At 42.2% G+C, this 144,179-nt stretch overlaps 1 protein-coding gene across 6 annotated transcripts; it reads right to left on the bottom strand.

The window, feature by feature from the left end:
• Window positions 1-1,612: 1,612 nt before the first annotated feature.
• On the bottom strand, window positions 1,613-115,065 carry ZMYND11 (zinc finger MYND-type containing 11). Of its 6 annotated transcripts, none has more exons than XM_054991195.1 (17): window positions 114,875-115,065; window positions 56,933-57,068; window positions 54,959-55,021; window positions 40,398-40,557; window positions 36,835-36,879; window positions 31,481-31,642; window positions 21,959-22,036; window positions 19,511-19,603; window positions 18,825-18,912; window positions 16,499-16,554; window positions 15,144-15,221; window positions 13,398-13,516; window positions 11,961-12,168; window positions 8,790-8,858; window positions 7,447-7,719; window positions 6,459-6,644; window positions 1,613-4,391 (listed from the first exon to the last, which is right to left on the bottom strand). In XM_054991195.1, the coding sequence occupies exons 2-17, from the start codon at window positions 57,046-57,048 to the stop codon at window positions 4,269-4,271; spliced, it is 1,917 nt and encodes a 638-aa protein (XP_054847170.1). In that variant the 5' UTR covers window positions 57,049-57,068; window positions 114,875-115,065; the 3' UTR covers window positions 1,613-4,268. The 6 variants fall into 6 exon arrangements, with proteins under 6 accessions (XP_054847170.1, XP_054847168.1, XP_054847169.1 ...); XM_054991193.1 differs by lacking the exon at window positions 114,875-115,065 and adding an exon at window positions 74,882-74,945; XM_054991194.1 differs by lacking the exons at window positions 54,959-55,021; window positions 114,875-115,065 and adding an exon at window positions 74,882-74,943.
• Window positions 115,066-144,179: the final 29,114 nt, after the last annotated feature.

Raw genomic sequence — 144,179 nt, forward strand, 5'->3', positions numbered from 1 at the left:
CAATTCCAATCCCTTTTTAAATACTTGTTTTGCTAACAAATCAAAGAGCCCTCACAGCTTCCTGTAGTCAGAAGACGGGAAGAGGCCAACACATTCCTTTAAATTATTATTCCCCCCCATCTCCTGGGGAAATTGGTTACAATGTTAACCTTACCTTATGCTATAGACTTTTAGATATGGAATTGATTAGTGGAAAATATAAATGTCTCATAAAGTATTTGAAGGCACAGGGTGACTTTTTTTTTCTTGGACCATCTTTTAAATGTAAACTTCCTGAATTACATTTCAGAAACTCAAAAATAAGTTATCATGGCTGTTAACCAGCTTTCCACTAACTTCCAGATTTCCTTCGAGAACTTCTCTAGCTTACTTTTGAGATGTCTGCTCCTTTAAAAAATGATTTATTAATACAATTGGAAAGCAGGTATGTCTATAGAGGAATCACATATGTGAATTCATTCAACAGAGCTAAAATTTGGCAGAGGAATCTGAAACAACTGTAAGCAAATCCCAAACATATTGGAAGCTGGGACCCCCTAAACATGGAGAAAAAAAGAGGAACTCAAATGGGGACACGCTATTTAATGGAAACAAATTGCAACTCCCCCCCTAAACTCTTGCCATTATATATTAATAGTCAGAAAGAGTAAGATTATGCCCTTAAGAAGCAAATGTCAAGGAAAGCTTATGTAAAGGAAATGTTATTATACCTGTGGCTTCCACTTCTCAGTAATGCCTGATGAGGTAGTCTTGGATGATGTCTCTCCTTGGTTATCACGTCAGGTTAACTTGAAAACAATACCTAGGGGAAGACGGTCTGGTAATTCCTAGACCGAACCTTGGCAGCAGAATGTCAAGCCGAGCTAGTAACTGGTAAAGTTTTGTTTCTCTCTAGCACCTCAACACCTAATCTTAGGTAAGATTAGGTGCAGGTTAGGGAATTGAGGCACCATCAGGAATAAGCTACAACACTGCAAAATGAACTCACATCAGCAGTTGACTACATCATCTCCATAACTGGCCATCTGTTTGTGCCCACAGAGGTGTCTGCAGGCTGGAAAAAGATGCAAACCAGTGGAGAGGCTCAGAGATAGGGACGGTGATATTTGGTCAGGAGGGTGCGCCGTCACAATTTCTCTCTCAGGATAAACTTTGTTTTCCCTCCTGCTGATTACTTTCTTCCTTGGATGAATTCACAAAACAAGGATGTGGCTGAATTTTAGGAGCTGCTTCTTTTCCTAGCAATGTATGTGCTTTTTTTGGATTTAACCTTTTTTTTAAAAAAAAAAGTTGTCTATTCTCTCTTTCATTATTAAGATAATGGAAAACTGCAACGTACGACTGATTAACATCCCAGTTGACACCATCTGTAATGAAGGAATTGTAGAAGACTCGCCCTCTGAGAAACACGAAAAGCTTCAGACGGTTTAGGCTTCCATGGGCTAATTATGATCATCACCTATATTAGCAGCCCCCCCTGAATCCACCGTTAGCGAGAATGAATTTGGTACTAAGGAGCATTAATTGTTATTTCCCTAAAACAAACAATGTGAACAAGATCAATGTTAATATGCAAGAGACCAAGAACAACTTAACATGGAAAGCTATAAAGTACTGTTGCCTTTTCAAATACATTTATTAACCAATGTTAACACATTTAATGACTCTATATATTGCTAGTCAGAGCAGCTTACAAAATGCCAGAATGCATCATAGAACCGGACAGCCACAATGAGTAAATTACAATGTGCATAGTGGCTAAGCTCAACACTTGAATATAGCTTTATGATTTGCAGGGAAAAAAAATTAAATCAGGATTCCTAAAACAATGATATTTCCCCCTAGAACTTATACAAAACCAGGCCACAAAATGTTTTTGTTAATCTTTTGTCGTTTTTTTTAAAAAAACACACAAGAGTTTTCACGCTGTAGTAACTTGAAAATGTGCAACCGTGTCAACAGAGACCAAAAAAAAAAAAAAAAGCCAAAAGAACACAAACCTTACTTTCATGCAGCTATCAGATAAATATTATATATCCTGGAATGATTTTACACGCAAAAAGTTTCCACGAAAACTTGCCTTTTTTTATATAGGGTTGGACCGAAGTTCTTTCGGGAAATTGTAAAAATAATCAAAACGGTTTGGGTGTCCCTTTGTTGTTTGGTGATTTCCTTACTGTCACAACACAGAGCCAACAAAGGCTAATCAAGGATTGTAGATCACAAGATAACCCAAATCAAGCATCCTTTTCTGAGCGACGGAGCTCCAATGCTGAGATGGCGTTCCCCTGCCCGGAAGCGCTTCCGCCTACATTTCGGTGGAGAAAGCAGATTTGCCTGCTCTTTTCTCTGCATAGGGTGAATGTATTCCATCCACTGGAATGAACAGGGCAGCTTGAGCATGCGAGAGATCTATGTGCACGCTAGTATGTGCCAAGAACTCAAGTATCGGGGGGAAGGTTATCGTTGGCAGAGTCCAATTTAAATTCACACTAACCTCACGCTAGAAAGTATGTAGCCGTTTCTAGTCCATTCTAGTTACTGTGGTTTGCATACAGTCTGGATTTCAGTGGCAGATCACAGAAGACGGAATAAGAGCTTAATCTTTATATCGACCCTGACAAAACCCACAGAAAACGTCCTTTAAAAAAAAAAAAAAAACTTTCCTCTCCTTTCTTCCACTCCCATCGTTCCATTGTGTCATCGCTTTCAATAAATATCCAAGGTCTAAAATAAATATTTACAAATTATTTTTCTAACTTTTAAAAAAAGCTAGGTGATTAATGGGCATTAGTCGAGTCTAAGACCAAACCTTTTTAAAAGAACCCTAAATGCTGAGATGCTTTAAAAGAGAAAAAAAAGTTGGTTAAATAAACTTTACACCTATTATTAAAAATTGTCTCTGAACAGGGATGCAATTTATATATATAATATATATATTTATATGTATATATACCTATACATAAAATAAACGAAAAGAAAGATGGAAGGGGGGAAGGGAAAATCCATTTTCAACTATCAGTCCATTCCCATTGGTAATGTTTCTTTATCCAGACATTCCACAGAAAGACAGACTTTTTACAAATCACAGCATCTTTAATACAGGAAAAGTAACATGCATTATTCTTCATTCTAAGTATAGAGATGGGATTGACCAATTAATACAAACATAACTGCTTCTGTGGAACTTAAGTGCTTTCTCCCACCCCTTCCCAATTTCAATTAATTTACTATCGAATAAGTAACATAGATTAATGGGCAAAGAACGTTCCATGTAGAAGGGAACCGTAGGGAAGGGAGAGGGATGAATTATTAAGCCGTTCTTCTTCTTATGCCTCATCTTTACAGCTCCATGTATGACTAAATGTAAAACTGGATATCTTTTCCTTTCCTTTTTTTATTTTTTGGCTTCCTTTTTACAAGCGTCCATGTTAACAAGGATGAAATGTGCAAAAATTTAAAATTTAAATATTAATTTTTCTCTAAGATCCAGCTCAGCAAAAGGCTACCCCAGTCCCCTGTGATTTTTAAGCTAAAAGATCAAAGCTGATATTTTGTTATAAAAGTTATACATTGGAAGGAGGGGAACGAATGAAACAAACAAAACTGGGGGAGAAAAAGAAGTGTAAGAAAAAAATACGCAGGACTCGCACCTGCAGCGTCAACCCTGTTCCCAAAATTCAATCATATATACCCACTGGTTCAAACCAATAGATAATGCCTTTAAACAGGAAATTAAGCTGAACAAAAACCAGCTCATGCGATTAACAGGTAAGTGTTACACATCAAAGGTAGTATGCTTTTTCTTTTCTAAAGTTTTATACTTCTTACATTCAGATCTCTTTTTAAAATGTTCCTGTCATTATATTTCTGTGTCTCTATGAAACCTAAAAACTTTGCTTTATTTTTATTTTTTTTTTATTTGCTGAAAATGCAACAAATGTCTAGGTTTAAAATTACCCCCTCCCCCAAATTAATGTGCTCCAGCTGATATTCAAACCACCTTAGACAAAAAAAGCTAAAAAGAAACGGGACCGGGGGGGGGGGGGGGTTGGAATTAACAATTTGAGAGGAGCGTTAAAACGCAAGACTGAAGTTTAAAACTGTGCAAAAAGTTCTTTATGAAAAAAGTGTTTTAAAGGCCGGTGCAAAAAAAGGGGGGAGCGAATTCCAAACAATTCTGGCCCCTTGGAAACAAAAAGAGACCTGCTGCGTCAGAAAATGGCAATAAACGGGGGCGATTCCTTCGAGAGGGAAGAAAAAAGCGTTCATCTTTTCCTGCGGCAGGTGCGCTTGTGCTCAGCGTGCCAGTGTTCCTGCTGGCATTTGATGGAGCAGTAGGAAGTGTTCCAGCAGCAGTGGTACATCGCCTCCTCTTCACAGTTGTAGCACTGGAAGGAAAGCAAGAAGGCACCACAATCAGACTCACAAAACGCTCTGCCTTAATTGCCTTAAATCTGCTTCCTGCTGACCCTGTGCCCTCCTCCAGAGACCTCTGGCAAGAGTTGCTTTTATCAAAACAAAACAAAAAAAAGTTTGCAAGTATGAAAGAATCCAGTCTGACAGCGCATGTTTGCTTACTGCCAGGGCTTTTTTTCAGCTGGAACGCGGTGGAACAGAGTTCCGGAACCGCTTGAAAATGGTCACATGGCTGGTGGCCCCGCCCCCTGATCTCCAGACAGAGGGGAGTTAAGATTGCCCCAACGGCAATCTAAACTCCCCTCTGTCTGGAGATCAGGGGGCGGGGCCACCAGCCATGTGACCATTTCTCTGAGGGCAACCCACTGAGTTCCACCACCTCTTTTCCCAGAAAAAAAGCCCTGCCTACTGCACACATGAACGGGGCAGCTGACGAACTCAAATGTTCCCCACCCTTTACAGCATTCCTCCTCATTGCATCTCCCCAGCCTGTCATGTCTTCCACTCACAAATCACTGGTTACAATACGATGTACGTAGCCCTGACCTTTTGGGAGGAAGGGCAGGATAAAGATATGGGGGAAACGGCAGCAATACACCTGCGAATGACCAAAGATTACCGTTATTCTAGAACCACCAAACGTAGCCGTGCCTCTTCGTGTCCCTTTCCCAAAGTGCATCTTATTACCACCTGACAGGAGAACTGCCAGGGGAAGCAGCCTTGGTTATGCTTCGAGCACTTTCGGCTCAGGAAGGAGAAGACCCAGCCTCTCACCCCGGAATCCTCAGCCTTGCTGAGTCTGTGGGCACTTCCGGAATTCAGAGAAACGTTAGCAGGCACCATCTCAAAACGGTTCCCATTGGAGTTGCGACCAAACACAAAATGGCTGTCATGGGGGGACAATTTCCAAATGTTGGGAGTTCCAAGCCTGAGCATCTTATGATGGGGGCAGCTACTTCCAAAGGGCTGCTCCCTGCAGATTAGAGGAGATGCTCCCTGAAGCATCTTCTGCTCTGATGAGGTGAAGGAAAGCTGGGATTTGGCTCTTTGCTTTGGAAATGTGTTTTTGCAAAGAATCAAACGGGCAGCAGGAATGATAGGTGGACGGGCTCCATGGCACCCTGGGCACCGTGTTTCAGGATCACTGCTCTAACCTATCAAACCGTAGTGCTGAGGAAGACTGTTTCACTTGTGTTCACACGTGCATCTTTACTGCTTGATGACCTGCACATGTGAATGAGTCACTGCAGATCAAACGCCACAGGCAAAGCTGTGGTTTAGCGGCTAGTTATCAAGTGAAAAGGCAGTTCCATCCCTGCAGCCTCCTCACTGCAGCTCCCCCAACCCATGTGGCTTTTTATCTACGTGGGTTCTGCAACCCTCAGGAATCAATTTTCTAGGAGTTGGAAGGGACTGCGGGGGGTGTGCATGTGGATGGGGTGAAAATCTCTTTTACGATCTCTTTTTACTATTACTGTCTCTAGGCTCCAAGTTGCCTTGAGGTGCCGGGCTATTATGACAAGGCACAGAGAATGAGGTATAACTGTGGAGAGAGATACGGCTCAAACTGGAAAGTACAAAGAGGGAAGAAGAAGGAAAAACCAACTGGAAGACAACATTGTTCTAGCTGGTTGAGAGCCAGTTTGGTGTAGTGGTTATGAGCAGCAGGACTCTAATCTGGAGAGCCGGGTTTGATTCTCCACTCCTCTACTTGAAGCTAGTTGGCTGACCTTGGGTCAGTCACAGCTCTCTCAGAGCTCTCTCAGCTCCACCCGCTTTACAGGATGATTGTTGTGAGGATAATAATACACTTCGTAAACTACTCTGTTTTATCGTTGTTGTTGTTAAGGAGGAGGAGGAGGAGGAGGGACAACAAATAATTCCAAGGGTAAGAGTAGAAGACACAGCAGAGACAGTGGAGGAAAATAACTCTGTTCACACCCTCCAGGAAGCCCCTTTCATGCTCTGGAAGCAAAAACCTGAGACACAACAGTGCTTGTGAAGCCATTGCCAGTAATTGCTAGGTAGCCCATACTTACCCACTGCTTCTTCTTGGTCTGGGAAATCAATTGCTTGTGCTGACTAGCTAGCTTCTTAATTTCTTCTAAAAATTCCTCTTTACACTTCTCTTTGACCTGCTTCGTCTTTCGGTCACACTCAGTCTGCATGTTTGCAACAGCCTTATTCACCGCTTGCCTTTTTTCCTCTTCCATATCTGTACGCAGCTGAGATTTAAAAATAAAAAAGAGTTGTTTGAGTGATAAAGCAGAGCAAAAACCCTGCCCCCAATAAAATACACCTCATCCTCGTTTGTGTACATGGGATGCGTCGTTAGCATTCCCCCTGGGGCTCATCTACGCGGCTGTGTAGGATTGCAGGCATTCACAAGGACGCTGGTGAAAAATTCACTCCAACAAAAACTGCCCTAAATTGAGTCTGCAATGGTGCACAACTAATCTGTGTGCTGTGTCATGCACGTAGGCCTCCCATTTACCCACTTGGGGAGGAGACTTACTCTCTTCCAGCCCCAATTTCCCAACCCTGAAGAACTGAGGATCTGAAGAAAAAACAGCTTCCGCATAGTGGGATGCTCAAGGAATTCCCCTTAGTCTCTGTGGTAAAGACATAGAGACTAGGGGAAGCGGTTTAGAACATCAGTGACATAACATCCTTCCCAAACTCTGCCCTCTGCACAGGCAGCATCCTCGAAATCTCCCGGCATTTGCCAAGAGAGAGGGTTGGGAGCCCTACGTGCACATGGAGGTACAACTGTGGTTTCTGCCTCTGCCTTGGACCAGGAGTGGTATTAGGCCTATTCTGTCATGAGGGGCTTATCCTGCAATACCCCGACCCTGCCGCAGGTTCAGATGCAACCTTACAAAAATGCTGAACTCTTTTCTAACCGAAAGACATCCCTCATTGCATCATGTGCATGTGACAACCGCTCACAGCACAATGAAGGTGTACAATCAGAATTGGTGCCATCCTTGCCAAACTCGGTGGGTGCAATTATAGCCAGGCCGATACCTTCTCAAGAGCTTCCCGCACAACTCTCTCCGTCTCCCTCTTGTGATCAGCTTTGATCCTTTCTTTGAAGTCGCTGAAGATTTTGGTGTATTTGTCATGGCACATGTTTTGACATACTCCGTCATTATTGGTCTGGGTGCTCCGATGCAGCATTTTGGGAGAAGAGGCACTTAATTTCTTGGTCTGGGTTGAGACTGAAACCTTTTCAATGGGCTGAGGCATTGTGGGGATTTCTTGGCTGGAACTCACAGCTTCAGTTTCAGGCTCTGGCTCCTACAAATAACCAACAGAATTACTCATCTTCATGGTGAGTGAAGCTGACCTCAAGCATCTGGGCGAAAGGCAGTGAAGGATATATTGCAGCGACACGTAAATGAAATATCAAGATACTCTTGTGATGTCCTCAGAAGACAAAAGACTAATGCTACCACATTCACATTAGCTGTGCAGCAGAAAAATGCTACAGCATTAATACAGATGACAATGCTCTGTGCTGTCTGATGACCTGATTAAGAAATTAAGAAATCACATCTAGTCTAGAAATAAATTAACATGCCACGGTAGTATAGGACAATAAGGACTATAATCTTGTGGAAAAGAAAAGGAGATCTCTCTGACTTTGGTTGCACAAAACTGCACAAATGCACTACTTAATTTAAACACATGCTTTCCATACATACGAACCAGCCTGGCACAGACGTAACACTGTCCATCTCTTAACTATGGTTAGGAAATGGGGAACAGGCCACAGCAAATTCACACATTCCCTTCCTCTCCTTCCTGCACTGGGCAAATCTGCATGTTAGTTTCACACTGCGATTAAGATGGGATCTCTGGTTAGAGTTCATCATGATTAGTGCTAATAATATTAAACCCCGATTAAGACAAAGGAAAGAGGAAGAATGCACGTCAGAGAAGGATGGTCCGAATCCCTGGCCTGCTCCTCACCTTTCAATCTTGGTTAAAAAATTGACATTACATCTATGCCAGGCCACAAAATCATAGGATTTTGTGCTTTCTGGTCACCTGAGGAGCAGCGTAAGATAAAGATAAATGTTGTAAATAAATAAACAAATCTTATGATTCCATTTTGCTATCGGTCCCTAATGAAATATCAACATGTTTTTACATATATGTGGACAAACATGTATGCTTGGTAAAATCATCATGTAAAATTGCTCAACTCTGAACAGAATCAGAGTCAAACGTACTCTTAAAAGAAAATCATCCTTCCAACGCTCACACATTTAATGAAAATGGGACAAATGATGGATCTGTGAAACCTTAGAAGGATGCCTCTTGCAATTTTGCTCACATGTACCAAAAGACATGCTGTTTCTTACTTCCTTTTTGGGTTCCACGCTTTGATTACGTCTTCCTTTCTTTGCTCTTGGTTCCTGAGTAACCTTCAGCTATGAAACAGCCAATATAGTATTAGTTCAAATAAAAATCAGAATTGTTGATAGTCAACTACTTTTTTGTTTTTTTTGCAAAAATGACTGACCTGCTAAATTACATTCTAGAAAAATACATGTTTGTTAGCACCAATCATTTCTCTTTATGCACTAAAAATGTGAAAAGCAAGCCAGGCTTTGAGATAGTTTCAGGTGGGTAGCTGTGCTGGTTTTAGGGTTGCCAGCCTCCAGGTGGTGGCTGGAGATCTCCTGGAATTACAACTGATCTCCAGGCCACAGAGATCAGTTCCCCTGGAATAATGGCTGCTTTGGAGGGTGGACTTTATGGCATTATACCACGCTAAGGTCCCTCTCCTCCTCAAACCCCAGCTTCCTGGTGTCCACACCCTCCCAAATCTCCAGCATTGTCCCAACCTGGAGCTGGCAACCCTAGCTGGTTTGCAGCAGAAGAACAAGATTTGAATCCATTAGCACTTTAAAAACCAACTAGATTTCCATGGTATAAGCTTTGAGTGTCAAAATTCCCTTAATCAGATCAGAGATTTGTCACATATGCAGAGTTTTTGAGAGGTTGCAAGGAAGGCACAGTGTTAAATAAATAAGTTACGTGAGAGCCCCAAGGATAATCCTATACTCCACTGTGATTCTAGCAAGGTTCGGGAGTCTTTCAGTACTTTGGGGCTCACTTGCTATTGGCCCCTCCTTCCCTCTTCCTCCTCTACTATTGGGCCATGACCTAATGAGTCAGTTCTGTGTTTTTAGGCAACTATAGTTTGCCATTACATTCAAATCAGTAAACAACGGTTCGCACTAGCCGTGTAGACCAGGGCCCAAAAGTGGGAACAAAGCAACAAAAACTCTAGTTTGCCAGTTTGGGTGCAATGCCAGACTCCAGTTTCCCAAAAAATCTGGACATAATTGATTGGCTTGCAGCACACAAACTGAAGCGGGATTGGGTGAATAAGCCAATAACCTTTAGTGTTACATCTGAACCAAACCACAGCCTTATATCATTAAGTTTTTAGAGCGCGCGGGAAAGCCCTCCTTCCCAGGATCTTGCCCTTATCTCAAGACTGCAAAACAAACAAACACTGCAGCATGATGCTGTGAACTAGAGTGAACCAAGCAGAAATTCAGAGCACAGCAGAACAGACATGACTGACGTGTTACAAACTGACAGTTTTCATCCCTCCCTAGTACTGTGGGAAAAAACAACAAACATTTTTATCTGAATCCAAGAGGAATCAGACAAACAACTGAGCCATTAGAATGAGGTACTTCTTAACACAGAAGTATTGTTTTGTGTGCTAGTTTAGAATTGAAAATTACTTAGCTTTGAAATAATAACCAAATCCTTAGGCACGAACCTGTGGCTGCATACAGACAGCAAACTTAACCATAATTAAGTTAAAATGTATGCAAAACTGCTTGTTGTTGGACTCGTTTCTTTCATCTTGTGCAAAATATGATGAAGAATTTCTTGTTAGACATTAACTCTAGCTACCCATTTACCTATGAATACAGATGTGCAGTTCAACTAGGGTCCACCCCATCGCACCCCCGCCCCAAACCAAGATTCTACACCATTTAATGCAGGCTTTAAAATCACAGGCCATGGAGGGAAAACAAATGCCCATTAACCCACGTGCCTGCATCTCTATGTTACTGGAAGCTGAAGTCAGGATCTAACTGGGAGTCTTCACCATACCTTGGGTGAGGAGTGTGTGAGCATAGCGCTAGTGGCACTCGTACAGATTTTTAACTTAACCGTGGTTCAATCTGCAGCCACGGCCATATTTTCAGAATTTCAATTAAAGGGCTGGAATCCACAGTGTGATATCTTTGAAGCGAATCGATCAAAACCACAGTATAGACAATGAAGCTAAGATGTAGCATACACATGACCCTGCTAACAGTATAACGCATAGCTGGATATTTCGGAAGGGTTCCATTCCCTTCACTTTAAATGTATAAACTAGTTTACATGAGGAAGAGGCCCCTGTTTTTTCCACGAGTTTGGTGTACCCTGGATGATGTTCACATTGCCGTGGAGAAACCAAATACGAATTTTGTAACTTCAAAGGAACAGGTGGTGCTGTTTCTACGACTGCAACAGTTATGCGGTCATCAGAATCAAAATGACTGTGGCTGTCTCTACAGATGCAGCAAGTTCATATTTGGATTTCTCTAGGGCTGCATATGCCTCTCACCAGGGCTTTTTTTCTGGGAAAAGAGGTGGTGGAACTCAGTGGGTTGCCCTCAGAGAAAACTGTCACATGGCTGGTGGCCCCGCCCCTTGATCTCCAGACAGAGGGGAGTTTAGATTGCCCTCCATGCCGAAGTCAATCTAAACTTCCCTCTGTCTGGAGATCAGGGGGCGAGGCCACCAGCCATGTGACCATTTTCAAGAGGTTCCAGAACTCCGTTCCCCCGTGTTCCCCCTGAAAAAAAGCCCTGCCTCTCACAATTGCATGGACAAATAACTATTACTTATTTGGATGAACTGGCCTGTAACTGCAATACAAAGAAGAATGAAACCAGTATCAATATGTCCATTAACATTTCACATATCACAACAGCATTGCGTATATCCCTCATCATCTCTCAAGACTGATATACAAGCATAGAATCTGGTATTTAGCGCAAAATTAGGCCTGTTTTTAAAGAAATATAAGTTTCCAGTTCTCATGCCTTTGGAGAAAAAGCCTGAAATCAATGACAGCATGCTTGGTGAAATCAGACAGACAGAATGCGGTGGAACAGAACTGGCAGATCTCTGATCTTCCGGCCTATACCTCCGTTCGTCGCCCTTTCCTTTTTTCACCCCCAAAGTCTTTGGCCAAACTGTTCACATTCTTTGCATAGCAAAATCTTAGAAACAGACTACATTAAGCAAAAGTAGCAAGTATGTGCACACTTTTGGAGATTACCAACATTTATGCCAGTTAACAATCCAGGGGTTTCCTTGCTATAGAATCCAATGAGGAAACTATCTATTTTGAGTGCAAGAGGTACAGAGAGCTTGCCTCGTAAGGAGTTAGAATACAGAAACAACCTAGCTTGGGGCCAATCCAACCATAACTTTACAGGTCTACTCACCTGTTCGTTGCTGGTGGAAGAAATGCTAGATTCTGCTTCCTCCTCGCCTTTATCCTCATTCTTTGATTTCCAGAATCTGCCGTCCCGAAGGAAGCGCTGGTGCAGTTCTAGCTCATCGCACGCTTTTTTCCAGCCCATGCTGCGTTTCACATGCAGCCGATGTATGTTCACTGTGATGTCCTGAATGTTTTCTGAAGGGATCCATGCCCTGCACAGTGTAAATGAAAAGACACGCTTAAGAAGGCTCATGCGAATGATTACATATCACAAACACAGACAATGAAATTATCTAGGGCGCAGTTTTCCAAAAGGAGTATGCTGCGTATGATTTCAGGCACACCTAATACGTAAATGAGATCAGATCTACTCATGCTGCTGTTACATCACAGTTCCAGTGAGACTGGAAAGCAATAACCTCCATTAATAATTTTCTCCAGATAAGAAGGGCTTGTAGCTCAGCGGCAGAACCACATGGTTTGCATGAAGTAGGCCTTGGTTCAATACCACACCTCTCCTGTTAAAAAAGGAATTTCATGTAGCAGGCCTTGGACGACCTCAGCCCACGTCACTGGAGAGCAGCTGCTGCTAAACAGAGCAGCCGTCAGATTTCCTGTTTGTAAAGTATCCTTATATCTCAACTATCCTCTTTTCAAAGCACCCAATTGCCACAACACTGCTTTTTGCCAAAAAAGGAAAGAAACCCACACTGTGCAATTTCTTAAATATCCCAAATTCGCCCATTTTGATACTGATTGGCGTAAATTTGTCACAAGCAGAAACCCAGTCTTTTCGCCACAAGTTTTGCATTTCTTTGGATATTTCTGATAATGCATTTTTTTTTCATGCAAAGCTCTTTTTTTAAAAAAAAACAGGAAAAGAAAGGAAGATTATCCAACAGTTGATTCAAACCTCCAGTGTGAAAAAGGCAGTATACACAAAGAAAGGCAAAGGGTGTTGTTATCCTCTAAGCCATTTTTCTGTGTATTCCTCTTCTATTTCGTGGCCTTTGACAACAATAGGGGTTATTTGTAGTAGTATGGAGACCCATTAGGGTAATACAAAGTTGTGATACAACTCCTTATGTAAGGAGATCATTATTTCTTTGCTGTTCTGACCTCTTTGAAGGCATCTGAATTTCTCCCCACTACGCTCCACAGCGATAAGTGCTGTCCTTTCATTCGGACGGCTAGTTGAAGAAATGGCTCGTACAGACTTTAACTCACTATCTTTTATTTGAAAGATATTAAGGCGCATCCCTGTGGTAATCCAGAAAGCAGAATCTATCACGAGTCGCTTGGCAGTTTCAGAGTCCCCCCCCCCCAAATCATATAAGCACAAAAGGGGGGGGGGAGTCCTTTTGACAAAGTTTGTGATCATTTCAGCTTGGCTGCGGGAAAGGAGATGAACGTTGTCAGAAGCTGGTGGTGTAAAGAATACCTTTGGTGGTGATGGCCGAAAAAGCGAACGTCAACCTGATTGTCCTCTTTCTGCATGACTTTGGCAGGCCAGAATCCAAAACCTTTCATTTTAGCCCAAACTAGCTCGTGATTGGGTATCTGGAAATTAAAGAAATATATTTATAATCAATGATTTTTGCTGGTGCTTAAAGCGTTACATTTCAACCATATAATAAAAATGAAACTTAATTATAGTTTTTACCCAACTACAACTTTCCGTGTAGGGAAATTCCTACACGGCTCCTACAATGCAGGGTAAGGTCTGGGGCACTGACTGTATTATCATGGGGAATAATGGCTGCATGATATTTTCAAAATTAATACAAAGTTTAAAAATGAAAGGATTTTAACAGTAAAACATGTGGTTTATTCGTGGTTTATTCTACCAAATGCCCCCCCCCTCCAGCCAAAGAATCTTAGTAAACTTGAATTCCAAACTACTTTTGCTTCCAATGATTTTAATTTATGGTATTGCACATCACTAGAGGGTTCCATTATCATTTGATTTTTATAATGCATAAAACCTATTCTAAATGCTATGGGGACAGAGATAGGAAGAGGATTTTTTTTTTTAAAAGTCCTCTTTGGCAAATGGCCAGGAGCACCCGTGTAATCAGGACTGCTTTCCACGGCCATTGGGAACTCTGAGATGCCTGGGGGTCCAAATCAGTGTGATATGTGACCCAAGTTGGGTTGCGGACACCCAGACCCGAGTTGCATTACATGTAACACCAGGGAAGTATCATTCACAAGTGCTGTGGGGCTAGTTTCTGCTTGTAACTACGGCACGGGGGGATAGAATCATAGAATCATGAAGTTGGAAGGGATCTCCGGGGTCATCTAGTCCAACCCCCTGCACAATGCAGGAAATTCACAACCACCTCCCCCCTGCACACCCACAGTGACCCCTGCTCCACGCCCAGAAGATGGCAAGAAACCTCTCCAGGATCCCTGGCCAAACAGGCCTGGAGAAAATTGCTTCCTGAACCCCAAAGTGGCCATCGGCCATAAGAACGAAGCACTGACGTAACCCTTCCTGCCTTCCCAGGCTTCAGCCTTCTCTTTCACACTGTTGTCTCATGCTGAAAGGGCGACAGCCAAATAAAGCCACACTATGTCTTCCTGCAGAGCTTCCAGAGTCTGCGTTCTTCTCAGGGCTTCCCTTTGCTTATTCCAGCTCGTCTTGGAACCCAACTGCAGCCTAGCCCAATTCACACCACGTTAAACGGCACTGTCAGCACCAGCCTCTTATTTATAAATCACTTCAATTATTAGACACTGTGCAACTTATTTTAGAAAGAAAGACAATTCTGTGCCCTCAAGCTCACAATGAAAAACTGACATGCAAACCCTGAAGGGCAGGGGAGTGAATGGGAAGGGACTCTGAAATGCTTAATTCATTGGCTAAAAAGAAGCAACCAGGCCCTTCCTTCACACCTGCCTCCAGCTCCAGGGAAAGGGTCATATCCCAGTGACAGAGCCTCACTCAGACTGGCTGTGAAATGGGTTTTAAAGAGGTGCATCTGAGTGACTATTAGATTTGTTCCCAGCATCTGGTATTCAAAAGTATACTGCCTCTGTCCACAGAGGCTCCATGTGGCTTAGCCGCCAGCATACTTATCCTCTATGTCTGCTACTTGCAAAACAGCTACTGGCACACAGTCGCAGTGAATTCCAGAACTTAAATTGTACACTGTGTGAAGAAGCAAGATGAAGAAAAACTTACACAAGGGTAACAGAACCAATTGTCGGGCCGCGCATTTGATAAATAAAAACAATTCTTGCAAAGCTGAAGTTCATCCAGCTGAAAAAAAGAAGCACACAGTCAATGATATACTTCCCATCATACTGATAAAGCATTATCCTAACAATTCAAAAATGAGAAATTGCAGAATAAGGTTCCAAGCTGGCCTCTGTGTTTTGCAGGATCATACTGGGAGCATCAACTAAGCAAAATACCATCTTAGGAAATAATTCGTTCTTTCTAAGAGGGATGCTAAAACTCCTTTTATATTTTTAACAAGCCATGACATATACATGAGAATAATTATCATACTTAAAAGAATTTCCAAAAGCTTAGAACTAATTTGGTTACAGAAGCAGAGCAAGTATGATAGCTGTCATTATCAGTATTTAGGCGTCTCAATTTTTCCTTTCAACTAGAACATGGCTTCGAGTCTGAATCAATCAATCAAGCCAGAAAGAAAACACAACTGGCCTAGATGAGTGCATATGAGCTATCCAGAAGCTGAGCAGCCACCCTAATGCCACTGCTCTGTTAACTAATCAGCCATTTTGCACACATTTAGACGCCTGAAGATGAATTATATTTTTTCCTGTTCTGTTTGCATGATTTCCAAAATGAATTCCACAGCAGTGCAGGAAGATGCCAATAGGAGAAACCTTTGCTAAAATATGACTTATATTATTGAAACTTGGTTTCAAGTAGGGAGCCATGCTGGTCTACAGTAGAACTGTAGGATCTGAGTCCAGTGGCACCTTAGAGACCAACAAGGTTTTCTTCAGATACAGCTGTAAGCTGAAGAACGGAGCTTGACTCTCAAAAGCTTATACTGTGTTGGTCTCTAAGGTGCCGCTGGAGTCAAATCCTATTATTAAAACTTGAAAAAAGGGTTCATATTCACTGAACACATAACAGCATCTCTTCTGGGACTATCAGAGCTGCATTAAGTATTGGGTTGGATTTCTTTAATCCCTGGGTATCTTGCAGGATGACTCCGATCAGTTTTGATATAAACTGTTCCAGGGCTTTTTTTCTAGGAAAAGAGGTGGTGGAACTCAGTGGGTTGCCCTCAGAGAAAATGGTCACATGGCAGGTGGCCCCGCCCCCGATCTCCAGACAGAGGGGAGTTTAGATTGCCCTCCGCGCCGCTGAGGGCAATCTCAACTCCCCTCTGTCTGGAGATCGGGGGCGGGGCCACCAGCCATGTGACCATTTTCAAGAGGTTCCGGAACTCCGTTCTGCCGCGTTCCCCCTGAAAAAAAGCCCTGAACTGTTCTGTGATGATCTCTGAAGCCCAACGGCATTGCCAAGCAACAGGCTTGCTGAATAACACTCACCTCGTGGCAGGTATCTTTGTAAAGCATCCTGGCTATATCAGCTTGCTCGCTGTCCGCTGTAAATCAAAACACGCATAAATAAATAAATCACAGCTCAGTAAGTATTTGTACAGCCTTCACGCAACAGTAAATACGCAGTCTCTTTTTAGCTCCAAATACTAAAAATAAAAAATAAAATTAGACTCATAGCAGAGCTGTACCTTAGAGTCGCTCATAGCCGTACACAGGGTATTTACCACAGCTACTTGCTGTTGAAGGGTGCATTCTTAAATGGGTCATGTAATCACAGCAGAAACCTGCGGATGATGAGGGCTCCCCAGCGCATGTTGCCGAGTGCTTAGAACACTGATGTTTGGTGTGTTTACCAGTATAAAAAATGGTACAGCCACGGAAAATGTAGTTACCATATAGTGCGAAGGAACCCTTGCGGGTAGCGCACCATGGCGTTAATGCACATTCTGTTGTCTCCCCCCCCCCCCCCCGATATTTGGACTTGGATCCTATGCAGTGTGTCTGGAACAAAGAAAGGCTCGAGCACAGTTCCATTCACACTGCAGTTTTGTGCACGTAGGACCAACAGCACAAGCATGAGTGGCAACGTCCGAGAAGTATTAAGGAATGCATGCAGTGATTAGGGTCCTGGTTTGCTACCATTTGGGCTGATGGAAAAAGCTGACAAGATACAAATTCTGCTGAGGGTTTGCACGAACACCAACAAGGGCTTCTGCTTGAGCAAGAGTACATACGTGTGTGAATGGAATGATATCTTAGGATCCAAGCCTTGCTTTCTCCTGAAATACAGCTTGGCTTGCTAGAGTCGCTTGGAACTATCAGCTTGGAAAACACCTGCCTGCAATGCACCTGGACTCATTGTGATAAATTGTGCTTCCACCTGAACAGGCTGATCTGGGGGGGAGCTAGCAGACAGTTTTGTCCAGCCAGCAGGGTTTTTTGTTTTTCTTCTCTAAATTCTCTGTTTCTGTGTCTCCACCCCATCAGTTGCCTTATCTGCAAACACAATAATATGGAAAGGAAGGCCAAAAACAGGGCAGAGACGGATGTAAAAGGGTAAAGAAAGCACACTCAGAGGGACAATTAGACCTGAGCTAGATATCTGCACTTTTTATTTTCACATTGAAAGTTGCTGAACAGCCTTTCATCGGAAAGCCAACAACGGTTGGAAAACCAACATTTTCAAAGACATTTGGAGACCAAGACATTTAGCCTTGGAGCCATGAAGTTGTGATGCAAGCCCTACCAGTACATGCCTGGAGGCGTTTCACATCCATGCAGTGAGAAGACCAGCCCTGCCCGGTCTCCTCACTCACAACGGCATGGGTGGATTCAGACTAAAGCTTCCACTGGCACAAGGATTTCTGCCCATGGAGTGGGGGTTTTCCCACCTTCCCCCTATTGTAGCAGCCAGAAATGCCGCCTGAAATTCTATACCGGGGGGGAGGGGCTCTCTCTCCAGAACAAGATTTTTGGGATCACTATTGGGATCACTGGATCCTTATGTAGAAACTCAAATGTTTGCATCCTGGGGAGCTTTCCTAAGCCAATCTATTGTGGGCTACACTGTTCAAGGACTGTCCAGCACCTTAAAGCCCATGCAGCTGCTTCTAGCATTTAGGGATCTTCTGTACCCCTACATCCATGCCATTGTTCTATGTGTTGAACCATAGCTAATGCTGTACCTTGATTTCATTTTGCAAATGCTCTGTCACGTTCGTTTCTCCCTCTAGCAGTCTGAGAACGCAGCTGTCTTATCTGTTCTTTCTTTGAAGCTCACAGAAGTGACCTTGCACTGTCTGAAACGTTACAGTTTACTCTCATGCATTCCCAGACCCTTTCCCGCGCAAACCTGTGGTCTAACTGGGAGGGGGAAATGAGTGGGTATTTAGAGTTGTACTTTCCTCAAATTTCTATTCCTATCAAGGAAGCATGTACTGCTGAGATGCTTTTTTGCCTCTGGGTAACTCTATGGAAATATATGTGGAAAAGACTGGATTTCTGAATAAAACCATTTAACCGCAGAACTTGGACTTCTTGTTGCAATGGTACAGGGACCTGTCTACCATATCCTGTCATCCACGGCCTCCTGTGCATTCCATAGTCTAGATGAAAATGAATGAATGCTTTTAATAGTGCCTAAACATTTGCCAAACCTATACAGAAACTGCAGAGGGTTTCAGCACAGCCCAGTCTGTAACCTAGATATCCTGAAAGGACATTCCAAATCAAGTCAAGACCCTTCTATACTATACTTTCTACAACAACTCCTCCAGACCTTTCTGTAGACATTCTCCAATGCAACCTCACTTACCTCCATAAAAAATAACTGTGTTGTGTAGAAGAAGCTGAGCATCTGCTTTGAACTCCTCATAACTCCTGTACTTTCCTTCATTTACTTTCTAAACAGGTTTTTAAAAAAAGTATAATTAAGACGTGCATCATTGCTGCCAACAATTACTTCTTTTTGGTGAGGGGAATCCAAAACACGAAACTGCACTACAAAGGAAATCATAGCACAATGCTGGAAAACAGATTTTGTATAAGCACGAAGTTCCAACTTCAGTCTCCAGAATCTCTCATTAAAGGGAAGGGACTCTCCTGGACAAAATACATGAGGGCTGGTAGTGGTGGAAAGAGCCATCAAGTCATAACCAAATTATGGCAACCCCTCCTAGGGTTTTCAAGGCAAGAGACTAACAGAGGTGGTTTGCCATGGCCTGCCTCTTCATAGCAATCCCCATCTTCCTTGAAGATCGCCCATCCAATTACTAACCAGGGCCGACTCTGCTTAGCTTCCGAGATCTGATGAGATCGGGCTTGCCTGGGCTATGCAGGTCAAGGGAATGAGGGTTTAGGTTTACTGCGAGTTTCTCAGTATGGAGCATCTGATCTTTCAAAATGGTCCTAAACATTGTTATTTACATATCTTTATGCATCCTATAATTTCCTTTTGACAGGAAAAAGCCTGGCGTTTCTCGTAACTATAAGGGAACATACCTCTTGAATAGTTGGGACATCGACAGCTGTGTGCACCAGCCTACGATACATGGGGTGTTTGTTGTCCTTGCCTTTCTTGTTCAGATCGATAGCCTAAAAAAACACCACAAAGTATCAATTTAGAAACTGGGTCAAAGAAAGAGGTAAATCAAGTGGAAGTCTTCTTATGAGGGGCTGAAATCATATTTGTCTGACAAGCAAAATTGCACATCAACAAGAGGAAGATTTCCACTCAGTCTGCACATTACAACGCAACCTGGAGATAAAGTCCTCTGAGCACCTCACATAAGCTATTCCCCTTAAAATCTAAACAAGGTTACAAAACAGGGAAATCCTTGGTATCCTTATCTGCACGTAGAGTGTTAACCTCAAACACAGAAAACTGTTTTATAAACTGAGAGGAAATTTTACTCCCCTCAACATTCTGAGTCGTAAGAGCTGATCAATATATTTTATATACATAAGCTTTCCCACAATTCATTAAACAAGGCAGGGTGCAAAAGATTAAAATTATATCAAAACTGTACTTGCCAAGTTGGGACTTATTGCGGGTCCAGCGTTGAAGGGTGAGAGTGGGCAGCACGAAGACGCAGATACGATTTGTTGTATTAAAAAGGCCACAACTGTATGGGTTTACACGTTATGGAGCCTTGGCGCAACACAGGGTGTGGATCCAAGCACTGGCCAACCTGCCTGCCAGCCGATGATTCCCCCCCCCTCACCCCCTCAGCCCGCCTGCTGAAGGGGGAATCCACGGGATGACAGGCTGTGGGATCCACATGGGTGCAAACCTCTGTGTAGATTCCGCTGCCATATGGGACTGAGCATGCCCTGACAGCCCCCAGCTGGACTTGTCCCTGCAGTGCCGCACTCCCAAGACCCCTTAAGAGGATCCCCAAGGATGGGGAAACTGGGCTCATGGCCCTGCTTCCCCCTCCCCAAAAGGACTGCATTAAAACCATCAACAAGGCACAAGTTCAGAGTACTACTTACAGTACTGCTCAGAACTGAATTTTAATAGTTATATTTTTGTAATTTGAAGCATCAAATCTGAAATTACACCAAATTAGAAGCACATGTTAAAAAACTCTTTCTTTGTCTTTTATTGAAAGGATCAATGGGGAAAGGATATTGCCTAATCATAAAGGATGCCACAGCTACAGCTATTGGTTAGGCGAGCAGAGCAGTTCATCTACTTCCACCTGCTATTTAATATTATTTTTGAATCTACTTCTACCTGCAGGAAAATTACAGATCTTTATGATATTCCCAGCACCAACAATGTGCTCAGGGCTGGTCAAACCATAAATGTTATTACAAGTTAATAGAACTTATGTTCAGAGCCTAATCAGGGATCCCAAATTGCAATCGCTCCTTACCATTTGCAGCTGAGCAGGGAGATGAGACATCATTAACTTCTGCCCCCTCCCCATGCCCAAATCATTTTGGCCACTCCATTCTTCCGCCTGCCACAGCACTTGTGACTCTACCATAGTAAGCAGGGAAGGAAGCGGAACAAAAGAATCTAGAGGAAAATGGGCTGCTGGCAGAGAAGAGAATCCACCATCACCTTCTTTGAGTCTCCTAGCAGTGAATTTGAAGATACAAGGAGAATCTCTAAATTACAATCTAGTAGCTTTAATACCAGATACCCCACTTATAAATACTAAGGCTGACACTCATTTTTAAAAAAATGGTTTATTAATAGTAGGAATTTAAATCGATCAGTCGTCTAATCGGTTAAATTTCAAATGCTTGCACATGAATAAGATAATCACTAGAAGAAAAAAATCTATGTTTGTCTTTGATGTTGCATGCATATACCTCAACAGGCATCATTTGAGAGTCTCTCTACACAAGGCATCTTACACGAGAACGCTCAAGTGTAGGGAGATGCAATGTTTGCCGGGAGGCGTAGTTTAAAAAGACAGAACTGGCGGAGAACGCTCCTCAGAAGGTTTGTTAATTTCATCATTGCCTTCCCAAAGGGGAGGTGAAATTGACAGAGCCTTCAGGGAGGCAAAGATGAAATTAACAAACCTTCTGAGAAGTGATCTCAGTTGGCTCTGTCTTCTTAAAGTACCCTAGTGTAGAGACGTGAAATTCACAGAGTCTGTGGCTCTGCTTTTTAAACTACACTTCCCACTTATATTGCATCTCCCTACACTTTAGTGTCCCCAAGTAAGATGTCTTGTGTAGAAAGACTCTTAGAAGTGGCATTAGAGGCATTTGACTCCTTTGTGAGATTGAAATTGGATGCCTCTGCCACAGTGCCTAACATCTACAGGTTCCCTCTCACACACGCACGTTCCACTTAAAACACATTGCCTAATTTAACAGGAGCTAACTTTTTAATCAATTAATATGTTTGTAATCCATAAATCAACTGTCTAATCAATTAAACAATTCTTATTAGGTGCAAACTGGACGTTAAGTTCTGATACTCACTCGTTCCTTCATACGGGAGACAATGAAGCGCAAATACGTGCTCATCTCTTGCTTGCTTGTGTTCTTCTTCTTAATGCTCTGGTAAAGAACAGCAGCTTTATTTCAGATTTAGGAATTTAACTAATTGTATCTCTTTAAAGTTCTACAATGCAAAGATTTAAAAATTCCAAGAACAATTAACTGAGCTGCATAGTAATCCAATTAAGATAGAATCCACCCCCCATCATCTATTAGCCAAAGTAATATGTAAAGAAATTAATGGCAATTAGTCAAGAAGAGTATGTTTAGAATGGTGCTGGCTGGACTCCTCATCCTTAAAGTCCCAGCATTGTTTTCTACTTAGGAAATACTATTTTATGCAGTGGTTGACATATAATATTCCTAGTCCTGTTACATTGCTTATTAGAGGACTCATTCTTTTGATCGCAAGGACATACACTGCGAATCTCAGTGACAAAGACAAATTAAAAATAAATAAACAAATCCTTTCTATCCCTAGAATACACACACCCACAAAATGCAGACCAGCTCATGCTCCTTAAAAAAAATAAACCTGAAGGACGGCCCTGTACTGTTTTATAATTAAAACAAACCTAATTGCCGTTGTATAATTATATATTTCCACAGCACTCTTAACCTGCTATTCCATCTATAAACCGCCTGATTTGGAAGGAACTTTACTGAATGAATGCAACTTCTGAAATCTATGGAACTTGTATCCAAATACAGTTGCATAAGACAGGGATGTTAGTATGCAAAGTGTTGTTACTAGGAGGTATATTTTTATTATTCCTGTTTTACAGTAAAAAAACTGAGGCTGAGATAATGACATCCAGTTTCAGCATCTAAGACTGAACTGGTTTTTTTAACCTGGGTTGTTCGGGGTGCGGGGAACTAACACTTTCTATACTATATCACACTCAAGCCTTCCCTGGGTACCTTCAGGATGGGGTCAAGCAACCATCTTGGACAGAGGGCCAACCCCTGCCCCCCCACACACACCATCTACCTGTGAAGATGTTCGTGTATCAGCTGGTGTACTAGCAAACTAAAACCCCGAAGGGTGGGGGGGGAGAGGAGGCTAGACCTGCAGGGATCCAGCTGTGCTCCAGTAGCCCTGCCAGCACCTCAGGGCTTGCCTCAGTCCCCTGGTGGAGAACCAGCCCCGGCTGCACAGCAAAATGGTCTGTTGTGCCGCTCCTCTGCACACCTGCCAGATGTTGCCCATTCTTGGCCTATGACATTATTTCACAGGTGGTCACCCTGGGTAAATTATGGGTTGGCAAGCTGCCAGCTCAAGTATGAAACTAGGATTCACTGAGAAGTACAGAGAAGAATTCACCAGGGGATGGTGAGTGCATTAATGGAAGTAGAGAGAAGGAAGCCGATGCTATTTTAATTATTACATATTTATCCTAGCCTTTCTTCCCTCATGGAACACGAGGCAGCATACCTATGTTTCCCAGGAGGCCTACTATCAAGGCAATGACTAGACCCAGACTTGCTTGTCTTCTGTGGAGTGGCTGTATCATGTGCCTGCAGACCGTACTCTGGGCCCACGAAGCAGGCAGTCAATCATGAGTTTGGAAAGAGGCTCTCAATGTTAAGAGCATGAGCAGAAGAAATCATCTTTCATATCGGTTGCCCAGGGAACTAAAACATCTTAAGGTCAACTTTATGATAGTTCTCAATGGTTCTGATGGATTAGGGCATGGATAAAAAGATTTTTGTTGGTTTGTTTACAAAGCGCTTGCTGTATGTGCTGATTCATCTCTGTAGATATGAAGCAGAGCTCATGCGTGTGTGTGTGTGAAAAAACACTTGCTCAATTCAATTAGAACGTGAAACGATGGTTTGTTTTAACTGTGGTTAGTTTGGGAAACCAGGATTCAGTTCACAGACAATTGCTCAGATCTTGGTTTGCCTCACCAATGGTGGTTTCACTGTTTTCTCTCTGTAGCCTGATGTATCATCAGAGAACCAGTCTGGATTAAGTCAGGACGTCACATCCAGTCACTGGGCAACGCCACTGTTAATGCTGTTTAATAAGCCAAGTCCAGGCTTCCTGGACCTTAAGTAACAATAGCAGAGTGGCTTGCGTTTAAACATCATACTAAGTTAGCTTAGTATGGTCTCAAGTGACAACTGAAACAAGCCATTGTGTCCAAGAAATTGGCAGTGTTTGCAGGTGAAGTGAGCATGAGGAATCCTGCATATCCTTTTTTTCTGCCCAGTGTCTTACATTGCCTTCTTTAACAAAATTATGGAAATCTTCTTGTTTAAAAAAAAATACAACAGTAGGATGGGGTGTGGTTTGGCTGCTATGGAAGATTCCCAAACCCAAAATGTTCCACTTCCCTTCAGAAGACCAAAATTTAGCTACCATTCCTGAACTACAGTATACAGAGAGTGATGCCATCTTGGATTATCAGACCAGACAAATAAAAGGTTGATCTTAAAACAAAAATAGTTTTCTTTTTTTTTGTAAATGCTTAGTAAAACATTGCTAACCACCACTTCCGCCTTCAGGTTTCTAATGCATGCAAGCAGCTTAATATGTTGGCTGCAATCCTTAACCCACAGTTCCTGAATAGTTCTACTGACGCAAATACATTTCAGTGGGCAGCTATGACTGGCAATAATGTGATTTAATTGCGCATTAGTGAACAGGCAAGAATCAACATGAGATCGCCAAGCTGACATCCCTCCGGGATGTTAAAAAAACAACCACCAACTTTCTAACCTTTAATCCTCACATATTTTTTCCAGCACTCAAGATAAGACTGTAAAACTTGAACTACTTTGGCACTGTCTATCAAAATCCCAATAAAATTAGCAAAAAACAAGATAGCAAGCAATGCTGTTTGATCCTTCTTCTTTCCCGCCCTCTCCTTTTACTAGGAAAAAAACAACACAACTAAGAATAGTTTCAGGTGGGTAGCCGTGAAACTACAATCGAAGAGCAAGTTTTGAGTCCAGTAGCACCTTAAAGACCAACAAGATTTCCTGGGTACAAGCTTTTGGCAACAGGCTTCCACGTTGCAGGTATCTGACAAAGGGACTTTGTTTCTTGAAAGCCTACAGCCTGGGAATCTTGTTAGTTTTTAAAGGTGCTACTGGACCCAAAACTTTCTCTACAACTGAGAAATACATACATTGACTCATTACTGCCTGGGCATTACACATAGAACTGCTTATCTTGTAAGAATTAACACTTACACATGAGCTGTTTTCCCTGGCTTGGACACTATCAGAAAACAGGCTTTTCCCATGCTTTGGCCCAACACTGTGATGCTTCTGTGTACCTCCCAGGTTTTCCCCATCTTACCAATGTCCTTTCCCACACCTGATTTGCTACGATGTTTAGGGAAAGATTGCAGCAAAGTCAGGGAAGCGCTCATAGGATATGGAAAACTCAAGGAAACCTGCCATATGGAAATCCAGTTGCCGCTGCACTTCGATTGGCATTCTGTTTCGAAATTACGTGACCATTCTGACATTGCTTCCAGTGACCCATCTATCAACAACAGCACCCTTAATCCTTGCTAATCTTCATATGCATATTTTTCCAAGTTCAAAACGACTGAAATGTTCCAGATATACATCAAATTATGCAAAAGATGCCAAACAGATAACAATGGACAAATAAATTCCCCATTTTTATGGTTTTAAAAAAGGCTGCATCATGAACATAAAACTTCTCATGGCCTTTAATGATTTGACAATGTGGCTTAAAAGTGTTCAGGTGGAGACAAAAGAGGAAATCCAAGTAAGGAACTGTTTTTGAGATTAACCTCTAGCAATCTGTCCACTGAGTTTAATACTCTCTCCCAGGGGTCATTTCGTAGAAAAAGAGCTGGAGGAACGCATTAGCATAACTCGTTCGCATGTGCCACGCCCCTTGGCATCACCGGAAATGTTTCCTTGGCATAGCTGATTTGCATATGCCACACCCCTGGCATCACCTATCCTGACGGTTTTGGACCCAATCCTGACCATTCAGGGCCAAAATTGGGCCCAAAATGGCAAAAAGGGGCTGAAAATGGCCAAAAAGGGGCCCAAAATGGTCAAGATCGGGCTGCTGCTGAGCAGGAGAGTGAGCCACCACCCATCAGAGGCCCGATCGAGGCCGTTTTGGCCCAAATCCAGGACGAAACGGGCCCAAAATGGCCGAGAGTCAGGTGGGCGGGGCCACCTGACGTGTGACCTCTTTGGGGAACTGCCAGAACGGCGTTCCTGTGCGTTCCCCCTTGAAATGAGCCCTGCTCTCTCCATCTTTTCAAGAGAACTATCCTCTGATTGCTCTTACGGTCAGTTGCTTTCCCACAGCCCTGCAGTGCTGGAAAACCCTGCAGTTAAATATTACTGTCTTTTGGCAGTTGCACATTCAGGACCAAGAGCAGACCAAATTTTTACTGATTTTACAAAGAAGCTTGCCAGAAATTGTTCTGTTGTTAACTATTCTTTAAAAAGTAGTGTGTGTGGGGGGGAGGGGACCATTGGCCATGTTACTTGAAGCCCATTTCTAGCATAAAGGTGCAAGATAACACTAGGGGTTGACTGAACGCACACAACCAATGTGACAGCAAACCCAACTGTTTGGTGGCTTTGGAAGCATTATTAGGACAGCCCTTGCACAAACAACCCTCTAGGAAATCTGCTTTCAAACATATATTTTCTTCTTGTGTTTGTGCGCTTGGGTATCTCCAATTAATAGGTGATAAAAGTTGTTAAATAATAACAACAACATTCAATTTATATACCACCCTTCAGGACAACTTAATGCCCACTCACGGCGGTTTTCTTCTCACAACCATCATCCTGTGAGGTGAGTGGGGCTGAGACAGCTCCAAGAAGCTGTGACTGACCCAAGGTCACTCAGCTGGCTTCAAGTGGAAGAGCTGGGAATCAAACCCAATTCTCCAGATTAGAGTCCTGCTGCTCTTAACCACTACACCAAACTGGCTCACTTTTGTTTCAGTTATTTTACTTTTTTTAGTATGTTTATTTACTGCTCATAGTAATGCAAAAATAAATCCTTTTTTATACGGTGGTAAAAACCCATTTACATCCTTTCAAGAATCACCCATGGCTCTAAAAATATTAGAATTTTTGTGTTTAGTGTACAAAATTCTGGTTCTCTTGTAAAAGGAAAATTAGCAGAGAAAGCGAATGAAGCATGGCCAATAAAAAGAAACCATGGTCACAGATATATGTGGGAGATTCCAAATCTGTGGTTAAATCAGATGGAAATATCTGCAGTTTCCTTGCCACCTAATGATAATCCCATCCCTGCTCTACTTTAGGGCTTATTTAAATTTAATATATTTCCCTGAAAGAGTACAAGAGATTAGGCGGAAACTTTGGTGATTTTATTCTCATGAAATCCTCTAGGTTTTGAAAATACAAAGACGAAGAAAGGTGGCAGCACCAAAGCAGAATGAAGAAGAGAGGCAATTGGTGCAAAGGGAAGAATCTTTAATAACTGTATAACCCCTACGGATTTTGCGTGCAGCTTTGTCAGAGGGAATCTTCCAGATTCTTTTTAGTTCCATACCTGGAACTAACATGCCTATACAGTATATGCTAAAGTGCATATACAGGTACGGAACTAAAAAGAATCTGGAAGATCCCCCAAACAAAGCTGCACACGAAACACATCGGGGTTGTACAATTATTAATGATTCTTCCCTTTTCACCAATTGCCTCTCTTCTTCGTTTTGAAAATACAAAGCCATCTCATGCTCTACCAACGGTGGTGGCAGAGCTGCTATGACACCTTCGCTGCAATGTCAGAAGGAACTGCACCATGTGAGCAGGGCTGGTGGTGAGATGGTTTCCCACACTAGAGCAGTCCCACCCGCATGCGTCACGCTAGAACACCTCCTACTGGGAACATGTGGATTGTATGAATTGGTCATAACAGCATGGCACTACTGAGAAGAATCCACAATACAAAAGGAATTCAGCTGCAATGTCCACAAGTTGATTCTTAAATTTATTCTTAAGAGACGGAGAAAAAAAATGAAAACGCCATATGCAGGTCAGTCACAGCATAAGATAAAAATAAGCTCTTGACTGCTGGCTCACAGGCTGCAGCCCTGAGTGAGCCAGGCCAATAGATCTAGGACCAGCCCAGGATGTTGGAGTATTATATTGTTAGTATTCCCTGTTTGATTTAAATTCTACTTTTGTACTTTATAAGCCACTCTTGAGTTCTTCCTGGGAAGAAAAGCAGGGCAGAGATACTTAAATGAATAAATATTTGGAAAGCTTTATGCTGCCTCTCCAGTGAACTTGCCCGAGGTGGCCAACAAAACAAAACATAATAAAAACATGAAACATTAAAAGTTGTTTATTAAAATCCAACGTAATTTTTTAAAGTTCTGAGGCATGAGGCTCAAAAGATGCCTGACACAGTTCTAGGCATGTCTGGACCAGAGCAGTATTGGGGAATGGCTGGGAACCTCAAGTGTGCTACAACAAACAAAAAGATATTCCTGGAAACACTTGCTGAATCCCACTATTTGAAGAACAGAACTGATGTCAAACCCACATGCTGCCAAATCTTGAAAGTACGAGTCACCAAATACTTGTTGTTACTATTAAGGAAAGATTTCCCATTTCCACTGGGGATTCTGGTAAGCTTGTCTGGAATTCATATATCCATCTATCAACAGTGGAGTGAAGCACAGGTCTGTATTTCACTGCAGTGCCTACTACAAGTTGCAACTGGGTATTATAAGTATGCTTTTGCTATGATCAGAGTGCCATAGTGGCAGAATGACCCCAACTTGGCACATTCCTCATGCATATATATCAGGGACTGGGGATAATTTCGGGGCAGGTGTGAGGGCCTGTTGAATTCTTCTGCCCACACTCTCCATGCCCACTGCTTCTTGCCAGGTATTTTCCTCCAAGCAGAGTTCGTTTTAGTTTCAGCCCCTCCCGTGGCCCAAGAAAACAGCTGAAAGCAGTAGTTGGGGGTGTGTGCCCCTCCTCACTGCCCCAAATGTCCCCCTTCCCAACTCTAGAGGAATTCAGCGGTGACTTTCATTTTGATACACTGATCTGATACCATCACTCTGAACTGCTTTTCCTAGTTGGGTGGCGAGGGGAGGTAGGGGAGGGTGGTGGTCCAGAAATGGCAAAGCCATTTTCCATGAAGATGTACTTGTCCGTTTCAGGATGCCAAAGGGATCCCCCTTCTACTTCTGTGTTAAAAAAAACGATCCTCCCACTTCTATTCAGCTTTTCCACAGAAAAAGCCGACTCCGAGTGAGAAAGTTCAATGCAAGATAATAAGGAAAAAATATGGAAAACTCATTTTGGTCATTCAGCTGCGGCAGTGCCAAGTACGGCCATCAAATAAGCCACTGCCTCCTATAGTGTTGTGGGGTGGAGGGAATGGAGCAAGAACAAAATGCAGCAACTTCTGAAGACCTGGTGTTTTTAACCGTAGAGGTTTGTGGCCTGCTGGTAATAAAATGTGGAGAAGAATGCGGTGCTCGTCCCGAAAATTAAACAAGGCTAACAAATATGCTGCTTCCATAAAGTCACTTGTCTGTAACGTGAAACACGTCTGCAAATGTCAGTGCCAAGAAGCATTCAGACCTTTCTGCTGTCCCTCTGCTCAGGAGCAACTGGTACTTGCGAATATTAAATAAAGCTTTATATAATGGGCTCCTTGCTTCAGTGCTGGAGAGCAATATTAAAAGATGCCAATATTAGGAGCAGCAGCTGGCCGAATAAAGGTGGGCAGGGGGGAAGGCAAAGTGATGGCATGGAGCTGTTTTGTTTTGCCAAAGGCCGCACAGTCACACAGCTTTTTAAAAAAATGTTTAGAGACACAAAGAAAAGCCGGCTGTGACCAAGGGAGCCAGTAACATTTCCAAGCATGGGATTTGGCATCTCTTTTTATAAGAGCTTCCGAATTGCAAGAGTCTTCTGAGGCTCCTACCCTGCGCTGCCTGCACCTCTGGCTCAGCGGGGACTGAAATCATGATTCCTGGCAGCTACATAGATTTGTTGTTCATTGAACGTTCAGTTGAGCCAACTAAACATCTATTGCACTATTACGGACTTTAAACTGCAAAACTATCCCCATGCCCTATAAAAACGTATTAAACGTAAAATAACTTCCATTTTTTTACCATCAGTCTTCTATCATTGTTTTTAATCAATATGACACTTCCCTACAATGCCAGATGCCGTAACTGTTCATTCCTACATCCCCATATTGATACAAGGAAGTTAAATAAGAAAAGGGGTGGGGGAGGGTCAATGACCCTGCCTACCTAATCAATTGATCTTTGCAAATATGAAATTCTCCTTTCCAGTCTCTCCCCTATGCTGCTTCTCCCCCCACCGTCAATGACTTACGGGCAAACCGAGGTTAATGGGCTCGGGCATTCATATTTGAAAGATGCATTTCCAAATATATGAGTGCAAAAAAAGAAAAGCAGCTTTTGATCAAGAAGAGCCCTGCCTTATGGAAATTAGCTCAATGTACAATGTTAGAATAAAATGGGTCTGAGTGGATTTCAACCCACAATATTATATAGCATGTATAAACATCAGTTAAGCTCAGAGGAAAAAATAAGCTATGTCTTTTGCTGTAACTTAATGCAAACCTTCTGGAGTACTAAAGTAAATATGTACACATGTTTAGAATTCTTTTTTTCTATTCAATCTTTGTACGCATTATGGAAAAATGCCAAATCTCATGCATATCTGGATATGGTTGGGCAAATGCAGGAAGGAGTAAACATCCAAGCAAATACAGAAGAGAAAAATGCCACTGATCCAATAGTCTGAGTGCGCTATAATGGCGCACATCCTGACCTGGATAGCCCAGGTGAGCTTGATCTCATCAGATCTCTGGAGCTAAGCAGGGTTGGCCTTGGTTAGTAATTAGATGGGAGATCTCCAACGAACACCAGGGTTGCAGAAGCAGGCAATGGCAAACCACCTGTGTTAGTCTCTTGCCATGAAAACTCCACCAGGGGTCGCCATAAGTCAGCTATGACTTGAGGGCACTCTCCACCACCATGATGGTGCACATGGGGATTCCATAGAGGAATCTGACAGGCGCCCACAAAAGGCATGCACCCAGAAGTGGACCTCCTTCATGAAACAAATGGAGGACCTTCCATGGATTCAGTGGAGCTCCTAAACTTGGGACAGATCGCCTCGTTGTGGCAAATGTTTCAGAGGACCAAATTTGGGGGACTTTAGAACGCCACAGATTTTTTTCACATCACGATCTGTCCCAGCCTAATCCCGCAACACAATCATTCTAATTACTGCCTCAAAAATGCTCACTGACAGCAGCTGGCTTTTATAGATTTTGCCCAGGCACATCCAGATTTGACCACACGTCTGGATTTGTACCCAAGAGATGCATTGTCGTTGCAGTAGACAAAAAAAAGATGATGTTTCCCCTGGCTAGACATCTTCTCAAAACTATTAACAAAAAATACCAAGCCTCTATTCAGCACATGAAAGCTCAGAGGTACTCACCCTGCAAACTGGGCACTGCCAGTGACTACTGCTGTCTCTAAGCCTGAACTCATCAGATAAACACTTGGAATGATATACACGAAAACACAGGTCACATATCAACACCTCTCCAGGCAAATGGCATTCAAAACAATACCAGTCATGAGTTTCTGTCTCCCAGTCCTACAAGAAATACAAAATAATTTGATAGAACATTCTGTCAATATCCGCAAAAGCCAAGAACAAAGCACATTTCTCAAAGTCTCGCAATATGCATCATAAATATTTTTTAAAGTACTGTTACCTCCTTGGTGGATTACTTTTTAAAAAATGGATTTAAGTCCCAAAACTATAAGCTTCGTGAGTTTTGATACCCAAACATTCTACAGCTTTAACGCTTCGTGAAGGCTTTAATTCTTGTTATGAGAAAGTGTTGGGTTAGCAACACAAACGCAACACCAACCCCATCTCCAGCCACTTGCCCCAAGAACTCCAAGCTAAAACAAACAAACAAAAAATCCTGAACTTGCATAATACAAGTTTAGGATTGTATTTACATAAAATCCAGTGACTCCCCCCCCCCCCTACCCCCGGAATGAAGGCAATGGGACTACAGACTCCCTGCATCTGACCCATCAAGGGGTCTCTGCTGCTCTGTTGGTACTGAGGCTTGGTTAACAACTTCCCAGGAAAGTGCGGATAGGTTCTCTCCCCTTGCTGCTTGGAATTCTGAGGAAGGGAGGGAATTCCTTTCGATAAGCGTTCAATACGGAGCAGGCGGGCTTTAGTATTTATTTGGTACTGTCAGTGTTCAAAGAGCTTCTTGTTGAAAGCCTTACAATAAGTGTGCAAGCAAGCCAATATCACTATTCCCGCGCTGCACATGCGGAAGGATGACTGCTGAGGCTGAGAGGTAATGGCTTGCCTAAAGTCACTAAGGTAGTCTGCGGCAGAGGTGAAATGTAAGTTCTGGATCTCCTCAACCACAGCGCATTCCCTTAGCCACTATGCTGTGCTGCAATGCTACCCAAGAGAACCTCCTTCCTTCTTCAGAATTCCACACAGCTGGGAAGAGACTCCTTTCCATGTGCTCAAAAGGAAACTGCGAATCAAGCCCTGGAAGGTTCATTATCCACTGGAATTTTAATTTATGTGAGATTGCCACCGTTTAAATGGACATTTCTACCCTAAGGGCTGATCCGTCTCCCAACCGATTCTGGATCTCAGGTAGTTTTTCCTCTGCTTGGGTTCCATTTTAAGTGTTCTTATTAACTTTACTGAAGTTTGCTGAGGACAGCTTGAGGCACTAATGGGTAAGCTTTGTTGGGGCAGACAATGCTAGATCAAAGCAGAGCTGCTGCCGATTAATTAATACAAATCAAACTAATATTCAGAAACAATGGAAGCTTTGCAAACCTCTGAGAACTTAGAGAGATCTTCAACCCACTTGGTAGCCTTAGAACAGGTCACCATTTAAGTGGCTTCACGTTCTTCCTTTTTCAACGTAATTTCAATGAATCCAGACACTGAACTATTTGAACTGAAGTTGGGGAAGTGGCCCTTCAAATGTTTGCAGTGGGGCAAATTAAGTTCTAAATATGACTTCTTAATACAATTCTGAAAAAAGGGGGACGGGACATCTCTCTCCATCTCCCTCCTGCTTCCCAGACTAATTTAGAAAGGGCACCGATCCAGCTACAACAAAAGAACCTTTTACATGCCGTTTATTTTAGTGGAAGAGAGTTAAGCAATCAGTGAGTAAAATGCATTCGAATGCTTATTTCACCTATGCGCATTCTAGTTTTCACTGAAATCAATACGCGTTGTGCACAATCTGAGGCTCAGTTTCTAGGTACACTCTCTGAAGTCTCACTAAAATAAATGGTCTTAAAGTGCATCTAATTTCATGTTGGAGTGTTGTGAAGGTCTATGGTATTAATAATATAGTGATAAATATTCTAGCAGCTGTTTCTCAACTGTATTCCTAACAGGGCCAGCTCCACTGTAAATACAACCCAGGCAGCAGCTTCTGGAGACAATATTTTTACTGATGGCAATGAAGCAGTGTGTTAACTTGACAGTCACACCCACATCCTTCGCCATACTGCAAGAGATACTGGGGTGCATTTCTTAATTTATGCGGCGCAACACCCTGGAGTTGCAAACTGTCTTGGGCTTTCACTGATCCCTAAGCTACGTCGAGGATAACTTCAGAACAGATAACACACTCACACTGCAATCCTAGCGGAGTTAAATCCTTCTCAGTCCATTGAATTCAGTGGGCTTAGAAGGGTGTGGTTCTTCTTAGGACTGCATTGTTGTTAACATTTTAAACAGACATTTTAGTTCTCCTAAAAATGTCTTATATGAATGAGACTCACTCATTCTTTTATAAAAATATCATCACAAATCAGGGTACAAGCAAGTGGTTTGAATATGAAGTAAGAATTTCCTTTCAGCCATTGAAGCGCTGAATGTTAAGACCTTTTCATCTCTCCCCCTTCTCTCACTCCCCCACAACAATTGCAACCAGTCATCCCTCTCTTTACAGTGACGTGTTTCGACAACTGTCTGAGAAGGGAAATCCTTATGGGCACTGACTGTTCTGGTCAAATGTACATAGTGTGGGTGCTTAATATTCCCTTAAACATAGAAGGCATAAGCTACAACAATCCAGAGTAATTATACTGTGCACGGAGCACATCTGGATTATTCTGTATGCAGGACACACACCCTTTACTGCCATGTTCTGACCACTGGAAAAACGGGAAAACATGCTCATGGGGGGGGGGGAGTCAGGGAACTGCAAAACGTTTATAATGGCCATTTGTGTTCTTTCAGGGTAACTAGATGGCTTAGCCTCAGTTGACATTTGACAGCCATCTCCATGCAAGCACCCTGAGAATGTGTAAGGCCACGTCACTCACGTGAAGACGCAGCTGGTGTGAACCATCAGCTCTGCTACGTGCCTGGCTGCTCTGATTTGCACAGCTGTGGGTGCTCAAAAAAGTGCTGCTCTGGGTGAAGTAACGTGTGTGCGACAGCACGTCAAAATGGCACTTCTGAACGCCTGCCCATCACAGCAGTTGTGTAGGTGGAGCACCTTTGTATAAGTGGCACAGCCCTGCAAGTTCCCTCAATTCATGTGAAAGTGTGCTTTGTGTGAATTATCATCTCCACATAAGTGTTTGTTGCCCCACTGGCACAATCAGAGGCGCTCCAAAATGTGCCGCTTTTTGCAGTGGCCGAATCAGCTTTTGTGGCAGTGACACTTCACACAAAAAACAGTATCTTACGTAAGTTTGGTCGGGTGAAGTGACAGCCCCATACATTTCCAAAGCTTTTGCATAGAGGTGACCACCAAGTATGAACAGGCTCTTAATGTCTTGTCTTTCCACCTTTTAAAACATTTCCAACCCATTCTGTCCTTTCGACCGTAGTAAGTTAAAGGAGTATTAAAATACTGCAATAGACAGACACACAATATATTCTACACCAGTAAAACAAAAATATTGATTTAATAAACTATTCCCTCATTTATTTCATCAGTTCCTTCTTAGAAAACTACACTGGATCTACATGCATCGAGTTCTCAGGTTGTCTTATTTTATATCTGATACCTTGTTCACCAGAGCAAACAAAAGAGGAATAAAAACATGATGTATTTCTCTTCCTCTTCTTTATATAAATTTGCCAAATGCTTCTCAGTAGAAAAAGGTCTATTAAATATGAAAAAGTTTGGACATAATCTACTGAGATGTCCTCCTGCACATGTTCTACTGAAATGAATGAAAGCTCCACCAGACAGCTGCCGCACCTTGCTTGGCTCTCTTCTCTGCAGTACGGCTTGTGCAGGACAGCATTCTGACGAATTGGATATTTAGAACTCAGAATGAAATAATTAATTAACAGTTAATTAGCTCGCCTGCCCTCCCCACAAGCCACAAGGAAGTATAAGCTGCAATTATAAAATTGCTGATATGACACTTGTAACTAGTTGGAGAACTGATGTTTCTCTGCCTCCTTGTATTGTAACTACTAAGGGCTCCTTCACAATCCATCCTGGCAACCTGGAGCCGAGGTCACAACCTCATGCGCTTAATGGAGCACAACAGCCTCAACAACGCTAGATCAGCGAGAGGCTTTTCTCTTCTCCGTCTAATACAGGAGGCGAGAATCATGTTTACGCCCATCCATCACTCACACAGTGCAAGTACCGGATGTGGCAAGCAAGGCTGGATGGGTTCAGATGACTATGATACAGTGCAAAAGTGCTCCAAATGACAGAGAGCCTTTTTTACCGTAAGCCTTAGAAGCACTTGGACTTTAAGGGCTTTAAAAAATAACTAACAGATCGTGGAGAGTTATTCCAAGTGCATTCTCAAGTCAAGGACACACATGATGCAACACTTGACAGATCAGAGGTATCTCTATCAGCATTTGGGTCATGAAGTTTTCAAGTTTATTCCATTGAAGATATGCTTATATAAAGAGAGAGAGATGTGAAACAGAGATTTATAAAGGAGAAAACTGTCGGGGTCATGTCGAAGAAGGGGCAGGTGGGAGGAAATGGGTTGAAACTGGAGGGCAGCCTGCTGCAGTTGGTTCATGGGTGGTTGCAACGTATGTGCTTGTATTTCTAATGTAAATCTCGAAGTGGAAAAAATGAATAAAATAGTTACTTTTGAAAATGTATTATGTTTTTTAAAAAATTAACAGAACATTGCAAGTACTAAACTGCATGTTGCTGGCAAGAGACTGAAACTTTTGACATTCATCTCATGGCAGACATCATGTGTATCATAATTAAGTTGCGCGCTTAACAATTCCAAAGTCAGTCAAAAACGAAGCTTTAAAAAAAAAGGTGATCCTACAATCCGTACATGTATTGGAACATCTGCGGAACCAGGATCTATGTGGCTATCTGCCATGTAATTTCCTTGCATGAGGAAGAAGATATTTATATAAGTTTTAACATCTGGCTGCCAGCATTCCTGCAACAGCAGATAAAAAAGCTCCCAAAATCTAGCAAGTACGAACACCGGCCGTGTCTGCACTTGCCACGTCTGCCACCAGGTGTCATCAGCTCCTCCCAAAATAACCGATGAAAAAGAAACCATTGCAACTTTACATCTTGTGGCGTATCACGAGTTACCATTTCCAGATCCCCAAGAAGAAAGGAAAAATTTAACGACAGTCCCGTAAAGTGTAGGCCGATTGCAGAATTGCTCAGAACACAGATGATAAGTACGATTAACACAATTGCTTGAAAATTTAATAAGTGGCAAGCTAATCTACCCTAGTATAAGACAGAAAACGTATATAGAGAAAATACAACAGGAAATTCAAGACTGCATAGTGCAAAAGTTGTTCACCTTGATTTTTGCTGTTGTCCGGGAGAAAGGCTGCATACTGTAGGCCTTTCAAAATAAAGAAAACAAAAACAACAAAAAAACACACACATGGTCGCTGTACTGGAACCCATCTGAGTCACACAGGGCTAAAACAAACTGAGACATGGAGATGGGGAAAGCATACTATTACAGATAGCATCCTGACGGCATATATTTCCCTCAAACAAATTCTATGGACTGCTCTATTAAGAGTCATTTCCCCCCTTTCCTGCTCCTGAAAGCTTTCCAAGCAATAAAATTATTTAAAGAAATTTTAAAAAAAACTAAACAAAGAAGCAAAAAGAGCCAAGCTGGGCCTATCTCTGGCACACTCAGACTAGCAAAGGAATTAATAGGCTCCACACCACCCAATCTCTGGGAAGAACACATGCTTATGACATACTGAAACGGGGTCAACATTTTGGAAAATCCAGGAGGAGCCTTTTTTAAAAAAAATAAATGTATTATCAGCAATTGACTCAATATTTCAAAAACAAAAATGCTCTGGGCTGATATTTGAAAATAAAAAGGGGAGGGCATATACGGGGAGCTACTATCAGGGGAACCAGAACCTCTAGGCCAAATTCGCAAAGGTGTTTTATTTATATGCAGAAGTGGAGGCTTGCATGGAATTAGGCTCTCATCAGACAACAGAAATAATTATCAAAAAGATAACAGGGCACTCCTAAGCAGAGTTTAAACCCATCTATGTCAATTGATTTCAATGGGCTTAGAAAGGCGTAACTTTGTTTGGGTTGTACTATAATAGTGCAATCCTATATAGAAATACTCTGATCTAAATGCACTGAAGTCAAGGGCTTAAAATGAAAGTTCTGAATTGGAGTTCATTAGGAAACTCAAGACAATATACTCAGGTACCCACCCTGGTTTAACAGGGGCCCTGGATTCCCAGCTTACTACAGGTGATCCACAATCTCATTTCACCCTACATTAGAGTTAGTTAGAGGTATCTCACAGCCATTCTGTATTAATGTATAACTCCACAGATTATTGAACACACAAACATATGAAGAAAGTGAACACATTAATCTGCCTTTTACTGGATCAGACCATCAAGTCAATCAAGGTTTGTCTTGTCTACTTGTCTAGACTGATAGTGGCTCTCCAGGGTCTCAGCTGATGTTTCATATTACCGACTTCCTGACCCTTTTAAAAGATTAGATCTTGCTTGATCTCTATTTGTAACATACCCCCCCCCCCCGGCCGTATATAAAATCAGGCCCAATGCTGTACACCGTCTCACTCAAAACTTTATGCTGAAATAAACAGTGCTAATCCTTAAGGTGCTACTTGACTCCAGCTTCGACTGCAGTACTTCTGCATAGGATTGCATTATAATTACGGTGCCTGCACAGGGACTGACCAAACCTCCCACCCACTCCAAAAAAAGAAGAGGGGCGATTTCAGTGCAAATCTATGCACTGCAGGCCTGTTTAATGTGAACACTCATACAGATGAGGTTCAGGGCTTTCTTTGCTAATACAAATTGTTGTGTTACTAACCTATTTTTATTTGGTACTTCATAGTAATCACAAATATATATTATAAGCAATACCCCCATCTTTCAATTTTCTTGATGTTTAGCGAGACCCTTGTGGGCAACCTTGCATAGCTAGTGAGTGATGGTGAGCCTTGTAAGTCACAAGATGTGCCATGGAACGACTGGAGCTCAAAGCTACTTCCCATATGACACGGGAGTCCTTGTATACTATACTCCTGTTTCCACAGCCTCAGTGTGCTGGGTCCAGATACATGGGCATCTGGCTCACAGACAGTGTATCTCGGATCCAATGAATTATTAAGCATCTTGTAAATGCAGCCCGTCTTTAAATTAAATCTTGGTACGTTTGTGTACTGCAAGGAAATATCATTACTGTACATATAATGGACACAAATCTTTAGATGTGGTCCAAACACAGAGAGGAGATTTAGCTGTAGTCAGCTATGGGAAGCGAAAGTATCTTACACCGTCGTGGATATTTCCTTCTTGCACATGCATACAGGGCTGGAGCTATAAACAGGCAGTGTGCACTCTCCAATTCTGTACAAACAAAAGTCAGAAAATCTGGTACTAGACACAGAATTGAGTATCCCGAGAACCTCCATTCATGTTTTAAGGCAAGTTTCTAGCCATTACGGCTGAGAAGATATAGACACTGCACAGTGAAATCTCCAAAGATGACTCAATGTAATATTAAGGTTTTGGTATTAAGACTTCAAAGCCCTTTTCCTGAGTAGAAGTAGCCAAGCAAACCAAGGAGATAAATGGAAATTTACTTGATTTATACAGGTTTTAGTTTAGTGGATTTGCTTGATTTATACAGAACTAGTTTAGTGGAAAGAGGTATTTTGACCACCTTGTTACAGAATTCTGACTTTTTTAAAGTGCAAAGTACACACAACCCTGACTCTGCGTATTATGTCCAACAGGGATTTTGTAGTCTTTATAGATAACCACTCCATAGTTAGTTCAGCACCACACAGCTGATTTGATATTATTTTTCAGGAAGTGTGCATTATGTGGAGCATAGAAAAAACCCTTTCACTATATCTAAATTCAGGCTTTCTAACTTCTGCAGTGGGAAGAAGGTTCATGGCTGGGTCCTGTGGCTCTTCCCTAGGGACATCTGGAGAGTTTTTATGCCACTCACCTACATCAAGAAGTCCTGAGCGCTTATAACACCCAAGAATATTAAAGGTACAGCTGGCCAACCCAGCCTACCCCTACACCCAACGAGCCCCCTAAGCTTTCATCTGGTAGTTCATCTGATGCCATTCATCCAGGGCCCCCTCTGCAAAAGAGCACACGAACAGCCAATTCTTGGTCACACCTGTGTCCCATTCCAACAGCAACCAATTCTAGGTGCTTCAAAGAAATCCTAGAACAGGGCAATTATGAAATAGTTAATCTTCGGTTCATACATGGGTGAAATTTTTCTTTGCCTCCCTCCTCCCCAACTGTTTGTCATATTTTTGATACTTCTACCATAGGCCCGGATCCAATGAACCTTGCGACCAGTTCGTGCTCAAAGGAGCATTTGGTTCCACCTAATAAATCTTTTATGGAACTAGGAAAGTTTGTTGAAAGCAGTTTGTTATACAGCAAGGGTGATTCTGCCGTTTGACGGGAGAAAAGCTGTAAACTTCAATGAGCGTGTCCAAATCCTTGGGTATGTCTATTTACTAGCTCTTTGGATCCCAGTCTATGGTCCTAGGCCTTAAAAACTGATCTACAGATAAAAAATTTGTTCACATCACCCACACTCATTAAAATTATTTTTAATGAACTGTCTTTATTTACCTCTGAGGCTCTCACTCATCTCGTCATTAACTATGGATCTAAAACAGTCTGCCCTGAAAATTATACCTGAGACTGTTAGAGAAACTAATTTTCTATCCTGCGTGAGTTTTAAAAGCAAACTATTCTGAGCCCTGTCCATAAGCTGCTAGTAGGACTGCAAATAGCAGACTCAGGTCAACATTCCAGGAAATGCAATGTAAATTCTTGTAGAAAATATACTCACAATCTCATCTCCAGGCAGCCAGTATCCTTCTTGCTCAATACCGGCTTTTGATCCTTTACATCCCACAGTCAAGGTTTCAACAACAAGTCCATCTTTCACCGCTAAACTAAGCTGACGGGTGGTCTCTTTGGGATGCATACCATGAACCCGAGACATGTACCTGTAAAGTGAGTAGAAAAACAAGTTCTAACAAAACAGCTTATATAGATACTTCATGGTGCCCACTTAATTGTTTTTAAACACATTGCTAATTTCTTCTTTCTTTATCCTCTTTGCATTCTGTAACCTTTTCTGAATTCATTCAAAATGAACATTTTTCTGCTATGCTGTTCACAGAAGCTTGCGGGTTTTCGAAACTTTACCAGAGTTAACTTCTCTAAACCAAGAGAAGAACATTTGACTCTTCATTAAGCATTGTGATCCCCAAGCTGGAAGCTTCTATTCCCCTGGAGAACAGTCTTGCTTCTAGAAGCTCTGTCCAAAACATGAAAAAGAAATCCTTTCCTTCCCTCTGGTCATAGGAGTGGCTACAAATGAACTTATGCATGGTTGTTGTGGGTTTTCCGGGCTGTATTGCCGTGGTCTTGGCATTGTAGTTCCTGACGTTTCGCCAGCAGCTGTGGCTGGCATCTTCAGAGGTGTAGCACCAAAAGACAGAGATCTCTCAGTGTCACAGTGTGGAAAAGATGCCATTAGCATTCCACACCCTGGGAAACTCTTACAGGATGACTCAGCTCAACCCCACCCCTCCTGAGTAGATATAAATGACCTGCCCACATCTTTTCCACACTGTGACACTGAGAGATCTCTGTCTTTTGGTGCTACACCTCTGAAGATGCCAGCCACAGCTGCTGGCGAAACGTCAGGAACTACAATGCCAAGACCACGGCTATACAGCCCGGAAAATCCACAACAACCATTGTTCTCCGGCCGTGAAAGCCTTCGACAATACATCGACTTATGCATGCATCCTCCATTCCACTTTGAGAGCCACAGATCTAAAGACAAGACTTGCCGGTGATATTAATAAACACAGCAAGATTCAAGGAGCCAATTCAGCTGATACTTTTGTGCCCTGTAACGTAGCAACCTATACCTAACAGGTATGTTATGGGAGTGCTGAAAATCTTCAACCCATCTTGGACTAGCTGGCAACCTGGGAGCATGAAGAAAGCACTCAAATAACTACATCAGTGCAGAATCAATGCTCAGAATATTATAACAACAACAACATTCGATTTATATACCGCCCTTCATGACAACTTAATGCCCACTCAGAGCGGTTTACAAAGTATGTCATTATTATCCCCACAACAAAACACCCTGTAAGGTGGGTGGAGCTGAGAGAGCTCCAGAGAGCCGTGACTAGCCCAAGTTCACCCAGCTGGCTTCAAGCGGAGGAGCGGGGAATCAAACCCGGTTCTCCAGATTAGAGTCCTGCGCTCTTAACCACTACACCGAACTGGCTCTGATATACTATCATGCCAATCGTATCATGAGAAGAGACCGAGGGCCACATATCTTATTTGTTTTAAAAAATTAAGATAATTTGTTTCCTGCAATTCCATGGAGAAACCCTTGAAGGCCAGGAACACGGGGTTGTAGCCAGTTATAGAACTGCCACTTGTCCACTCTCCCTGCTGCTCTGTGTAGAGGGAAGGCTCGTTCTCACTGTTTTCCTAACTGTTGTTGCAGAGGCTTCCCCTACTCCCACATTAGTCAACAGAGTGGGGAATTTTTTTTTTTAAAAGGATACGTGAGGTGCTTTCCACCTTTTACAAAGGGAAAAAAGCAGTTAAGCAGGTGGTGGTGGTGATAAGGAGGTGGCCGAAGTCACTAGCAGGTGACAGAGGTCATTATCCAGCAGTCCCTCACAACCACTCCAGCACAACACACACACACACACAGCACTGGCTCTTCTTCTAGTTTTGGTTTTTCAAAACACCTGTAAAACAGGTTTGGTCAGGGCCTGAAGATGAGCAGGAAAACAAAGCCCTATTTTTTGGCCAATTTTATGGCAACATTGCATACAGTCTCAGTTAAGCTGTTTTCTGTTTAAAATGCAAATGACAGAGATGACTTCAGAAAACAATACAATTCGGGCTTGAATTGGATTGCCTGGTAGTATGAAAAGTAAAGTAGACCTTTTTGAACTATTGACAAATGAAGCAAAGTATATCCCACTGCCAGATAACTATATATAGCTGAAGCAGATCACAGTGTGTAGATTGTCATGGGTACACAGACAACCCAACAAGCAGATACAAGAACACACACGTCAAGTCTATCAAACAATACCAATTTTATCCCACTTTTAAATACAAAACTCCTCTTAAATTTATATCATAAAAAAGTAACACAGGTTGCCACTGTTGTTCTTTTAAATACAGTTATTTTGAACTACCAAAAAAATCCATGCAGAAAAAGAAATACTCATTCCCAACTGGGGGGGGCGGGGGAGAATCTATGTAAGCACCTTGCTAACTACTAAAGAAAACAAACTTGCACTAGTTTAAAAATGTTAGAAAGAAAATAAACTTGGTATGCCACCTTGAGAGGGAGGGTTGCCAACCTCCAGGTATGACCTGGAGACCTCCCAGGATTGCAACTGACCTTGAGATTGAAAGGATCAGTTCCCTTGGAGAAAATGTACTCTATGGCATTATGCTCCACTGAGGTTCCTCCTTTCCCCAAACTCTGTCCTCCTTGAACTCCACCCCTAAATCTCCAAGAATTTCCCAACCAGGAGTTGGCAAACTATAAGGAGCTGATCCAATTCAGGAGGAGTCTCTCTCTCTCTTTGCAGCGACCTGGCAGTGGGGTAAGAGCTGAGCAGAAAAGCGACGGATCTGCCCCCTGACTGATATGCCACAGTCCTGAAAGCCAAGAACAAGGAACATGAAAGGCCCGTTCAGGTGCCCTCTCTAGCTGCTCCCTCTACCAGTGATCGATTTCACAGAGGCCATGATGAAGAATAGCCTTTCAGTCCAGGGAGGTGTGGTTTAAGTGATATTAGAGTCCATTGCTAGGTGGAGAGAAAATTCCCACACTAGTTATTAATAATAGGGTGTTGACTTTTGCTGCCAATAGGCCTCAAGGTCTTCTCATGCTATAGTCAAGATGTCAAGAAATAAAAGAAGGAAAGTGTGGCTCAGGACAGAGGCAGAGATAAACAATTCCTCACGGAAAGATCGGATTAGCCTTACCTTGGACAAAAGCCGCTGAGGCAAACTATTTGCATTACCAGATCGTGTTCAGCCTCTGGTCAACAGATGGGAAAGCATATTACATTCCTTAGGCCTGTTTCCAGTGAGGCAGTAGCAAAGCAAATATGCTTGCAGATAGGTTAGTACATGGCATGGAGACAAAATTAATTCCCGTAAGATGCCAAACCGGCCTTTAATCAGTCAGGAGGCTGAAATAACCCTTCTGTACTGCAGAGTCGAGGGAAGCTAATGCTAATCTCCACTAGCTAAAATAAAGACCTGTCTGCTAAAATAAAGAGGTTCTTCCTGATAATCTGCTTGTTAAATTCCTGATCTGGCCAGATGAGGCTGGCTGCCCACAGAGCACAGAAGGGAGGAGGAAAAAAACACCTTAGGCTGCAGCTCAGTAGTTGAGTATTTATAGCTCAGTCTTAGGATTTCTTCATCTGCAAACAAGGAGCGTAAACCCCACTTCGATAAGGCTAAGGTCATCCAGCAAGATTCCTGTGCAACACCCACAAAGTTATGCTATCAGTAAACAATCCCATCCCTTTAAGTACTACCTAACAGGCTCCATTCAGATGTCACAATCAGTTTCAGTTTGTTCATGGCAGGCCTGTGGGCCCTCTTCCTCCCATACTGAGACTGAAGATGAAAATGTTCAGTCTAACTCTGTTAGCACTTCTGCTAACTAAGGTTTATTTGTTCCCAGTAACTCAGATTCTTAACCACAGTATAATTCTATTTAATAATTCCAGTTACTGTGACAGAAACAGTACCTCAGGAACAAACCTCAGGTAGTGAAGGGGCCTGCATTTGAACATCTCAACTAACCGGAGTTAGACTGAAGACTTCCATCTTTAATCTCAGTGCAACATGTAATTGGAGGAGGAAGAGCGAAGGGAACACATAACTCTGGTATTTAATGAGGACATTGCCATTCATCCTATCCATGAATCTGTTCATGACATCTGAATAAATTCTCTTTATTGCTCATATAAACTTTTAAACTGTCTAAAATGCAAATCCATTCCCATTTGGGCTTCGTTTAGAAAGAACCAATGTTTATGGGCTGGCAATCAGAAATGTGAGTCAAACTTGCACACTTACTCCTTACCTCATTGGTTCCAATGTTGTATCATATTTCTTGGTTTGTGGTAATCATAGTTCTCTGTGAGAACCATTTACACTACGGTTATAACGAACTGTGTCTACCCTTTAAACTGGAAGCCCACTCCAGACTGTGGATTCCAGATCTGATTTTAAGACAAATTATGGTTTTACCAATGTGGATGTCCTGTCAAGCTAAGAAGTGGATCTTATGAGTGTATCCAAGAACATATTCTTAACTACCGCTATCATATCACCCAAGAAGTAACCAGTTAGCATTTACTGTTACAGTCTGATTAGGTGAATGTCTCTGTGTCAGGGGTCTCCAACCTCTTTCAGCCTGTGGGCACATTTGGAATTCTGACACAGTGTGGTGGATGCAACAACAAAATGGCTGCCAAAAAATGGCTGCTGCAGGAGATGAAGCCAGCCACAAAATGGCTGCTACAGCTTACCTTCAGTCACACAGAGAAGACTCTTGTGCTGTGGAAGAAGCTTCTGCCAAAGCAATGTTTTTAAAAATCTGCACAGACGAACAAATCTCCAAAAGGTCAATCAGAAGCCATGCTGGGCAAAAGCCCCACCCACTTTCTAAAAACACTTGATGTTTTTAGAAAAGGAATAAGGAAAGGTGTTGGCGGGCACAATTTGGAGACTCCTGCTCTATGTGCATTATTTCATTTCATTCAACTTTATTGGTCAACCTTCTAAGGCAGATTGCTTTTATTTTCATTTCAATGATGAAGGCTGAGAAACACTGACGTTCCACACAGGAATAAATCACATAAACTCATGACAGAATGCCAAAATCTGGATTGCACCACTGGATCAGACTAGTTTTCAGATTATCAGAAAACAATAGATGGAAAAAGCAAAAAATATTGATTTGGTAAATAAAAAGGTGCCCTACAAAATTATGTAATGGCAAAAAGACAACTTTTACTTTAGCGAGCCAAAGCAGCATTGTTAGGATACAAAGCTAGAAAGAAGGTACCTTTCCTAATATTAATTTTCAACCACATCTTCTATCAAAAATTCTGTAGGTTTATCGTTCCATTAAATCAAAACTCCATTAAGTCAAAATAAATTGTTCAATTAAAATGCTGCAATTGACCTCATATTTTGAGGATCACTCAACCAACTCCAGGTTAGCTGCTGGTCCTATTTAAAACAAGCCTACATACTGGCTGGACTTCAACGCACATAATACATGAAATCACTGCAAATAGTAATTTACTTAAAAGTAGAAGGTTTTATGTGTAGAGCTGGATGATCAGATGTGTAGCAGATAGAATCAAACCAAAATCTGCCGGTCATAAGATGTTGACAAGCCTAGAGGCGATCCTTTTTATTCACGTTTTATATACCTCAGGCAACATGCAACTTCCCGTAACGCTCATTATCTGGTCAGTTCTGTCAAAAGTAATAATTTTAATAATAATTTTAATGCAGATAAGAGTTCCTTGTTCCAGCGATTTAAATTCACTCTAGATTCCCACTCAAAACTGTCATTCACTTACATCTCAGGCTGTTATACTGCCTCACCCCACCTACGTGAGCCACTAAAGCAGCGATGCCATTGAACTCCTCTTCCAACACAGATTCCTTTTCTTGGAGAAGGTACCTCCTATAGGTCCCTAATCCCCATTCTCCTTCCACAGTCTGAGGAGCTACAGATATTTTACCACCCTACAGAAACGAGTAGCAGGCATTTATAACAGTGGCAGTTACTGGTGACAACAGAGTACAGAACAGAATACAGAATACTGTGAATAGAATGGAATCTGATGTCCTGAAGCATTCAGCAGGAAACACACTGGATCAGCCATTTCAACATAAAATCAGTATGAATCTCTCTGTACAGAACTGGTCTTTATGTGATTCTCCCATGGGATGCTCCACAGAAACTCAGAAGGCTCTTGTGAGGTTATTTTTTTTTATAATTAATGTTTAAAGGATGCAGGTTTGAACAGATGCAAAAATCAAAATAGGACAAACTTATACACACATGGACAGAATAGCTAGATATTTTAATATAAAATAAAAACAGGGTTATGAGAACAGAGAAGTCACTGTTTCCTGCGCCAAAAAAACCCACCATGACCGTATCAATTTCATGAAGCTCACCTCAGTGGTGAGGGACTGAACTATATGAATAGGGATTTGTTCAAACAACCCCAAAAGAAAAGATAGCATCTTTTTTTTTTGTCTCTCTAAACGAAACAGCGCTCAACTGTAAAGACAACAGCAACATGCAGTTTCCCCTAGGATCACAATTGCTAATTTGTATTAATGTGTGACCTTATGAACAAATGTAATTTTGGCTCAGCCAGTTTACCGTTTGAGCCATGTTGGCCTTGGAAATGAATGGTCAGTAGGTATGATCTGCATTTTACTTCCCGTTAAATGACTGATGTTTCTGAGGCAATAATGTTTTGGTACTCTGTGTTGGCAAAACCAAGAAATTGTTTTTAAAATTGCAACTGTATTCAGTGGGGTGGGGGGGGGGGGAGGGCTTTCATTATTCGTATTGCAGGGTGTATTTTTACCCCAAGCCACCCATCTTATCTTAGAGCAAATAATGTTCCACAAAAGACTTTTTTTTCTCTTTCAGGTGGTGAAAATCATTGTTTTACAGTACCCAAACACCCAAGGCCTGAAAACACACTTTCTCACATTAGGTTTTGAGTAGATTCAGCCCTCTGTTTGCATACTGAATCAGGGATGATGTTCCTTTATAAAACTATAGTGTTCAATTTCCACACTGGAAAATATGTTTTGGACATAATATATTTCAAAACTTAACGAACTTTAAAACAAAATATCTACAATTAGTAATTTCTAATGCTGTTTGTGTCTTGGAGTATTTTCCTGCCCCAAGATTATCTCTTTGGGATGAGATAAATATTCCCCAGGTTATCAAAAAGGCTCATTGGATTATCAGGACGGGCTATCTCTCTCCAGAGCATTTAACAATGCTTTCCTGGTTCAATTTTTAATGTCAAAAGCTCAGGGGCTACTTTTGTATCCCAACTAGGGGTGTGCAACCTGAAAAAATTCGGGTTTCCTGCTTCAGGTTTACCTGAAGCAGGAAAAACATTCGGAAACACCCAAAATCCGAAGCAGCAAGCCTTTTCCACTGCCCTAGGGAAGTGGAGGAAGCCGAAAAGGGCCCTCCTGCCCCTCAAATGGCAGCCGCAGCTGCCATTTGAGGGGCAGAAAGTGCATTTTCGGACTTCTCCGTTGCCCTAGGGAACAGCCCAGTCATGAAGTAATAAAACAATTCTACTGTTTTAAATCTGAGGAGCTGGACATATTGAAGACAATAAACATTAAGAGGAATCTAAACAAGCAAATGCCCTGACTTGGATAGCCCAAGTGAGCCTAATCTCGTCAGATTTCAGAAGCTAAAAAGGGTCAACCTTGGTTAGTAATTGGATGGGAGACCTCCAATGAAGATCAGGGCTGCGGAGGTAGGCAATGGCAAACTACCTCTGTTAGTCTTTTGCTAGGAAAACCCCACCAGGGATCGCCATAAGTCAACTCTGACTTGAGGGCACTCTCCACCCACATCAAACAAGCAAATAGAAATATACTGAAATGACAAAAGAATACCAACAATAATTTAATTTCCGGGGGGGGGGGGCTATGTTGCTAAATTACAGCACAAAATCTGCTGTATTCCATGTTTTGCAGTAGTGTTTATACAAAGCTAAATGTTTCATTATAAATTCAAGGGTAATCTTTCCTTAATTATGGTAATGACTTATTATTTTTGTTGATGTCATTAGTAATATGTTGTGACATGAATCATGCTAGAGGGATTTGAATTTTTATCAAGGTCACTCGTACCAGACAATGAGAGTTCTGTTTTTCAAAGTGCTTTGCGATCTCGAAGCAAACATTAAGTAAAGCCATTTTCAAACATCTCAGCATCAGCCAGCCTTCCAGGTTCAGTTTGCAGCATGTAGAACAAAAAAAATTGTGAAAAGATTGTATTTAAGTTAAACGGTGATGTTGAAAACACCTCAGCCATTTCTGTTAACCAATCTGCCTACCTGCTGAAGGACTGTCTGTTCTCCTACTAACCTGCCTACCAGCTAAACAATATTCCAAGCCCTAGACGGGGTATCCTCATCGTTGAGGGGAGGTGGGTAGCAACCAGAAACAGAGCTTTTTCAGTGGTGGCACCTTGATTGTGACATTTCCTCCCCACAGAGACTCACCTGGTGCCTAGCCTATTGCCTCTCAGGAGAAAATGTTATTTGCCCAGGTTTATTTTAAAAATGCTTGCTGATCCTTTAAGACAAAGACTAGCTTTATTAGTTCAGCCTCCTGGTTTTTTACATTTTTATTTTCTGCTGCTGCTCGACAGTTTCTTCTGTGGATTTTATCTATTGTTTGTTTTATCAATGTTTTATTACTCACCTATGACTATTCTATTTTGGTGCCTAAACTGAGGAAGTCCTCTTTTTTAAAATAAAGATTTATCCCATCAGCTACAAGGTTGCTGTTCTCTGAAAAGAGGGTGGCTGTAACTAAGAAACAAACAGTGAAATCCTAAGCAGAGATACTCCAGTCTAAGCCCATTAATTACAGTTGGCTGAGACAGGAGTAACTCTGCTTAGGATTTCACAAGGCATTTATTGCATGGAATTATGTGAAATTCCATGCTTTGGAGCTCTTTAGGGAAACAATACTGGATACCATGCAGATAAACGTCATATGAAGGACAGCTGGGCTAATGTCTACTAAATATCCTGTAATGAGTCTCAATTGAGGCTTGTTCCATTAACAGACTACACAAGCAGAAAACCTGCTTAGGGGAACAGGAAGACGACAAAGTCACACTCTGGACACAGCATTGGACCCAAGTTTTAATTTTAAAAACATTTTTGAAAGGATTCTAATTCTCCTGAAACATCTCCCCTGTCATACATGGTCCCATTGTCCCATTTTTTAAAATCCATGCCCTAGGGCCAAGTTCAAAACTCAACATATGATCCTGTAATTAGAATGTCTTTCATGTTGTTTCTCCACATCAAAAAGTGATCCAGAATTCCAAGAGCTGGAATAGGAACCAGTGAGAGTAAGATGACTGGACACCCGTTGAGGGAAATGAAGAAACCCTTGGAAGCCAAACACTTCAGTTCCTTACTATGGTTGAGCGGACGGGACACCTGCCAATTACAACAGCACCCTGCCCAGCCCTAGTGCCCTACAACAATAATTACGCAGTAATAATTTTAAGGCCACCTTCAGGGAATATCATATGTTTTATGAAAACTCGAATGCTATAAATTACTGTTTCAAATTGCTAATACTACATTTAGTTGTGAAGAAAAGAGAAGGAAAGTACTTCACAGGAGAAGTTTTAGAGTATATTCACTACCAAGACATTTCTTAACTTTGCGTCCTGGTGTACTGCACCTACGCAGGATTTCATCTTTTTTCTCAGGTAGGTTGCCCACGCAACTCAAACTGTGTTAAAATAAATCCCGAATCTCTCACAACATTGACACTATGAGCTTGAAAACCCCTCAATTCAAACTTTCTCAGTTCAAATTTTCTGCAGGACTCAAAGCAGGCCTACAGGTATGGAGGGGGATTACAGGGGGAACACCCCTCAGAAATATGTAATCTCTCCATCTGAATTCTTAGCTTTCATTTATTAAAAAGTATGTCTCTAGCTCTGGTTTATTGTGAACACGTGCGTGTGCTCCCGGGTCTGCGCAATGACATCAGTTCTGGGAAGTGATGTCATCACGCAGGCTGTGGCCACTCCAGGAGCGTTCCCGTGCTCCATGAGGGGCCTGATTCGGCCCGGATAAGGCTAAATTCAGCCCGGATCGGGCCAGAATAGGATCAGAATGGGCCACTGCGCTGTGGGGAGCACTCCACCAACTGACATTGGCTGGATTGGGCCAAAACGGGCCCAAAACGGCACATATCAGCCTGGAACGGGCTGCTGCCGCACAGGAGAGCGCTCCCCCGCCCAGCAGTGGGCCGAACCTGGCCATTTAGGGCCTAATCCAGGTCGGTTTGAGCCCAAATTGGGCCGAAAACTGCCCAAATCAGCGTGGAACAGGCTGCTGCCACATGGGAGAACACTCCCCTGGCGGACAGTGGCCCAATCCTGGCTGTTTTGGGCCCAATCCTGCCCATTTCAGGCCCAATCCTGGCCATTTGGGACTGAACTGGGCCCAAAATGGCAGAAAGGCGCCCAAAATGGGCAGGATCGGGCCACTGCTGGGTGAAGGAGAGTTCCTTCACCCAGCAGAGGGGCCCGATCCTGGCCATTTTGAGTCTGAAATGGGCCCCAAATGGCCAAAACAGGCCCGGATCGGGCGCGAGTTGGCCTGGAACAGGCCGCTGCTGGGTGAGGGAACCCTCTCCTGCCCGGCAGCGGGGGAACCCTCCCCCACTCAGCAGCGGCCCGATCCGGGCTGTTTTGGGCCCGATCTGAGCCCAAACAGGCCCCAAATGGGCAAAACAGGCCATTTTAAAAATGTTCACGATACCAGTCATGTGGGTATTTTAAAGAGGTGCCGGAACGCCATTCTGGGGCGTTCTGGCTCAAAAAAAGCTTTGCTAACATCTATACTGTTTTGGGGTCGGCTCCTGTGTTTGCAGTGGGAAATTTGCTCTGGGATAGGTGGAACCGTGAGGGGAGGGGACAAAAAAAATGAACACCCAGTTTCATGCAACCTAGTATCTGTTTTAATCATTAAGTACAAGCTACCTTGCTGTAACTTGTCTGTGGGAAAGAATGTAGGCCCCTGAATGTACAATGCATTTTAGGCACTAACTAATAATCACTGCCTCCGCTCTGTTTTCAATCTTCCACCCCCAAACTTGGAATTAAAGATAAACTTAAACCCAGAAGCTATTGCTATAGGGAAAAAAGTACTTCACTGAGGGCCAAGCGGGCATAACATCCACTGCCACACTACCTCTCACTATAAAAAAAGAAAAGGTCTTTGGAAGAGTTGAGAGAAATCTGAGCCAAGAAAACTGAGACAGCAAAACTCTGAATGTGTTATGTCCATAGTGCTTTTCCCCCACTACATGGTAATCACACACCTGTACCTACCTGGGACTGGGGGATAATTTCTAGGTTGGAGGAAGTGATTTTCAGGCAGGTGTAACTTAGGAATCTCCCACTTTGGTAATTAAAACACTGATTAATTGTTATCTCCCCCTTCAGCTTTCCCAACACAGTTCTGAAACCTACCCCAGAGTCGTATGCCCTGAGTAATTGCTTGAGAGAAGAATATAAGTACATTGATTATTAAATCAAAGGAGTTATAGTATGTTCATAAGCAAATTGCTTTTCCTAGGATACTGCAGATACATGCCTGCTTGTGGAAAGGACTTGTATGTATACCAGAATATATGCATGTTTGTGGTAACTACCATACGGAGATGGGAAGGAATTATTTGCACTCACAATTCAGCTACATTGTACATTTCATATAATTTTTTATTTATTTTTAGTCTGGTAAATAGTCTGTGTACCCTAACGTAGATAGTCAAGGCAAGACTGATCTTGTCAGATCTCAGAAAGTAAGCAGGGTTGACCTTGGTTAATAATTGGAGGGGACACCTCCAACGAAGACCAAGGCTGCAGAGGCAGGCAGTAGCAAACCACCTCTGTTGGTCTCTTGTCCAACCGCCTCTGTTGGTCTCTGTTGACCTCCCACTAGGGGTTGCCATAAGTCAGTTATGACTTGATGGCACTCTCCACCACCAAATATTCTGGTAAATAGCCCAGCTCTTGAAAGTCACATGATTGTGACTACATGCCTTCACAAGTACCACAGGGTCCAGAACCTAATGAGTACTACTATTCAATATGACATCACCAAGCTCCAGCCCCCCATTCATGACATCATCAGGCCCTACCCAATGAGGCAATCCTATCCCCCCTCCATGTAGTTATGCCCCATCATCACAAGATTTCTTGCTACAGGCCTCTCTCAAGAACCCCCAAATGCTGCCTCAGATCTTTGGGAGTTTGCCTTCCAACCCTTGAGAGTTACTTCTGATAATGAGATAACCATTCATAGTCTCTTGGATTGAATAGAAGTAACTGATTTCATTAAGAGAAGCAAACTGATCTCATTATCAGAAGTAAACTGACTTGCATCTACTCCCCCCTCCCCTTACCACCTATATATATCTGGCCAGTTTCTTCTTACCCTCCATGCATCTGACGAAGAGAACTGTGGTTCTCAAAAGCTTATGCTACAGTAAAGTTGGTTAGTCTTGAAGGTGCTACTGGACTCTTTACTATTTTGCTACTACAGATTAACACAGCTAACTCCTCTGGACCTATGTCTATGCAGTGCAAGTGGTATCAATAACTTAGAAAGCCAGTGTGCTTAGGGATCCCATTCCCCCAGTGAGGGCAGGGGATCCCCTGCTCCCAGCCTCTGCCCCTCACCGCCTCACCTGGCTAGTGAGGTGAAAGGTGCAAAAATGGGTCAAGAACCTCCAATGTGCTCTGGAGCACTTACACATCACATTGGGGATGATGTCATTCCCAGTGCAACGAAGAAGCGTGGGGGTGCGCCAGTGGCCGCAATCAGCCCTAAATGCTAGATTAGGGCCCAAATTTTACCCAATCAGCCCCTGTGTGACCCGTCATTTCTGCGTCATTCCCAGTGTGACACAGCAGAGCGCACACATGAGGTGAGTCTCTGGATTGGGCCCCCACTCACACACACCCCGTCCCCCACTTTCATGCCCAGGGGACCTGGCAAGCCTAAGTATGGTTTAGGGATAAGAGAGACAAGTTAGGACGGAGGAGACCAGAGTTCAGATTCCTAAAGATGGACAACCTTGGGCCAATCACACTCACAGGAATGTTGTAAGGATTGTTGTGAGGGACAGACAGCCACATATGCCACCAGGACAAATAAAACAGGCAAACTGATGGAAGTATTGACATATTTTATTTATTTATATCTTGTGTTTCAATTAAAAACATCAAGAGAACCACTGGAAACCAAACTAAAACCACTTTAAGAACAACATCGAAAAGGTACCAGCAAAATCTGGTTATGACAGACCTAATAAGAAAACAGCTGGAGATGTTCAAATTAAGCAGTCAAATCAAGCAGTCAAGACAACCCAAAAGTTGTTTCAAAAAGTGTTGCCTTGGCTACTCTCTGCTGTTTGCTAACAGGAAAGGGCGGGGGGAGGATGGTCCTCCATCCTCAGAAGGAAGTTCCACAACTTCTGTGCCACTGCAGTATGTGGGAACTACAGTGGTGCTAACCAGGGCTTTTTTTTCTGGGAAAAGAGGTGGGGGAACTCAGTGGGTTGCCCTCGGAGAAATGGTCACATGGCTGGTGGCCCCGCCCCCTGATCTCCAGACAGTCTCTGATCTCAACTCCCCTCTGTCTGGAGATCAGAGGGCGGGGCCACCAGCCATGTGACCATTTTCAAGAGGTTCCGGAACTCCGTTGCACCGCGTTCCGGCTGAAAAAAAGCCCTGGTGCTAACCAAACGTGATTTTTATTTCAGGGGGCTACCAAGAAGCACTGTGGTAGAATAAGAACATATACTTTCATTGGGTGAGCAAGTATTTTGCTTTTCTAAATATTTCTAACTGACAGAAATGCAATGAAATGTCCTTTGAATAGGCAAAAACATACTTTAAAAAAATCAATAATAAAAGTGTGCTGAACTTTAAATTGTGTTTAGACCTAAACCTACCACTGCATTTTGCCATAGACACTAGATACTTCTAAGCCAACGATCTAATCGAAAGCACATCCTCAAACACAAACAAATTTATTGGCTCCAGCCCCAATTTCCACAAGAAACAATGACTGTTAAAAATCCTTATCCTCAGATGGAGAATGTTGGAAAGGTGATGGGGGAAAAGTTATGATTTTTATATAAAATTTTTGTTTTTAGATATTTACTGCACTTGTGCCAAATGAAAATTAAATGCCAAAAGTTCAATAATTCACAATTCCTTCAGAAGACATAAGGTAAATGAGCACATTTCCAAGCTATCCTTTTTCACTCTTTCTCAGTGAAACGTGTGTTCAATTTCTCCTAAACAATTCCAGCAACATCAGTGAAACTACTTCACAAGAAGACATCAAAGGACTGTGGAGTTCTGGCCTCTTCATGCCTTTACCAAAGCTGGTGGTCAGTATGCCCAGTTTGGCAAAGATGGGAATAGATGGGGATCCCACATATTATGGGCCAGGGGGATTGCATACATACCTATATGTCTTAATTCGGGCATGTGCATATACATTTCCACTTGTGTGCACATGATACTTACACCTAGGGGAAAAAAAGAAACGTATACATATGTGCCCCATGTATTTGCTCCCCCTACACAGCAGGAGGAATAAACAGGAGACCCTACTAACTGCCTCAGAATCAGTTAAAGGACTTTGGTGGCAATGTGAACATGCATTTTAGTACTTGGCAGAAGTACGCTTATCCACTTATAACAGCTTCAAGTTTAGGATGGTCCGGAGGTTTTGGATGTTTATATCAGTGGTGCATTTTAAATGTAAAATCTACACAGAAAGCAAGTATACTGTCTAAACTCCCTTACGATAGCATCTCTTTCTTTGCATCTTGAATGTTTATAATAGCAAGGATGTTCTTCACACCATAATACAAAGCTTACAAATAGGACCAATTAAATGGATGACAAGCCAATATTTTTTCAGCCATATATTATTGCTCTTAAATCTGCAAGAATGTGAAATGTATCTGTTTCTGCTAACAGTTTTGATCTTCAGTATATTTGCTGGGAAATGTCCCATGAATTCCAATGTCAATGAATAAACTTTGATAAATTTTATTAATTCCAGGGAAGCATGCTGCCTGGCTATTTGTTCAATTAATTACTTTCTTCGACTGTGGCAGGAAACTGGAGGATCCTGCTTGCACAACTGGAGTCTGACTGCCATATATCATTGGAAAGGGTTTATTTTTTCCTTTGGTAAAATGGCTGATGACTGAGGATTGAGTCCTACTTTGGCAAAAAGACATGTTGATACATAAAACAGCAGTTTGAGATGTGGTTGACAGACCTGTTGGCTGATAATGATTATGTTCATGGCCCAAGTATTTTTCTATGCCACCACCTTGAGTGTTAATATCTTCTGTAATACGCAGAATTCTTCAATGGTGTCCTTTGAGAAAAATGCAATTTCTACAGTTATGCCTAACATTGGTACACCTCAGCCTCACTTTTGTCTTCCTTCGAGACGGTATAACTTAATCTGGCCTTGAAGGTTAATCCAAAAGGTATACCAGCCTATGAAAAAGGTTACTATTCCACCTGTATTCATATCTGTGTCATAAGAGGAATTAGAACAGTAGGTCTGGCAAAGTGCTCACTTAAAATGAATTCCTACTGGCGCTGGATGATGGCATGTAAGTATCAAGGAGTTTTTAGTTAAGAGATTTTAAACCTGTTAACAACAGCTTGTAAGCATGATGGAAGTGGGTTTTTTTTACATGCAAGAGGCTGAACAGGGGAATTGTCTGCTTTAGATACTCTTCCTGGTTATAAGCAGGGAGCAAAGCCCAAACGTTTGTTACAAACCCATTTGCGAGTGGAATAAACTATTTGCTCAGCAGGCAGCCATTGCCTCCCACAACGGCAATAGGTAGTTAAGAAAGTTTCTGATCTGCAGGACGGGATGATATGACGGCTAAGGCACCACCCACATCAAGCTGTGCCACCAACACATCACAAAACATTAGCAGTGGTGCCTGGAAGCATAAAGTGCTACTACATAGCGCTGGTTTTGATGCATCTTCTCTGTTGCATGACATGAGATTACAGAGTGTGGAGGAATTAAGGGTGTAAATCGAACGTTCCCTAATAACTGGACAATTTTCATGCACTATTTGTGGGAGGCATTAGGATTTAGCAGACGATCTTCATAGCGAGGATATTATTTTGCATTGGACAACAAACACTTTGCAGCTTCCTCTAACGTGCCAGAAACTGACAGTGGCAGGACACACTACTAGACAACAGAGGCCACAAGCAACATCCAATCCAGCAGTTTCATTTTCAGCTTTGCACATGATAAAGGACTTAAATTCGTGGAACAATAATACATAGAAGAATTATTTTATGCAAGAGGGGAACTACTTCTGTCCTCAACAAATCTCACTGCTGACATTTTCTCTGCCTCATACTGTTAGTATTTAAATGACACTTACTTTGTAATACGGTCAATATTAGCAATTTGCTTCTGATTTCGAATGATTTCTATAGCTGCCCAAAGATGCTGGATAGCTTTCGTATCTGCTTGCCGTCGTTTCGTTAAGCGTGCCATGACCCCTTTTGTTTGTTTAGCTGCAGTAGATTTTTAAAAAGAGAGAAAAATAACAATAATTAATTATGAAAATGCATTAGTGGATGATTATCTTCCACCTGCCTCAAATAAGATTATGAGAGAAATTACAGGAACTACAATCATCTCATTTGTACAGGTTCTTTTTTCACCTCTATCAAGTGATAGCTGTGTGTTTAGACTCTGGTACAGGGATGGCCAACTTTTGCATTCTCAGGTGCCACTTTATTCTCCAGACAGTGGTCTGGGAGTCAGATGTGTCTATTACTGCACAAACTGACCCCCTGACAAATGATCAGTCCAAATAATATAGTCCATACCATCTAGCATTAAGAGCTACACAGTTATCCCTGGAGCTCAGATATGTCATACATGCAAGTTTTTATAGTTCCGTGTTGTATACAAATTTGCGGAAGGGGGTAATTGGAATATCTCTGTCTTTCACATTTTGAAAAGCATTTCCGTTCCATGGTGAAGGGAGCTGCAGCCCAAACCTTTTCCCACATCTTGACTCAGATTTGGTGTACTCAGGGACCTGAGAACATCACTTTTGAGGGCTGGATCCAGTCCATATGTTACCGTTTGGCCATCTCTGTTCTAGTCTCATTTTCCCCTCCAAATATATGAATGTAAAGAGCAGGGCTTTTTTTCTGGGAAAAGAGGTGGTGGAACTCAGTGGGTTGCCCTCGGAGAAAATGGTCACATGGCTGGTGGCCCCGCCCCCTGATCTCCAGACAGAGGGGAGTTTAGATTGCCCTCCGTGCCGCTGAGGGCAATCTGGAGATCAGGGGGCGGGGCCACCAGCCATGTGACCAGCATGGAGGGAAATCTAAATTCCCCTCTGTCTGGAGATCAGGGGGCGGGGCCACCAGCCATGTGACCATTTTCAAGAGGTTCCGGAACTCCGTTCCACCGCATTCCAGCTGAAAAAAAGCCCTGGTAGAGAGTGTGGCATTAATCTGTCCAGAAGAGCGCTATATAAGCACACTGGTATTATTATTATTACAAAGTTGGTCACACAACGTGCCTGCCCTGCATGAAGAAATTAAGTGCTTGAGTATTCTAAGAAGAAAACAAAGTTTTACTCATAACTGACAACTGGAGAATGGTACACTACCAATGTTAAAAGCCCGCTCTGAGTCCTTTTTTTTTTTAAAAAAAATTTTTATTGGGTTAGAATCCATTATTTCCACATTTACATTCAATTTTCCCCAATTTTTTCATCTCTAACCCCCTCCCTTTCCCCCCCCTTTTTGTTGACTTCCAACAGCTTTCCAACCCTTTGTCCCCTTTCCCTTACTTTTATTAGCTTCCTCTATCTAAAACAAATATATATTCTCCATTATTCTAAGCAGTACATCCTTAACTATTTTTAACATTATATGCCCAAACTGTAAGCCTTTGTTTCCATCTTAGATAAACAATTTATCCCAATTTTTCAATTTCAGGTATTTCTATATATCATAAACCATATAGATCATACATTCGTTTATATCAAACAATTTGACTTATTCTCTATATATATTACTCATTCTATCTTTTTATAATAGTTCTATATATCTCTCCTCACGTAGTCAATCAATTTGACCCATCTATATCTTCAGACATTCAGTTTGGTACAAAACTTGTCAGAAAAAAAAGAAAATATTGTTAGTTAATCGCTCCTTATATTTAGTCCTTATAATTAATTATTTTCTCTATGTTCTGTTTGTTAACCTATATATATCTATATATATGTCAATCTATTAATCTGACTGCTTATTAATTCACATTTATCTCTTCTCCCCCCGGTAAAGTCTCCCCCCTCTACTTCAATACTTCAGTAGTTCTCAAACTGCCACAGTTTTCCTCCCACCTCCCATTTCTTCTCCAGATATTGTTTCAGCTTCTCCCAGTCTGTGTTGAACTGCCCTGAGTCCAGATCTCTCAATTTTCTTGTCATCTTATCCATTTCAGCCATATACAGCAATTTGTAAGTCCAATCTTCAATAGTTGGCACTTCTTGTACTTTCCATTTTTGCGCATACAAAAGTCTAGCTGCTGCTGTCATATAAAATATCAACGTCCTGTGTTGGGCTGGAATTCCCTCCATTCCCAAGTTCAGTAGCAGGAGTTCTGGGTTCTTATTAATTTGAAATTGTAAAATTTCACTCATTTCTCTTATTATTTCCCCCCAGTACTGCCTGGCTACCTCACACGACCACCACATATGATAGAGGGAGCCCTCATGCTTCTTACATTTCCAGCATTTATTAGAAGTATTCAAATTCCCTAGCGCAATCTTCTTTGGTGTCATGTACCAACGATAGATCATTTTATAAATGTTCTCTTTGATATTAATACATGTCGTTGTCTTCATTGTAGTTTTCCACAAGTATTCCCATGCCTCCATTGTTATTTCTTTATTAAAGTTTATAGCCCATTTCACCATTTGTGTTTTAACTATCTCATCCTCGGTATACCACTTCAACAGTACTTGGTATACCTTGGATATTCTTTTCTTATCTTCTTTAAGAAGGGTCTGCTCTAGTTCCGAATTCTCTATTCGTATACCTCCCTTTACAGAGTCCGAATTATATAAGTCTCTGATCTGTCTATACTGGAACCAATCGTAGTTAGGTGATAGTTCCTCTTGTGTCTTTATTCTAAGTTTGGATGCTTCAGTTTTAGTTATTTCTTTATACGTTAAACATTGTTGTTCATTATCAACAGCTCTCGGGTCTATCACCTCAAGCCCGCTCTGAGTCCTGAGAGCCAGTGTTGTATAATGGTTAGCAAGTGGGACTGGAGAGACCTAGGTGTAAATCCCAAGTCATCTCTCAAACTCAAACTCACTAGGTGATCCTTAGACCAGCCACTCTCTCTCTAACCTATCGCACAGAAAATTGCCATGGTAAAAGGGAGGAGGAGAGTGCCATGTTTGTCACCCAGAGTTCTGCAGAGGAAGGACTGCAAAAAGATGCAATGATGGGGCAGGGGGATATTCCTACAGAAAAAAAATGCACTGCCAGCAAACCAATACTGAAACAAAGCATAAGAAATTTAAACACAACACGATCAGCAATGCACAAATTACCTAGTAGGAACACACTTAAAGCAACAAGACCTGGCCCCAGAATTTACTGGAGGCTGAAGTTTGTGGGTCGTGTGGGCTGGGGGTGCAGGCATGGCCACTGCCTTCCTCTGCCAACCCCCAGCAGCTCCTGTGGCTTGCTCAGCAAGCCGCAATTCAAATCCCCAACCAGCCAATCAGCAAGAGGCTGGCTGCGGCATGGTGGGCTGGCTCTGCCGGCAGACCTGGGAAGCGCAGGCTTCAGCCAGGTCCACTGGCTGGATATAAAGCTGGGGGCCAGCCACGCCTGGGCTGCATTTGGCTCTGCCCGGCATCCCACCTGGCCCACCCTCAGCTGAAATGGGGGCCATATGGTCTTGTGGGGACTATGGGCATTTGGGGGACTCTTGCGCGGTGGTGTCGGGATTTTGGGCGGTCATTTAGTATTGTCACAACTTTAGGTAAGGCAGTTTCGGTATTGGGCATGGATCCTTTGGGGGGGGCAGGATCTGTCATTCTGTGGTTCCCCCCTTCTGCAGGCAGGTCATCGGCTGGCAGGCAGGTCAGCCAAAGCTGGGATCGGCATCCTATGCTATGCCAATGCTCCTAACACTGTAACCAATAAAGCTGTGGCCTTTTGATTCCAGCTGACGCCTTGCTTCAGCTTTGTTTTAAGTTCTGTATCAGATTTCTGCTTGTTTTCAAATTTTGTTATCTAATACCCCATTGCCTTGTTTATTGAATGTCCCAGCCATAGACTTACAATCCTGCTTGAATCTCCGTGATAGCTTAGAAGCTAAGTTTACCTTTTCCGATACCCAAATGGGAATATTAATGTTACAGTTTGGTGCAAGCAGTGAGAATACATATGCAGAAGTGTTCCTTAAAGCAAAAAGAACAGGAAAAACCTTGCATATGTAGGAGGTATTTGCATAATATTGGAATTCCCCAGACTGAGGTGGCTTAAAGGTAGAGGTAAAGGTAGTCCCCTGTGCAAGCACCGAGTCATTACTGACTCATGGGGGACGTCGGATCACAACGTTTTCTTGGCAGACTTTTTACAGGGTGGTTTGCCATTGCCTTCCTCAGTCATCTACACTTTACCCCCAGGAAACTAGGTATTCATTTTACCGACCTTGGAAGGATGGAAGGCTGAGTCAACTTTGAGCCAGCTACCTGAACCTGGCTTCCGCCAGGATCGAACTCAGGTCGTGAGCAGAGCTTGGGCTGCAGTACTGCAGCTTACCACTCTACGCCACGGGGCTCCTCAGTTGGCTTAGCTAGAAACAAAACTTTTCACATTAAAAAGGTTATATAAATTATTGCAAAGCACTGAGATTACAATTCCAGCTTTAAATGCACATATGTAAAAGAGCAGAAAATGTACAAATCCACAAAATGTTTGGAGTGCTGCTGTTTTCCAGTCAAAACCTAAAAAAAGGCCTCTCTCTCTTCAACCACCTCCCAGCTTTGTGCTGCCCTTTAGCCATCCAACTAACCATGAGCAATGACATAACAAGCAGTCGGCTCTGTTTACAAAATTTTCCAGAAGCTGCAGGCAAAAGATAGAGATAAGTCATAAATTGCCCACTATGCCATTACAGGCAAAGAATCCCTCTCCTTTCAAAAAAAGATTAATGATACATTTTGATAACTGCATAACTTAGTTCTAAAGGTACTACTTTAGTGAGAAATGGTTGATTTATGGCCCCTGCAAACGTATACACAATTTATTCTAGACATCAGTGTCTTAAAAACGAACCCCTCTGAAATAGATAGAAAACTTAGAATCGACAGGATAGATGTTTATAATAAAATGGCATCCATAATATGAACACAACTCACATCCTGTCCCTACTGCGCCGACTTACATCTGGCTCCTCTAACACTCAAGATTTGTAACTGGTGTAAGTTATCACATTTTTTATCCTGCATTTCTTCCATGATGCTCAGGGTGGCTTAAAAGTGGTTCCCTATCCCACTAATTGAAGGAGCATCTTTGGCACACTGTGGGGCCTGAGCCCGTGATATATATTTCTTGGATTAGTATTGATGCTTGTGATAGCCGCATTTCACTCTATAGGGAAGTCCAGGGCTGTATTGACATGGATTTGATTGCCCACAGACGTAGCGCTTCTCTCTAGTTTAGAAAATGCCTGTTAAAAGGGTGTGTTTACTCTCACTTCAGTATCCAAGAGCCTGGAATCTTACATTAACGGAAAATTTACGAGTTCAAGCAGTTTCCTTTAGCACAAAATGGTACCCATTTTATGACTTCTGCAACGTAAGCTCCTTCTGTTGGACAATTTTCTTCAGAGTGTAAGCTGATATTTACTGTGTAATTTACTAACTGAAGCAAGCTCATCGTGACTGTATGCCTGTTGATTTATTAGAGAATTGGTGAAGTGTGTCATGGAGGGGCCACAGCTCAGCACTTTGCATATACAAAGTCCCAGGTTTATTCCCCAGCATCTCCAGTTAAAGGATCAGGCGGGTGGTTGGCGACATGAAAAATCTCTTATACTTAATCTCTCTGATTAAGTATAAGGCAGCTTCAAGTGCATTCAAGACCCTGCAACCTCTCTTTGTGTAGCCACTTTACAGAGCAATCCTAAACACGAGTTACACCTTCTTAATCCACTGGGTTTAGGAGGGTGTAAATCTGTTTCGGATTGCACAAGGATTAGTGCAATCTCTTTTTGTTCTTTGTTGCGCTATTAAATTGCCCTGACCTGGGGCTTTTCTGCATGCTCCACTTATTCCTGATTTTCTTAGCAGTTGATCCTCAAGAACTGAAATAGGTTGGGATACAGTTCTTCTGCACATCTGCCCTCCCTTTGCATTTTTACAGCTGTGGTTTATTTTGTTCTGCAAATGCCTTAAATAATCCAAGTGCAGGTGCTATCATCATTGGTCGCATCATTGCTGATCTCACAACACCATCACCCCCTTTTTATTTTTTTGCATATGCTTATAACATTATATCAATACAAATGCTGAATTTAAACACAAGATCAAAAATGAACACAACTGAAGAGCCCCACCCAGGCTGACCCAGAATTAGGAGATAGAAGCCAGCACCAGCAGGGGGAACCGACCTCTGTTGGGAAGCAGCCTAGATCAGCAGCGCCTACGTGCTTTTCAATCCACCCTGCTTTTTCTGGTTCCAGAAGTGGCCATCCTCTCTTCCCTGGCCCCCCAGGGCTTTTGCAAAGAAATCATTGTTTTCATAGCGTTATATCGATGACTGTTGTAACAATACATGCAGCAGATTCTCTGAATTCCCAGCTTTCATTTTAAAAAAGTAAGTCTCTATCCTGTTCCCTTGCAGAGACATAAAAAAGGCATATCTCTGCAAGGGAACAGGCTAGAGACTTCCTTTCCTTTTTAAAAATGAAAGCTGGGAATTCAGAGAATCTGCTGCAGGTGTCATTACAACAGACGGTTGATATAATGCTGTGAAAATGACAATTAAAAAAATACCAGGAGCGGGGGAAGGAAGGGGGGAGGAGTGGTTCCAGCAGTGGCACCAGGGTTTTCGGTGCCCGCGGCCAGCCAGCAGGCCGGGCGCTCACACGCACACCAGCCTGTGTGATGACATCACGTGTGACGTCATCACAGGCGCGTGCGTGCCGCCAGCCCAATTGCTGTGGTGGGCGGCTGGGACAGCACACGGGTGGCCTCTGAGCTCTCCTGCTCGGTTGCCCTGCACCGTCGCAGATGCCTGCCCACGGCTGCTGAGCCTGGGGAGCGTGTGCTGGTGGCACGGGTGGCGTGGGACGGGAGGGCTAGGAGGCTTCAGCTCCGTGATGTGCGCTCCCGCTCCCCATGCCTCCTCCCACGCCCCCTCCGGCACCCCATGCCCTGAGGCCACCGCCTACCTGGCCTCAATGGGCACGCCAGCCCTGAGTGGTTCAATGATGATGAATGTCCAATCCAAAGTTAATACTTGGATGGGAAATTGCCAAGGTCCAGGATTGTTATGCAAAGGCAGGCAATAGCAACCCTCAGTGTTCCTCCCTTGTTTTGAAAACTCTATGGGGCTGCCATAAGTCAGCTGCGATTTGACGGCACTTTACACACATACTACTAAATTATAGAACATTTCAATAAATATAATTTGTTTTGCTTCCCTACCAGATTTCCTCATCTGATCGCATGCATAACACATCCAGTGATTTGCACAATACCATCCTTTCCCCTTTTTGGTTCAATGCCAAGTCTCATACTGCTGCACTGCTACAGTAGCAGCCCTTGTATCAATCAGATCTTACTATTGTTTGCATTGCAAACCTCAGGATTGAGCTGTTATATTTCAGACATAATCCTCATCTCTCTGCTAACATTTTTAAAATGAAGCTATCATTAGGGGGGGGGTGTCCCTGTCATGCTCCCACTATAAAACTTCCTTAGAAAAATTCCCTACATGGCGAGAATGTTTGCTTTATTATGTTTTAAGCAATTTCTGGTTGTCAAATGTTTCATAGGACATGGATAAATAAATTCACAAAACAAACACAAATTTAAGTGCTTGAAACTAATCTCATTTGATCAGCCAATGTTCCAATTTCTGAATGCCAGATGTTGGCAGTACAGTAACAGTTCTATATAAAGCTAGCCAAGTTTTTCTATTATTCAGTCTGTATTGAGAGCACTGGCAAAACAGACAAGAGCAACACAAAGAGTTCGAGACAGAGGAGGGCATTCCAGGAGAAGATGAAGAAGCAGATGACACAGAAGAAGACGACGACGAAGGAGACGACGAAGCAGCAGCAGCAGCAGCTGCAGCAAATCCTGGCCATGAAACTCTCCATGTTTAATGTACAGCAGTCCTCCGATTTCTGAGTAAGCAGCCCAAGGAAAGTAATAGTTCACTTTTATAAAGAAGACTAACAGCTCAGTGTGCTTTCTTAGAGGGAAGTGTACATATGGCACGCCTCCTTATACCAAGTCTGTAATAAAAAAAGGGCGGGCGGGCAGCACCTTCTCAGCAAGAACTTTAGCAAGCTCTTTGGCCCTGAAGAGTATCTTACTGGACTGAAATGTGCTGGGCTATAACAGACCTTTCTCATTGAGTGCCCCTTCGAAGTTGTGTCTCTTCTTCTTTCACACTATTGATCCACATAGTTCAATACTGTCTACTCTAAAACTGGCACCAAAATCTGACACCAAACAGATGACTGATTAAAGACCACTGATATGAAATTTTAGGTACAAGTAATTAAGGAAAGGGAGTGGAGAAACATTCCTATTGCTATTTGTATCTTTCAAATAAAATTTTTAAAAATCTGGCACCAAAACAGAAATCTGGCACCAAAACACAAATCTGGCACCAAAACAGAAATCTGGCATCAAAACTCTGGAACTCTCTCCCCAGGGATATTCGTCTGTCCCCTTCTGTTGCCATTTTTTTGCCAGCAGGTGAAGATTTTTTTGTTTCATCTGGTGTTCCCACAGCGATCCCTCCTTTGTGCCCAAAGATTTTAATTGTTCCATGCAGTCCAGTCGACTTCACCTTGCAGTCACTCTTCAAGACTACAAGCAGAAAATCTTTCCCAGCACTGCTTATGCAAGATCCTTTTAACTGGAGATGTCGATGACTCAACAATGGTTCTTCAATATGCAAAGCATGTTCTCTGCCATTGAGTCACAGCCATTCCCTTTCCCCTACAGGGAAAGTATAAAGTGAAAAATAATTTTAAAACTCACCCGTTTGCCAATTACAACTGCTGTACAAGTTTCACTTTAAGTCACTCTGTGTGGAGCCTGCCCCCAGGCCATAAGCCTTTCATGAGGACTGGGAAATAATGTCCATATTATTACCAAGTTCTTAACTTTGATGGTATAGAGGAAACTGCCCAATCCATCAAGGTGCTTGGAATGTATTTATTTGTTTATTTATTTAAAACATTTCTGTGCTACCTTTCCACCCAAATAGGGCGCCCAAGGCAGCAAGCATCAAAACATTCTGACATTTAAAAATAAATAAAAATAAGGTATATATAAAATAATTCAGTAAAAAAATATGAACACACAAACACACATAACAACACATAGATCAATGCATAGAACAGCTGTTATAATAAGCAATTGGCAGCAGCTTCTATATGGCAACCATAATCTGTGCTATGGTTCGGATAGGATAAAAAAATAGAAAGCAGTACTGCAGCTCAGTCAACAGTTGCATTCACTTAAAGAGAATCCACTCCAGCTTTCTGACTGCAACACTATATAATCCTCCTTTTGTGGGGTACTAACAAATATCGGGTGCCCAGGTTTAAGGGCACGGGATATGCTTGATGACCTATCAGCTTCTTTAAACCTTCTCATCTGATGAATGCATGATAGCAGCAAGAAATATCTGTTGGGCTGCATTCATTTCTAGAGATGGGCACAAACTGGAAAAAAACCAAACTGTGCAGTTCGTGGTTCATCGCATTTCATGAACCACGAACTTTCACAAACCTGCATCGGTTTGTGAACCAGTTCGTTTGGTTTGTGAAAATATCACATCCAGGTCTGCAAATCGTCACTTCCAGGTCAGCAGAAGGCCACTTTGGGGCCAGCAGAAGGCCACTTCCGGGTCAACAGAAGGTATGCAGGAAGTCCATCCCCTGTTGCCTAGGAAACTGATTGATCAGCACCAGGCTGTCTGCAGTGACAAACCTAAAAAACAAACCAACCTAATGTCTGTGGCAGTTCATCAGAAATAGGCTCTGACAAACCGCTGGTTTGCGAACCACAAACCGGCCCGGTTCTTCACGAAATTTGGTTCGCATTTGGGTTCGTGCCCATCTCTATTCAGTTCTATACTAATTGCCACATGGGTCAGGAAGAAACAGCTATTTAGTAACATCAAACTAATCATATTCTTATCAAATATATGAGCAGCAACAAAGAAAGTGATGCAGTTAAGCAATTTCCATATTCCATTTAAAAATCAGATCTGCAATGCCGTGACAGATAAAAATCATAAAGTGAAAGACAATTATTGAAATTTGCTATGAAGCTGTGACTATTCAACAGTTAATTTTTTAAAAAATTAATTAGAGGCTATAGATAGAAGCCAGCTGCAGCAGTTTTACACCTCTGTTGTGATCCCATTTTGCTCAGATTTATTTGTCAAGTTTAAAGCATAAGATATACCATTTAAATTACATACTCAAATACAGTTAATCCATTGCTTGAACTATTGTACATGGGAAAAAATTAGAATCTAGTGTTAAATCAAAGATGATACGTAAGAAAGACTAGCTATAGTTGAAAGAGGATGACTCCAATTCAGTTCATACTTAGAAACCTTACAGATAGTGAAAATCTACTGCCTACAGGTTTGCCAATAAAATTGGAACATTTTTCTCATTAGGTATGTGAGCAAGAATAATCAATATTGCCTGGAAAAGAAAAATAACTTTTCAGTGTTGCGTTTCAAGGTAGATGCCTGGCGTGCCCTTTTTCTGGATTCAAGAAGGCAACGGAGGAGCCACAAAAGCAATCATCTTGGTGCTATACAGTGTTTCTACGATGCAATGCTAAAACAGCCATCCATCCTATGCAGTACGCTTGCTTTAAAGCCAGAAGCCAGGACAGAGCGCGAAGGGACCTTAGGAAAGGAAGTGGGTTCTGAAAATCATGAAGAGTATAGAGGGCTCCAAAGAGAGAGCAGGTCATGGAAGAGGGGTCAGTACACCTCTATGCTACTTAAGGCAAGGCTACTTAAAAAAACTGACTTTCAGATTAATGTGATCTGTATATTCAAACAGAAACTTTACAAAATGCTTTCAGTTTTAATCATTTAACTTCATTTGTACCCCACTTTCCTCCCCAATAGGGACCCAAAGTGGTGTGCATCATTCCCTTCTCCTCCATTTTTTCCTCTCAACAACCCCTCTCCTCAGGTTGCACTGAGAGTACATGACTGGCCTAAGGTTGCCCAGCGAGCTTCTGTGGCAGAGCAGGGAATCAAGCCTGGGTCACCCAGATGCTATTTCATCACTCCAGCCACTACTCCATATTAGTAGGGGGGCAAGGGAAGGTTGTTTAATCCTACAAGTAATTTGTTTCCAAAATGTGACTGGAAAAAGTGGATGGAGGAATCTTCATTCTGAATCACCAAGTAGTTCCTTGGTCTCAGTAGATGAATTTGAGTGGGGAAATACCTTCTCAATATAATCAGAGGCAAGTGAAACCAGCAGATATAATAAGGCGATGGGACTCGATCCACTAACATCTCAGTAATGCAGTGTAACTGGTTTATGGATCTGAGCCCATGTTGCACAACTGGAACAAGACTTCCCATCTGGTTGTAAAATCAAAAAGAGTCCAGTAGCACCTTTAAGATTAACCAACTTTATTGTAGCATAAGCTTTCGACTCTTTTTGATTTTGCTACTACAAACTAACACGGCTAACTCCTCTGCATCTGGTTGTATAAGCTTTGATCCAATTGCAAAATGTGACTGTTGTAAAACAAATTAGTCAGAGCTGTTCCACTGGAAATCAAAAAGTGTCCCGAACACTATGTGGAAAGGAAAGGAATATGGGTCATGCTGTTGGAAGCTGTACCAATTTCCAACAGGGAAAAATCCATGTGAGAGGGAATATTGCTCGGTAGATGTCAGAGATGTCTCAGCCAAGCCTCACAAACACCTGATGCAGAGGGTGTGCTAACTGACCAGGTCTTCATGGAAAACTGAGACAATGCTAGCAAGCCAACACCAGAACAATGTATTTACTACCTGCTATTACTTGTAAAAGATTAACTATACATTGTTTTTATTTGAGATCTGTCCTGGAGGGTTTCCCACACCTGCTATTTCTCAGATTCCACTGACTCAAACAATTTGTATTTATCTGTACTAACAGAGAATTAGCAGGAAAGTAGGAAAGATTCTTGGGTGGTGACTGAAGTATAAATCTAAGCTGAATTTCTTTTTAAAAGAACGAGTTTGAGAAGAATATTAATTATTTGCAGCTAGGCTTTTTCAGGAAGACTGCAGAGCAGGTGGGTTGCCTCTTATCCGATAATATATTGCCAGATTCTTTTAACACAATTTACTTCTTCTGAAATGCTCTAAAACATTTTAGAAACTTCTAACAACCCTTCCAAAGGCCAAGAATTTGTGGATACACACGTCAAAATCACTATGCATCTTTAGATCAATCTGCTGTGCAACAGCTCCCCCTGCCAAAACCCCAAATCATTTTTTCTTTTTAACTCAGGAGAATTTTAAATGTGGTTTGTGGTTTGTTGCCAGATGTAGCCGAAAAGGAAATACACAGAAAACCACAGTTGTGTTGTTTCTTAGGCAAGAATGATTCAGATCATTGGAGGAGGGTTTGAATATGTGCATAAATGTGCCCATGAATTAATCCTTAATAACCCACAATATGATAAGGATCAAAAGAGCCGTGTGGCACTACCCGAAAGAATTCTGAGTTGTTTGCTAAAGCTACCCTTTAACAACTGTATTGGTTTTGTTAGCACAAGGGGGCTGAGACAATTCTGTCACTTTCCAAAGACGTAGCAAGAGAGCCTGAACACATTTCAACTAGAGACATAAAACATGTGACACATTCTCTTGGACCTTCTCACTGTTCCCTAACAAAAGCCAAACAAACAACAAAAAAACCCGGTTGTATTTCAAGGAAATGTTGGTTTAAATCTTAGAAGTCAGATACAGACTTCAGGCACTTCATTTTCTCTTAATTACAATCTCTATGGGTACATTATCTGCCTATTTTGAACTGCAGGGCAAAATATAACAGTGTATGCATGTGTGTGCATGAGTGTGTGGAAAGGAAGGGCAATGGAAAAGCAAGGAGGAGGAAAAAGGATTTTAAAATCCCCTTAAAACTGCAGTTCTCATCTGATTCAAAGAACCCTGTGGTGGCTTTTAGCTTTTGAACCCAGAGAGATCCTAACCGTGGACAACCCAGAATATGGCCACTTTGGTCTTCAGTGTTTGAAGGCCTGAGGAGTTATACAGCACAGCAAGTTACTGCTTTTCTTTGTGTTCTGTGCTACCTCTGACTTGCACATTTGTAATGGCAAAGCAACAGAGAACTGTGACACCGAACACTGTGGCTGATAGGACTTCACTCCGCAAAAGGCAATTTCTCACCTTCAGATATCACTCATTTCAGCGCTTTAAAAATTTCTCACTGCCAAGTAGTCAGCTATTGAGACTGAGGTAAAAAGAAATCCAGCTGGGCAGTAATAAATCTACACTTTAAGGTCTGCCAGACAGGAACACAATTATTAGTGTTTTAGTGCAAACCAAAGAGTGTGAATTTGTGTGGTTTCCTGAACTAAATTTGTGACTTCTTGGTCAGCTGAAGGCTATGATACAGCTGCCAAAGCAGTTCTAAACTACAGTACCAGCAAACAAATGACTGAAGGCTACTTGACTTATGAGGTGTTTAACTTTTTGGCATTTATTCTGCCCCTTCTTCAGTGGGGTACTCATCTTAGGAATCCCATGAACAGATGACTTGACTCAATACACCATACTACACTGTACGATGAAATGTAATAAGTTACCATAACAAATGCTATTAAGATGCACTGCGGAGAAGGGGGGGATTTTCTCCTCAAGACAGCCATGAATAAGCCTTTGAACTTTAGAAATCTTTGCTTCCACCCACCTGATGAAATCCAAAATGGCACCACAGTACTCATCATAATTTAAATTGCTAAAGAATAACTTGCTATGGATATAAAGAGGCAGCAGTGCAAAGGAATAGCAGCAGATTACAACATGTAAAATGTGTTTTGCATGATAACGGTAAAGTGTATGAGGGGATTCTTTTTTAAGCTTGCATGTTCTAAGTATCATGGAGTGTAAACATTTTAATAGTTAGGATCACAAATACAAGGTTTTCTTTCATGAAAAACACTAGAAGTTAAGGTTTTCTCTGATGTCTTCTGTCTGGTATCTTCCTTAGAACACACAGAACAAAAACAGCTTCTTCCAAGGACAAGCATTCCATAACCCATTAAGGGCAACTTAAGCCATAACATGTTTCAAATTTCAGTCATTTTCATTAAGTCTACTAGGTGTGCATTCATCATGTAAAAGTTCCCAGACTTGAGCTGGAGGAGGCGGGTGAAACAAAATGGCTGCCTTTATATGAAGAAATAAAATGGTTGGTTTTCAGGAGCATGTTTCTAACATCAACCATTAAAAAGGTTCTCTTCAAGCAAAAATAGCAGCCTACTCCACACACAGAGAAAAAAACAAAACCTTTCTCGTACACACCGACATTGGATTCTGTGCAGGCCAGTATTCAACAGCAGAGAGCCATAGGGAATTATGCCAGTACTTACTAAACAGTTTGGAATGTGGCTGAGATTGGCTGGGGTGGAAAGAGGCTGCTTCTCCCCCTCCCCCAGTTTTGCCTCCAAAATAGGTCTTCCCCGACTATCATAAGTCAAGTCTGTAATTTGATTCCCACAGGAAGCGAATTTCGGAGGGAACCAACTTCGGAGGGAAAGGAAGAAGCAGTGGGGGTCTGGTTTTAATCTGGGGGCCTGGAGGTCCTCTTAGTAAAACAGACTGGATGTTAGTGAAGGCATTATGGAAGTCACCCAGTTTGTGTGACTGAGTACAGGAACAGAGGCTTTCACAATATTCCTTGTCCTCACACAACAGTCCTTTAAGGTAGGTCACAATTATTTAGAGACAGAACTGACACTGAGAGACTAACAGTGTGATTGATTCTAAGCAGACTTGTACCCTTTTAAACCCATTAACTTAGAAGGAAGTAACTCTGCTTAGGATTTCCCTGGAATTTACTCAGATCGGTCCACAAGAAACTCATCACTCCCTCTCTCCTAGATAGTACTAATTCCTTGTTCTATCCCAACTTAACCAAGTTGTGATTATTTTTGGAGGGCAGAAGAATGAGTACATTGGATGTGGGGGGTGGGGGAACATGCTTATAACCATAATATAGTCTCTCTCTGTTTTGGAAATGACAAAGATTGTCTTCTTTCATGACTCATGAGACTATATGCATGGAATGGGTTTTGTGTGATGTAGAGCCAGTGCTGCGAGTTTGTAATAAACTCAAAGACATAATTGCTTGGGCTATGAAATTTATCAAATTTGTGACATGAAGGGAGGTGTAACAGCTAAGTGTAGAGCATGAGTATCTCTAAGGTGCCAGCGTCAACTCTACATAATGCAAAAGAGCCTCCCCCTTAGCAAAAGACCCCAGACAGGAACTGCTAGTCAATACCAGGGTAGACAGTAGTAGAGCATTACTTTAGTGTGACCCAATATATAAAGTAACTCTTGATAAAAACACATCTACTTCTTGTTCACTTCTATTCCTGTGTGATCTGCATATGTCTGTATTCCATTGTACTGCAAGTCTCTTTTGTGGTAGAACAGCAGAAAAGCCCAGGCATACTATGCTTTTGAATTAAGCTTTATTTTCTTCTTTCTTGTAATGTACTTGTAATGTTATGATCCAGCTCTTCAATACTCAGAAATCTTGGACAGTGAACTGAGACAGAACCACGGAAGAAAGCCAAAGACAGACTTTCAGTAAGATTGCTCTTTACCTGCTTTGAGTTGTTTTTATTAGGGACAGCTGTTGCCCATATGATAAAGGCTGCTAGAAGACTGCATCCACTGCCAGATTGACAAGAGAGAGGGAGTTCGAAACATTTGTCTGGGAGAACGATTACTACTTCCAAAGCCCAAAGGTCCTCCCTCTCTATCTGCACATGGTGACTCAGGGTATTAACGCAGGCCGTCTTCCCAATGGAAGTGAATAGAAAAACATTCATATCACAAGCAACATTTCTTGTACTATGTGTTAAGGAGAAAAAATACACACTTGCCATAAACAACGGTGACAAAGTCTCAGGTGTCTGGACTATTCCACCCTTCCCAGATCGTCACGTTTTCTGTACAGGAGTTATACTAGGGTTGCCAACCTGCAGGTGGGGCCTGGAGTTACAACTGGAACTACAACTTATTTCCAGACGCTAGAGATCAGTTCCCTTGGAGAAAATGGCAGTCTTGGCAGATGGACTCTATGGCACCAAATCTCCATCATTTTCCTAACCCACAGTTGTCAACCCTAAATTATACAAGATGGGTAGCAGTAGCCGTGTTAGCCTGTCTGTAGCAGTAGAAAAGAGGAAGAGTCCAGTAGCACCTATAAGACTAACAAAATTTGTGGTAGGGTATGAACTTTTGTGAGCCACAGCCCACTTCTTCCGAATTCTTCAGATTCTTCAGATATCTGAAGAAGTGAGCTCTGGCTTATAAAGCTCATACCCTACCACAAATTTTGTTAGTCTTATAGGTGCTACTGGACTCTTCCTCTTTTCTAGTAAATTATACAGATTAAGAATATTCCTTGGCAGATAGGGATCTCATTCTCCCCAAGGGAACTGATCTCTAGCGTCTGGAAATAAGTTGTAGTTCCAGTTGTAACTCGCTTCCACCCTCCACCCGCTGCCACCATTTACCTGGCCAGCGGGGGGGAAGGTGTGGGAACAGGCCTCCTGAGTGTATGCTCCAGGGGCAGTGCAACGACATCAGTTCCTGCGAGTGACATCATTGCACCACCCCAAGAGTGCTCCCACACTTCGCAGCAGGCTAATTATGAAGCGCATGTGTGCCCCATCCATGTCCACACAATGACATCACTTCCCAGAAGTGGCAGGGGCATTCGAGTGTGAGGAACATACCGTGAGCGATGAGAAGGTAAATGCTGGGTTTCCCCCCATTCCCACTGGAGGGTAGGGGGACCTGGCAACCCTACTGGCACGAGACAACGCCTGACAATTTCTATCTCCCAAAATACGCTTGGAGTATGATTTCTGATGTGTATCTTCAATATAAAAAAGCAAGAATATCAACTAATTGAGGATTTTAAATGATTGTTTTCATGTTAACTAACAGATAACAAATAAATGTGCTTATTACCAGAATCTCAACACCTTTCTGAGAAACTGACGTGTAAAACTTTCATTTATCAAATTGCTAACATAAAGCTTTATATGGGAATCTTTCACAAGTTGCAGACCAAAGATGGTCCCAAAGAAGAAGTCATTACTTCAGATTGTCCCTTAGGATTTAATCATATGCACATTTTCTTGGGATGAAGCCCTATTGAACATAATGCTTCTTGGAGGGTGGGCAAGCTTAAGTGGCAGAGTAAAAGCTCTGCATGCTGGAAGTACCAATTTCAATCCTGATGTCCAGTTGATGGATCTAAGAAGCAGATGTTGGGAAAACCACACTCTCCAACGTTATTCAGGGTAGATAACATACAATTAGATGGATCAGTAGTCTAACAGATGAGGCCCAATGTAGGCCCATCATAACACTCTACCCAACAATTAAAATCTCAACCTTAATTAACACATTAATTAATTTACAGCTTAAACTGATCAAAGCTTGAAGACCAGCAAACCCACCATTAGTTGGCTTCTACCCTCCAAAACATCTTGAACATTTCGTTGTGGTCTCACAGATGGCTCGTGGTCCATGAAACCAAAGTTTAAAATCGCTAAGATAAAAGATTTGAGCAATTCTTGAAATCCAGTGAAGAGGAAGCTGCAAGGGTAAGCAGAGTAGGTAATATCCTTGTTGAGAGGAAACAGATGGAGTTACCTATGCAGAGCATTCTAAGTTACCTACAAAGAGCAGAATGACTCTCTGGGAAGCAAAGGAGTGTGATGTGGTTGTGGGATTATGCCTTCAGTAACTATAATGTAATGATATACAAAGACTCATACCCTTTTTATGCACGATTGCTACAGTATCAATCCTGAAGAAGTTACGCACCATCCCCTAATTTGGTCCTCACAATCCTTATTGCGTATACTGGAAAAAAACAAGTAAAAAAATGTCTTAAAAGGACAAGTTATGATGGCATCGTTTACTGTTCTAAAAAGCATGTGTAGAGAAACAGACGGAAAATCCTAAAGTCACATGCCTTTCTAATATCAGTTAGGCCAGACAAATATATTCTAGAGAAGGGGTAAGTAAATTTTTTAGCCAAAGGATCAGATTTGGGTGTCTGCCCACTTTTAAAGGCCCTGAATTCAACACCAGATCTTCCTGTTTCCAATGCCGGGAATGGAAAGAGGATGAATTGGCATCCCATTCAAAACCTTCAAAAGGATCTAGAGATCCAGCTGTTGCCCTTTGACCCACTCGCCCTTGAACTGTTTAACCATTTTTCGTAAGTCCACTGGCCAATACTGCTGTCCAGCAGAGGGGATGCTCTTGCCAAATAAAAATCTCCCACGAACTGGATTTCCCCCTCTGCTCTGCCATAAGTTGCCTACTTCTGACTGTGCCTATAACCTTAACATAAGGAACCCTTATACAGCAAATATGGATGAGAAGAAAAAGGAAAGGGAATTGCAAGCTGGGATATACATATGACTATGCTGCTTGTTCAATAAAGTTATGTGAGAGTTTGAAGCAATCAAACATGTCTGATCAATTATTCATGAGCAACACCTTAACAAACTCCCAAAAAACTCCAGTTTTTCAAGATGCAGGTCTCAACTTCCTTCTGATCTATTTGACCGTACATGGATGCATAAGTTCATCCATTTGGAGTTTCTTCAGTTGCATGCGTTGTTTTTTTAAAATAAATGTGATAGTTTTTCTTCTTGTATCTTTTCACGTATGGTTCTTAAATTAGGGACGGTATCATCAAAAAACTGGTTGCTATAATGCTCTTACTCTTTCAGTAGCTTATTTGCAACAGTAATTTGCTACTTTTCTTGTCCGCTTTAATAAGCTTCTTATCAGGAACACTCCTCAATAGATGTTGATCATTCTACAGACTTGGAATTTGGGATGGTGTACTACAACTTTGGCCCAACTAACAGAGTTGAAACTGAATAAAAACACTTGCCAGATCTTAAATATTCATCACTAATTTGCCTCTGCTGTATCTAACAAAGAAAATGCAACCCCTCAAAACTGGTTTTCTTTCTCAACCCTAAAATATTAAGTATGTTACAATTCTGTTTTAGTTTACCTTTGTTACTCTCCTGGTTACTGTTTGGTATTTTTTATCTACGTTAGACCCTGTTGCTCAACATATTTCTGGCATATATTGCAAAAGACTCCACTTCTACTTTTCTATGTACTGCAGTTCTTTTCCTGCTGCAATCACTTCTTCTGTGGTTCAATTTATGTCACTGATTTTTCTTTTTTCTTTGCAACTTCTATGTTCACCTTCTGTCTTGCATTTCTACATAAGACTTTTCATGGCCCCAAGTAATGAAAAGCTAGCTGTGCATGGAGTCTCCATGGAAGTGAATGAATCTGGTTTTTAACCCAGCCTTTCTTTAAGGCAAACAAGGGCCTCCTGAGCTCATTTTAGCCCCACCACATCCCTGTGAGGGAGGTTAGGCTGAGGCAGCGTGATTGGCCCTAGATCACCCAGAGAGCTTCACGGCTGAGTGCAAATTTGAATCCAGGTCTTCCCAACACTGGTTCGACACTCTAACTCCTGGGTCACACTGGTTTCCCAGTAAATGAATGGATTATTCAATGGTTGGGAACAGAAAAGCTTCCTTTCCTCTTAAACAAAACTTTTACAAAATGGGCCAGTCTAGTACAGATGCAGATGTACCTTTAGCACTAATGGTTACACTGGAAACTTATCCTCAGATGTAGGCTGTAATTAATATGCTTATGTGATTTGCATGTCACATTCATTCTCCAATATTCTGAAATGGAACAATGATGGGGAAAACCTGAGATGGCTCATAAAATATAGCAGACCCCGACTTTATAAGAGCAGCAGAACATCACTGAACAGAGGTTTTATTTGCAACAGACAGCTGTACCAAACACTGTTCCTGCCCTCCAAGCTTCGTCTAGCTGCAGCTGCTACCAGCACTCACATCACAAGTCTCCATTTGCTTCCCTCGCATTCTTAAATTCTTTAAAATATTAGATAAAATACTGCTGGGAGACCTGGGGCCAGTGTCCCAGTCTCCCACTGGGAGACCTGAGGGACCTGGCAACCCTAGTCTTCAGACTGCTGAAGTTTGAGAACCACTGCCTTAGAACACATCGACAAAGATGTATTTGATTGTGAGGCTATTTAAAATGTCATTTAAAATCAGTCAGCGGTTGACTGTCTAGCTCCAAAAAGGAGGAAAATGATATTGTTCTTCTTAAACTACCTCACCCCACAGATAACATAGCTGGCCAAAATGTGTACTTGCAAAATGGAAATAAATTGATGCAAAACGCTGGTTGGTCAAGATGTTGCTGGGAGAGGGTAAAAAATAATATCTGGAAAAATACAGCTGCACATCCCTATTATAGACTGTGTGTTTTATTACTACAATACCTGGATGGGTGTCACTGGCAATGTATTTTGTTGCACTTATTTTTCTAAATAATGACAATATAGGAGCTGAAGTAAGTATACTTTCTACTAAACTATTGTGGGTTTTTCAGGGTTTTTTAAAACTTTAAATAGATGAATGCTAAAGGACAGGAAATAACACTTTGAGAACAGCGGATGCAATTTCCTGATAGCACACAGTTCAGCAGAGGGCTTACAAACATTATCTCTCCCTACCAAATAACCAACTGCAATGTTCAAATGGAGACTGAAGACCTTTACCCTCTAAAACTACTATTTAAGGGTCTAATTTGTACATGAAGCTGAGAGTCTTCATAGGTCTGTAAAAACAGTCAAACCCAGTATTTCTTGGTTCCAGTGGGAACTCCACTTTGTGATATAACACAAATGCAATCTTTAAAAAGGGAAGGGAAATAAAGCACAGCAAAGCAGAGATTCTACTTCCTTCTGATCTATAATTGAAAAGACTGTAATGGGCTTGGAGGTGGCTGCTGTATGATCATGGGTTGGGCTTGCAGAGAAAGGTTGAGAATTTCAGCTCAGCCTGTACCATTGTTATCTAGCTGTAGACCTACCAACACTGCTAAAAGATCACATCCATTGCACGACATACATACAATCACAGCATACTTCCGAGCAGTGGACATCACACCATTCTTGCATGAGACACAGGTGTGCAGGCAAATCTAGGTAGCATCTTGACGATGGCTAGAACTGCTTTGAAAACTGGTGACAACTACAACAGCTAGGAAGTTTCTTTCCCAATGATACCTTGTTGTAAGACGCTAAAGTAGAAACAAGGGCTCTGTTTGCAAAATCAGACATACCAAACTGATGGTCACCCTGACTTGAGAGAGATGCAAGTTACCTGGTCCTCAAACTACTGTGTTTGTGCTCTTACATTTTATTTGGACTCCTAATCTGAATTTATATATTTGGCAGGGAGTGGACTGGATCCAGTAGACCCCTTCCACTGTGAAGAACCTTCAGCTGGAAGAACTTATTCCTTCAACGGAACAACAACTTCCTCCAATAGAAAAATTTCTCACTTAGCAGAAGGAACCACAAGATCCAACTCATAGTTAACTTCAGCACTTTTCACAACAACTTTGCCTTTCATAATTTTGCACCAGTACACCTTACTCTAAATCATCATTATTAGTTGTTATTATCTTGTGTGAATATCCATAAAAACTTTATAAAATTGGCCATTTTGTCTTCAAGATGAATATACATAATACATCCCTACCGATACACCCAAAATGCTAGCATTCCAAATATATGTATATATGGGATTGATCTCTACCAGCAATTTGCAATATTCCTTTTTGCTCCAGTTAATAAAATAAATACTAAAAGAGTAGCACCTGAACATCTTTGATTGAGCCCTTCTTACTGAATAACACAAAAATAAAGACAAGCATGGCCAAATTACTAGCAAATCCTTAATGTTTTCTCCACTGTTTGCAATTATAGTTTATATTAGAAGACAAACAATAAACAGAGCTTTTCATTTAAGAAAAAGCAGTAACTAAAACAGCTTACAGCTCCAAACTGCAAAACATTTATTCATCTGCTGTTAATATCTGGCCAAAAGCCAAAATGAAACTGCTTGCCTTTGCATTATGCAACGTTTTATTGGCAGTTTATGGCAAGATATCTATAATAAAACAAGTTTAAGGTAATAGGGGACAGTTTTACAGTGGAAAAAAATAATTCTTTTATCCACGAATTCGTGTTCTTCACGGACCGACTCTTTACTGTTTGGAGCATGACTGCAATGGCCGTCATTTCGTATTCCTATTTCTTTTGTAGACGGCTCTATTTGGGGTGAGTTATGGAGAAACTCCTAAGACAACACAGAAGGCCGCTTTACCAGCAAGGGATGAACACATAACAGGCAAGAGGGGCCTCAAAGTTAAATCTATGCATTTGGTGATTTAAAATGCCCCACCTCCTTTTGTTTGCAAGAGTTCAGTTAATTTGGCTTTGTAAGTTATTAACATCACAACCACAAAATGGAAGCAACAACAAAATGCCAAGAGTGCAGCTTGCACAGCTAAACGGAGGCTGGAGATGAAGCCAAGACATACATCAGAAGCTTTTGCTGCAAGTAGATTATACGACAAAGTGAGCAAGCGGGCTATCAGGAAACTGCAGTGCTTGAATACTGATCTCTCTGTCTCTCATATCCCACCCTGGGAGCTCAGGCTGTCGCACAGCCACTCTGTCAAGTAGGTTAACAGCAACTGGCCTGGGGGGGGTTACCTAATCAATTCCATGACCGAGTGGGGATATGAACCAGTGTCTTCCTAGTACTGGTTGAACACTACCCAACACCCTGCACTTGCTCTCTTCTTTGGCATGAGCTCGACAGGACCCACTGGCTTTTGTCCTGCCTGCAAGAAAAGTTGTCCTTACTACCATAACGCTGACACAGTGTTCCTTGCTAGACAGTCAGGGGGCTTTTCTCTTGACTAGGCTAGATGCTTTCCCCTCTGCTGTTTTGGCGGGTAGATTACAATGAATTCTGTACTCAGACAGATTATGTGCATGTGGATCTGGGGCGACTGAAATTCTCCTATTTTCTCAGATTGTGTGTTGGCTGCCCCTTTGAGAGATCTGTGGTGACTGCTTCTGAGGTTCCCCTTGTTTCTGTGTCTTCCCTGCTAACTAGGGTTTCCAGCTTCCTATACCCTCCCAGCAGGGAGGGGGGACCTGATATTTATCAGGAGTGTGTTCTTTGTGCATATGCTCCCAGCACCTACATGATGACATCACTTCCGGAAGTGACACTGTCATACAGGATGCAGGAGCACTCCATACTCTGCCGATTGGCTCCAAACAAAGTGCGGGGGCACTCCCACAGCTGGCGCAACATCACTTCTGGAAGTGACGTTGTTGCGTCTGCTGCGAGTGTGTGCGCTTCACATGTTCCTGAGGTGCCTTCAGTGGTGGGCAATCTTTGGGCAGCCCAAAATGTCAGTGGCAAGCAGGTAAACTGCTGGGAAATTGCCTGCCACCGGTAGACACCTGGGATCCTCACTGCTGGCTGATACTGATTCTCTTATTACTTTAGTTGTGGCTAAATTTCTGGTGGCAGTGGCTTCTATGCGAGGATGGACATGGAGGGTGATATTTATAAGACTGGTTCTTCTCATGACTGCTGTGTTGTTAGATTGTTAAATAAAATAATGTTTGTGGAGCTAGGAGGTAGAAAGGTACCCTGATATCTGCCCAGTCCCATCAGAGTTGGACAAAGTTCACTTCACAGTTCAGCTATGCCATTTAGGTGCCCAGGAGGAGATGAAGAAGGACAAAAGTACAGCAGCACCACTGGCAGCTGCCATGCTGACAAATACAAAACCTACAAGTCAGTATATTTACCAAGCTCATGTGCCAAAGGATCACATCATTGAGCCAATGATGGATGACCATCATTTAGCCTCCCACCGGTCTCCGGTATTCGAGTACAGCTCGTCTGTCTGTCTGTCTCCTCTTTGTATGCTGGGGGAAGGAACGTGTAGCCAACCATCGGAGGGTTTCGTATATATATGATTTTAATTGCTGAATTTTATTGTAAAATTTGTTATGCAATTGTATTTTATGACTGTTGTACCCTGTCCTGAGCCCACTTGTGGGGAGGGCGGGTTAAACACTGAATAAACTAAACCTCACCCTACATGAAACTATGCACCAGTAGTGTTCTTCTTCACTTTGGGCTCTCCGTAGCATCATTAGAGAAGTGCATTCCTCTTTGGCTCAGCCTTTCAGCAACTGTCCCAATTTAGGGAAATGGTTTGCTACAGAAGGCTAAGAGGCCACTTTTCATGGATTGTATACTCTCTTCTGTGGATGGGCCTGGTGGTTTTTCAGTGGTATGCTTATTAGATTGGATTGCATTGGCCAGTCATTACTGTCTGTTTTTGTTTGTTTTAAAATTGTATTCCTTCAAACTGTATGCCTGTAGGCATACTGTGAGCTGCCTTTAAACTCTGTTGAGAAAAGTTACATAATAAATAAAAATAAAATCAGCAGCAGTCAGTCACTGAGTCTACCGGCATCTTTTTCTGCTCCATTTCCTCTTGAGGGAAGAGCCTGAAATCCAGATCACATCATCAGTTGCCAGGAACACCAAAAAAGACCCCTGCTGTATACTCACCAATGTTCTCCACACCTCCTAGGCTTGGGTAAGATTTTAATTGTAAGCTGCTTTGGGAGTCAATCTTGGCAGCAACATAGATGTATTAAATAAATCATTGTTCTCACAAAATTAATATGATGCCACAATCCAAACGGGTTTTTTGTACACACATTTTATTTGCTCTAGCCTATGATTTCTTTAACAACATGTACACATAACTAGAAACTTCCTAACTAAGGCTGAAACAACAGCATCAAGGGAGATATACCACAAAAATAATACAGATGACAATATATATTACTGAAATAATTGGCATGCAGAGAATGGGAATGAATAAATTTCTATGAAACCAGACAAGGATAAGCAACACGCATCCAGGAAGATTGGTTACTCTCATCACAATAGCTGAGGTTTGCTTAATACTGGACCACAAGTCCTTTTCCGACTCGTTGGCAGCTGTTCAACTTGCTCAGTGCAATCAAAAATATTCCTAATTTGCTGACATCCAATCATAAGTGTTGAACAAGGTAAGTTTGTCTACCAAATAGGTTCACTGAGAAATTTGTGGCATTCCTACTGGAAATGAATGCAGGACCAACAGGTTTGGTTTCTAGGAATTTATGCTATGCTTCTAAACAACACACAATGCAAATCAAGAGGCACCAGTTCTCTTCCAAAATTTTCAGGACGTTGCTTGCTTATATCACTGAGGGATAAGTAAACTACAGCTCAAAATAACTTAAAGAATAATGTTTTAAAACACCCCTTTTATTTTGTTCTCTAGCCAGATGCCAGAAAAAGAACAGAGGACAGAATTCAGGGTGGGGCTACAACTAAGGCCAGCAGGAAATGAACTTCGATACGGTAGCTCAATAGAAGCACTGGATTTATCCAAACAGCGGAAGCTTCTTCTCTGAGATAGAACCTAATATCCTTCTGGTATGTTGTTCTAAAATGTTAAATAAAAATTACTAGTAAATTGTATTATAGTCATATTCATGCCATTCAAAAGCAAGAAGTCAAGATGGCAAATAAACAACCTGAATGCCATAATCCACTGGAATGGATACACTCGCTCTAGGTTAACCACTGTTATGGTATAATTGTCAAATACTTATAAGTAAATCTGCTCAGACTGCTTTTGTTTTTGCTCCAAGCAGAATGCAAATGTAAGATTTTCTTGGGTGACTCTTGAGCTACTTACTGCAATGCATCTGAAGGTAGTTCACAGAATCAATTAGCTGGACATATATAGATGGTGATGAGAGAGCACCTAGTCCAGTCAGTTCATGACCTATCAGACATTTGGGGAAATGCCACATTCCTCTTGTTTTGTTTCAACAAAAATTGATTTTCCTTCTTGATTACTAGAATAGACACCTGGGATTTTAAAGTAGATAGCAGTATGTAACTTATGTGATCATGGGAGGAAATGTACAGTACAGTATGAAATAATGAATTTTAGATAGAAAAATGCACATTCCAAAAGCAGCCTTAACAGTTTTACATGTGCAGATGATTCAAAAATATTTGCAGTCATTATTTTTAATGGCAAATTGTTATTACATCCATTACAAACTATTGCTATTAGGAAAACAGTACCCTAGAGAGATGCTTAACTGCATACTTTTAGAACTCCTACAATTTCCTAAAAAGAGATGTTAAGAGAAGGGAGAGGCTGGCTGTCATGAAACTGATAAACTGAATTCATTGTGTGGAACTAGGTCTACAGCACTCCATTCACAAAAAAAACTCTACTGTGTATCACAGCAGAGAGCAATTCTCCTAATGTGACAGGAGATTCTCCTGATGTGACCAAAAAGCAGTAGGGCATCATATGAACCTATGCACAGAAATGGTACTTTGTGAACATTATCTGAGTGATCAGCATTTCAATATCAAATGGAAGAGGTCATCATTACACATACATCTTATGTACTATGAGCTATATGCCCAAATGGACACAGAGGAGAAGATCTTTCCCAACACAGTAAACTAACTGTGGAAGTAGGGAAGAGCCTGGTACCTAGCTAGAAGCAGCCAAATAGGTTGTGGCTGAGTTTGTTTCTCCTCTGCTCACAGATATTTTTATCCATACATATATCTTTACTGCTTCAGCACAGCCATAGCAAATAACAAGGAAATTACAAAATTATTAATACAAATTACTACATCATAAATTTAAACCAAAAATGACAAAACTCCATCAAGACCTTTAAATCCATAAAATCCATAAGATCATGTAATGTATTTAATACCACTAAAGGGAACTTATTAATACCTTCAAGTAAAATAAAACTTACTTCCATAGTCTTGACTGTATTTTGTTTACCGATGTTACAAACTTTGCCACTTGCATTGTAATCCATTTATCCTTATCTGCCAGCAGCACCACCAATTTGTCTTGCTCTGACCTCCCTGGCACCCGTTGCAGAATATTTCTAAGATATTTCTCCCGAATAGTTGCAAATCTCGGGCATTGAAACATAACATGGGCCATATCTTCAATGGATTTATGATCGCAGGAGCACACACAATCAGCAAGTGGGGTCTTGTTATAACAGCCTTTCAGTACTGCCAAATGAAGTATATTCATCCGGGCCCTAGTAAACGACGTTCTATATTCTGCAACTGTTAGGTCATCAAAGTAAGATGGCCGGGTTATAGGATGGGATATAAGATGTTTATATAGAGTTGTTGAACTCATAATACCTAGCAACCCCATTACATAGAGATATTAGTAGTATCATTCTGTGTACACCTCTTCCCACCACCCAAGTGTTTAGAAATACAGTACTGTCTACATTTTTAGAAGTACAATATTGTCTGGTAGATATTTACTTACTTACCACACTTTTAACAACAACAACAACAACATTCGATTTATATACCGCCCTTCAGAATGACTTAACACCCACTCAGAGCGGTTTACAAAGTATGTTATTATTATCCCCACAACAGGTTTAAATCACCTTCTGACATAAAAAGGACCTCAATGCAGTTTACAGTCTATTAAAACATAAGCCACACGTCGTAGAACCTCATGTAAATAGTATAAAACAGATTTTAAAGCACAATACCATCAACATCATCTTCAACATCAGCAGGCCATACCCCCTTGGTCTTCCACCAATCTGGAAGACATCCAGGGATGGTGTTACTCTCAAATTCAGAGGGAGGAAGTACCACAGTTTGGAGAAAGTGTAGCCATGTTGGTCTGCAGCAGAACCGCAGGATCTGAGACCAGTGGCAGCTTACAAACTTACAAGGGTACAACCTTGTAAGAGCCAACAGAAATCAAAGGTGTCACTGGACTTGAATCTAGTCTGGGGAGAAGACCGTGAGTGAAAGGGTCCTTCCCTAGGTCCCACCCAACCTAACCCTGACTAAGGCTTGTTCCTGAAGAAAGGCAACAAGCATGGATCTCAGGTTTTGGGCCAGATAGTAAAGGTGTAGCTCCTTCCAGAACAGGTAAAACTCCTGCTCCTGGACGGACAGTCCCCAACCACAGCACTTCCATCTTGTATGGATTAAGTTTCGATTTCTTGTCCATCATCCAGTACTTCACTGTTTCCATACACTGGTTAAGCATTTCTACTGCCTGCCTAGATTTTGACAGGAGGAAGAAAGAACCACGCATCCTCAGCAAATTGAAAGCACAGCACCTCAACCACAGCTCTGGAGGCTGGGGCCAAGCGGTTTTGTTTAAAGAGGGGGAAGTTCCAAACTAACCATCTTCCTTATGATGGAGACAGCTGTTTCTGAATAGACACACCCTGCAGACACAAAGGGGATTCCTCTTGGAACATCTGCTCCAGTGAGGTGGAAGATAGCCAGGACTGGCTCTCTGCTTTGGCGAAGAAGAAAGCAGGTACCAAGAAAAACATCAACGGAGACTATGGCACCCGTGGGCATCATGTTGGAAATCACTGCTGTATGTTCACCATAGTTCTGTCACCACAGCTTTCTGTCAGATTATCAGATGCTTAGTTTCAGGGTGGATAAAAATCAATGATTTTTTTTAAAAAATCAAAAAAATCAGATTTTTTTTTAATTTAAATCGGATTTTTTTGATTTAAATCGGATTTTTTAAATTTAAATTGGATTTTTTTAAATAAAATGCTTTTTGAGGAAAATATATTACCATCCAAAGGTTATTCCATCATGAAATAAAGATTAGTTTTTAATTATGTAGAATAAGGCTGTATATGTTTAATTTTTTTGGTAAATAAATTCCATTAATCCATTCACAATGTCATGCTCTTCCAGAGGTTTTTGTAAGATTATTGGGCAGTTTCTCTGCCTACAAGATATTATCACAGATGCTTGCTTTTGCAGTTCTCAAAACTGAATTTGTGTCAGCTCTGCAGAGATCACATGCCTCTTCTTCACAGCAAAAATGTTATAACATGAACAGAGTTGAGAAAAAGACCTTAATCCTATTGTTCTACAAACCTATGAAGACAGAATCAACCCCTTCAGTGCTAAGTTTCAAGAAGTTCAGTGAATAGAAACAACATTTTTCTGATTGTTTGGAGTGGAATAGATCCGCACAAGAAGAAACTAAGTGTGAGGAGGGAGGGGTAAGCAGTACAAAATGAAAGTGAAAGTTTTTGAGCACAATACTGCACAAGTCTTTGGATCTTTTGTGTGTATGACCTGAGGTTTATCACATTCTTTCCTTGGAGAAAAAAAACTATAATGGCAGCAGGCCGTAAAAGAGACCCAGTTTGGGAATACTTTAATGAAGTTCCTTTACCTATCGGTAAGGCAGGCATCTACTTGCATATTAAAGTTATACCCAGCAAGAATTAGTCTTTCTGTAGAAAACTATGATTTAAATCAAGCCTTAATGACTAGTGATTTAAATTGTGATTTAAATTGTGATTTAAATCGTGATTTAAATCAGTTTGATTTAAATCAAATCCACCCTGCTTAGTTTATATCGATAAATGGGCATCAAGAGAGCATAGCCACCTTGAGCCATGGGGAAAAGGTGGGGTATGAATATTTGAATAAATAAAATAAACGTAATAAAATCAAATAAGTATTTTGCATATTGCCCAAGCGACGTTTTTCTCATCCTGGCTCTGCCATTTTTTACCATGTCACATTTTCAACCACATAACTACTCTACAAAGCACTTGCCATATTAATTCTGGTGACAGAGGAAGTGATTAGAACAGTGTTGTCAACTTGCCCAGCTGCACCGTCCGGCATTGCTGGCACACGGGCCACGTCTTCACAGCAGCACGGCACAGAATTTGACCCTCCCCCCTGGCCTTTTCTCTAACGATGCAGAGCCCCACAGCACTGAGCCTTCTGCTTCTCCAGGACATGAACAATATCCATCTCACCAAACTGTTGCCCTCCAGCAAAGAGCCAGAGAAGAAAACTGCTCCACTTCCACATGCCGAAAGCCACACCTGCGGCTACTGACAAAAGTGAGCTTGTTAATTTATTTATATCATTTACAGTCCGCCTTTCTCACTGAGACTCAAGGCGAATTACATAGTGTGAAATTAGTACGGCCAATATCAAGGACATTTCAATAATAAACAATGTCATAGGGTAAATAAATGCAAGTTTACAAAGACATAACATTAACAAAAATCCGATACAGAGTTGAAGAAATGCTGAAACAGAGCATAAGCGATTCTAGGACTGACATCAGGCAACACAGAACTATCCAGTAAGGTCATATTTAAAGGAACAGGTAGTACATAGGAGCACATACTTAAAGCAACAGATAGTATGTAAGGGAACAGAGAGGTGAAGTCTATGGTCCCTAACTTGTTAATGAAGCATCTCTTTGAGACCACCTCCTTACAATACAGCCCTCCTATCTGAATAAAAGAGCCCTGTGGTGCAGAGTGGTAAGCTGCAGTACTGCAGCCCAAGCTCTGCTCACGACCTGAGTTCGATCTTGGGGGAAGCCGGGTTCAAATAGCCAGCTCAAGGTTGACTCAGCCTTCCATCCTTCCGAGGTCGGTAAAATGAGTACCCAGTTTCCTGGGGGTAAAGTGTAGATGACTGAGGAAGGCAATGGCAAACCACCCTGTAAACAGTCTGCCAGGAAAATGTCATGTCGCAACGTCCCCCCCATGGGTCAGTAATGACTCAGTGCTTGCACAGGAGACTACCTTTACCTTTATCTATCTGAATAAAAAGAGTTACACGCTCACATCAACACGAAGCTTCGTATTAGAACAAAAAGTAAATGGTAAAATAAAAACCTGCTGTAGTTTGCTTGCAAAGAATCTTTACAGAAGAGGCCAGTGGTAAAATGTTGATGTTTCAAACAATGTTCCTGCTCTGGAGGATGATTTTAAACAATGCTGTTTTGCGATACAGCATCAGCTCTGCCAAATTATTATTAAGCAGCTTTGATCTGTTGTGGGATAACATTTCATCTTGTTGCCAAGTCCAGACGGTGCTCCTGGCAACGGAGTGGCTCCTGGAAACAAGTGTCCAGCCTTACTGTTCCGTGCCTTACACCAGAGAATCTGTTGAAGTGCTGCTGGCAAGCTGCTTCTCACATTTTCTCAAGGAGGAAGCAGTTGTTGTTGGTACACATTGCTTTCTTTTACTAGTTCTCCACGGAGTCAACCCGTGCTCCATGTGGACACACATTAGCTCCAGGGATTGGTTTCTGTTAACAAACGAGGGTCCAAATGGGCTCGGAAAGCAGCCACTGGAAGAAAGCTGCCTTTCTCCTAAGCTTCCCCCCCATGCAATGGGGGAGACATTTCCCCATTTCTGCTGCTCCACGTGGAGGTATTGTGTGCATGAAGACATTTCCCCATTTCTGCTGCTCCACGTGGGGGTATTGTGTGCATGAAGACATTTCCCCATTTCTGCTGCTCCACGTGGAGGTATTGTGTGCATGAAGACATTTCCCCATTTCTGCTGCTCCACGTGGGGGTATTGTGTGCATGAAGACATTTCCCCATTTCTGCTGATCCACGTGGAGGTATTGCATGCGGCAGCAAAAGGGGAAAACTCCCCCCCACCCACATACTGTTTTTGAAAGTATGCATGCCCTTATGAGTGAGAGAGACTAACAGATATGAAATTTGTTAGCGCCTGTGGCCGCAAATGGAAGAGAAAAAGTCGGTGCTAAATATAAGAAGCCCCCTTTGTGGCACTCCCAGGGCATAAGCAGAGAAACTGGGACCATTCGTCATCTGAACCCTGACCAAGCAATATCCTAAATATCTTCACATGAAAGCATAGCATTTATTTTAGTATCTGTTAGCAAAGCAAACACGCAAAGGATAAAGTGAATCAATTGCAGACTGAATGAAAGAGACTATAACATTTCAGCAGTGATGGACAGCTTCCTTAGCAAGCGTGCCAGAAACCAACAGGAGACCATATTTAGGGGTGATTGTGCCAACAACACAGGTCATTCTCTCCAGATCAACACAGTAGATAAAGATATTTAAGGAATCAGATAAGCATTCACCTCGCTCAAAATTCAGCTAACTTTAAGGTTTTGCTCTCAATGCTAGAGCTTTGAAGTTCAGGTAGCCCAGTATTCCAGGCACATTCTTTGATAATACTGCTGACAGTGAGATTAACCTACTGTTTTCTAGTTCTGGACACAAATGAATTCTACTACAACTTGATTTCCTGCCCCAGTCTCACTTCTGGTTTGCAATATGGCTTCTGTCCAGATAAAGTCTCTGAAGACAACCACTTGCACATGGGCTAATGCAGACACATGCATGCCTGTTTGAATGAAAGGGTGATGAGTGGTAGTGGGGAGACCTGCATTCACCACCTAGGAAGTGCATGTGTGGTAACTCCTACCCCAATGGACATGTTCACACTGGCTCGCGTTGTCAGCTACAGCAGAGATGATCACCTGTGGGGAATCTGATGCTAAGGATCGTCCTCCTCTGTGAATGACAACACTAGTAATTTGTTCAGCAGGGGAGATCTTTGCAAACACCCACAGGGTACAAAGCCTGCTGCTAAACTGATGACTACAGTTACAGCTGGCTTGTCTACACTGGTAATTGTACAAGGGTTTGGCTGCATTTCCAGATTTTCTGAGCCTTCCCTTGGCTCACGACAGCCCCCATGCCCACTGGGATCAGGCACAAGGACCACTGGGATCAGGCACAGCAGGATAAGGTTTATACATTCTGTACTTTAGATGTATTTTATACAAAGTGCTTATTTTAAAACATTGTAAGATGCCCCGTTTCTTGATCACACGGGAATGTAATTTTTTAAGTGTATGGACATTTTGACAAAGAATCACTGTGAACAACACAAACTATCCCTAAAGAGCCACACAACTGTGACAAAGGCGCCCCGTCGAAATTTCAAGACTCCTAATAAAAAAAGAATTTGCAACATATTGGAACTGGGACATTTATAATGAATTTGTAATGAATTCCATGGAATCTTGAACATTGGCTTTTACTTATCAGTTTTTAAGGAGGTAGGAGGAACATGCGTTTAACATATATGACTGTAAGATCAAAGCCCCTCCTCACTTGTCTGTTATCACAGTTTTTCAGATGCATTAAGCAAAAAAGAAAAAATCCGAACCCACCCAAACTTGAGCATTGAATTTTCAAAAGACGTTACACTTATGCAGCGTGATGATCACTTTTAGATCCCAAAGTTTCATCTTGATAAAAGTCTCTTCCAGGATGGCTGCACAATCCTTTTTTTTTTTTAACTTAGAAGCAAGTCATGCCAATATCGACAGGACTTACTCCCAAGTAAGTGGATCTAGGTTTGCAGCATATTCTCCTCTTCAAGATATGAAACGGAGAAAATTAAGCAGCCTAAATAAAATACTATTCATACTAATGTATAAAAATGTATAAAATACTATTCATACTAATGTATAAAATACATTAACACCACACGGGAAAATTAACTTGCAGCCTCAGTGTTTCAGACCACACAATTCGTCTTCTTGTTTTCCCCTTCATATCAAAGCTGCCCTTTGGACTTTTAGCACATATATGTCTGTGAGAACACGAGCAACAAATTACTCTTAGTTAAAGGTAAAGGTAAAGGTAGTCCACTGTGCAGGCACCGAGTCATTACTGACCCACAGGGGGACGTCGTATCACTATGTTTTCTTGGCAGATTTTTTACGGGATGGTTTGCCATTGCCTTCCCCTTTTACTCTTAGTTATCACTACTCAAATAAGGACAAAATCAGTTTTGGATTCATCACGCCATCTATCTTTGTACGTAAAAAGAAAGGGGCGGTTCTTTGCCAGCGACTGATTGCTACACAGAGATCTGGGATTGCTCAGCTCCCATTCATAGGCATGTAACACCCATTTAATTATACCTTTCATCTTGTTGATGCACGTGCAAACCATGTACCCTCTCGTGCGCTACTGCTCTGGATCAAACCACTATCATTAAGGAAATGTGCAGCTTGGGCATAATGCCAAGATACGACTGCTTTGCTTATTTACAGAGGAAACCACTTTTTAAAGTAGAGAGTAACTAGATGTAACTTGATTTGCTTTACAAATAACGTGTTTACATTTTCAAACTTTGCAAAGCTTCTCCCAATTTATATTTATAGTGGGTTCTTCTTTGCTTTCACTGAGTGCCACTTGTTCAAGTTATACAAACACATGATAAAAACCCACCGGGCTTATTTATACCCATGATCTGCAAGAGTCCACACTCAAGGGCAGAGTGCGCGTTTCACAGGCAACAGGTCCAGGGGTTGATCCCTGGCGTCTTAAAGCATCAGGACTGGTAAAGACATCTGTCAGAACGGTGAGGCAAAGAACCTGAAGGGCGGCTTTTCTCAAGTACATTCATGGCTTGGAGAAACAAGAATAAGCTAGAAAGGACAACATGAAAGCAGAGCTCCAGATATGCATCAGTTTTGCAGAAGAATGCAGACTCTGAGTGCCTGGAGATGATTCAGCTTCTGAATGCAGCCAGAAAGGGGCAGCAGTATAAACACAAGTCATTCTCACAATGAAGGCGTCACAATGAATAGTTTTAAGCATTTATGTTATGGCTTTTCCCCCTTTAATTTAATAAAACTGTAATTCAGAGTACACAAATGCAACTGAAATGATCTTTTAAAATGATTTTAGCATAGCTGGACCTTAATGTGATTGGTTCTAAGGGGCGGATTGCAAGGGAGGACACAAGCACAAATCATCTTCCTGAAACCATTCCTCTCCCTTGCGCCCCACAACCCAGAACCCACCTCCCCTGAACATTATTTTGTTTCATTTACATTATATTTGTGTATAGTTGTGTGCCTAACAGAAATCTTTCTTCTAAGGCTTTTGCAGATCTGGAGCCAGGCCAGGCCACCTAGCCTTGTTCTGGTTAAGTGGCTGGGTTGCTAGTTCGACTCCTACCACAGCCATGAACTCACCAGGTGGCCTTGGGTAAGCCACTCCTCTCAGTCCCAGCTCCCCAGTTGTAGTGTGGGGATAATAACAACACTGACCTTGTTCATTGCTCTGAGTGTGGAACTAATTTGTCCAGAAGGGCTGTATCTAAAGACACTGTTATTATTATTATTCTACTCTGACCGAGACAACTTGTAGTGACGAATACCAAACCAGCTGTATATCATGCAGCTAATGAAGTAGGCTAGAACCTATCAAAACTTACATCTTAATGTACTGCTTAGTCTGGAAGGAGTTATAAGATTCATTGGCCCAGTTTATACTGCTTATCAAGATGGCTCCCTTTCACATAGTAGCTAAGCAATTGCCCTCAATCGCATTCACACTACGTCATCTGCGCTTGTAAGGAAAAGTATTCACCATACAAAGATGATGATAGCCTAATTAAGTTACATGAATTAAACCTGCTTTCTTTTTAAAAGCATCGGGTAAATTTACAAAGTATATCCTTCTGTCATTCTCTATACCTAGAACCCTTTTCTGTTTTCTCCCTTCCACTTTCTCCTGTTCCAATTCATGCAACTTCAATAATTACAGTTGTGTGTTCAGTCTTCCTTACTTCCCTAATTTACTCTGAAACCAATTTATCTTGGTAAAGGATTCTCTTCTATGCCATGTACCCTCTGCTTCCCCGTTATAATCCTGAAAAAGCCCACCCATTCTTTGACATCTATTAGACTAAGTTCCACTTATCATACTCGCCTCTTTTGTGCAAAAGATTAAATTACTGGGGTGCAGCAAACGACACTGCATCACAAACAAACAACCCTCGCATGCATTTCTAGGTATATAAATAATAGTCATAACACCCAGTTTGAAACTGCAAGAGGAATTCAGAATAGCAGAACATAATTACAAAGCCTGGAACCCGGCCAGATCACCACGGCTGACGTTCCTGTTCTAGTGAAATCTTTGAAAGTGCAGTGATTAGCTACAACGCTTTACATAATTAAATGAGAATATCAGTGTGCGTTCAGAGCAGAATTTAGAAATATCCGTCACCGATTTATTATCTACTAGAACTGCAAAATGGTGCCATTTTAGGGATTTATTGTTAACAGGACCAAAGCTAGAGTACAAAATACATGAACTGGAGTCACCATTTAAATACATGAGGAAGGAGGGAGAAAAAAAATCATTTAAAAATGACATCCACTCCCCCCCCCCCCCGTAATTTGGGAGTTGCCTGTAAAAAACAGCCAACCAGCCAGCATATCATATCCATTAGTTCAGCACAAGGTTAGCACAATAATTACTAGGAATGGTTTTTATTCGGTAAAATCCCAAAGAAACACTATTTTTGCCACCATGGGGGGGAAAGAACAAACACTCCCTTTTGTTTATTTTAAAAGTCATACAATTTAGATTGAACTGCATTTTACATATATTTAAACATGTTTAAATCGAGGCATTAGAGTCAAATATTTGTTATAAATGTACAGCAGTACACACACACAAAGTAAATTCGTTAGGCAATTCTAATCTATGTAATCGAAACTGAACACATTTTACTATGTATAAACAGCAAAGACCATTTTCGTAGGTGAATAGCATTTACCGCATGAAACTGGGGTAAAGCCATAGAAGACTGGGATGCAACATGTAAAAAGCTGTCTAGAACACAAACCCATTGCCACAAAATGGCAGCCCATGCTCAGTAGCTGCCCTGCTCATACTAGCATGTGGAGCAATCTGCAACCCAGATACCTTATTTACCTATGATGAAACAAGGCATGGCACAAAGAATTTCCCTACACCACCCAGTTATTTAGGTAAAGGTAAAGGTGCAAGCACCGAGTCATTACTGACCCATGGGGGGGATGTCGCATCACGACATTTTCTTGGCAGACTTTTTATGGGGTGGTTTGCTATTGCCTTCCCCAGTCATCTACACTTTACCCCCAGGAAACTGGGTACTTATCTTACCGACCTTGAAAGGATGGAAGGCTGAGTCAACCTTGAGCTGGCTACCTGAACCCAGCTTCCGCTGGAATCGAACTCAGGTTGTGAGCAGAGCTTGGACTGCAGTACTGCAGCTTACCACTCTGCTTATTATAAAGAACGCTCACCACTGCTGAATATATTCCAGTACACATTTCTCCTTTCAGAAAGGAGCATTTCTCTTGCTTTTTTTATGAACTGCCAAAAAGCAATACTGTTGAGCCATGAAAACTAACCATTATTCAGGTCAATTAACCATGGGAGATTCTAGTAAACTCCATATCAAAGATACCACCAACACTATTTCCTTTTCAAAGCAAAAAGCCTTAACAGTATCTTTCTAAAGCGTTTCTGTGATAAAGAACAACACTACCACATATCTTTCTCATTATAATTCCATAATGAAAAATGCTACAGAGTTACTTTTTTAAATAATGAAAACTTGGAATGTGGAGATGCTAGTAGATCATGACAAAAGGTTATTATAATGTTATTACAATATAGTGATCTAGCAGTTACTAATTCTTTTAAAGAAGCCCCACCCCACCCCCACCCAAGCCCTCTGATGGTACAAGAGGAATAGTGGCTTGCTGGTGCAGAGGCTGTACCATAAAACCCCCTAGCAAATAAATAGCCTTGAAAAGTTTCTATAGCTTGTGCCATCCTCTTCTTCTCAGAGTGCCCAATCAACAGAGTGGGATCTACAACAGAAAAGGAATAAGCTGTAACTGATAGCAGGCAGGCTACCCTAAACAGTGAGACATCCAGTAGATGGTAACCTGAGGACCGCAACTGGTGGAGGGGAAATATCTGCTGTGTTAAATTTTGCCTTCCAACCCATTCAAACTTGACACTCAAGATTTAGAGGACATGGCTCAGTGATAGACAGCATGCTTGCATGCACAGGATTTTATTATAACAACAACAACAACAACATTTGATTTATATACTGCCCTTCAGGACAACTTAATGCCCACTCAGAGTGGTTTACAAAGTATGTTGTTATTATCCCAACAACAAAATACCCTGTGAGGTGGGTGGGGCTGAGAGAGCTCCAGAGAGCCGTGACTAGCCCAAGGTCACCCAGCTGGCTTCAAGTGGAGGAGCGGGGAATCAAACCCGGTTCTCCAGATTAGAGTCCCGCGTTCTTAACCACTACACCAAACTGGCTCAATCCCCCAGAAACTTCAGAATTTCTAACAGCAACCCCGAGAACTACCTAACGGAAAGTGCTGCAGAACTAGAATAAACAAGCTAATGATAAACTGTCTTTCACATCACCTGCTACCTCGTCCTTTCAAGTGAAAATGCTGAAGACTGAACCTGGGACCTCCTACGTGCAAAGCAGAAGCTCTTCCACTGAGCCACAGCCCCTCCCATCAATTTTCCTAGTTCTCAATTTGGTTTTTAGAGCCTCTCCCAAACTCCGTTTTCTGTGCAAAATATCCTTAAAATATGGCAAGAAGATTGCTTCTGAGTCTCATATACATGCTCTCTCATACCGGCGAAGACCCATTAAGTTATTCTTGGCCTCAGACTCTGTCTCAGAACCACTGGATTATTAGCTATCTGTTACTACGAGGAATGAAGAAAACTTCCCAGAGGAAACTTGCACAGCTTGTTTGCAATGCAAAACATCTCCTTAATAATACTTAAGCATTGTTTTCTAATTTGTTCTCTCCTATCTTCTAGTACAATAACAATTCAAGTTCAAGGTCATGGTGGTTGTTTATTTAATCTGTAAAATACTCAGTTTAGGTCCAGGGCATTCAAAAGACTGCAGATATTTGGTACAATTAATTGTCCTTGATACTCCTTCTCAGGCCCAGCTCCACAAGTGTTTTGTCTGCATACAGGATGGAGTCTTGCAATGTCAGATCAAAGAGTCAAGACTCTGCAGCCACAAGAACCATAAACAATCCCAACCCTCCACAATTTTCAGTCCAAATTTAGTGTAGTTGAGTAAAATTCTAATTCTCCCTTAGAACAAGAATGTACATATATGAACAGCCACACATTAGATGTTGCTGTTGGAAAAAAGTGAAACCACACTACCCTGTTCACCAGAAAACAACCACTGCTTTATGACCAAGATAGAAAAATGTCATATTTCGAACAGAATAATCATGCCACTTACTAAGACTATATCATGAATATATCTAATTCTCAATGTGGCCAAATCTGTGGATAGTTAAATCTGAAGACCAGAGCCATGAGAGGACAAGACAGATCTTTCTACAAACCTGAGATAAGCCCCTTGTCTGTGGAAAGATGTCTGACATCTAAATTATATATATACAGACACACATACTCACACCAGGGCTTTTTTTCTGGGAAAAGAGGTGGTGGAACTCAGTGGTGGAACTCAAGACCACACAATGACATCACTTTGGGTCAGCTGGAACAAGGGGGGAGTTTTTTAAAGTTTAAATTGCCCTTGGCGAAAATGGTCACATGTCCGGTGGCCCCGTCCCAACCTCCAGACAGAGGGGAGTTTAGATTGCCCTCCACACTGCCGAGCAGCGCAGAGGGCAATCTAAACTCCCCTCTGTCTGGAGATCAGGGGGCAGGGCCACCAGACATGTGACCATTTTTAAGAGGTGCCGGAACTCTGTTCCACTGCGTTCCCGCTGAAAAAAAGCCCTGACTCACACACACACTAAGGGGTTAACCTACCTCCCCCAATAACAGCAGCACCTGTAGCTTTAAGAAAGAAATGCCCTTTGAGGCCTTTGTTTCTATCAGTAAAAGGTTGAGGGATAGGACAGAACCCTTTCAAGGCTTATTTAAGCCTTTGAGAGAGGACTCATCAGGGTCAGGCCTGGCAGCAACCACACTGTGGAGAAAGGTGGGGTACAAATGTAGTAAAAATTAATAAATGTAGCAGAAGATGGGGGCAGACAAAATGTATGTTGGTGGGTAGGTGGGAAAGACAGACGGAAGCAGGGAAAGATGAGGGTATGGGAGCTGCCAGGAAGAGGGAAAAGGATATAGTGTAGGGAGGAAGATGCAAGGGAAACTGAAGTGCTCCTTTAAGTCCTGCCACTGGGCCTGGAATGGCAGCCGGCACAGCTCTACTGGGCCTAGCCAAGCAGCTGGCACAGAACAAGGAGAGGCTGCCAGGGAAAGGGAAGAGGGAAAACTGAAAAAGGGGGGGTGGGTGGGAAAGGTAGGTTGGCTGGTGGGTGGGAAGAAGGAAGCAAGAAAAGGTGAGAGATTACGGGGGCTTTTGGGAAAGGGAAAGAGGAAATAGTGGGGGAAGTGAAAATCCCCCCCCCCACAAGTCTCCCACTTTTAGTAATATTAGAAGTTTGCAGCCCAAAACTAGGTCAATGTGATGAACTTCACTCATTTGACCATGATTTTATCAGCTTGTCATTCCTGGTCTCCTGTTTTGGACACAAAATCTTCCAAACCAGCCAGCCTATCTGATATGCATGTCCTGCCTCCCTCACTTAGTCTGTCTCCCTCTGCAATTTCTCCCAGATCAGGCCTCCTATGACAACTTTGGGTTTGACATCTGCCTACTTACCCTCATGGAATTCTTAATACAAATATTCACAAGCTTGTTGCCAGGCAGAAGTGATCACCCAGTGTATGATGTCATTCATGCCCGACACATCTCTAATTGGCCCAGGGACCTGGAATGATGAAAGTATTATAGTTACTGGTGGCACCCTGGAGGTTTTAGAAGCGCAGGCCCAGTAGACAGCTCTCTCTTGTTTTCTGCTGTTATTCAACGGAGACAGGTGGGCTTTCCCAAAGCCTAGGGGGTTTAGCAGCCATGCACATGGTGCCACTTTAGATTCTTTTAAGTGACATGAATGAAGACCTGTTTGGCTTTTGCAACGTGTATACAAGCTTCAAGTCCTCCATCTTCCTACATACATTTTGCTATTTTTGTGCTATGTTACGTCAATTCTGCATGCACATTTTACAAAATGCCTACTTTCCCTCAAAAAGGAGCTCCATGGTCATGCGCAGCTTAGCTCTCAGCCCGTTTTCTCTCCCTCTCTCCCTTGCCAGCTCAGACTTCTTCAAAACTTCTGCTCTTCCCTACAATTTTTTTAGCAACTCCTTGAGCAGGCCAGTCCCAGGCCTCTTTCCCTAATATTCCCCTTTCATCTGCTTCCTTCTCAAGCCTCTGCTTCCTGTTTGTCAGGTCGTTGCATTTTCTTTCCATGGTTCATCTGCCTCCCCACTCCCTGACCAAATATACAGGCTCTCTCTCTCCTAGTACAGATATCAGTACAGATGGGGAAACAGCAGTGCAGATGAGTAAGCAGAGGAATGGCAACTGACCCCCAAAGGAATTCTTTGCAGTGGGGCATTAAAACTACACACATGAAAAAAATACACACACAAATACACACACCCCTCCATTTGTTAATCATTCCTTCTTATCTCAAAGTTTTCTTGAGCTATTTTTTCCTCAGAGTTGGTCCTAGTGTTGGCTTGCTTTTTAAAATCATTTGTTTTAAAAATCAGTTTACTGACTGTGCCCCCTCTGTCTTCAACAAAATGAAGTCACAAAATAGGTCTGGGGTGGGGAGAGTCAGACCTTTGGAAGACTTTTTTGAAATCACAAGCTAGCTCCACCAGTCACATTTGTTGTCCTCCCCAGAGTCTACTGCACACATGAACCATTGTTATGGGAACCATTTTTAGAAGTCCCCTGCCTGAAAATGCAACTCCCATCAATAGAGGAAGCACAGCTACCACCTGGGCCTCTTCAGCACTCACTGCAGAACAATTTGCCAACTTTCTCTGTCAATTAAGCGTCTCTTGCCTCAAAGAGAAATGTAAAGGTCAAAGTGGTTGACAGAAACAAGAAAGGAATTAAAAAAAACTTGTCAGAAAGGGGCAGAGTTGACACTGCAAGACAAACAGTGGATTGTGTGTCACTCTGCCTCTAAATTGGTCGGGGCTAAAAGACTTGCCTAGCCACCAAATGATTTCATACTTGCAGTTGGGCACTCCACTGCTGAATATCATCCCCGTATTCATGGAAGGCAAAACACTTAACCAGGGTTAATAATTGTTGTCACTGGTTGCCTGTGCCCCAGTTAAAATTACAAATGTACAAAACCATGGTTTATTTTGCAATACTAAGATCCATCTGCCTTCCTTGGAGGACATCAACCTATACTTTGAAGTTAGACATGGCTACTGCACTGGGCAGATCGCAGGTGGATGTATGTCAAACAGCAGCACGTCAGACCACTTTGCGTGGCGAGCCTCTGAGGTCTCTTCCTATTTCTGATTTTTTATTTTGTATTATGTAGATGACCCCCACTAGGTCCACAGGTCATCTGTACACAAACAGTTTGACTCAATGATATTAAGTATCAAATTGTTCACGTTTTGCAAACAGTGAGAAGCCAAATAGCCAAAAGCAGCAGCAGAAATTCTTACTTCAGTTCTATACCTTCTAATTCCCAGAGTGGAAAAAACTGGGACAGTTAATGCTTCCATTTCTGAAGGCCGAGCAATGTATGTAGTGAATACAACTGGAGTTAATTCTGCAGAGTAGACTTGGTATGAAACAGGAAAGATTTGTCATGACTTCCACCAGCCATTTTTTAAAGATTCACCCTGACTCTCACATCTAAACAAACTGTTCTCTCTCCTGTTCTAAAATGCACACGTATTGCAGAGATTCAAATATTAGAATTATTATATTTAATTCATACATCAATTTCAAAGCTAATTTACATTTTTGTAAGAATTCTAAAAAGCTGGGGAAATACTTTATAAGTTTCTTAAAACTAGCATCAAAATTCCAGGCACATGGACATCTACCTAATTTTTCTAGTCTTTAATTTTTCGAGCTCTGTATGCTTACATTTAAGACATTTGTGTTATGATGGATGGGAAGAACCAGGCAGCCATTTTACTACAGAATCACAGAGTTAGAAGGGGCCATACAGACCTTCTAGTCCAACCCCCTGCCCAATGCAGGATGAGCCTCAAGCATCCCTGACAAATAGTCATCCAGCCTCTTCTTGAAAACTGTCAGTGAAGGGGAGCTCACACCACCTCCCTAGGCAGCTGATTCCACCTTTGAACTACTCTGACTGTGAAAAAGTTTTTCCTAATATCCAGCCGGTACCTTTCTTCATGTGATTTAAACCTGTTGCTTCAAGTCCTATCCTCTACTGCCAACTGGAACAGCTCCTTGCCCTCCTCCAAATGATAGCCTTTCAAATATTTAAAGAGAGCAATCATGTCCCCCCTCAATCTCCTCTTCTCCAAACAAAACATTCCCAAGGCCCTCAGCCGTTCCTCATAGGGCTCAGTCTCCAGACCCCTGATCATCCTCATCATTCTCTTCTGTACCCTCTCGATTTTGTCCACATCCTTTTTGAAGTGAGGCCTCCAGAACTGCACACAGAACTCCAGGTGCGGCCTGACCAGGGCAGTATAGAGAGGGACTATGACCTCCTGTGATTTCGATGCAATGGCCCTTTTGATACAACCCAAGACTGAGTTTGCCTTTTTTGCCACCACATTACACTGTCTGCTCATATTTAGTTTACAATACACTCTTACCCCAAGATCTCTTTCACAAACACTACTACCCCATCCAATATTTGTGATTCATATTTTTGTGGCCCAGATGTAATACTGTGCACTTAATCTATGTTGAATTGCATCCTGTTCACAACCGCCCACTTCTCCAGAGTATTCAGGTCTTGTTGAATTTTAACTCATATCTTCTTGGGCGTTTGCCACTCCTCCCAATTTGGTATCTCTCAGCCTAGGTAGGAGAGAAGTGAGGGGAAGGAGGAGCAGCCTTGGAACAAAACCAAGTAAAGTATGAGAGGAGGGGGGGGGGAGGAGAGGGGCCTTGGAACAAAGCCAAGTAAAGCCTTGGAACAAAAGACAAGTAAAGGTGAATGGCACTATTTCCACCCACGTATGGATGCTTTGATTGCCACACCCAGACAATAACTGTGTCCCAAAGAGTCCAATAAACATAAGAATCAAAGGACTCTTCCAGCAACTAGGGATTTTTCAAGAGATGATCATTTAAGAAATATAGTTGTATGATGTACATGTGAGTTATAAATGTTCCTGGAGAGAACTTGAGTGATTGTCCTAAAATATGTTCTAATTTAATCCCCTCATCAAGGTGGCAGATGGCACAGAGCCCTTATCTTGCCCCTGAATTACCTGCCAATGGGAACCTGCAGGAAAGAAAGGGATGTAAAATGCTGCTTTTCAATTTTTAAATTGCCATGACAAATGAAGAACAAACAACTCCCCCTCTAGCCTTTTAACAGAGTTCCCCTCCCCACCACACACACTCATCTAGTTCTTGCATATTAAACGTACTATTACCTCCAAATCACAAGCCCATGGGATGTATATCCCTTAGCTAAATGAGTTTCCAATACTATTTGTCAAATAATTTGTATGATTCCTTGAAAAAAAGAATAACACCATACCCCTTCACACTGAAAAGGCAGTACCTTGAAAAGAAAATGGATTTTTATAATCTCACAGGAATTTGTTCTTCTTAATTTCACATGAAATTATGCACGTCGTAAGTAGGAAAAAGCAAGGCTGAATTGGGAGGCAATACTTGTATGGATAAATGAAGAAGGAAGATGAGCACATGAGATGGGTGCACATTAAAGGCTTTTGTTCCAGGGAATATTTATTCAGTGACAATTTTAATAAATTTTCTAGCTTTTAGGAAGCACACTGTCAGGACACAATCCATCTCTCTCTGTGAAGATTCTTTGGGGCATTATCATAGCTTTGCATATCGTTTCCTTCGAACAACAACATGAAAAGGGTAACTCTGGGAGATCTAGGGAGTAGAATGGGAAAAGTTTCTGTCCCTTGAATTATGTTTCTGGAACCTTACAGAAATATGTTAACTATAACTGCTATTCTGACGACTGGTTACAACATCGAGCTCAGTTCACTCACTTTAATAGGGTTAGCCACAGCGTGATCTAAACGTACAGCAAAATGAATGAGGTGTTCGAGTTCTGAGATAACAGAATGGACTATCTCAGACTGCAGGGGAGGTCACATTTTTGAATGTTCCCCTAAATTAAAAAAAAAAATCTGCAAGTAGGAAAAATAGTACAAGATTTGCAGCCTAATATACTATGTAGTTGCAAGCAACTTTATATGTAAAGAAGGTTCTAAAAGTGGTGGTCCCCCAATTATTTACTTTGCTTATACTACTTTTCTCCCCAATGAGCACCCAAAGTGGTGTACAACATTCTCCATTTTATCCTCACAACACCACTGTGTGGTAGGATAGGATGAGTGTGTGTAACAGGCCCAAGGTCGGCCAGTCAGCTTCCATGGCAGAGAGGTGATTTGAAGCTGGGTCTCCTAACTTGATTCTGCTGTCTCAGGATGCTATCACCATACTTGCCTCACAACTACGCCAATACCACGGCACTTTGAGGGATTAACTTGCTCATGAATACTGGCAAAAGCCAATCAGACATAACAGGTGAGCAAAAAAAACCCTGTAATTCACATAGCAGGGTGTTACGACCCCTTTCTTTCTCTTTGGTAGATTTTGCCTTTAATCTTTCTCTTACACCCTCTGGGTAGATTGCTGCCACCAGGAATATTATATTCCAAGTTACTGTATTTAAATTTCCCCTTTAGTAACATGCCCAAGAGTCAGGCTTTTTCATGGTACTATGTGGCCCTGAGGAAAGGAATGGGATATAGGAATGACAGATACTCTGGGATATAAAAAAACCAAAGTAAACTTTTATTTTGATAAGAAGCATATTGATTTCATATTATTTCTAAAACTTGATGGTTTCAAAAGAGTAGTTCTCAGTTCTTAAAGTTACTTAAACCCAGTCACATAGATCTTCTCTGAGGCTTCACACACAGTTTGCCTGCTTTTGATATTAGTTTCTCTCTCAATTACAAAAAAGACCTTTTCTCAGGTGCACACGCAGTTTGCCTGCTTTTCCCTGACTGAATGTTCTTTCACAAACACACAGTTCAGGTTTCCACATAGGTCGTATTTCTCTCAGACAACATACACAAGCTCAGGCTGCACACAGCTTGCCTCTCTTGCCCTGACTGAATCTTTTCTCACGGCTCTCAGTCTAAAACTGCCTTCACTCCGCCCACACTCTCAGTCATCAACCAATCATATCACTCACTCATCCCTCTCTTTCATGCCCCCCCACTCTTCATCTATACCACACCAAGCATTTAAAGACACATGCACACATTTACTTAAAATCATTACACAGGGAGAAAGACAAGAACATATGGATATGGGCAGGATCCTGGCATATGTGAAAGCCCCTACTTGTGCTCTGAATTCTTGACCATCTTGGTTATTAAAATCATATAAACATTGCATGAATGAGCTCTTGATGTCTAGCATAAATCAGTTACTAACTCAAGGCACCTTCCCCTGGCCACTCAAAGAAGCAGTTTGTGTAAATCAATGGTCTTAGACTGGAGTAGCTCTGCTTAGGATTATATTTTGTGAGAGCAATCCTAAACAGATCTACTTAGAAGTAAGTTATATTTTCTTCAGTGGGGCTTACTCCCAGGAAAATGTTCTTCAGATTGCAGCCTGCATCTGCCAGTGAAGATCTGTGCAGATCTATTCTGAATACACTTAACAAAACTCTGCAACCATCACGCTTATGTTTTTCTAAATAAATTATACTTTTGTTTAAGCAAGAAAGATCCTTTTCCCCAAGCACAACTACCCTCATGCGCTGACTTTATTACCAGTTTCTTTATTTTGTTTTATTATTGTTTGCATGCTCTCCTTATACAATTTTTAAAAGAATAAAAATTATATAAACACAGATAAAAAATTCTTACTACCTTAAGAAGATTAAGAATATTATATGAGCTATTTATAATAGTGGAACTTCACTGAAAAGTCATGCAAAAGACAAGGGAGAAAACTCAAATAGAATCTCTTTTGCTAAATCTTCCATGTTTTAATTCAGCATTTTGTTCTTTACTATATTAACGGAGCAAAGCATTCTGCAAATTCAATGGAGCCTGTCCTAAATCTGAGATCAGGTTTAAAGCTGGAATTCTGACTCATATAATACAGTTTCTCTGGCAATGTCAACAATTAGCAGTTACTTTACATACATTCCTACATTTATCAGTGGTCACTAATCACATATGTCACTAGGAAGAACATTTTGACAACACACAAGCTATTCTAATAACAAAATTATTTCCACGCATGCAAACAGTAATAGACGCCAAAGACGCAAAACTGTACCATATCTATAAACTATGTTTATGATGCAAATAATAATGACTAGGGATGTGCGTTTCGGCATTCAGAATGCCGAAAGAATGCCGAAACAAAAGTGTTTCGGCTTCTTTCGGGGAATGCCGAAACGTTTCGGGGAATGCCGAAACGTTTCGGGTAGCCGAAAGAAAAAAGCCGAAACGTTTCGGGATTCTTTCGGCTTTCTTTCGGCTTTTCAATGGGAAAATGCCTCCGTCTTCCCGGACGTCTGGGGGAGGCATTTTCCCACCGAATAAGCCCAAAATTGGTGGGGACCTTCCTCTAACCCTTCTCTAACAACCACCCAAGTTTCAGACAGATTGGACTTTGGGGGGCCATGTTATGGCCCCCCAAAGCAGGTCCCCCCATCCTCCCATAAGAAAGCGAAGGAGCAGCATATTGTTAGCATGCTGCTGCTGATCTTTCTTCATTATTTCCTATGGGGAAAAAATGAAGAGGCAGGCTTCCTTTGCCAGGGGTGGCATTTTGCATGCAAAATGCCCCCCAGCCCTCAGGGGCCCTTCTCCCACCCCTCCTCCCACCCCCCACCAAGGCTCAGCCTGCTCCCACTTGGGGGGGCCATTTCATGGCCTCCCCAAGTAGGTGCTCTAATCTCTACCACTGACAGCTGGGGGAGGCTTGTGTTGCCAGGGGTGGCATTTTGCATGCAAAATGCCCCCCAACCCTCTGGGGCCCTTCTCCCACCCCTCCTCCCACCCCCCACCAAGGCTCAGCCTGCTCCCACTTGGGGGGGCATTTCATGGCCTCCCCAAGTAGGTGCTCTGCTCTCATCTCTACCACTGACAGCTGGGGGAGGCTTGTGTTGCCAGGGGTGGCATTTTGCATGCAAAATGCCCCCCAGCCCTCTGGGGCCCTTCTCCCACCCTTCCTCCCACCCCCCACCAAGGCTCAGACTGCTCCCACTTGGGGGGGCCATTTCATGGCCTCCCCAAGTAGGTCCTCTCAGCCCCTAAAGTCCACCCCTTACAGCCCCACACAAACCCAATTCCCCCCCAGCTGCCACACACAGACCCAAATCCCCACATTAGCCCCTCACAGACCCAAATCCACCCCCACCTGCCCCACACCCATAACCCCAGGAACAGGCTGGCAAAGGCCAGCCCTCTCCCTTTGTTCCCTATGCTGGGAACTTCTAAACTCTCTTTCCCTAGGCAATTCTGCACAGCCCAGGGGTGCCACAATGGTGGGCACACTTCTGAGTGCCAGCTGGTCCCTGTGAAAGAGCACCTGAACCACAGACACCCTCCCTCAAATTCCCCCACCACCTACAGAGATGGCTGGCCAGCCAGCCCCATTGTTCCCTATGATGGGAACCAACTGCACAACAAAGAATAAAACAAGAACAACACAAAATAAAGTTTTAAATTTTTTTTTCTCCCTTCCAAAGTACAAGTAGGCAAAGCATTATGACACATTACACCAGCAGTCCCCCCCGCAGAAAAATAACACAACTCACTTAACATCAGAGAATCACAAAGCATGATACCTGTCAAAAACACTTTATTTCTTGAACAGCTTTAGGTTACACAGCAGGGGGGAACACCAAAGGGCATGGCAGCACTATCTTACACAAAAATAACACAACTCACTTAACATCAGAGAATCACAAAGCATGATTCCTGTCAAAAACACTTTATTTCTTGAACAGCTTTAGGTTACACAGCAGGGGGGAACACCAAAGGGCATGGCAGCACTATCTTACACAAAAATAACACAACTCACTTAACATCAGAGAATCACAAAAGCACAATTCCTGTCAAAAACACTTTATTTCTTGAACAGCTTTAGGTTACACAGCAGGGGGGAACACCAAAGGGCATGGCAGCACTATCTTACACAAAAATAACACAACTCACTTAACATCAGAGAATCACAAAAGCACAATTCCTGTCAAAAACACTTTATTTCTTGAACAGCTTTAGGCTACACAGCAGGGGGGGGGACACCAAAGGGCACGGAAGCAGTATCTTACACAAAAATAACACAACTCACTTCACATTAAAGAATCACCCCAAAAAATAGCTGTCAAAAGCACTTTATTTCTGTAACTGCTTTAGGTTACACAGTAGGAAGGCACCGCAGAGCAGGAAAGCAGTGTACTACGCAAAAATAACACAACTCACTTCACATCAGAGAATCACACAAACACAATTGCTGTCAAAAACGGTGAAGTGGGTTGTATTATTTTTTGTAGTACATTGCTATCATGCCCTGTTGTGCCCTCCTACTGTGTAACCTAAAGCTGTTCAAGAAATAAAGTGTTTTTGCCAGGAATTGTGTTTTTGTGATTCTCTGATGTTAAGTGAGTTGTGTTATTTTTGTGTAAGATAGTGCTGCCATGCCCTTTGGTGTTCCCCCCTGCTGTGTAACCTAAAGCTGTTCAAGAAATAAAGTGTTTTTGACAGGAATTGTGTTTTGTGATTCTCTGATGTTAAGTGAGTTGTGTTATTTTTGTGTAAGATAGTGCTGCCATGCCCTTTGGTGTTCCCCCCTGCTGTGTAACCTAAAGCTGTTCAAGAAATAAAGTGTTTTTGACAGGAATCATGCTTTGTGATTCTCTGATGTTAAGTGAGTTGTGTTATTTTTGTGTAAGATAGTGCTGCCATGCCCTTTGGTGTTCCCCCCTGCTGTGTAACCTAAAGCTGTTCAAGAAATAAAGTGTTTTTGACAGGAATCATGCTTTGTGATTCTCTGATGTTAAGTGAGTTTTGTTTTAATTTTTCTGTGTGGGGGACTGCTGGTGTAATGTGTCATAATGCTTTGCCTACTTGTACTTTGGAAGGGAGAAAATAATTTTTTTAAAACTTTATTTTGTGTTGTTCTTGTTTTATTCTTTGTTGTGCAGTTGGTTCCCATCATAGGGAACAATGGGGCTGGCTGGCCAGCCATCTCTGTAGGTGGTGGGGGAATTTGAGGGAGGGTGTCTGTGGTTCAGGTGCTCTTTCACAGGGACCAGCTGGCACTCAGAAGTGTGCCCACCATTGTGGCACCCCTGGGCTGTGCAGAATTGCCCAGGGAAAGAGAGTTTAGAAGTTCCCAGCATAGGGAACAAAGGGAGAGGGCTGGCCTTTGCCAGCCTGTTCCTGGGGTTATGGGTGTAGGGCAGGTGGGGGTGGATTTGGGTCTGTGAGGGGCTAATGTGGGGATTTGGGTCTGTGTGTGGCAGCTGGGGGGGAATTGGGTTTGTGTGGGGCTGTAAGGGGTGGACTTTAGGGGCTGAGAGGACCTACTTGGGGATGCCATGAAATGGCCCCCCCAAGTGGGAGCAGTCTGAGCCTTGGTGGGGGGTGGGAGGAAGGGTGGGAGAAGGGCCCCAGAGGGCTGGGGGGCATTTTGCATGCAAAACGCCACCCCTGGCAACACAAGCCTCCCCCAGCTGTCAGTGGTAGAGATGAGAGCAGAGCACCTACTTGGGGAGGCCATGAAATGCCCCCCCAAGTGGGAGCAGGCTGAGCCTTGGTGGGGGGTGGGAGGAGGGGTGGGAGAAGGGCCCCAGAGGGTTGGGGGGCATTTTGCATGCAAAATGCCACCCCTGGCAACACAAGCCTCCCCCAGCTGTCAGTGGTAGAGATTAGAGCACCTACTTGGGGAGGCCATGAAATGCCCCCCCCCAAGTGGGAGCAGGCTGAGCCTTGGTGGGGGGTGGGAGGAGGGGTGGGAGAAGGGCCCCTGAGGGCTGGGGGGCATTTTGCATGCAAAATGCCACCCCTGGCAAAGGAAGCCTGCCTCTTCATTTTTTCCCCATAGGAAATAATGAAGAAAGATCAGCAGCAGCATGCTAACAATATGCTGCTCCTTCGCTTTCTTATGGGAGGATGGGGGGACCTGCTTTGGGGGGCCATAACATGGCCCCCCAAAGTCCAATCTGTCTGAAACTTGGGTGGTTGTTAGAGAAGGGTTAGAGGAAGGTCCCCACCAATTTTGGGCTTATTTGGTGGGAAAATGCCTCCTCCAGGCGTCCTGGAAGACGGAGGCATTTTCCCATAGAAAAAAGCCGAAAGAATGCCGAAATAATGCCGAAAGAATCCCGAAAGTCGAAAGCCGAAAGAGATTCTTGTTTCGGCTTTCGGCTTTAACGATAGAGAATCTTCTTTCGGCTTTCTACTTTCGGCTATAGCCGAAAATTTTTGGCTTGCACACCCCTAATAATGACAGTTCTGTAGCATTTATGTGTTACATATATGGCAGATTTAAAATCTTCACAGTCCTAACAAACCTTTTTAAATAGATGGATGAAATCACTTATTTTGTTACAAAGAGTCACTGCAGTATTGGAAAATAACGTGAATAAAGCCTAAGAAAATCAACAAGTAATACAATGAAAAGCAATCAAAGCTCTCTTCGTAAAGCAACCAAAGCAAAGAAAAAGATCAATTCAAAAGAAGTATGACAGTTCAATCCTGAACATAGTAACTCTTCTTAGAATTGCATTGTTAATGGTCTAACCAAATTTTACTATACTCTCACTTTGCAAACTATGTTTCCCATAAAGATTTTGAAGCAAATGAACAAGCATTTATTTAGTTCTAGGAATTGCTTTAAAATGTAAGCCTATGAAAGGAATAATTTTAACAATACTTCCAACTTCTCATATAAAAGAATCAGAAAATGCTTGAATTCCCTCAAGGTGTTCAGTAACACACTCCAAATGGCCATCCAAAAAGTGCTCACAGAATGTGTGAAACAATACTGGGGCTTTTGTGATTAATGAAATATGAACTACATGAAATATGACTTTTGCCACCCCCAAGTCTACTTGCTTTTATTCTTCCTTAAAATATAGATAAATGATGAACGTTCAACAAATGATGACATTTTCGGAGTGAAGCATCTTTTCTTTTTTCATCTGATCTTCATGTCAGCAGGCTTTTTTTTAAAAAGGTGTATTTTATTTTTCGACAAGGAATACTAACAAGCCTGCAAAAGTGATTATTCTAGGATTTCAGACTATTAAAACACAGAATTTTCCTATAGCACATCTCCTATCCAACATTTTGACTGTTGCTAGAACTTTCAAGGCCATGTCTACAATCAGTATGTTTTAAGTTATCGTATTACAGTTTTTTTGATAAATTAGTTGCTTTGTAGAAATGAAAAATTACAACCAAGCCATACTGCTCTGCTCATGCAAACAGGAAATCATTTCCCTAGGCTCTAATGTTTTAAAGGATATGCTGCTTTGTTTCGTTAACTTGCAAAAGCCGGGGAACTACAGTGACATGCTACATTACTGATCTCTTCATAAATACCTCCAACATAACCCTTATTTCATTTCAATCCAATGTTTATTCATTTTCATCCTGTTGGCCAACATCCATTTGAGAAAATTAATCTGGAGTAATCTCTTCTAGCATATTCCTTGGACTACTACGAAGTTGGTTTATCGTTCATGATTTTTTAAAAAAATCTAATTTAATCTTCTGCTATAAATCTATCCCCCCCCCCAAAAAAAGTTCCAAGCCTAAACTTAATGACACAGTCACTACGTCAAGACACACATTAAGGATAAAGTTATGCCAGAAAACTGTATGTGATGCCTAGGAATACTGGCAAAGGCTATTCAGGTCTAACAACCCAACTGCCTCAAGTCCAATATGAGTACAAGTCTAACAGGAGTATAACCCTACAGTGTCACGGCACTGCATCCAACCCTTCAGTTTTGGGAGAAGTTGAACACATGTCAGCTGAAGGGATTTCTGGAAAGGTTTGCAACAACATCCTCTGGCAATTTGAATGTCCATAAATCTCACATGAGGCAAAGTAGAAATGAGAGCAAAAGCCTTTGGCAATAACTGCTCTTCATGACCTTATCTAAACTGGAGATCGGGGCTAAACCTACATATTCATCACTTGCAATATAAGTGCTCTTCCCACTTAGCAGAAAAACCCCTCTTCCCAACTCTACCGCCGATGGTAACTCACCAACTTTTCAAACTGCACAAGATGGAGCTCATCACTTCCAACCCAATACCCTCCCTTGCCCCATTTCTTTTATTGTAAAAAAAATTGACTTTTCTTTGTTTTATTCCCTTTCATTGAAGCCTAGCAGTCAGAGACCTTAGGGTACTTTTTGTCTTCCATGCAAACACTTAGAACTACTTAAAATTATGCATTAAAATAGTAAGATTTTTAAAAATTAAGTGGACTGAGTTTCAGCTTTGAACCCAAATTCAAATCCCTTTGCAACCATGAGGCAACAGGTTTTCTTAGCTTCAAGCCTCAGTCTGACCGATCTCCCAGGATAACTGTTATGATAAATGAAATAAGGATAGTAGAGAGTTTTATACAATGAAGAATACAACACAATATTTGCAGCTTAGTGTTCTAACAGTTTGGTCCCAATCAGGGGAAATAGTTTTGACAGCTTTTAAAATCAGAGCAAGCTCAAAATGCCCTAAAAATCACAGCTATCATATTTGTGGCACTTAAGTGACATTCCTTTTAGGAGAAAGAAATCTGCTTCTGAAGAGCAACCAGAAAAATCAGTGCCTGTAAGTTCTTGATTATCATGGTGTGTACATTTAACAAAATGAAAACCAAATAAGTCACCCAATTCCCATCTAAAGATGTATCTGTGAGTAAAAATGGAATCTTCCACAAATATGAACATAAATATTTGCACATAACTAGGATTCACATCTCTCCTCAAGTCTTTTGATTAAAAAAAAATTGCCAGACTGCACACTGCGTTCATTTTTTCAAAAACTGATGCAAACACCATGGGCTGTGGACACAGATTTACATACACACCCCAAATTATGTAAGCATGCTTTCCTATTCACAAAGAGGTGGTTTAATAATGGAAAAGAGATAGATTTTCCCCACCTTTCGATCACACTTCTGTATTAGTGACTATCAAGGAAGTAGGGTGTATTATTTATTCTGGATAGCTTAATACAAAGTAGAGGGGTGTTACTTTGTGTGCGTGAAATGAAAGTAAGGGTCTGGATGAAACCAGTGTTCAATTCTGCCAGGCCCTGATGCTATCTAATGGACCTTGCTAAACTTAAAGGCTACTCTATTACTTTTTTTAAAAAGTCTCCAATGTAACGTACAATATAATCAAATTAATATAAAACAGACAAAGAGTGTAAATACGCACAACCATAGAATCTAGTAGAAGGTATAGAAAAACACAAGAAGCACAAATAAATCCTTAAAAACCTCAGAGAAATTTAAAAAAAGTCTTAACCTGATGCTTTAATAAGTCATTGTAAGTGCAGGATTCCTTCATGTTCACACTCACAGTCACAAAATACAATGAAACTCCCCTTTTTGAAATCTCTGAATCATTCCATATTTTTTGAATTACAACAGCCCTACAAAGTTTGCATTTTTGCAGCAAACTGCATCCTATTCACAATTTGAGCGGCCAATACTTTAAAGGGATAGCTGTCTGGAAAATTTTAGATACCAGAAATTGAGAAGTAGACTAAAAACAAAAATTATTAGAATTTCATCTAAAATAAGCAATATATTGAACTCCATTGTGGCAGCAGAACATGCTTGATTCATTCCTTTGGAAATTGAATTACAGTTGGAGGACTGGATCAATAGTTAGGATAGCTATTTTTTAAGCGTACCTGAGTAGAGATGGGCACAAAACAGAACACAAACCAAAAAGAACCACAAACCAGCCTGGTTGGTGGAAGCTCCTTTCCACGAACTTCTGAACTGGTATGCTGGTTCGTTTTGTTTGTTTTAAAAAGCAATTTCCATCCTGCAAAGCGGCACGGAAAGGGGCATTTAAATCCACCAATCAGCTGCTTGACCCCAACCAGCAGCTGATAATTTAAACAGCGGGGCTTGGCTGCCCGGCCAGGAACTCCTGGCCAGCCAGCCAAGCCCCACAAGCAGCTGATCGGTGGGTTTAAAATGCCCCTTTTCATGCTGCTGCTAAGCGGCACGGAAAGGGGCATTTAAACCCCATATACGAACCACAAAATGGTTTGCGAACTTGCCCCCATTTGGGGAAATTTGTGGTTCGTGAAAACGCACAAACCAGGAACCACACAGTTCGGTTTTTTCACGGTTCGTGCCCACGCCTATTCCTGAGCATTCAACAAGACTCTTACCCCCCAATATTTCATTTCATAATATGATATAAATATTAAGTGTTTCAGCACAGACTGGGTTGTTGCAATATGCATCTCCTAAGCAGAATACTAAATTGGGATGTAAAGGATCATACTAAGCTGCTGGAGCTGTTTCATTATGTCTTTACATTTCTATTTAAGATAGGATAAGGAAGAAACATTGTTAGTAAATGCCTCCTCTGAGAACACACAATTAGGTGAGGAAGGTGGTTGGAGAAAAGTGTATGTGATTGCTTGAAAATCTGAGAGGACTTCAAAAATCCTAATGAGAACACAGTGCACTGAGTCGTCCATATTTATTTATTTATTTATACCAGCTTTTCTCCCCCACACCCTCCACAATCCAATGCAACATTCAACATTGTTCTCTCCTCTTTCATTCTTATCTTCACAATGATGCTATGAAATAAGTTAGGCTGAGAGAATATTATTGGCCCTGGTCACCCAGTGAACTTCCATATATATTTATATATATAACTGCCTTTACCCAGACAAAGGAATCCCCTAAATCTTTCATATATTCAATTTAGGAATCATTATATAGTGATTCAATACAGGAATCTTTTCTCATTCTCTGGAAGTAAAGGATTACACAAACCAGCCACCTGCCAATACAAACTGTTCATGTATTAGTAGGAGCAGATAGTACAACCTAACCCTTACAATATTTGACAGAATAACCTGTGCTACCTAAGCCTGTGACTTTTCTTTCTTTCTTTGAATTGGCAGCTTTGTTAGATAACTTCAGTGTACTACTGGAAACAATGGATATAACCTAATCAAATAAAAAATATATAATAAAATTAGTTCAATATCACCCACTGCCAAACAAATAAAAAGAGAACTTTAACAAAGAAGATTTCAACCTTCACTAACAGATGTTATAATACATATATGCAAGTCAAGACTCCACCTTCACATACCCCACAAATTATCCTAAAACAACAGTTAGGAACCCAAACAAATTAGAATCCCTCCTCCATCCATTAACTGTGGGAATATTGCCCCATGGCCTTCAACCACCCATTTACAGTGAATACACTAGCAGGGTTAAAGAATATTAATGGGATAACCAAATAATGTTAATGTTACTCCTGAATATATACCTTTTTCGGGGGGGGGGGGAGAAAATCACATAAATATCCTATTTCCCTCCCACCCCATCACTAAAAAAAAATCTCCCCACATCTTATCGGGCATATTGCCCAGGTCCTTCTTTAACACCTTTCTTTTTAGGGGAGGAAGGTTAATCCAACTAACCCTCTTCCTCTAGCTGTCCACGGTGCTGTTTTTAACCTGTCCACACCCAATGACAGCGTATAACCTTCCCACATTTCCTCCCCTTTTCTGAAAGTCTCCCATATGTTTAAAGAGAAACAAACAGAATAAACCCTCCCGTTTCCTCCTTCCCTGATCCCCCTTTTGGGGAGTGGGCGTGGGGACACATTTCACCCTTCCCGAGCCTTTAGGGAAGCCAGGCGTAAAACGCAACCTGTCTCCTTCCAGCGTGGTTTCCCCATAATGAGCTCTTCTCTCCCCCTCCCTTGTCATTTCCCTGTGGCGCCCAAACCCAACCGAGCCCCTGCTGTTAGTCGGTCCAAACCTGTCTCCAAAGCCGCCACAGAGACGTATCACACACGAGAGGGGAGGGAGGCAAACGGGCGTCCTCAGTCTAGGAGGCCCAACCGAGGGTAAAGGGTGCGGCCGAAGAGGGCTGCGCTCCGCCCGGCCTCTCCAGTCACGCGAGTCCCCGGCTCCACGTTCTATGCAGGCCGTAACAGAAAAGTAGCCCCCCCCTCCCCGCCGTTTCTAACATACACACACCCTTTTCCTCTCCCATCCCGTCTCTATATTCTATGCACGCGAATCTCTCACACCTTATCCGCCAGGTAGATACAACTTTATTTTTTAAAAGAGTGGGAAAAAGCCACCCCCTCTTTAAGAAATCGTCAAAAGAAAAGGGGGGTTATTAATACAAGAGGCATCACCAATGCATTCCCATCCCGCGTTATAAAAATTGCACTTAAGATTTCCAGCGATGTCCAAAAAATGATTCTCCATACCCGGGGAGGGAAGGAGGCTACGATCCACTTGGCACAGTCTATCTTCATTAACGGATTCTTTGCCCCTTTCCCCGGTTTTTATTTTATTAAATTGGGGGCTGGGCGATTCTTCCTATCAAAGCAAGAATTCAACCTTTCCCTTCCTCCCCAAGCAGCCTTCTCTCGTATTTCAACGTGTACATGATTTTGTAGTGTGTGTGTGTTTTTTAAGGCGCCATGTTTATAATCCTCCATCATATTTAAAAAAGAAAAAAAAAGGAGAGAAATCCCACATTGAGCAAGAGGCACGGACGCTTCCCTCGCCCCCCAAAGCCGGGGAGAAAAAAAGACACAGATAATCTCCACAGAGCCGTAAATTCAAAGTCGTCCCCCCACCCCGCACGCACACTCCTCCTCCCCAGACTGAAGAGAGTCTCTCTCACCTTGTGCTCTTGGCTGCTGCTCTTTCTGTTGCTGAAGGGGGGGGAGGAAGAAGTTAAACCAGGCGAAACTTTTCAATCCCTTTCCCAGGCCGCGGCTCCCTCCTCCTCCTCCTACATAATTTTTCCCCCCATCGGGAGTTTTATTGTGTCTGAATTTTCTCCCTTCTCTCCTGTCTGTCCACACTTCTAGCTTTCTGGGGTAAACAGGGTTTCAGGATGAAGACACCAGATCTTTGGGAGAAGGAGAACTCTAGTGGCGTCGGGTGGAGTTGCTATTTGTTTCCCCCCTTTTATTATTCCGATTCAATTAAAGAATGGATTCTTCAACTATTGAAACTGGCTGTGTTGGTTTTTGTTTCATCTCGTTTCGTTTCATTTTATAACGTTGAGTCGCCTCATCTCACATAGGAATCGGTTACCATGATGAAGTGGTAACCCGTTCTTATGGAACGTCAATCATATATTTTGTCCACAATAGGGGGTAAAAATCAAATCTAAATTGTTTAAAATGGATCTACCTGAATTCATAGGGGTTTTTAAACTATAAAATTACACTAAAACCCTATTGTATCACAGCTCATATGCTTGTCCACAGTTGACATCACTTTGTGGCATCAAAATGCATTAAAAATTTGATCCTTACAATGTTAACATGGGCTCTGTTGAAATGCACTGTAAAATATAACACACCTCATCTATGTCCACAGACACAGTGCCACAAAAACAAAACAAAAAAGGATGCAGTGCTAAGATATCATCAAGGTGTAGAGCAGAGCTGTGCCTTGGATCCATGTTTTTGTGCACCACAAAGCACAGAATCTGGTTTTTTTACAGTCCAGTCTGTGGATAATTTAAGTATACATTTCAAACGCAAATAATGAGCACCTATACTTCGGATCAATGTGTTTGAACCATGAAGAGCTGAATGTGTGATTGTCAAATTGTAGTGGGTAGGGAATTCACAGGGGATTCTGGAGGATGACATGTAAAAATTACCAGGATCTGGTATCTGAAGAAGGGGGCTCTTGCTCTCGAAAGCGTACATCCTGGAAATCTTATTAGTCTCTAAGGTACCACTGGACTCAAATCCTGCTGTTCTACTGCAGACCAACACGACAACCCACCTAAATCCATCCTCATGAAAATCATAAGGATCAATATTTTTGCACCACTGTGACGCTATGAAGCATCTATGACCTGATGTAAAATAAGGGTGAATGTAAAATAAGGATACATATAGAACTTTTAACTTTTCCTCATAATCATTTTTTAATTTATTTACATTATTTATAGTTTTGTCTTTCTCACTAAGACTCAAGGTAGATTACACAGTGTAAGTCAATACAATCCACAAGATGGGGTATCCAACAGGCAATGTAACAGGATTAGGAGTGCAGAAATCTGAGAAAAATCTAAAATAAAACATAAGTATTAACATGAGATGCTAAACAATGCAGAAATTACATAGTAAGGAATACATGCAGCAACTGACTGTTAAGTACTCCACACAGTGGTATAGTCCACAGTCCCTTTGCTTTGTTTAAAGCATCTTTCTGAACCATTCCATTATAGTATAGCCGTATCACCTGTGTAAAAATATGCTCCTGAATAATTGGTTTTGCATAGTTTGCAGAAAGCCAGGAGAGTGGGAACTTTCCTGTCCTCTTCAGGCAGGCCATCGATAAGGTAGCGGCCACTACAGGGAAAATACATGTATGGGTAGTCGCTGATTTTGTCCGTTTGCAGGGAGGCGCCTGCAGAAGTCCCTGTTCAGATGAGCAAATCTGCTGTGGCAGAGCACAGGGAAAGAGGTAGTCTTGTAGATACGAGGGATCAAGGCCATGAAGGGCTTTGTATGTGATATCCATCTTGAATTGAACCCAGTACCTGATGGGTAGCCAGCAGAACAACTGTGGAATGGGAGTAATATGCCTAGCTCCTGCTAATTGCCAACTGTACCGACTCAGCTTTGAAGGGAGCCCTATGCAGAGTGCATTATAGTAATCTAGTCCCTATGTCAATAACAGAGGGGCTTTGGTTGTCAGCATTATTGGGTGCTTATTTTCAAACAGATGTCCGAGTGAAGAATAGGGCTAGAGGCAACAAACAGCAGCGCCACTTTAAAGAGAGAACCTAAATGATTATTTGCTTTGCAGAATGTTCATATTCTGCACTTTGTTGTTTTCAACCTTGTAATGTAGGGTGATAAGGAAATGAAATAGCCCGGAGGTATTACTAACCTGTTTTGTATTAGCAACGGACACTGGCAAGCAAAGATACACCTTTCCATTGATTTCAGTGGATATAGAAAGACATAACTCTGCTTAGGTTTGCACTATTACATCCTTAAAACAATGCACCTAGATATTAATGATTATACATGAATGCAGCAACCCCCTTGATGTCCTATTAGTTTTGACCCTTTGGTATGATTAATGCATCAACAAGAAGTCAGGTTATAAAGTGGTCGCTCCGCCTCCCAATTAACTCACTTCATAGCTTTAGGCCAAAATCACGCATGAGTTGTAAAGCATGAAGAGGCTGCAACAATAACTTCACTTTTCTGGATGTACTCCAATCAACGATTCAGATTCAGAAACCCATACAAGTTTATTTGAAACTGCTTTTCTGTTTTTCACATGTGTATATCTGAATTCAGGGTGTTAGCATAATGGAATAAATGTTGAACCTTGCATGTTCAGGACAGAATGTGCAAGAAGAGGATGAATATTCTAACCAATCATGATATTAAATTCAAATTAAAATGTGAGAAATACAAAATGTGGTGCAAGTCTTATTATGAAAACAACTTCTTTGGGGGTCTAATCAGTTCTATAACAACATGCAATGAACAGAAATTCTGTCAAATAGTTGAAAAGTGAATGCTAGATTGTGAGTTTCTTTCCTATGACAATAAGCTAAAGAATAAGTGGGATGGTTTTGTATTTGGTATGAAGAGTCAAAATGGTGCCATCCAGCTCTGGATGTTTTAAAATGGCCGTCTGAGAGTATTCTTCTATTTAATATCATTTAAATTAATTGATTGAATGTATAGATGTAATTTTGCCTCTTCAGTTCTAAGAGTTCTTAGAAGCACTTGAGCCATCTTGTAAGAATTCTTTTCTCAAGTTGTATGATATATGGATTTATGTAGAGGTCTTATATTCCTGTACATCTGAGGGGGGAAATAACCTCTAATCCTAGAATAAAAACCAGCTCACCAGCAGTAATAATAAATTTCTCTTATTTTCAGATCTTTTGAGTCCCGGCAATCAGTTTCAAAGTATCATATGCATTGTATTTATTCTTTGTTTCTTTTTATTTATTCTTTGTTTCTTTTTATTTATTCTTTGTTTCAAGCAAGCATATGCCGTCTTTCTGGCTCTCAACAGGCCTCTCTGATAGTTCATAATAAAAGGGACAAATCAGGTCTCTCTCTCGTTCTCTATTTACGCTATTCATAGTCTGCCTTTCTCACTGAGAGTCAAGGCAGATTAGACTGTATAAAGGATAATAAAATTATTTGAAAAGGCTGTGTTGAGTAATTGAGGCCTGTACTGTGTGTGTGGTCAGAGAGTAAGGTTATCAGTCTCCAGATGGGGCCTAGAGCTCTCCCCAAATTGCATCTGATTTCTAGAATACAGCGATTAGTTTTCCTGAAGAAAATGGCAGCTTCAGTGGTTAAAGGGTATGGAAACACTTCCCCACTGAAGTCTTTCCTCCCCAAACTCCATTCTCCCCAGCCTTTACTCCCAACTCTCCAGGAATCTCCCAAGCTGGAGTTGGCAACTCTATGAGGCCAAGTTTCTAGTTTAATCAAAATTCACACTAAAGTAGATTTAATGTAAAAAAAAAGAAACCTTCCTTCCTCTGGCTCATTGAGTGACTTTGGGCTAGTTATTCTCTCTCAGTCTAACCCACTTGAGTTGTTTTTGTGAGGAGAAGATGACTAAGGGAAGGACAAGGCTGAAGCTGCCTTGGGGTCCCCCATGGGGGGGGCAGGAAGCACAATATTAGTATCTAAATATAGAAATATTCCTTAAGAATTACTTGCTTGTTGACATATTATATGAATGAGTCATAAGGTTTATTCATCTGATTGGTTTGGTAAGTATGGACATTTTTGTAGTTTGTGGACAGAATGAGTTCTTGCTGTTGTCCTTAGCTGTACTCAGACATCATGAACAAACTGAAGTATGATTTGTTTCTGATATGACTATTCCCCCTTCCTCCTCACCATGTGCAGACCTGAAATTTGTCACCACAATCTGTATTAATGTCCAAGGTGCTTTGACAAAACTGTGGTTTATTTCCTGTCTGCAAATGCAGTTTGTTTTAGGCGACATCCACGTAATTGTTTTTCCATTGCCTTGGCTTCCAAATTGAAGCATTGGTTTTGGAGCATCCATACAATGTCATTCTCTACTTTTCCACTTTGTTCCATGTAGGGTTGTCAACCTCCAGGTGGTGGCTGGAAATCTCCCAGAATGACAACTGACCTCCAGGCCATAGAGATTAGTTCCCCTGGAGAAAATGGCTACTTTGGAGGGGGCACTCGATGGCATTATACCCTACTGAGGCCCCTCTCCTCCCCAAATCCCACCCTCTCCAGGCTTCACCCCTCAAATCTCCAGGAATTTCCCAACCTGGAGCTGGCAGCCCTGGTCCCTTGCTTTACTATGATCTTTTAAGACTACAAGTCCAAAAGAAGCATATTTTCAAATCTCCCACCAACAATAGCACCATTTTTCTGCTGTCACCCCCTCATGGCATCCATTTTGACCAAAGATGATGGGGGGTGCTTTGGCTAGCTTTAAAACAGTAGTTACTATAATGCTATGGTGATTTAGCAGCTACTGGTTTTAAAGTTCAGGTGGTGCAGTGGGAGGAGGGACCACGAGGGGAAAACTGAAAAGAGTGCATAGGAAATCCCCTCAGCAGCAACACAGAAGTGTTGCCAGCAGCCTTAGAATCATGGTTTCTAAGTAAGAAAGAATCTGCAATTTGTGAAAGCAGCTGGACTCAAATGTCACTACAAACTGTGGTTAGTTCTAAACCAGGAAGTCTTCAATCTTAGTTATGTGCTTGCAGGGAGGGAGGGAGAAGGGAGGGAGGGGAAATATGTAGGTCTGAGAATAAATCAGGCTTATCTTACCATAAACAAACCAGAGTTTGTTGTGAATGCAGGAGATCCGAATAATTAATGTTCATTTCCTAATACTGAACCTAATGAAGTATACGCATATTTAACAAATACTGGCACAGTTTTCTTTGTAGACTCTTAAAACTGCTGAACATAGGCATTATAGTACAGCCAATTAACTGTGCAGTTTTAATAATTTACTTTTTTTTACTCTTAAAAATTAAGGGAGTATTAAACACATGGTTTTACACTCAAGAGGCATGAAGCAGCTGAGTTAAATCTCCACAAACTTTGCACACATCTATAATTGCAACCTTTGGGTATATCAGTGTTTCTGGTTAGGCCAGTTTCTCCTAATAACACCTTTTCAGGTTATAAACTAAGTCTCCTGACCATAGATTTCATTCCTGCACAACCTGTGATCCACCGAGCCCAACACCGGCTCAGTAACCTAATAGTGGAAAGAAACCATTTTACAATCAGGTGTCCATTCCAGCCAAATTCAGTTGTTCTTTTTAAGGTAAAGAAATGGGAAATGCAAAACAACAGCCTCACAGGCATCTTTTATTAAAATAATGAACAATTTCTGGTACCTTTTTTCCTTCTGGAAAAATAATGTATTGGGGAATAACATTATAGGCAGGATCTTTAGCCTTGTAATATAAGTAAGAGTATATAAGTATATGACACTCCCCTGCTTTCTGCCCCTGTCTCTGCCCAAATGGCAGCATGGCTGCTTCAAGTAGCATCAGCAACAGGAATCTGGGCTATGCCTGAACAAGACCTGACAGCAGAGGACTGGTGGAACAGTCCACCCAGCCTGTGGCCACTTCTCTTTCTTGCCCTCTGGAGTGTTTGGGGTTCACCAGTGGCAGTTCACCTGGCACATGCCACCCACGTAGTGCTCCCTAATCCTCAGAGGGGCTTTTGAACCTTCTCTCTGGCCCCCACTGCCTCCACTTGGCCTATGTGAGCTACAGCATTGAGCCCAGGTTGCCTTGCTCCTTGCCTTCCCCATGTACTGCTTGTCCTCGGTCTCAGAAGATCAGAAGCAAAGTTGCACTAAGTTATGGAAAAGGGCTGCATATAGAGTGGTTCCCTCTCATATGTTATTCTTCACTTGCCACACACAGGCTAAAAAGACATGCCACGGGTGAAGGAACAGTCTGTTGTTAAAGGACTAGAGCAGTAGATACCTGGCTTCAAATCCCTGCTGAACCGTGAAGTTCACTAGGTAATCTTGGGCTAGTACACTTTGGCCCAGCATGACCTACCTGTCAGGGTCGTGGTCAGGTAAAAATGTAAGAGGGGAGAACCAGGTATTGGAGCTCATTTGAGGAAAGCCAGGAAAAAAACTGTAATCATTCTATAATAGCTATTACAGGAGCTGATTACTCAGGGTCTCCCACTACAACAAACTCTACTTTAGAAGATCATTCAGTACACAAACAGGATAAGATTACTGCAAGCACTCCACTCCATCATAATTTTTTTTTACTATACATATTAATTCATGCTGAGAGAAAGAGGTGCCCTCTTTGGCTTGCATATTTTTCATAACGACCAGAACTTCTGTTAGTTTAAACCCATGCAGCTCTCTCTCACTCCATCTATAGCATTTCAGCTATTTGCTCTTCCCTGAAGAAAAAAATCCTTTTCCCGATGATTTTGCCGTTATTTACTGTTATTGCTAGAGAAGTCACGCCTGATTTGGAGAATTATTTTCAAAGACGCACCCAACAGAGAATAGCTTTAACACCAAATTCCATTTGGCAAGGTTAGCATAAAATCCTGGTTTAGAACTTTATGCCTTTACTGATTAACCCACTTCATGGCTGACTTGGCTCCACAGACTCACGCTGTGCTCATGAACAGAGCGTGATGTAAACCAGTCAGAAGTTGCTTGGCTTGGAGGTGCGCCAGGCTTTGTGCCATTAATCTCTGAAATTTCAGAGCCTCTAGGGCACAGCTGAATGCAAGTGCAGTTCACAGTCACTTATATTAAGACCGCCCATATTCCGATCCATCAATTCGAGGGATATTAAGTTTCCTGATACTTTACAACTTTGGCCTCGGTCTCTGAAATGCATGGGGCTGGGTGTACAGCAGGAGTTACTTCCTCCACTCTACTCCCCCCTTCCTCTTGCTATTTCTCAAGCCTGGGCATCTCAAAGCCAATTTGTAATACAACACAAGGGACTGCATATTCACCAAGAGAAGGACAAAGGCACCATTGTGTATTCAGGACCTCTTTCATGCGTGTAAAGGAACCAGCTGGATTGTGCCTGTTCTCTTTATGTTCTAGTCGTTTTTAAAAAATGAAACATGTCTGACTCAGTTTCCTGCAAGTGATCATCTCGGAGTGAGATACATAAAAGGAACAAAATATTACAAGACAGTAAAATTGACTTATCTAAACGACTAAACAGTGGGAGAAAAAACGAAAACTAGACATGGTCTGGGTGAACGAATGCCCCTTTAAAGCCTCTTAAAAGGTAGCAAATCACTGAAAGAAGGTGGTTCCATAGAGGTTTGGGCCATAAACAAAAAGGAGGGGACAGGTAGACGATTGTTAGTGACTGATCTAAAGAATAATAAAATTTGAATCCAGTAGCACTAAAGGAGTGGGATGTGCATAAGGGCAAAGGCGGTTCCTCAGATATCCAGGGCAAAGATCATAAAGGTTTTAAAGGTAAGAAACAACACTTTACATTTACCCCAGAAGTCCATTGAAAACTTTGGCAGCAGGATTTTCAACCAGTGGCACCTTAGAGACCAACAGGATATTCAGGGTGTAAGCTTTCAAGAGACAGAGCTCCCTTCTTCAGACGTGAGTAGGAATGGAGATCCCTGAGGGTCACTCTACATGTTACTTCTTTTATGAATTCTCATGGAGCCAACATGTTCTCTGGGCAGACACAAGTCAGCTCCATCAGTAATGTGCAGAGTGACCCTTAGCATTTATATCCCAGCCAAGGGTTACAAGGGAAGGCATCAGGATGTGAAGGTACAATGCAGCTGGATTAAACGGGAGGGGTATGGCAGAGGAAGATGTCAGGATGTAAAGGTCCACTGCAACTTGATTACAGCAGAAATTAGCATCTGTAGTGAGATAAGAATCTGAAGTCTCTATTTAGCCCTGGAGGGAGGGTGTCCATTGTTCTGAATTTGTGAATAAACGCCAGCTGCACTGGCTTCCAATAGGTTTCCAGATCAAATTCAAGGTGCTGGTTTTAACCTTTAAAGCCCTTCATGGTCTGGGATCATCATATCTGAAGTACTTGCTCTCCTGATATGATCCCCCACAAAATCTACGTTCTTCATCCAACATGGCTACCCACCTAATCTATCTTCATGAGAACCAGGGATACATTAACATTCACTGGTTAGGTTTATGCCTTGTTCACCAGTTGCAAACAGAGTCCTGGTTTTTTGACAACTGATTCAATAGTTCATTGATCTGTTCATGAGTGTTTCACAGGTTATTTTGCTGTATTCCTTACTAACTAAGCAGTTCTGCGCAACTGGCTTTTTGTGCATGCGCAATATCACTCAACCAGACTGAGTTCTACCACCACCACCCATTCTTGCTCAGCAGGCAATTGTTTAAACAGACAATTAGATCACTCACAAATCTTATAAACCAGTTATCGATAAATGCTGTGTTTCAATAAAATCCTACCTGTCAGTGTCCATCTAAGTCGTTCTTAGTGATGCTAATGGCTGCCAATAAGTTTTAATTGGCAACATCTTTGTGCATGCGTAGTTTTGGGAAAGCCCAATGCAAACCAGTTTGGCAAGCATTTATGGCTTCTCAGCATGAACCAAACAGACCAGGTTATCAGCTCACAGCTAATCACCACCTTTGAACACAATAAGTTTGACCATCAATTGTATTGTAACAAAATCCACAGCGTCCCTATTAAGAACCAAAGCTCATACAAAACCAGTGATATATCCTGCTGTGTGGACATTTAGTTGTCTCTTTTATTGTTGCTATGGCTTTTTGTTAATGCAATAAAGATGATATACTAGTGTGTGTTTATACACATACACACTCAAACACATTCTGGCCCAACTGTAGCTTCCAAAAACCCTTGATTAGCAGTCCCTCCATACAGCATGTTTTATGTTTCTTGTTCCATTAAAGTATACCTGACAAATGAGAACTTTGGGTTAGATCCAAAGAACTGTGAAAAGAAAGAAATGAATGCTGTCCAGCAAATTCGGTGTCAGAGTTGTGCAACAGTTCATACAGTGCTGCTATATACAGGTTCTGTTGCAGTTTTTGTCACATTCCACAACTGCAAGAACAAATTTGGATTTCCTTTCAGTTTTCTCCCACAGTGCTCTATGGTAGGATGCTCATTCTATGTTACTTTCCACACACAGGAGGGCATGGTTGGATCTGACCCTTTGTGCCTTTGAATGGCTGAAGACTTGCTTGGCATTTTTTAATTAACCCCAGCATCAGAATTACATTTGTGAGAAGTGGGAATGATGCAAGCTGCTTTGGGTCCCCATATTGCTTTGGGCAGTATATAAATGAAGTGAATTAGTAAAAGGTAAATTGTTTAGTGGGTTTGAAAGACAGAAGGACGTAGGAAAAGGTTAGCATATGGGGCTGCCAGGAGAAGGGAAAGAGGAAATAATGTGGGGAAGGGGATACATGGAAAATTGAAAGTCCTTGCAGGTCCCCATTGAGTCTCAATGGGGAAGGAAGAGGATAAATGCAGTAAGTAATTAAATAAATAAATAGCAAGGCTGGTATATTCCAATAAAGTACTGGAAATGTTTTCGCACATACAAGATGTTACTTTCTGACAATCTAACAATTAAGGGCCGAACTAGATGGGCATTTAGCACGAGTCAGACCAGAGTTCAGTGCACACACTGTCAACAATGGAACAAATAATATCTCATCAGCCATTTCAGGATATGTGAAGGGTGCATGGGGAAAAGGAGCACAAAGAAAGAGGCAGGGCTGTAAGTAACCTATTCTATATATTAAACATCACAATGCTATATTCAATATTATGTACCCAGAAAGGCTAAATTCTGCAATCTGAACAAATTTGTACATTTTAATTTTTTTTGCATTGTTTTATTTTTGAAGGGGCATTCACTCTGGCTAATAGAGAGCTTATTCACACTCCCTCTGCCTTCTAAGAATACTCCAGGAACTGAATTCTCCAAGGCTGTTCTCTCAGCTATAAAGCATTTTCCCCTTCAAATGAGATGTAGGATTCTCAAGGTGCTGCATCCATACATCTATGATATTGATTGGCTGCATTCTCCCTAGCAGGTGCATAAAGTGGTATCCAGCAATATTAATATAATCCAAGTTTTTTAAAAAAAGATAAAACAATAATTAAATCAATAAAAACCAACAGAATAATAAAAAGCAGAATAATCAAAGCAGTAAAACACTTCTGCAAAGGAATGTCAAAAAAATTTTTTAAGCACAATAAACAAGAGTACAGAAATCACAAAATAATGAAACAAAAAGCCGGGCAAACAAAGAAAAAGTTATAACATAAAAAAGTAACTGAAGTTGTTTTACAACTGATACCACATAACCAAATAAAATCCTTGATGATGCAGTTGGGACCATTTGAAGTTTTGGAACAGTTCTCAGAGGAAACACCACAGAGAATTCTGCACCTGGGACAACATGTGTGCTTTTGAGTTTGCATGGACCCACTGCGTGTCCCCATACCTATATACGTGGGTCTTCCCTTATGCCTTTTATTGTGGTTGTAGTACTGCCTATGGACTACCTGTCCTTGTGCCTCTCATATGTTCCCCCCAGCATTCCAAGTTCTCAGGATGCTAGTGGTGTCATAAACCAAGAAAATAGACATTCCCAGCACTCCCAAGTGGGAACTGAGTAGCGCAGAAGAAATGAATATATTGCAATGCAGCCACTTGGTTTGCTACTCATTTTCAGAAGACTTGGGACCAGATCATAAAACAAGACATATTGTCACTCTTTTTGCTCTCTTTCTAGTGTAATAATGTGCCAATCCTACAAACCTTGGCTTATTTCAATATAGAATAAGAGCTGTCTCTGGATTGTCCAATCTGGTTCCAAATTAGTTTTATACGTATGTCCTCTATATGCTGTGGACCGTATGTTAGAAAAAGATTTATTGACTCCAAAGGGAATATCCTTAGCACTTCCAAGCCCCCACCTTGGCCATTTCAGCTAAACATAAATCCAGTACAATGTACAGCTGACAAGCCTGAGGGGTCCTGTTATTCATTGAAGCATTTTCTACATGAATTTCTTTACAGCCATGAACTAGGGGGATATGTTTTATAGCTCTTCTTAGAATTGTTAAAATGAGGGCATTGGAACTGTAGTTAAAAATCCAGAAGGTGAGGTAATATAGGTTGTTAAATTAGCTCTGTTGCAGCTGCTAATTCACATGCAAACATGACAAGGATTTACCATTCTTCTACACACGCACATCACATAGCTGAGTAAAAGGGGAATGACCCTTCTTAACAACAATACAGTGTGCTAGAGCCTCACTTTTTTCACTTGGCTAACTGGATTGTGGAGTTAGGCTTAAATCTGGTGAGTGACACTTCATACAGAAAGAAAGCTTTATCAAATCACAGATCTTTCATTTACATTTCACTTTTCATGGACGGTTAAATAAATGAAGAGCCATTTTACACCACAAAAGTTCTCTGGATAAGGTCTAAATGAATGGACCAAACAGCATCTCTTCCAAAGTGGGTTGGATCCTACAAGTGTTTCTTCTGCTGAATGAAGTGGGCAGCCCCTTTTGGCCATGGAAAAGACTGTAACAGTGATCACAAAACATAGTTATAGATCAGCTATAGCAAGGAGGGGAATCAAATGAGATCAAATGGAGAAAACTCGTTTTCCAACCTTGAGTGATTAACAGTGCAATTCTAAGCAGAGTAGTCCTTGGGTTTAGAAAGGTCTATCTTTTCTTAAGATTGCACTGCCTATATTCTACCATTTTGCTCAGTAAAATTTGATGCCTTCCTTCAACTTTAACAAGCCTTCCTCCAACTTAAACGGCTCTACCGTTTAAGTAGGAGGAAAGATGCCTACACTGGAGGAAGGCTTCCACCTTTACTGAGCAAAGTGATAGAATGTTAGCCGGTATGTCCCATTCTTGAAGTCTTGCGTCACAGCTATAGTTTGCTTTGGCAAAATTTACATTGCCACCTCATTCCAACACTCTTACCTCATCCTTTTCAAGAAAAAGAGATCAAGGTGGCTCTGAAGCTAGAAGGAACCTTGAATCTGTTAGTCCTCATGGCAGACAAAAATTCAGTGTGAATCCAACTTGGAGCCTATAAATACATGTCCTATTTTTATTGTAAAAACCAGGGCATGAGTGCAAGGTCTCTGGGCTCTGTTCTAGAATAATTTATTTGACTGATGGATTTTACATGTCCATGTCCCCCCTTACCTCTTTGGGATCAAGGTGATTTACAAATATATTTATTTATTTATGTCATTTATAATCCGCCTTTCTCACTGAGACTCAAGGCAGATTACACAGTATGAGATTAGTACAATCAGTATCAAGGACATTTCAATACAGTATCAAGGACATTTCATAAACAATACCATACGGTAAATAGATACAAGTTTAACAGTGCAATCCTAAGCAGAGTTACACCAGTCTAAGCCCATTCATTTCAATGAGCTTAGACCAGTGTAACTCTGCTTAGGATTGCTCTGTAAAAGACATAGTATTAGCAAGAATCCAATACAGAGTAGAAAAAATACTGAAGCAGAACATAATCAATTCTAGGACTAACATTAGACAAGAAAACACACTGAATTACTAAAAGCAGCAAACAGAAATTTCACATACATTTGTATAATAAAACCAGAAGACAAAGATCTGTTCCCTATTTTTCATAACCCATGGAACACGGAGAAATAATTGTGTTGTTTCTTTATGAAAAAATAATGCACTTGCTAATAGTGGTTTTTATGATGGTTTCTGAAAGCTGGGAGCAGAAGCTACAAACTCAGAACAATCACTGGGAAACTCTACGCTTTACTAGTTTTCCTTCAGCTTTGGAACTTCAACAAATAGGCAGACAGAGGCTACCTGCATTTATGCTTTATTTCATCCAAGGTCCAAGATAGTTGTGCAGATACATTCTGTATTTATGCTATTGAATCTAACTAGTTTGCATTAACACAATTGTCACACACACACAACCATTATTGGCATGTCAGAGCGAAAAAAAGGTACATTAAAATTAGTTGATAGCTTCCCTGATACAGATTGCAGATTGAAGAAAACTAGCCACGTTAGAAGTTATAGAAAAGTTGTGACCAGATAGTAATCGCTGGATCTTGACATTATCAGAAAGGCCGCACCGTGAATAAAGAAGGGAGTTCAAAAGTTTGTCTCGGATCTTAGAATAAAATAAACAGTATCAAAATTGTCTTAACAAGGTTATGCTGTCAGTTGAATTATATATTAAGAGAGGGGACAATTTCCTCATTTTTAATAGTTTCAAAGAGACCAAAGCTGTTTTACCATTTTAAACCTTAAGATGGCACCGCAAGAACAGACTCAAGCATAAACCTTCCATAAACTCAGAAGCGATTTTGCTACATTCATTTAAGCTACGCCAGCCATGCACACATACTCGCTATGCACTGAATCCTGCTTTTGGCATACATGCAGCTTGCCAAAAGCTGAATCAGTATGTTACAGCACATATTTACCAGGCTTGGTATAAAAATTATTATGAAACTGACCTTGCATGGTCAACAGAACCATAAGAGAGGTGGCGCAGAAATTCTCTAAACAAATAAGTAATAAATACCTGCTGCACCCTTGTTCCCAGCCTCTGTCTTATTAATTGGCCTCTGGGCCTGAAATACAGTATGGCTGACCATAGAACCCAGCTCGGTGTTAGGATATGACCCAACCCAAGTCTACCTGAGTTGTGGGGAGGGCATAGTGATGATGTCTGTGGAACTCTTCACTTGCTTAGGCCCACTAATGCATCCCCCCAGATTTATCCTTGTTGAAATATAGTGCTGTTGACTTGGAAGGCAAGGTCATTGGGGGCAACTATAGGGCCAAAATTCTAAGGGCCTTGGTCACCCTGAATTTGTTCTGTTATGATATTGAGGCCTTGGTGAGAACCAGAAGGAATACTTATGGGGGCCTTTGGTAGCTCTTGGCGACTCTGCTTGGAGGGCCGTGCACAGGTATGTGTAGGGTTGCCAGCCTCCAGGTGGTGGCTGGAGATCTCCCGGAATTACAACTGATCTCCAGGTGACAGGGATCAGTTCCCCTGGAGAAAATGGCTGCTTTGGAGGGTGGACTCTATGGCATTATACCATTCTGAGGCCCCCCTCCCCAAACTCCACCCTCTCCAGGCTCCACCCTCCAAATCTCCAGGAATTTCCCAACCTGGACCTGGCAACCCTGGGTGTGTGTGTGTGTGTGTGTGTGTGTGTGTGTGTGTGCTTCATGTTTTGTCCATGCAGGAGGCAAAGAGCAGTTGTGAACTTGACTGCCTTTTAATTTCCTTCCATTTCTATCAATTTTCCCCTGGCCCTGACAGAGAGATCTTTCTTTTTGTTTGTATTGTTTTTGCCAGGCTTTTGCAATCCAAATGAACATTCATGATGTGAAGGCACTGATACAAAAGCGGGGGAAAGTGATCGTTTTCTAAATCCTCCATAAAACAATCCTGTCACACTCTGAGCTGTCATGGAACTTTCAGAGGGCATCCTACTCCTAGGAAACACACAGTGCAGAAAGCATCAGGTATGACAGAGAAAATGTAAAACGTCTCTTAGTCTGTGTCAGTATTTCTCAGGGCTGGATCCAAAGCTATCATCTGCTCACAGAAGGATGTGGATAAGCAGGGCTTTTTTTCAGGGGGAACGCAGGGGAACGGAGTTCCAGAACCTCTTGAAAATGGTCACATGGCTGGTGGCCCCGCCCCCTGATCTCCAGACAGAGGGGAGTTTAGATTGCCCTCCGCACTGCTGAGCGGTGCGGAGGGCAATCTAAACTCTGTTCAGCAACAGTCAACAGTCACTCAAAAGCCAGTGTAGTGTAGTGGTTAGAGTTTCAGAGTAGTATGTGGGACACCCTAGTTCAAACCACCACTCTGCTGTGGAAGCTCACTGGGAGACTTTGACCCAGGCTGAATCCACATTACCTCCGCGCGTCCCGGTGTTGCACTAAATGTTCGCTAAACACCCAGAAGTATAGCGTCTTTCAAGCGTAATTTCTGAATCGCACTAGAAAGACGCTATACTTCCGGGTGTTTAGCGAACATTTAGTGCAACACCGGGATGCGCGGAGGTAATATGGATTCAGCCCCAGTCACAAACCCTCAGCATAACCTACCTCTCAGGGTTGTTGTGAGGATAATATGGAAGCAAGGAGAATGATGCAAGCTGCTTTGGGTCCCCATATTGCTTTGGGCAGTATATAAATGTAGTAAGTAAAAGGTAAGTTGTTTAGTGGATTTGAAAGACGGAAGGACATAGGAAAAGGTTAGCATATGGGGCTGCCAGGAGAAGGGAAAGAGGAAATAATGTGGGGAAGGGGATACAGGGGAAAAATGAAGTACCCCCTGAAAGTCCTTGCAGGTCCCCCTTGAGTCTCAATGGGAAAGGCAGAGAATAAATGCAGTAAGTAATTAAATAAATAAATAAATAGCAAGGCTGGTATATTCTGATAAAGTACTGGAAATGTTTCCGCACATGCAAGATGTTACTTTCTGTCAATCTAACAATTAAGGGCCGAACTAGATGGGCGTTTAGCATGAGCCAGACCAGGGTTCAGGGCACACACAGCCAGCAATGGAGCAAATAATGCCCCATCAGCCACTCTGGCTCAGGAAAACTTCATGGGGCAGGAGGCTGAACCTCCTCCACTTGTGCTATGCTCCCAAGTGGAATAAGCCTCCAGTGTACTTGGGAACTTTGTTCCTGGATGTAACATTTGGCTGGGATCAGACTAGTGTCAAATGTTGCAACCAGTCTAGTTCTTACTTTAGATCAGTCCAGGTGGCTGGCCACACCACACACACTACATATTCTTGATTAGTTTTCAAGATTTCCATAATCAACATCAGGATCTTTGTTCAACTAGTACGAAGGTGGAATAGTTCATTTTTCCAGTCTAGAAAATGCAATAATGTTTATGTTTCTTGTAGAGGATTTTGAAGATTCAGACAATGAAAGGCAGCGCACTTATTTCTGGAGCCAAACATGTCTAAGTATTATATTAGAAGCGTGTGTTTTGCAGCATATTTGCCATGTACATCAACTTTGGTGGTTAGTGAAGGTCATGGCAGTCAAACAAAATTTCCAAATGAAACCAAAGGTTCACTTAATCCGCCCTTAAATGTAATTTTTTGGATAAGTTGCTTCACTTACTTTATATACAGAGGCCAGGTGCATTTTCACCTATAAAACTCTTTGCCATAAAAATGAACGTGATTACCAGTGGCTCACTTAAGATAAATATCCTGATTAGGGATGTGCGTTTCGGCATTCAGAATGCCGAAAGAATGCCGAAATAAAAGTGTTTCGGCTTCTTTCGGGGAATGCCGAAACGTTTCGGGGAATGCCGAAACGTTTCGGGTAGCCGAAAGAAAAAAGCCGAAACGTTTCGGGATTCTTTCGGCTTTCTTTCGGCTTTTCAATGGGAAAATGCCTCCGTCTTCCCGGACGTCTGGGGGAGGCATTTTCCCACCGAATAAGCCCAAAATTGGTGGGAACCTTCCTCTAACCCTTCTCTAACAACCACCCAAGTTTCAGACAGATTGGACTTTAGGGGGCCATGTTATGGCCCCCCAAAGCAGGTCCCCCCATAAGAAAGCGAAGGAACAGCATATTGTTAGCATGCTGCTGCTAATCTTTCTTCATTATTTCCTATGGGGAAAAAATGAAGAGGCAGGCTTCCTTTGCCAGGGGTGGCATTTTGCATGCAAAATGCCCCCTCACCCTCAGGGGCCCTTCTCCCACCCCTCCTCCCACCCCCCACCAAGGCTCAGCCTGCTCCCACTTGGGGGGGCCATTTCATGGCCTCCCCAAGTAGGTGCTCTTTTCTCTACCACTGACAGCTGGGGAAGGCTTGTCTTGCCAGGGGTGGCATTTTGCATGCAAAATGCCCCCCAGCCCTCTGGGGCCCTTCTCTCACCCTTCCTCCCACCCCCCACCAAGGCTCAGACTGCTCCTACTTGGGGGGGCATTTCATGGCCTCCCCAAGTAGGTCCTCTCAGCCCCTAAAGTCCACCCCTTACAGCCCCACACAAACCCAATTCCCCCCCAGCTGCCACACACAGACCCAAATCCCCACATTAGCCCCTCACAGACCCAAATCCACCCCCACCTGCCCCACACCCATAACCCCAGGAACAGGCTGGCAAAGGCCAGCCCTCTCCCTTTGTTCCCTATGCTGGGAACTTCTAAACTCTCTTTCCCTGGGCAATTCTGCACAGCCCAGGGGTGCCACAATGGTGGGCACACTTCTGAGTGCCAGCTGGTCCCTGTGAAAGAGCACCTGAACCACAGACACCCTCCCTCAAATTCCCCCACCACCTACAGAGATGGCTGGCCAGCCAGCCCCATTGTTCCCTATGATGGGAACCAACTGCACAACAAAGAATAAAACAAGAACAACACAAAATAAAGTTTTAAATTTTTTTTCTCCCTTCCAAAGTACAAGTAGGCAAAGCATTATGACACATTACACCAACAGTCTCCCACACAGAAAAATAACACAACTCACTTAACATCAGAGAATCACAAAGCACAATTCCTGTCAAAAACACTTTATTTCTTGAACAGCTTTAGGTTACACAGCAGGGGGGAACACCAAAGGGCATGGCAGCACTATCTTACACAAAAATAACACAACTCACTTAACATCAGAGAATCACAAAAACACAATTCCTGGCAAAAACACTTTATTTCTTGAACAGCTTTAGGTTACACAGCAGGGGGGAACACCAAAGGGCATGGCAGCACTATCTTACACAAAAATAACACAACTCACTTAACATCAGAGAATCACAAAAACACAATTCCTGGCAAAAACACTTTATTTCTTGAACAGCTTTAGGTTACACAGTAGGAGGGCACAACAGGGCATGATAGCAATGTACTACAAAAAATGATACAACCCACTTCACTGTTTTTGACAGCAATTGTGTTTGTGTGATTCTCTGATGTGAAGTGAGTTGTGTTATTTTTGTGTAGTACACTGCTTTCCTGCTCTGTGGTGCCTTCCTACTGTGTAACCTAAAGCAGTTACAGAAATAAAGTGCTTTTGACAGCAATTTTTTGGGGTGATTCTTTAATGTGAAGTGAGTTGTGTTATTTTTGTGTAAGATACTGCTTCCATGCCCTTTGGTGTTCCCCCCCTGCTGTGTAGCCTAAAGCTGTTCAAGAAATAAAGTGTTTTTGACAGGAATTGTGCTTTTGTGATTCTCTGATGTTAAGTGAGTTGTGTTATTTTTGTGTAAGATAGTGCTGCCATGCCCTTTGGTGTTCCCCCCTGCTGTGTAACCTAAAGCTGTTCAAGAAATAAAGTGTTTTTGACAGGAATCGTGTTTTGTGATTCTCTGATGTTAAGTGAGTTTTGTTTTAATTTTTCTGTGTGGGGGACTGCTGGTGTAATGTGTCATAATGCTTTGCCTACTTGTACTTTGGAAGGGAGAAAATAATTTTTTTAAAACTTTATTTTGTGTTGTTCTTGTTTTATTCTTTGTTGTGCAGTTGGTTCCCATCATAGGGAACAATGGGGCTGGCTGGCCAGCCATCTCTGTAGGTGGTGGGGGAATTTGAGGGAGGGTGTCTGTGGTTCAGGTGCTCTTTCACAGGGACCAGCTGGCACTCAGAAGTGTGCCCACCATTGTGGCACCCCTGGGCTGTGCAGAATTGCCCAGGGAAAGAGAGTTTAGAAGTTCCCAGCATAGGGAACAAAGGGAGAGGGCTGGCCTTTGCCAGCCTGTTCCTGGGGTTATGGGTGTGGGGCAGGTGGGGGTGGATTTGGGTCTGTGAGGGGCTAATGTGGGGATTTGGGTCTGTGTGTGGCAGCTGGGGGGGAATTGGGTTTGTGTGGGGCTGTAAGGGGTGGACTTTAGGGGCTGAGAGGACCTACTTGGGGAGGCCATGAAATGGCCCCCCCAAGTGGGAGCAGTCTGAGCCTTGGTGGGGGGTGGGAGGAAGGGTGGGAGAAGGGCCCCAGAGGGCTGGGGGGCATTTTGCATGCAAAATGCCACCCCTGGCAACACAAGCCTCTCCCAGCTGTCAGTGGTAGAGATGAGAGCAGAGCACCTACTTGGGGAGGCCATGAAATGCCCCCCCCAAGTGGGAGCAGGCTGAGCCTTGGTGGGGGGTGGGAGGAGGGGTGGGAGGAGGGCCCCAGAGGGTTGGGGGGCATTTTGCATGCAAAATGCCACCCCTGGCAACACAAGCCTCCCCCAGCTGTCAGCGGTAGAGATTAGAGCACCTACTTGGGGAGGCCATGAAATGGCCCCCCCCAAGTGGGAGCAGGCTGAGCCTTGGTGGGGGGTGGGAGGAGGGGTGGGAGAAGGGCCCCTGAGGGTGACGGGGCATTTTGCATGCAAAATGCCACCCCTGGCAAAGGAAGCCTGCTTCTTCATTTTTTCCCCATAGGAAATAATGAAGAAAGATTAGCAGCAGCATGCTAACAATATGCTGCTCCTTCGCTTTCTTATGGGAGGATGGGGGGACCTGCTTTGGGGGGCCATAACATGGCCCCCCAAAGTCCAATCTGTCTGAAACTTGGGTGGTTGTTAGAGAAGGGTTAGAGGAAGGTTCCCACCAATTTTGGGCTTATTCGGTGGGAAAATGCCTCCTCCAGGCGTCCTGGAAGACGGAGGCATTTTCCCTTAGAAAAAAGCTGAAAGAATGCCGAAATAATGCCGAAAGAATCCCGAAAGCCGAAAGCCGAAAGAGATTCTTGTTTCGGCTTTCGGCTTTAACGATAGAGAATCTTCTTTCGGCTTTCTACTTTCGGCTATAGCCGAAAATTTTTGGCTTGCACACCCCTAATCCTGATAAAGAACTCTGAACAAATCTTTTACGGGGATGGTAATAGGTAGAATATATGTCATCAAAATATTCTCACCAAAGTTTGAGCAGGCTCTAAAATATTTCTAATTATATAAAAGATAATGCTTGACAACGGTCTCAAAAAGCCTAATTTCAAAATATTGTCTTAAAAGACCCGATTGCCTGCTGCTGCCAAGGTTTCTGTTGAGTCTCAGTTGAGACTGCCAGTTTCTGAGTTCACTAAAAGGTGTTGGCTATATCTTTTAAAGCCCTTTATGGCCACGAGGACTCACATATCTAAAGACCATCTCTCCTCACAAGTCCTCTTCAGCCCGATGTGGTCTTCTGGTTGCTACCACCTTGTTCCCCTGCCAGACTCACATCTGCTAGACCCCATTCCTTCTCGATAGTGGCTCTCACCTTGTGGAATGGGCTCCTTAAGGGAGTGAGAAAGGCACTGCTTAGAAGTTTATGTTTTATTTGCAAGGGCTTTTGATGAGGCTTAAGATGTAGGTATTTGGAGGTGTGGGGTTACTGTATTATGGATAGATTTTAATTTAGAATGTAAGCTGCCTTGAGCCTCAAAGGGAAGGCAGGGTATAAATATTTTAATAAAATAACAACAACAACAATAACAACAACATTCGATTTATAGACCACCCTTCAGGACAACTTAACACCCACTCAGAGCAGTTTACAAAGTGTTGTTATTATTCTTCCTTGCAACAATCACTCTGTGAGGTGGGTGGGGCTGAGAAGCTCCAAGAAGCTGTGACTGACCCAAGGTCACCCAGCTGGTTTCAAGCAGAGGAGTGGGGAATCAAATCCGGTTCTCCTGATTAGAGTCCTGCCACTCTTAACCACTACACCAAATAAAATCCTCGGAGCTTTCTGGAAATCAGTTGGATCCATAAGTCTCTGAGGGCAGACCATTCTAATGGGTCCCCTGTCCTTTTGTGGTGGGAGGGCCAAGACCACCCTACACCTTCAGCAAATCATGACCTGACCATGACAAAAAAATCACTTCCATCCCTTTAATCAGATCACCAGAAACCTTTTTCAGTACAATAACGTAAATCCATTTTATAACCTCTTTCATGCATGGGTCCCATTACATCAAGGCAAGTCCCATGGTTGCCATAGGGCTCATGAGGTTCTATGCATGGCCAGTCAAGAAGGGTTATTGATGGATACTGAAGTCATCAGCATTATCAGACTGGGTATCTGCGACATCAGATCTGAGACCAACTCTGCCATCTAAAATGGGGTACCCATTACTAGGACAGAATTGTCAAGATCAAAGTGGAGCAAACAGGATTCCTTCCACACATAAATCTTGGGATGTATCAGAGACTGTATAAGAGGGGAGACCTTTCATCTCCCTACCCCACTACTTGTCTTCTACTTTTCATGCTACTTTCATCACCATGTTTGTCAAAGTCATGCACTACTGGAAGGGTATCAAGCACCTCATAAATATCTACTCTACACATAAGGATATCTACATGAGAAGACAGCAAAGTCTTAGTTATCACCTACAAAGTAGTTAATGGCCTCGGAACTGCATACGTGCAGGACTACCTCTTCCTCTGTGTTCCACCACATTAGCTTTGCTCATCTTAAGTTGCCACCTAGCAAATTTTCAGATAGCCAAATGACCATACACCTGCATTCTCTGCCGTGGCTTTCCTCCCCGCCCCCCACCTCGGACAACAGCCTGCCTGCCTATCATTTCTCAGAATGTGCAAAAACAGAAATGGTGTCAGGGGAGCATTTTAATAAAGGGATTAGAATTGCAGTAGAATCGAACTTCCAGGAAGGTGTTTTTATAAAGAAATAGGATTGTAGTCCATTGATGTTTCTGGCTTTTACTGCACTGTGTTCTCTCTTTGTCATCCATTCTCTACATTGTTTATGGTATGCCATGCTTGAGGCAGTTTTCTGTACACATTATCTTCTAATTCTGTAATCCTAGTACCATTGCAATGTTTAGTGGATGTCTTATGCTGTCTGAATGATTTTTTAAAAAATTGTAATCTGCCTTGACTCTCAGTGAGAAAGGTGGGAGATAAAACAAATGGCACAGTTCCATTTCCAGTTTGATAGTGTAGGATCCTTGTACCCTGTGCTTTGCTTAGAGGCTGTTAATTTTAAATTCTCCAGGCGTTTAAACATCTTTTCACCCCTTTTCTCTCTCTTTATTCCCTACTTCATTTTTTAATCTTTATTTTTTAGTTCTTAACCTTTCCAAGTAGCTATGTAGCTACATAGACTTACATAGACTTACAGTAAGTCTATGTAGCTACATAGACTTACAGCTATGTAGCTACATAGACTCCAGTCTAAGCCCATTGACTTCAATGGGCTTAGACTGGAGTAACTCTCCATAGGATTGCACTGTTAATTTAGCTCTCCCTCCAACTCATCTGTATTAGCAGAGTGAGGGGATGGGAATGGAATTAATTTTTTTTTTTTAAAATGCAGGGTTTGGTAGGACTTTGGAGGGTGATAGTGATTTATCATCATCATCATCATTTTGCTTTCACTCTGACTTATACTTTCTTAGTAGCTCAGTTAACGGTATGCATTCTGGTTTACATGTTTGCTATTGTTGTTTAATTGGTGCCTAATTGGCGTCAATTGACTTAAAGGGGAGTTGCTTTCATTTCCTTCGGCTATTTTATTTTACTTGTTATTTAAAGTTTGTTTTTTTTAGGAAAACAGACTTGGGAGCCAGTTGATCGGCCACAGTAGCAGATTTTGCATACTCCGGAACCCATAAATTATCTGTGTTGCTGACGTTAGCACCCTTTTACTGGCTAGGTGGTTAGTTTGGACTGGGTTCCTTCCCGTTTGTTGGTTTGCTGGCTTCTATATCAGCTGGCTGTTTTAAAATCCAAATTTTACTGCTCTCATTCTCACTTCTTATCTTATCTGTTATCTGCTAAAAGAAACACAAAAATTACCAATTGTAGGGTCAGAGCCCACTCCAGCAACCTTCCCGACTCACTTAAAGCCCAATATCCTACCCATTGCTGGGCAGCTCTGTTACGGGGAGGGGAATTTCTGAGAGCCAAACTACAAGTGACGCCTTACACAGGTTGGACACTTGTCAGCTTCCCTCAAGTTTTGATGGGAAATGTAGGCGCCCTGGTTTTACAGCTTGGCTCTCCATTACAGCTGCAAGACCAGGATGCCTACATTTCCCATCAAAACTTGAGGGAAGCCGACTAGTGTCCAACCTGTGTAAGACGTCACTTGTAGTTTGGCTCTGAGGCAGCACACCCAGAACCCAGCATATAGCCTGGTTCACCTGCCCCTCAGCTGGTCTTCTAAATACTAGTCCATTGCCAGTACCTGGAAAAAGAGAAGCGATGCCCCTTGTCAATTAGAAAACAACTCCCATTGCACAGTAGCAGAAAAAGACCCAAGAGAACAGAATGACTTTTGAGCTTAAAGTGGCAAACGGCTTGTGTTATAGTTCTTGATTGGATTAAAAAAAGACTAAATTTATGCTGGAGTCTGAAACCTCGTGAGGCCTCTGAGGATACAGAAGGATATTTTAAAATCCAAGTATGCTCTGGTTCCCAGCCATGCTGTAAACTATACACAACATCTCCAGAGGATAGAGAATATTTAAACATTTAATCTTCAGCTTGAGTCATTCTGTGTCCACAAGCAAATCTACCTCCCAGTTATCCCCTCGTTATTGAGAAAGACTCCTTGGTTAATCTAAACATAAGAATACACACAACTCGGTCTAAATATCAAACATGTTTAAAGAAGCTGATAAAGGGGGGAAGGGGTAGTTTCGCATCTCAGCTAAATGGCTGAGGCGGTTACCAAAGGCAGGTGCTCAGGACTGGATTAGTTAGGCTGAGTATCGGGAAGCCAGTTTGGCTCTCTGCTTCCCGAACTGATCATGTGGACACAACAAGAACCAAACAGGCACAGCCTGTTTGCTCCTGTCATTACAACTGTGACAATGACTTAATGATTAATTATGCTATAAATTATTGAGAAAGACTCCTTGGTTAATCTAAACATAAGAATACACACAACTCGGTCTAAATATCAAACATGTTTAAAGAAGCTGATAAAGGGGGGAAGGGGTAGTTTCGCATCTCAGCTAAATGGCTGAGGCGGTTACCAAAGGCAGGTGCTCAGGACTGGATTAGTTAGGCTGAGTATCGGGAAGCCAGTTTGGCTCTCTGCTTCCCGAACTGATCATGTGGACACAACAAGAACCAAACAGGCACAGCCTGTTTGCTCCTGTCATTACAACTGTGACAATGACTTAATGATTAATTATGCTATAAATAGCATAAATAAATAAAATAACAGAGAAGGGAGAGCTTAGCTGCTGAGCTGACCCATGAGAAGAGCCTCTCCGCTGACAAACATATCTGGTGAGTGCTGGTTTAAAAAAAAATGCTTCTAATCCTTATCGTTTGCTGTGAATTGTCCGTTTTTTGCTTTGTGCTCATGTAAATCAGTCCCACACTAGGGAACTACAGCCTCCTCTCAGAAAGGCCTACATCCTGCCATGTAGGGCTATGACTACTTCTCTAAGTTAACAAAGTAAAACAGAGATCACCATAAGGACAAGACACAACAACAGAAGGAAGACGGCAGGTGCCATCACTTCCTTTGCCTGTTAATATATGACTAATTGGCATACTGCACAGGTGCCTATCTGACAGCTACAGCAGCAGTGTGAGTAATAGCGCCACCCTAAGTCAATGGGCTTAGAACTCCGTTTAGGATGGTGCTGTTAAACACTGAATCCAAGTACTACATAGCAGAAAGGTGCATGGAGAAAGGAATTGTTTTAGAATTGCAATCTAAAGAATTACAATCTAAAGGCCAGTTGAAGTTCTCATAAATAAATAAATAAATAATTCTTCTGAGAATAACAAGGCTTGTACTCTGAACTCTAAAACACACTTTAGGTCACTGTACACGTTACTTCTTCTACGAATTCTCCATGGAGCTAACTTGTGTTCTGTACAGTCACATGTCAGTTCTGGAGAATAGCTTCTATAAAGAAAGGAGAGTGCCAATGGGCTTGGAAAGCTGTCTTCAGAGAACAGAGAGCTGCTGCCTTTCTCCCAAGCTTCCCCCTTCTCCCCGGATCAAAAAGAGTGTGTGTGTGGGGGGGGGGGGAAGAGTCCCTTTCTCCACATGGAGCAGCAGAAATGGAGAAATGTTGTCCCTCTGTACTGCTTCCTTCCTCATGTATGACCTGATACTTGATGGAGCAACTTACAAGAAGAAAGTCTCACGTTATTCAATAGGGATTACTCCCAGGAAATGTGTCTTTAGGATTCCAACCTTTGCTTCCCTGTATGGACTTTTGTGGGGAAGGAAGGCAGCATGGTATAGCTTGTCAGGTCTAGGAAGCTAAGCAGGGTCTGTACTTGGATGGGCAACCACCAAGGAAGACTCTGCAGAGGAAGGCAATGGCCAACCATTTATGCATCTCACTTGCCTTGGAAAGCCCATAAGTCGGTTGCAACTTGACAGCACACACAAACACACACAAGGACTTGTGAAGGTCTAGTCTTACTGAAATTAAGAAGATGAATGCTAATCGTGTCTATCATATTAACTTTTCTTCAGCAAGCCCTGAGGACATATTCTTATTTTAAATGCTCACTGGCAATGACAAAGAACAGGGAAGGGAAGTATTGGGTTGGATCCTGGCACATTTCTCACTCAACTTCATTGTCATCCATATCGGGCCAGTGGCTTATGAAGAAACAAAACATGAAAGATACAGCACGAGTTCTGGGGAAACCTGAGGTCATTAAACTTTGTTGTATACATGGTTCCCAGTTTTAGGACAATAAAAGAGTAAAGAACAGAAGGGAGAGAGAGATACTTAACCAGCAAGCAACTTTATTACTTTATCCAAGATACAGAATATAAAGAGGGCGATCCAGACTGAAGTAAAAGACAGGGAGACCGAATGGCTCAACTGCAGGAAGCTAGGGATGCCAGACCCCCGGTGGGGGATCACCCACCCCACCCCAACCCCCGCCCCACCCCCACTTACCTGGCCAGCGGGGGGGTGCACTTTCTGTAGCCCCCAGGATCAGGCCCGTTTTGGCCCAGATTGGGGCTGCTGCAGAGCGTGGGAGCGCTCTTGCACTCCACAGCTGCCCAAAACAGGCCCGATCCGCACCAGAATGGGTGTGGATTGGGCCTGTTTTGGCGCGGATTGGGCCGCCGCTCAAAGGTAAGATCCAGGCCCCAATCCCCCGCTGGGAGATTGAGGAGGCCTGGCAACCCTACAGGAAGCCCAGGCTGGGATCAGGCACAGAGCAGGTGGCAATGCCCGCCCCACACCTTCACCCAGCGAGGATCAGGAGGGGAGCAGGTGGCAATGCCCGCTCCTCACCTCACCCAGCCTGGATCAGGTTCACAGCAGGTGGCAATGCCTGCCCCCTTCACCCAGATGGAATCAGGCACAGAGCAAGAGGCAATTCCCCTGCCATTCACCCAGCTGGAATTAGGAATGGAGCAGGTGGCAATGCCCACCCCCCATTCACCCAGCCAGGATCAGGCATGGAGCAGGTGGCAATGCCCCCCCTTCACGTGGCTGGGATCAGGTGAGGATCAGGTAGCAATGCCTGCTTCCACCTTCACCCAGCTGCGATCAGGAGCAGGGCATGTGGAAATGACCGCCCCTGCCTTCACCCGGCTGGGACCAGGAATGGAGCAGGATGCAATGTCCAACCCCGCTTCATGTGGCCAGGATCAGAAGCAGAGAAGGTGGCAGTGCCCATCTCCTGCATTCACCCTGCTGAAATCAGGTGCGGAGCAGGAGGCAACACCCACCCTCCTTTACCAACCGGGAGTAGGAGTGGAGCATGAGGCAATGCCTACTCCCCTTCACCCGGCAGGGATCAGTCATGGAGGAGGACGCAATGCCCTCTTGCCCACCCTCCCCTTTCTAGAGCCTGCTTTTTTTTGCCCACAACAGGCTTTGTTACTAGTTGTTGTTGTTGTTGTTAACAACAACAACAACAATAATATTAATAAACAACATTTGATTTATATACCACCCTTTAGGACAACTTAATGCCCACTCAGAGCAGTTTACAAAGTATGTTATTACTATCCCCACAACAAAACACCCTGTGAGGTGGGTGGGGCTGAGAGAGCTCTGAAAGAGCTGTGACTTACCCAAAGTTACCCAGCTCGCTTCAAGCGGAGGAGTGGAGAATCAAACCTGGCTCTCCAGATTAGAGTCCTGCCGCTCTTAATCACTACACCAAACTGGCTCTCACGAAGATGTGGCATTTTAGATTAGGTAAGTAAAGCAGTGTTTAAAGTTTTAGATTGGTCAGGTACACTGACTGATGCACTTCAGTCTGTTTAGAGGAATGGAGGATTTATGATTCATACATTCAGACTTGTTTTTAAAATAATAATTAACATAAAGGGTGATCCTGCATTTTTATTCTAGAATGTCAGCCTGTCCAATGAAAACTCCGAAAAGATTTTTGCCCTCGTTTTTTTTCTTGCTGCTTCTGTTTACTGGAAAATATTTCACAGCATTTTTAGAGATTACAAATGTAGTAACACTTTATGTTAACTGTCTTATTTTAATTTATGTTGTGTTACCATTAATAACAAGGGGGATCATAATACATTCCTTTGATAGTTAAGTGGGTGGTATAAAAACCTAAATGGAGAGGCATCTATGGAATTCCATGTTATTTTCCTTTCTACTCTCTTGGGAAGATTTTGACAAGCTCAATGTGAACATGCTTCTTAATATCAAACGCTGGGGGTGAAAACTGTTTTGTGAGCCACATGGGGCTCCAAGCAGCTCAAGAGAATTTCCAAGCAATTCAAGGAAGAAAATTATAGGGTACAATCTGAAGTCCCAGATACAAATGCCAGGGGTGCTCAACAGCCATCCCTTCCAGATCCCACCTCTCTTTCCCCCAGGCAAGTGCTGTGACAGCAGCCATCAACAGATGGGATGGAGGTGACAGATTTCTATCTGTCTGAAATAAGCCAATTACACACACGCGCAAGCTCAATTTTGATCAAGGATATGTAGAAAGGGGAACGTTTTTGTTTTGTTTGCTCAGCTTTGCTAATAGGGGCTGTTTTCACACTGCTTACTGGCTATGGAACATCGTGCTGAGCTCCCAGAATGACAGTGTCTTCCGGGTGCGATTTTGCACAAGAACTGCAGGTCTCGCGTGAAATCGTGCCAGGAAGACACTGCCATTCCGGGAGCTTGGCGCAATGTTCCATAGCCAGTAAGCAGTGTGAAAACAGCCCAAAACTAGGTTCCCCATGCTGTTATCTGGCATTTGAAATGAGGGGAGAAGATTATTCTACCCAAATCCTACACATCCTCCCACCCCATTACAGTGAAGGGTCGCTGGTTTCAGTTAGTAAAACCGAGTTGGGCTTGGAAGGGTTGGCTCCCCCTCTACCCTCCCTGCGTATTGCCCATCTGAATTATGTTCATGCACACTTTGCCTTTTACAAACCAATGGAAAGATCCATCACCATTATCACATCTGTTTGTACCAACAGATGGTTCAGATGTTAACTGCCAGGAGGGGGAAAATATTCTGTCCTTTTAATAGATATTATCGACCAGTTGATGTCATTTACTTCCATGCCATGATAAGCTTTGCCTGCCCATTTCCACAGATTACACTTCTTTAAAGGAATAGGACATTTTCTCCAGGCCTAGTGGCAAACCATGGCATATAATACCAAACCATGGTTTGGCACTACATGATTGAGAGGATTTGTGAGTTCTCCTTCCCTTTCATTCTGCAGTTCCCTCCCTTCCTCCCTCCTTGTTTTTCAACTGATCATAATTTGCCATTGCCAATAAACTGGGAAAACAAGGATTTGTGGACACCATAGTGTGTTTTAAAACAAGAACTGCTAATGATTGTAGCTGAATGGTTCTGAATAGGGATGTAGAAGCTTATGAAATGAACACCAAACTAGAGTTGCCAGGTCTCCTTATCTTCCTTGTGGGATTGGGGGGGTCCTGGCACTCACCTTTCCTTCACTCCTCACGCATTCCCGGGTCTGCACAATGA

The sequence above is a fragment of the Eublepharis macularius genome, chromosome 11, assembly GCF_028583425.1.
Source record: "Eublepharis macularius isolate TG4126 chromosome 11, MPM_Emac_v1.0, whole genome shotgun sequence".
NCBI classification, from domain to species: Eukaryota; Metazoa; Chordata; class Lepidosauria; order Squamata; family Eublepharidae; genus Eublepharis; species Eublepharis macularius.

What these genes read in the sequence shown, in the direction of transcription:
- ZMYND11 (XM_054991193.1), bottom strand. Translation starts at nt 74,933, where the DNA reads ATGGTGCGTAACTTCTTCAGGATTGATACTGTAGCAATCGTGCATAAA. An exon ending in GCGTGGAACCCAAAAAGGAA is followed by an intron (nt 7,720 to 8,789) that starts GTAAGAAACAGC and finishes GGTTATTTGTAG; the next exon opens with GAGCCAGAGCCTGAAACTGA. An exon ending in AGACCAAGAAGAAGCAGTGG is followed by an intron (nt 4,392 to 6,458) that starts GTAAGTATGGGC and finishes CTTTCCTTCCAG; the next exon opens with TGCTACAACTGTGAAGAGGA.